This window comes from Bos indicus x Bos taurus, chromosome 11 (assembly GCF_003369695.1).
Source record: "Bos indicus x Bos taurus breed Angus x Brahman F1 hybrid chromosome 11, Bos_hybrid_MaternalHap_v2.0, whole genome shotgun sequence".
NCBI classification, from domain to species: Eukaryota; Metazoa; Chordata; class Mammalia; order Artiodactyla; family Bovidae; genus Bos; species Bos indicus x Bos taurus.
In genome coordinates, this window is record NC_040086.1 from 30,059,672 (window position 1) to 30,203,850 (window position 144,179).

The 144,179-nt window shown below is 40.0% G+C and overlaps 1 long non-coding RNA gene and 1 pseudogene across 1 annotated transcript; both read left to right on the forward strand.

The window, feature by feature from the left end:
* The first annotated feature begins 7,219 nt into the window (after positions 1–7,219).
* On the forward strand, positions 7,220–86,381 carry LOC113900728. Its single transcript, XR_003513233.1, has 3 exons — positions 7,220–7,446; positions 64,189–64,267; positions 84,055–86,381. It is a non-coding gene; the product is annotated as an uncharacterized LOC113900728 (long non-coding RNA).
* Positions 26,911–27,078, forward strand: LOC113901987 (annotated as a pseudogene).
* Positions 86,382–144,179: the final 57,798 nt, after the last annotated feature.

A 144,179-nucleotide genomic window follows, 5' to 3' on the forward strand; every position in this document is an offset into this window, starting at 1 on the left:
TATCAGTCATGGTTGCTTTAGTAAAACTCACTTTATACCAAAAAGTCAGTTGTTCATTTGCAGAATGGGGGCAGGACGGCTTTATTTTATATAGTCTAAACAAGAGCTGTGATGAATTAACTTTTAGTTGCTTGTGATTAAATAGGGAATCTGGATGAATATTCCTGGAGCAGGGAGCATGGCGTTAGAGTGGAACGAAGTTCACTATACCAGTAGGACAAAGAAAAGGAGAAGCTGTGTCAGCCTGCAGACTCTGACTGTTGCTCCGAGAACTACGGGGTTCAAATTCTTGGGATAGATTCCTTTTCCCTCAGAAGTGGAGGAAAGAAGGTGCCACCTCTGGCTAAACTTAAAACAGCATTATAGCACCTCTCAGGTATAGAAATGCAAACACAGCACTATAGAAGACCCTGTAAAATGTCAGGAAGGATTGATTGGCAAAGACTAAAGTGAATGCTAACACTCACACTGGGAAGGATATAGTGACATAGACATTTTCATATAGTGCTAGTGGGAATATTGCTACAGTCTTTCTGGAGGGCATTTACACACTTTTATAAAAACTGTAAATGTGTATTTCCTTTGACCCAGAAATTCCATTCTAGGATTTTCTTGAACAACGAAACAAGGATGTGAGCACAAGGATGTTCCTCCCAATATTTTTATAATAGGAACAACCTAAGTAGAGAATATAGTGTATATAGAGAATATAGAGTATAGTTATGTAAACTATAATGAATCCATACAAAAGCATACTATGTAACCACTATAAATGATGCCTGAAAAGACATCTAGAAAAATGTAAAGAGGTTTCTCTGGGTGGTAAAATTTCAAGATTTTTTTAAAATAAAGGGAAAGGAAACAAATTCAGGAAGAACTTCTTGCCCTTCAATGACTGCAAAATACAACTATTTCCTTCTTTAGTAGTAGGAACCTGCCTATGAGGCATCCATGATTATGGATAAAGATATTTGCTGCATTTTTCCCGTTTAGAGGAGAAGCCTTGTCTAATTAACTCTCAACTCATGAAGTTTAGAGGACAATAGCTTCGATGACGGAAAATTTTCTAGAGATTCTGTGTTTATTCATAAAATAGATATTCATTGAATGAATGAAGTGAATGCTTTGTAGAGATAAAAGGGACAAGAGAAACCATTCAAATTCTCATTCTACAAACAAGGTGTTTGAAGTCAACAACTAGAGACTTACATAGCTAGCGACAGATGTATACCTGTCAGTTGGTAGTATACCAGTGCACTCAACACTGCCAAGATCCACTGTGACTTCACCAGATTAGGAGAGATCTGTGATTTCTCAGGTCCCCTCCACCTCCGGGTCACTAAGTTCTGTAAGGGCTACTTGGATGTGATGACAACTATTGGCAAGATGCTGTTTAAGGTAGAGATTTAACTTGGAGCTATTGATAGCCACAGTACTTTATGCATGGGTGATGTCAATAAATTTTGGTCACTGGTAATCAAGATGAGGATGCTGCTTCTTCTGCCCTTGGAAGGGACACACTGAGCATCCTTTACACCATGTCCAGGCCCTGTGACTGTAGGCCTTGAAAGTTCAGCCAGAGTGAGGCTGTGGTATGCAGCTTAGGAGGCAGTTTTCTTTTTCCACCTAAAGGACCTAGCCCCTGCAAAGTTGTAAGGTATATGGGTTAGTATACCTCCATTAGTAATCTTTTTTTTTAATTGTATGTGTTTTATTTATTTATTTTTTTTATTGAAGGATAATTGCTTTACAGAGTTTTGTTTTCTGTCAAACCTCGACATGAATCAGCCATAGGTATACATATATCCTCTCCCTTTTAAACTTCCCTCCCATCTCCCTCCCCATCCCACCCCTCTAGATTGATACAGAGCCCCATTTGAGTTTCCTTAGCCATACAGCAAATTCCTGTTGGTTAGCTATTTTACATATGGCACCCATTGGTATTCTTTCAGTTTTTCTCTTCTCTACCTGTTGCTTTTACTACATCTTTCTCGTCCCATGTTTGCCAAACACCTTCCAACCACCAATCCTAAGTCCATTTTGAAAGATCATAAATGGTATTAAATAAATCTATGGTTTCTATAGCAAATTAAAAAGTGTTTCATTATAGAAGATCTCAAATATACATGCAAATAGCAATAGCATCTATGTCCCCATTACTTGGTCTCATCAGTTGTCAGAATTTTGCCAGTCTTATTTCAACCATTCCCTTTTTAACATTTTTTTGGGGGAGTATTTTAAAGCACATCCTAGACATCGTGTTTCAGCTTTAGGATGAATCTCTGCCTAAGAAGGAATTTCTAAAGACACAATCGATGTACTGTTAATTCACAAGCAAATTAATAATAATTCCTTAATATTATCTAACACTCAGTTCATGTTTAGGGTTCACCTATTTCCTCAAAAATATATTTTTATAATTAATTTGTTTGACTTTGGATCAAAACAAGGTCTATATGTTGCAGCTGGTTGGTATATATTTCCCAAGTGTTTAAAAATGATCTGTCTTTATTGAGGTAAAATATAACATAAAATTAATGTTAATTTTAATTTTTTTAATATTTATTTTTTATTTACTTATTTGGCTGCATTGGGTCTTAGTTGCAGCATGTAAATTCTTAGGTGCAGCATATAGGATCTAGTTCCCAGACCAGAGATCAAACCCAGGCCCCCTGCATTGGGAACACAGAGCCTTAGCCTACTGGATCATGGGGAACATGCCCCAGATTGATCATTTTAAAGTGAACAAATCACAATCACAATCCTGTGCAACCACCATGTCTATCTAGTTCTAAAACATTTCATTATCCCTAGAATCCCCTTAAACAGTGGCTCTCCTTTCCTGCCTCCCACCAGCACGTGGCAACCACCAATCTGCTTTCTATTACTATGGATCTACCAGTCCTGAATATTTCGTGAAATGGAATCATACAGCATATGACCTTTTGTGTGTGGCTTTATTCTCCCTGAGCATAATGTTTTCAAGATTCATCCATGTTGTACAGTGTATCAGTACTTTGTTCCTTTTTATGGCCAAATAATATCTCATTGTGTGTATATACCACAATTTGTTTATCCATTCATTTGTTGTTGGGCATTTGGGATGTTTTCATCTTTAGCTATTTTGAACAATGCTGCTGTAAACATGCTTTTGCATGTATTTGTTTGAATACCAGTTTTCAATTCTTTTGAGCATATACCCAGAAGAATTGCTGGGTCATAGCAAATTTATGGTTACCTTTTTGAAGAACTGCCAAAATGGTTCCACAGGAACCTCACTGTTTTACATATCCACCAGCAATGTATGAGAGTGCAAGTTTCTCCACATCTTGCCAACACTTGCTATTTTCTACCTTAAAAAAAAAAAACAAAACTGTAGCCTTCTTAGTGGGTGTGGAGTGGTATGTCATTGTGGGTTTGATTTTCATTTCCTTAGTAACTAATGACTTGTGCTTCTAGGCCACTTGTATATCTTATTTGGAGAAATGTCTTTTCAAGTCTTGTCCATTTTTAAATTGGATTGTCTTTAAGTTATTGTTGTAAATCTTTAAAGATTAGTATAATAGCTTCCCTTTCCAGATTATTTATTTGTTGGACAAATCCAGTCATTCGTCCTATAGGATTTCCCTCATTCTGTATTTGGCTAACTATTTTTTCCACATGGTGAAATTTAAGTTGTTTCTCTATCTCCTTATTTCCCATTAACAGATACTTTACAACTAGAGGCTTGATTAAACTCACTTTTGTTGTTGTCTTCATATAGAGGTACTTCATAGTGGTCCTATATCCTTCCTATAGCATTATATGGAGGATCACATAATACCTAGTTTTCCAGTATTTAATTATCTAAACTGTATATTGAGGAACTCTAAGGTTCTTCAGTGTTACTTTTGGGGACTTGCACATGTTTAATTTAAACTTCATCAAAAATATAAAATTGACTATTGTTTTTCTGGATTTCATCAGATTGAAGAGAAAGTCAAGTAGGTAAGCTTCAGGCTTCCATCCAGCTTCAGCCAGAGTCACTGTAGTTTTATATATTGGAGTTCTAAGTAAGATTTAATTAGAAAAACTATTACATTAATTTTTAGAGATACGGAATAAAATGAACATGATAGTAAAATGAATCCTTCTAAACTGTTAGCTTATTGTATGACCCTTTCCAGAGTTATTTATGTCATAACTGGGGACTTTGGAAGCCAGAAAGGCCTTGAGACTCAATGGGAAAAAAGTTCTTTAATGCAAGCAATGGGTGTATCTGGTGGGAGACAGAGCAGTCTTCTTGGTAACCCTTGAACTATACATCATAGGGATTGCTGTAGTATCCCCAAATCTAAGGGTGCCTCCCATTCATAAATGTCTTTGCCTCTTTAAATGAAAGTGGATTTGAATAACAGGAACTCACATTTTAGTCAAGCCTACTGCTTTATGAGAAGACCAAGGTCAAAATGGAAGATATGTGAGGCGGGAAAAACTGAGAATCTTGCAATTGGCTCTGATGTGGTATATAGATGCCCTTTGGGTGACTTTTGCAGAAAAGATCTCTAATTTTGGTCACAAGAAAAGATCCTCTATCTTTCTGATACAGAATATACACACTCTCTGTGATACCTTAAATCAGTATACCTGATTGTCTCCAGATGCTGTTCCTAGTATTCCATTAAAACTTAGCTCCTTTCTATAACTGAATGTTGAACACATCAAGGTGATGGATAGCACATCAGTCCCTTATCCCCGCGATTTTGGAGGCAAAGTCTTCGGTCTTCTTGTGGCTAAAAGGAGATTTATGAACCTTTGCCTCAATTCTAGTTTAATCTTCAAGTGTCTTGCTTTTTTAATCATCAAGGAATTGTAAAGTCTGCCCTTCATGGAACTAGGAATAGCAGAAGGAACACATAGCTGGATTTCTTTGCAGGCAGATGGGCAGAGCACTAAGCTCCCATATTTCCTGTGAGATGAAAAGACTCCTGATTATCCTGTTCCTTTACTCTGTAGTATTGTTTCAGGAAGATCTTGCCAGTGGATCAAATGCTTTAGCCAGAGTCTACTTATGTTACCATTACTATCATCCTTATCATCATCATCATGCCTATATTCCAACATGATGTTAGAAAAGAGGGCCAATTACTGCCTCACTTGACCTTCTGAAGCTGATTTTACTTCACTTTTTTAAAAAATCATTTTATTTTTGACTGTGTTGAATCTTTGCTGTTGCTTGAGGGCTTTCTCTAGTTGTGGTGAGCAGGGGCTACTCTTCAGTTGCCGTGCACGGGTTTCTCATTGCAGTGGCTTCTCTTGTGCTGGAGCACGGGCTCTATGTCTCTTGTGTGCAGGCTTCAGTAGTTTCAGCATGGGGGCTCAGCAGTTGCGGCTCCCAGGCTCTAAAACACAGGCTCAATAGTTGAGGCTCATGGGCTTAGTTGCTCCCCGACATGTTGTATCTTCCTGGATCAGGGATTGAACCCATGTCTCCTGCATTGGCAGGTGGATTCTTTACCACTGAGCCCCCAGGGAAGCCCTGAAGCTGATTTTAAGAGGGTCACAGAAACAAGGGAAGAGAAGCAGCCAAACCAAGGCTCAGATCAGCGGCTGGGCCCACAAATTCCAAATTTACTATAGGAACTCAATCGCCTTTCTGGTTGCCCAGAATTCTTATGAATTGTCCATGAAGATTTAGGTTAAATTTCATCAACTTTGGGCTTCCCTTGTGGCTCAGCTGGTAAAGAATTTGTCTGCAATGCAGGAGATCTGGGTTTGATCCCTGGGTTGGGAAGATCCCCTGGAGAATGGAAAGACTATCCACTCTAGTCTTCTGGCCTGGAGAATTCCATGGGCTGTATAGTCCATGGGGACACAGAGAGTAGGACATGACTAAGCAACTTTCACTCATTCATCAACTTTTATCCAAACTGAAAAATATATACAGTAACACTGGCTTTTTAGATACGAATGTCAAGGTTTATCAGTTCCCAAGCCTTTTCTGAAGGTTAAAGAAGAGAGTGAAAAAGATGGCTTAAAGCTCAACATTCAAAAAATGAAGATCATGGCATTTAGTCCCATCACTTCATGGCAATTTAAGTGGGGAAAAAAATTGAAACAGTGGCAGATTTTATTTTCTTGGGCTCCAAAATCACTGCAGATGGTGACTGCAACCATGAAATTAAAAAGATGCTGCTTGTTGGAAAAAAGTTATGACAAATCTAGACAGCGTATTAAAAAGCAGAGACATCACTTTGTTGACAAAGGTCTGTATAGTCAAAGCTGTGGTTTTTCCAGTAATCATGTATGGATGTGAGAGTTGGACTATAAAGAAGGCTGAGCACTGAAGAAGTGATGCTTTTGAACTGTGGTGTTGGAGAAGACCCTTGAAGTCCCTTGGATGGCAAGGAGATTAAACCAGTCAATCCTAAAGTAAATCAATGCTGAATATTCATTGGAAGGACTGATGCTGAAGCTGAAGTTCCACTACTCTGGCCACCTGATGTGAAGAGCTGACTCATTGGAAAAGACCCTCATGCTGAGAAAGATTGAGGGCAGGTGGAGAAAGGGGAAACAGAGGATGAGATAGTTGGATGGCATCACTGAATCAATGGACATGAGTTTTAGCATACTCCAGGAGATATGAAGGACAGGGAAACCCAGCGTGCTGAAGTTTATGGGGTCGCAAAGAGTCCAGCATGACTTAGCAATTGAACAGCAACAACAACAAAGCCCTTTCCCCAAGTCTGTCCCTAACTAATAGCTTTCACGGTGATGATTGCAAGCCAAGGACAGAAATAGTGTTAGAAGGAAAGTTGAACCCAATCACACCCAGAAAATAAAGCTGCATAACAAGCCTTCTAGAGGGCTTTCTCCCTGTTCACCAGGCTGCATCCCTTTTGGTATAGAAACCATATTCTGTACGTATAGGTTTAGATATAAAATGTTCATTACAGTGAAGAAAACTGGAGAGAAACTAAATGCTCAACAGTGGGAAGACAGGGAAGTATAACTGCATTTTGAAACATTAAAAAAGTTGCTGCATAAAATTGATTGATGTGGGAAGATGTTCATGATAAATCAGTTGAAAAATAAGGCGGGGGAATTTTACATATTTATAATTTTTCTTTTTAGTTTTGGATATTTTTAGTCTTGAAGGAACTATGTGTTCTTTATTTGGGAGGACCAGGGAGGTTCTATTCTAAGCCTTTTTGTACATTTGCATGGATTGGCTTATTGGATTAGCTCTCTGTGGAAGCCACAGACATCTTGGACCAATGGAAATGAGGCAGAGAGTGAAAATGTTTCAACTTGGGAAGAGGAAAGAAAGGACAAGTCTAGATGACACTGGAACATCCTCAGTACTGCCTGGGAAAGTGCCTGTGAACGAAGTAAATTGAGGCTTGATTTGATGCATCAAATTCCAAGCTTTGAGATATTCACAGTTTAAGTACCATCAACAAGAGGGTAAGTGGAATAATATCAGGACCCAGCCCTGACCTAAGGTAGGATAGGAGTGATCTTGTAATATATCTGGTTTTGTTGTAGTTATTTTAACCTTTTAATCTTCTTTCTTTACCTGCTTGGTTCTGGCTGAGGAGACTTGATAGTGTGTATCTCAGGAGTAAAGTTGTAAGCATCAGTCAGATGGAAAAACAATGGGTTCATGTATACAGAGGGTGATAATAGGGACACCAAACATTTGGATCTTCTTTTCAAGTGGCAGCTCACTGCCCTAAATGCACTGCCCCAGGTAGAAACACAGGTTAAGATTTGGAGGCTAACATCAAAGATAGGGTGCTTTGTTTCTACAAGTAAAAAGCAACTTGTGGTGTTACTGCAAATATATCTGAACTGTGTTGGCAACTTCAAAGGAATTCATTAGGAGATTTCCCATTAAAGTTCCTGGAAGTTTGCTCAATCCATAAAGGTGTTTTTATAAATGTAAGACCAGGAGGAATTTTAACAAAGGCCTCCTATTAGGTAACTGGACCAGGAGAACTATATTAAAGGAGAGAGCAATTTCTTGTGATTCATCTCTTGGGGGCAAAGATCCTAACTCTTTTCATCTGTTTCTTCTTCATTATAATGGTACTTATAATACCCAAGATTACAGGGACATTGAGAGGATTAAATAACATTATTTGTGAACAATATTGTTGTTCACTGTTGTTGAACAATAATATTGTTCTAATATTATTGGAATTAAATAACATTAATTCCTTTATAGGTAAAACAAAATGCTCGGAATTAACATCTGAATCAAAGTCTGTGATATCTGCTGTAGAAGGATTCTAGGTTCTTCCCAAGTGAATCATATCTAAAAGACAAGCTGTAGAAGAGGAAGGTAAACTCAATGCACTCTTGAGGTTCAGAAAGAACATAATGGTGGGATGTTGAAGGGAAGGTCAGAATTTGAATAAGAATTGAAAGAAATAGTCTCTCATCCCCAGTGTTTAAATGATCTCACTTGGTCTTAAGTAGTGAAACCTACAGAATCTGGTAAAATTTTGAAATTTTCTGAAAGGTTGCTCAAAAAGACAAGAAAAAAGGGAACAGCTATTGTTGGACAGATGAAATGATGTATTAATACATATACTCACTATTGAATCTTGAGCAAGATCTACCATGATTACTATCTAGCTTCCAGTCTAGAGGCCAGTTCAGCCAAATATTTTGTTCATGCTTTTTAAAACTCAGTGGTAAGTACATAAAAATGTCCACAACACAGATGAGGTTGTTAAATTCTTTCTTAAGAACAAGACAAAAAGGAGAAGTGATTTACTGGAGTATGTTGCATGTTGCTGGGTTTGTTTTTTATTTTTATTTTTGCTCTTCCAATTCCCAAAGTCCACAGCAGCCTGTCTAGTTGAATCTTGATTTGTTTTGTCTCATATGAATGTGAACATCCACCCTCCCAGAAGAAATGGTAAATAGCTGTACACATCTATACCACGAAGTGGTCATAAATAAGGATCATTTATAGGGCTAGTGGGAGGGCAACTTTTTGGCTTAGAGAACTGCCTGCAGCTACACTGTTCTATGAAGTTTTCTGTAACTAAAGGAACCAAAATATTGTTTTTTTTGTTGTCATTGTTTAAAATTATTATTTTAAAATAACATGTACATACATATAGTAAAAAAAAAAAAAGGAAATTGATATGTTATAGAATGGTGTTAAATGAAAAAGCTTTATGTCTGCCACAGTGGTAACCACTTAAAAATGATTGGTTTTAGGCAACACAAATCATGCATGAACATGTTCTTGTAAAAATTTTAAACCTCACAGATAAAGTTAGAGTCCTCCTTGACCATCGCCCCAATTACATTCCCCTTCTCAGGAGTCACCACCTTTGTTAACAGTGGTGGGTTTCCTCTCAGATCTTTATAATCTTTAAATGTATGTTTATTTTGATTTCTATTGTGCACAGATGGTATACTTTGACATCCTTCCATGTCAGTGCATATATACATTTCACTTCTTTAAACTGTTGTGTAATATCACTCTGCCATTATTTATTTACATACAGTGAACACTTAGATATTCCCAACTTTTTGTTATTACAACACAGAACTGCAATGAGTTTCATTGTCTCTAGTTCCTAGTACACATGTGGAAGGGGTTTTCTAGAATAGATGGGAAGTATCCATTTTTAGCCATTTCTATTTTGAGTTTTTCTGTTGTTCACCATGATCGTTCAAAATCATATCCTAATCATTTATTTCCTGATTTACCAAGTTTAGATCTTATTAATTGACTCCTTACTATGAAAGAAGGATAAGGAATTTAGCTATAGAAAAGAAATGCAAAAAAGCAAAATGGCTGTCTGGGGAGACCTTACAAATAGCTGTGAAAAGAAGAGAAGCGAAAAGCAAAGGAGAAAAGGAAAGATATAAACATCTGAATGCAGAGTTCCAAAGAATAGCAAGAAGAGATAAGAAAGCCTTCTTCAGCGATCAATGCAAAGAAATAGAGGAAAACAACAGAATGGGAAAGACTAGGGATCTCTTCAAGAAAATCAGAGATACCAAAGGAACATTTCATGCAAAGATGAGCTCGATAAAGGACAGAAATGGTATGGACCTAACAGAAGCAGAAGATATTAAGAAGAGATGGCAAGAATACACAGAAGAACTGTACAAAAAAGATCTTCACGACCCAGATAATCATGATGGTGTGATCACTGACCTAGAGCCAGACATCCTGGAATGTGAAGTCAAGTGGGCCTTAGAAAGCATCACTACGAACAAAGCTAGTAGAGGTGATGGAATTCCAGTTGAGCTATTCCAAATCCTGAAAGATGATGCTGTGAAAGTGCTGCACTCAATATGCCAGCATATTTGGAAAACTAAGCAGTGGCCACAGGACTGGAAAAGGTCAGTTTTCATTCCAGTACGAAAGAAAGGCAATGCCAGAGAATGCTCAAACTACCTCACAATTGCACTCATCTCACACGCTAGTAAAGTAATGCTCAAAATTCTCCAAGCCAGGCTTCAGCAATATGTGAACCGTGAACTTCCTGATGTTCAAGCTGGTTTTAGAAAAGGCAGAGGAACCAGAGATCAAATTGCCAACATCCACTGGATCATGGAAAAAGCAAGAGAGTTCCAGAAAAACATCTATTTCTGCTTTATTGACTATGCCAAAGCCTTTGACTATGTGCATCACAATAAACTGTGGAAAATTCTGAAAGAGATGGGAATACCAGACCACCTGATCTGCCTCTTGAGAAATCTGTATGCAGGTCAGGAAGCAACAGTTAGAACTGGACATGGAACAACAGACTGGTTCCAAATAGGAAAAGGAGTACGTCAAGGCTGTATATTGTCACTCTGCTTATTTAACTTATATGCAGAGTACATCATGAGAAATGCTGGACTGGAAAAAACACAAGCTGGAATCAAGATAGCCGGGAGAAATATCAATAACCTCAGATATGCAGATGACACCACCCTTATGGCAGAAAGTGAAGAGGAACTCAAAAGCCTCTTGATGAAAGTGAAAGTGGAGAGTGAAAAAATTGGCTTAAAGCTCAACATTCAGAAAACGAAGATCATGGCATCCGGTCCCACCACTTCATGGGAAATAGATGGGGAGACAGTGGAAACAGTGTCAGACTTTATTTTTCTGGGCTCCAAAATCACTGCAGATGTTGACTGCAGCCATGAAATTAAAAGACGCTTACTCCTTGGAAGGAAAGTTATGACCAACCTAGATAGCATATTCAAAAGCAGAGACATTACTTTGCCATCAAAGGTTCATCTAGTCAAGGCTATGGTTTTTCCTGTGGTCATATATGGATGTGAGAGTTGGACTGTGAAGAAGGCTGAGTGCCAAAGAATTGATGCTTTTGAACTGTGGTGTTGGAGAAGACTCTTGAGAGTCCCTTGGATTGCAAGGAGATCCAACCAGTCCATTCTGAAGGAGATCAGTCCTGGGATTTCTTTAGAAGGAATGATGCTAAAGCTGAAACTCCAGTACTTTGGCCACCTCATGCGAAGAGTTGACTCATTGGAAAAGACTCTGATGCTGGGAGGAATTGGGGGCAGGAGGAGAAGGGGACGACAGAGGATGAGATGGCTGGATGGCATCACTGACTCGATGGATGTGAGTCTGAGTGAACTCCAGGAGTTGGTGATGGACAGGGAGGCCTGGCATGCTGTGATTCATGGGGTCGCAGAGTCGGACACGACTGAGTGACTGATCTGATCTGATCTGATCTGACTTTTCATCTCCTTTGTATTTCCAAGTTTTGTTAGTTGTATTTTTATCATTGGTTCTTCTATTACTTTTATGACTTTACATAACACACTTCAATGTCTAATTCTTTTTTAAACAACTTTAGACAATATCTTTTGATTCTCTGTTGTGAATATATTAACACCTCTGCTTCATCCTCCTCTCCTCCCAAGTTCTGTCAGCTGCAGTATTACTTTCATCTTGTCCAGGTTTATTGTCTTTACCTTTTATTCTACAGCTGTACAATCCTCCATGGCTTCTCTGTGGACTGATTCTAAAAATTGGAAACTTTTGGACAATGTCTTAATATTATGACTCTTTAAATAATATTCTTGATATACCTAAATATTGTTTCTGAAACCTTGGAGGAGTTGAACTGTTCAAAGAAACCTGCTCCTGCAACGAGTTCAAGTTCATTACATTTTCTTATACTCTACCATATCCTGGAATTCATGTTATTTTAGTTTGGTGTATGGAGCATAACTGTCTAACAAAGTTCTACTTCTGACATTTCTAATTTTCCTTTCTTCCTTACTTTTTCTCCCCCATCACTTCTTATCCAACTCTGCCTTCATTCTTTCTATGCATTTGAGACTCAATTTTACCTGTAAATAAGGTCTTATCCACTTTCTATTTTCCGGAAAGTCATCACATTCTCTGGTCCTCTCTCTTATTCTCTTTTGTAGATCTTTGCTTTTGTTTTAGTATAGAGGACGGGAATTTAAATATATCAATTCAGACATCTATTCTGAACCAAACAAAGCAGGAATTTTTAAAAAGCTTCCTTCAAACTCCACTGTCTGCTTGAAAGCATTTTCCAGTTTTAGCAAACTAGGCAACTCTTAGTTTTCTAATGAGCTAGAGACAGGTGAGAGTAGTCTATTATCCAAATCGTAAAACCAAACTCTAAAATCTGTCAAAAATGGTGTTCACCACTGACTCTGTTATAAGATACCTCATCTAAAATCATGACCTCTACATCATATCTGTAAGTCCTGGCTAAGAAGGGGAGGGACTGAAGGAAGACTCAGTGTCCTTGGCAGAGCTACAGGGCTAGACTTTTTAATGGCTCATCCTTTTCGTGTTGTCCCAGAGAACTGACACTGCCAGTAGCCCAGGGGAAGGCAGGATGCCACAGCAGTAAAAATTTGGGATTCTGACACTTTGTAGCTGTGTGATTTTTTTTTACTACTTCATTTCTTAAGCTTCCACTTCCTCATCTGCAAGGTAGGGGTGATAACAGCGCCCCCCTCATAGGATTGTTGCTGTTGTGTTAGTTGCCTAGTCATGTCCGACTTTTTGTGACCCCATGGAATACTAGAGTGGGTTGCCATTCCCTTTTCCAGGGGATCTTCCCGACCCAGGGATCAAACCTGTGTCTCCTGTATTGCAAGGAGATTCTTTACTGTCTGAGCCACCAGGGAAGGCCCATGGTTTTGTTATGGTGGTTAAATGCAATAATATATATAAAGCCAACACCAACACTTGGTGCCAACACACAGTAAATATCCAATAAATGTTAGCTATTTTTATAAAGAACCTTGCATTCTGAATATATACTGTCCTTTATGGGAAGTCTCAGGAAATAAAGTATATGGTTCTCAACCTTGTGGAGTTCCCAGTCTAAGCAATGACCAATATTTTCACTCTGTGGAGCGTCACATATAGCATGAGTTTAATGGATATCTGTTGTATGTTAAGTTGCTTCAGTCGTGTCTGACTCTGTGCAACCCCATAGATGGCAGCCCATCAGGCTCCCCTGTCCCTGAGATTCTCCAGGCAAGAACACTGGAGTGGGTTGCCATTTCCTTCTCCAATGCATGAAAGTGGAAAGTGAAAGTGAAGTCGCTCAGTCCTGTCCGACTCTTAGCGACCCCATGGACTGCAGCCTACCAGGCTCCTCCATCCATGGGATTTTCCAGGCAAGAGTACTGGAGTGCGGTGTTGTATAAATAGCTGAATAACCTTTGGTCTTGATGGAAGACCTGGCTTCTCCCCTCAGGGAATACTCAGATAAAGAGAAATAAGATACATATTATGTAAACAAGGACTGAGTAGGCACTCATATGATAATTGATTCAACCAATATTTGTTACTCATTGGCTATATGAAGAAATTATATTAGGACATTTAACAAAACACAGTTCCTGACTTCAAGGGGTTTAAAGCCTAGTTGATAAGATTTGTGACAAAGAGTTGAAAGTGTTAGTTGGTCAGTTGTGTCCGATTCTGCAACCTCATGGACTGTAGCCCGCCAGGTTTCTCTGTCCGTGGAATTCTCCAGGCAAGAATACTTCTCCAGGGGATCTTAACCCAGGGATTGAACCTGGGTCTCCTGCATTGCAGGCAGATTCTTTGCCATCTGAGTCACCAGGAAAGCCCTAGATAAGATAAATACATTAAAGTGAGGGTATTACTGACCAGCTGGGACAAGGCAATTTTCAAGTTGCCTCATTCCCATATCTTTCCCTGGTTCCCATCTATTTCTTATGTGTCTGGCAATGTTTATTTCCAAGGTAATAATAATAAAAAAAAAATCAAGCAGACTGTGTCTGAAAAAGAAAAATGGAGATGGGTACACAGCTCCCTAACTGTCTGGATAAACCCATGGATTTAATCTCCCTGAAGGCAAATAAGCTGTCCAGAGAAACACATTGTTCCCACTGACTTCCTCACCCTGACCATTCACTGACTTCTTTCTGTGATCGAAACTCTTCACTACATTAGTCAACTTATAAATACATACTTCCAGGGAGGTTGGAAAAATCTTTTGTTTGTAAACTCCACCATTACCTCAAACTCAGTGTGTTGTATTTCCAGAGGTAGAGAATGGTGTGGAGAAAAACAATGAAACTAGATAAACATGAGATCAAATCTCATCTCATCTTCTTTTTAGACGAGTGACTCTTGGGCAAGTTAATTTAAGCTGAGTCTCAATGTCCTCTTAAAAAAATGAAAATAACAGTGCAATGTCAGGGATTGATAGTTTTTTCCTGCAAATCCAGCCTATCCTTCACCATGCTGTTACAACAGTTTTTAGCTGGTCATGAGGTTGCTTAGATAGAACATGCCTTCCATGGCCATGCGAATGAATTCTGGTTAAAGGGATGTTGATGGAAGCAAGTGCTGGTAAGTGTTTAACTATTAATAACTCACACACACACGCACACAAACTCACAAAGTGCTACATATAAGGACATATGTTCAATGTTGATTTTACTGACTTCAATGATACATAATTTATAAATAATAATAGAGTATTCAGTGATGTATCATAAGCTCTTTACAGCCAGCTGAATATTACAGGCTGCTTTGGCTGATTGTTTCTGAGCTCTCATATCTGCATGCAACCTGTGGTTCCAGTGCAACCATGATTTGACAAACGGAGCTCCATTCCAATTCACTCTTTTCCTGATAAATTTATTGTCATTAAATCTGAAATGTGATCTACCATTAAACTATTTTTATCCTCATATAAACTGTACTCATTAAATTGAAATTTCTTTCCATGTTAGCACCACATATTTCAGAACCTCATTATCTGTCAATGAGGTGAGTGACTATTGTGCTGAATCGGATAATATTTTTCAAATACTAGAAGAATATTTTCTTAATGTTCTGTGCTATTCATAATGTGATGGCCACAGACACACCACGTTTTTAGTTTAATCTACATTTTTTATGTTTTTCTCCATTATTGTTTTAGACAAGTAACAAAATAATAGATCAAACTCTGACTTGTAGCATTTGCTGATTTCTATGATGTAAATATTCTCATCATGACTGAGTTCAAACTACCAGCATGAGGTGACTGACCACAGAGTTGGGAAGAAATATGCAGTGTTTTCATCATATAAATGTGATAAATATGATTTCATATGTTAGCTGTTTGGAATTCTTTGAGTTGTCCCTTTATAGTTTCTTACCACTTTTACCATTGGTTTTTTTCTCTCTCTTACATGTAAGAACTCTTTGTATGTTACCTGTTATATCTATCACTAGAAGATAAGCTCCATGAATGTAGGAATACCATATAGACAAATAACAAAATAATAAATCAAACCCTGGCTTCTAGTATTTGCTAAATGTTTTATTCATCATGGTACCCAGTAGCATCTATTGCGTAAAAGGTGTTCAAACAAATGTTTGTTAAATGTTGCAAATATTTCCACAGACTATAATTTTTATTTTATTTATGCTTATTATTTTTTGCCTTTTCATTCATTGATTCTGAGCTTTCTGTCCTATTTAAGAATGCCTCTTTCATCCCAAGGTTGGTTATCCTCCTAAGTTTTCTAAAAGCTTTATTTTTTTTGTTACATTTAAATGTGGAATCCATCTGGAATTTATTTTCATATATGACATGCATTTCTTCCAGATGGCCAGCCTATTGTGCTTCTTCTGTAAATAAATTATTTTTCTTTACTAAACTGAATTTCTACCTTTGTCGTACATTAAGTTCCCATGTATGCTGGACTCTATTTTTGGTACTCTAATTTGTTTCATTATGAATATTTCTGGAATTTATCATACCCTTTGATATACTGACTTTATAGTAATTACAGCATAATAACAGAGTACAGTTGTAGTATTCCCTATATACTGTCCTAAACAATTTGGATTTAACCCTCACAAACCTCTTGTCAAATCGCTACTATGGTTGTTTCTATTGTTTAGTTGCTAAGTAATACCTGACTCTTTGCAACCCCATGAACCGCAGCACACCAGGCCTCCATGTCCATCATCAACTCCCGGAGTCCACACAAACCCATGTCCATTGAGTCGGTGATGCCATCCAACCATCTCATCCTCTGTCGTCCCCTTCTCCTCCTGCCTTCAATCTTTCCCAGCATCAGGGTCTTTTCCAATGAGTCATCCCTTCGCTTCAGGTGGCCAAAGTATTGGAGTTTCAACTTAAACATCAGTCCCTCCAATAAACACCCAGGACTGATCTCCTTTAGGATGAGCTGGTTGGATCTCCTTGCAGTCCAAGGGACTCTCAAGAGTCTTCTCTAACACCACAGTTCAAAAGCATCAATTCTTCAGTGCTCAGCTTTCTTTACAGTCCAACTCTCACATCCTTACATGACAACATGAAAAACCATAGCATTGACTAGACAGACCTTTGTTGGCAAATTACTTTATGTGTTTGTCTCTGCTTTTTAATATGCTATCTAGGTTGGTCATAACTTTCCTTCCAAGGAGTAAGTGTCTTTTAATTTCATGGCTGCAGTCACCTTCTGCCATGATTTTGGAGCCCAGAAAAATAAAGTCAGCCACTGTTTCCATTGTTTCCCCATCTATTTGCCATGAAGTGATGGGGCCAGATGCCATGATCTTAGTTTTCTGATTGTTGAGCTTTAAGCCAACTTTTTCACTCTCCACTTTCACTTTCATCAAGAGGCTCTTTAGTTCTTCTTCACTTTCTGCCATAAGGGTGGTGTCATCTGCATATTTGAGGTTATTGATATTTCTCCTGGCAATCTTGATTCCAGCTTGTGCTTCCTCGAGCCCAACATTTCTCATGATGTACTCTGCATATAAGTTAAATAAGCAGGGTGACAATATACAGCCTTGACGTACTCCTTTTCCTATTTGGAACCAGTCTGTTGTTCCATGTCCAGTTCTAACTGTTGCTTCCTGACCTGCATTCAGATTTCTCAAGAGGCAGTTATCTTTCTCCTTCTGACTTGCTTCACTCTGTATAATAGGTTCTAAGTCCATCCATGTCATTAGAACTGACTCAAAGGCACTCCTTTTATGGCTGAGTAATATTCCATTGTGTATATGTACCACAACTTCTTTATACATTCATCTGTTGATGGACACCTAGTTGGCTTCCATGTTCTAGTTATTGTAAATAGTGCTGCAATGAACAATGGAATACATACGTCTTTTCCAATTTTGGTTTCTTCAGGGTATATGCCTAGGAGTGGGATTGCTGGGTCATATGGTGCTTTTATTCCTAGTTTTTTAAGGAATCTCCATACCATCTTCCATAGTGGCTGTATCAGTTTCCATTGCCACCAACAGTGCAAGAGCATTCCTTTTTTCTCCACACCCTCTCCAGCATTTATTGTTTGTTGACTTTTTGATGATGGCCATTCTAACCAGTGTGAAGTGATATCTCATTGTAATTTTGATTTGCATTTCTCTAATAATGAGTGATGTGTTTTTATGTGTTTGTTAGCCATTGGTATGTCTTCTTTGGAGAAATGTCTGTTTAGGACTTTTTCCCACTTTTTGATTGGGTTGTTTGTTTTCCTGGTATTGAGTTGTATGAGCTGCTTGTATGTTTTGGAAATTAATCCTTTGTCAGTTGTTTCATTTGCTATTATTTTCTCCCACTCTGAGGGAAGGTCTTTTCACCTGCTTATAGTTTCCTTTACTGTGCAAAAGCTTTTAGTTTAATCAGGTCCCACTTGTTTACTTTGTTTTTATTTCCATTACTCTAGGAGGTGGGTCACAGGGGATCTTGCTTTGATTCATATCATCGAGTGTTCTACTTATGTTTTCCTCTAACAGTTTTATAGTTTCTGGTCTTACATTTAGGTCCTTAATCCATTTTGAGTTTATCTTCATGTATGGTGTTAAGAAGTGTTCTAATTTCATTCTTTTACATGTAGCTGTCCAGTGTTCCCAGAACCATTTATTGAAGAGGCTGTCTTTGCCCCATTGTATACTCTTGCCTCCTTTGTCAAATATAAGATATCCATATGTGCACGGATTTATTTCTGGGTTTTCTATCTTGTTCCATTGGTCTATATTTCTGTTTTTGTACCAGTACCATACTGTCTTGATGACTGTAGCTTTGTAGTATAATTGAAGTCAGGAAGGTTGATTCCTCCAGCTCCATTCTTCTTTCTTTGGACTGCTTTGGCTATTTGGGGTCTTTGGTGTTTCCACATGAATTCTGAAATTTTTTGCTCTAGTTCTGTGAAAAATGTCATTGGCAATTTGATAGGAATAGCATTGAATCTGTAATTGCCTTTGGTAGTATAGTCAGTTTTACAATATTCTTCCTACCCAGGAACTTGGAATATCTCTCCATCTTTATGTCATCTTTGATTTCTTTCATTAGTGTCTTATTATTTTCTGTGTACAGTTTTTTTGTCTCCTTAGGTAGGTTTATTCCTAGATATTTAATTCTTTTTGTTGCAATGGTGAATGGGATTGATTCCTTAATTTCTCTTTCTGATTTTTCATTGTTAGTATATAGAAATGCAAGTGATTTCTGTGTATTGATTTTGTATCCTGCAACTTTGCTAAATTCACTGATTAGCTCTAGTAATTTTCTGATACTATCTTTAGGGTTTTCTATGTACAGTATCATGTCATCTGCAAACAGTGAGAGCTTTACTTCTTTTCTGATCTGGATTCCTTTTATTTCTTTTCCTTCTCTGATTGCTATAGCTAGGACTTCCAGAACTATGTTGAATAATAGTGGCAAAAGTGGATACCCTTGTCTTGTTCCTGATCTTAGGGGGAATGCTTTCAGTTTTCATCATTGAGAATAATGTTTGCTGTAGGCTTATCATATATGGCCTTTACCATGTTGAGGTAGGTTCCTTCTATGCCCATGTTTTGAAGAGTTTTAATCATAAATGGGTGCTGAATTTTGTCAAAGGCTTTTTCTGCATCTATTGAGATTATCATATGGTTTTTTATCTTTCAGTTTGTTAATGTGGTATATCACCTTAATTGATTTGCACATATTGAAGGGTCCTTGCATCCCTGGAATAAACCCAACTTGATCATGGTGTATGAGCTTTTTGATGTGTTGCTGAATTCTGTTTGCTAAATTTTGTTGAGGATTTTTGCATCTATGTTCATCAGTGATATTGGCCTGTAGTTTCTTTTTTTGTGTTGTCTTTGTCTGGTTTTGGTATCAGGGTGATGGTGGCCTCGTAGAATGAGTTCCTTCTTCTGAAATTTTTTGAAAGAGTCTTAGAAGGATAGGCATTAGCTCTTCTCTAAATGTTTGATAGAATTCTTCTGTGAAGCTGTCTGGTCCTGGGCTTTTGTTTTTTTGGGAGATTTTTGATCACAGCTTCAATTTTCAGGGCTTGTAATTGGGTTGTTCATAATTTCTGTTTCTTCCTGGTTCAGTATTGGAAGATCAAACTTTTCTAAGGATCTGTGCATTTCTTCCAGGTTATCTATTTTATTGCCATATAGTTGTTCATAATAGTTTCTCATAATCCTTTGATTTCTGCATTGTCTATTGTAACCTCTCCTTTTTCATTTCTAATTTTGTTGAGTTGATTCTTCTCTCTCTCATTCTTGATGAGTCTGGCCAAAGGTTTGCCAATTTTGTTTATCTTCTTAAAGAACAAGTTTTTAGTTTTATTAATCTTTACTATTGTTTCTTTCATTTCTTTTTCATTTATTTCTGCTCGGATCTTTATGATTTCTTTCCTTATACTAATTTTGGTGTTTTTTTCCTCCTTTTTCCAGTAGTTTTAGGTGTACAGTTAGGTTGTTTATTCGATGTTTTTCTTGTTTCTTAAGTTAGGATCGTCTTGCTATAAACTTCCTTCTTAGAACTGCTTTTGCTGAATCCTATAGGTTTTGAGTTGTCATATTTCATTGTGATTTCTTTCTAGAAATTTTTTGGTTTCCCTTTTGATTTCTTCAGTAACCTGTTGGTTATTTAGAAATGTGTTGCTTAATCTCCATATGTTTATGTTTCTTACAGTTTTTTTCCTTATAATTGATATCAAGTCTCATAGCATTGTGGTTGAATAAGATGCTTAATACGATTTCAATTTTCTTAAATTTACTGAGGTTTGATTTGTGACCCAAGATGTGGTCTATCCTGGAGAATGTTCCATGTGCACTTAAGAAGAAGGTGTATTCTTCTGCATTTGGAATGTCCTGATGATATCATTGAGATTGATCTCATCTAATGTATTATTTAAAACTTGTATTTCCTTATTAACTTTCTGTTTTGATGATCTGTCCATTGATGTGAGTGGGGTGTTAAAGTCTCCTACGATTATTGTGTTACTGTCAATTTCTCCTTTTATGTCTGTTAGTGTTTGTCTTATATACTGAGGTGCTCCTATGTTGGGTGCATAGATATTTACAATTGTTATGTCTTCCTCTTGGATAGATCCCTTGATCATTATGTAGTGTCCTTCCTTATCCTTTGTAATCTTCTTTATTTTAAGGTCTGTCTTGCCTGATATGAGGATTGCTACTCCAGCTTTCTTTTGCTTCCCATTTGCATGGAATATATTTTTCCATCCTCTCACTTTCAGTCTATGTGTGTCTTTAGGTCTGAAGTGGGTTTCTCATGGACAGCACGTATATTGGTTTTGCTTTTGTATCCATCCAGCCAATCTGTGTCTTTCGGTTGGAGCATTTAATCCATTTACATTTAAAGTAATTATTGATAGGTATGTTCTTATTGCCATTTTCTTAATTGTTTGGGGTTGATTTTGTAGATCTTTCCCCTTCTCTTGTATTTCTTGACTATTCAAGTCCCTTTAACATTTATTGTAAAGCTGGTTTGGTGGTGCTGAATTTTCTTCACTTTTGATTGTCTGAAAAGCTTTTTATTTCTCCATCAAATTTTGAATGAGATCTTTGCTGGGTAGAGTAATCTTGGTTGTATATTTTTTCCCTTTAATACTTTAAATATATCCTACCATTCCTTTCTGGCCTTCAGAGTTTCTGCTGAAAGATCAGCTGTTAAGCATATAGGGTTTCCTTTGTATGTTACTTGTTGCTTCTCCCTTGCTGCTTTTAATATTCTTTCTTTGTGTTTAGTCTTTGTTAGCTTGCTTAGTATGTATGTTGGTGTGTTTATCCTTGGGTGTATCCTGTATGGGACTCTTGGACTTGATTGACTATTTCTTTTTCTGTGTTGGGGAAATTTCAACTATAATCTTTTCTAAAATTTTCTCCTACCTTTTCTTTTTCTCTTCTTCTTTTGAGACCCCTATTATTCGAATGTTGGTGCCTTTGATATTGTCCCAGAGGTCTCTGAGACTATCCTCAGTTCTTTTCATTCTTTTTACTTTATTCTGCTCTTCAGAAGTTATTTCTACCATTTTGTCTTCCAGCTCACTGAGATTTGTTCTTTTGCTTCAGATATTCTGCCTTTATTCCTTCCAGAGTATTTTTAATTTCAGTAATTGTATTGTTTGTCTTTGTATGTTTATTCTTTACTTCTTATAGGTCTTTGTTAATTGATTCCTGCATTTTGTCCATTTTGTTTTCAAGGTTTTTGATCATCTTTATTCTGAATTCTTTTTCAGGTAGTTTGTCTATTTCCTCTTCATTTATTTGGACTTCTGTGGTTCTAATTTGTGCATTCATTTGTGTAGTATTTCTCTGCCTTTTCGTTATTTTCTTTAACTTATTGTGTTTGAGTCACAGTCCACTTCATCTCCCTAGGATGCCTTCCAACACTGTGCTGATCTGGACCTGCTGTGGGGGCAGCCCAGATTCTAATCTGGCCCTACTCCTGTGTGTTCTTGCTTCCAATATCCACAGCTATCAGAACTAGTGTGTTTTCTTTTGTGGGAGCTCTCAATGTCCTTTTATATATTCCTCAGACACAGAGTCTGCCTAGTTTTTCATGTGGATTTAATCTTCAGCTTGTACAGCTGGTGGGAAGGTTTTGGGTCTTCTTCCTTAGCCACACTGCCCCTGGGTTTCAGTTGTGGTTTTATTTCCACCTCTGCACGTGGGTTGTCCACTGGGATTTGCTCCTGAGGCTGCCCTGGAGGACCTGGGTTTGCCCCTGTGAGGGCCAGGTGTGGAGGTGGTGCAGGTGCTTGGGTCTCAGGGGTTCTGGCAGCACCAGGTACTCAGGGGAGTTGGCAGCTAAGGCAGCAGGAAATACAGTGCTCTAGAAGGGTATGGCAACCAGTATTGGCCAATACGCTCCAGTATTCTTGCCTGGAAAACCCTCTGACAGAGAAGCCTGGCAGCCCCCAGTCTACAGTGTCGCAAACTTTTGGACATGATTGAAGCAACCCTGCACACATAGATGCAAGATTATTTTTTGCCTGTGGCAGCTCTGCTCCAATAAGAGTTGAGCATGAAGGTGGTGCAGCTGTTTGGCTTGTGGGGACCTCGGCACAAAGTGTGCAGGACTGCCTCTGCCCCAGAAGTTATTGCCCTATCAGAGTCTTTTTTCAAGCCTCTTGTAGCTGGTGATCAGAAGGCCTCTTTGGCCAGTCTTTCTCTGGAACTCTGCCTGTTCAGGCACTTGCCTGGGGTCCTTCTCTGTTGTTCAGTATGTCAGGCACATATATGGGCCCCCAGGCTGGGGTCCTACTCTGTGTTTGGCACATCAGTCACTTAAGGAGCACCCTGGGTGTCCTACTCTGTAGTTCTGTGCGTCAGGTGTTTGATGGGCTAGCCTTTCTATTATTCAGCTGTTGATGCTGGTGTATAAGGAAAGAGAGGCTATGGTGATGGCTCCACCCCTTACTCAGCAGTATTGCCTTGCTTTCGTGGCTGCCAGGCTTTCCTCCACAGGCATTTCCCACCACAGTCTCTTCCCTCACATCCCCTCGATCCATCTCTCTGCAGTCAACAGTGGCCCTCACCTTGAGATTGCTCCATAATCCCTAAACTCCAATTCCCAGCCACTGAGCCTTCCAGGGGACGTGTGTCCCTGTCTGGGGTATGTATGGCTGCAGCAAGAACTGTCTGATTCTCATTCCATTTAGGCTGCCACAGATCAGCTGTTTTACTCTCAGCCTTAAATGTTTCTCCTCTGACTCAGACAACTGCCCAGTGTGGGGATCAGACCCCTGCTTCAGTTCCCCGACCCACCAAGGGCAGGCCCAGTCCTACTAACACTCCTGATTCTCCCCCCAGTTGCATTGTCCTACCGAGTTTTGTGTGGTTCTATGTATTCTTTTACACTGGTCAGCACCCCTGTCCACTCTCACCTGATGTTCTGCATGCACTTCTGTGTCTGAAGGTGTATTCCTGATGTAGAATGTATACATATATCTATTCTTTTTCAAAATCTTTTCACATTTAAGTTGTCACATAATATTGAGCAGAGTTCTCTGCACCATACAGTAGGTCCTTGCTGGTTATCCATTTAAAATATGGCAGTGTGTACATTTCAATCTCAAACTTCCTAACTATTCCTCCCCCTCTGCCTTCTCCTTTGGTAACCATAACGTTCTCTAAGTCCGTGAGTTTGTTTCTGTTTCATAATTAAGTTCATTTGTACCATTGTGGTTTTTTTTTTTAGATTCCACATGTAAGTAATATCATATGATATTTCTCTGTCTCTAACTTATATAAAGGGCTTGAGCATCCTTGGGTTTTTGGATTCTGAAGGGGGTCCTGGAACCAATCTCCTGAGGATACCCAGGGATGATTGTATTCCTTCCTTAGTATTACGGGATGGTCTATGCTTTTCTTGTATATTTCTTGTTGCAAAAAGAGAATCTTCCACTTCTCTAAGAAACACAGGTTCCTTTTAGTGAGAAATAGTATTTCAAGACCATATTTTTGAGTACTGGATTAGTTCACTGCTATTGGCCTGGATATTGTTTCTAGGCATTTCAGTGAACTCAACTAGGTAGTATATACGTCAACACCCACATTTGTGTTTTCTAAGGTGAAATACCTCATGAGTTTACAATGATATTTCCAATTCAAATTCAAGTCTACAGGCTTTTTTCTTAGCCTCTTCTATATTACAACTGTATCTCCTTTCTTCCAAACTATGAATCTTGATTCTCAAGGGAACAGGGGATAATGGAATTAAACATCTCTTGACTACTCATTTGTTTTATTATATATATCACACATACAATAGTCTCAGTTAGCAATACTATCTACTGACAGTAACTATAATTTTTTTTGCGTTATGCTCTCCCTATACTCCCTTATCTTTTTATCATTGTGCTATATCTACACTCCCTAAGAATGTAAGCATTATATACTTGACTCTCTTCCTTTTAGGCTTCCCTGGTGGTTCAGCTGGTAAAGAATCTGCCTGCAATGCAGGAGACCTGGGTTTGATCCCTGGGTTGGGAAGATACCCTGGAGAAGGGAAAGGCTACCCACTCTAGTATTCTGGCCTAGAGAATTCCATGGACTGTATAGTCCATGGGGTTGCAAAGAGTTGGACACGACTGAGCGACTTTCACTTTCTTCCTTTTAACCTTCATTTAGTCTTAGTTCTATTAAATGTATATATTCTGTACTTAATGTTCATTAGGAGTCCTTATTGCAATCCATCTCTAATCCTTTAGATCGAAGTTCATTCTTAAGTAGATTCCTTGGGAAGGGCTCATGGGTACAATATTGCTTGAATTACTGCATACTGATAATCATACATCTATGCACTTGAAAGTCAGTTTTTCTGAATATAAAATCTTTGGCCTACATCTTCTCTTTTTGAGTATCTTAAATATCTTACTTCGCTTCTTCTGTTATATGGTGGTAGTGTTGAAAAATCTGATGCTAATCCAATTTTCTTAACATTACAAATCACTTACTATTTTTGCTTAGAAGACCAAAACATGTTTTCTTTCTTTCTTTGAAAACAATTCTAGAATATGACTGTTTTGTTTGTTTTGAGTTCATATTCTCAGAAACAGATGTTTGCTGTAGCTTCAAATCTTTTTTTTTTTTTTTGCTTCAGGAAAGTTTTCTTCAGTTAGTTTTCAAACATTTCTCCTGTTCTCTTGCTGTGGTTTTCTTTCCTAGGATCATTATTGTCTACATGTTGGCTCTCAATTGTTTGTATTTAATATGTGTCACATTCTCTTAAATCATTTTTATCTCTCCATTTATCTTTATTAAAGATAATTTTTTTATTTAAAAATATTCCTTTTCTTCACCTATTCCTCTCAAGGCATAATCTACTGTGTTTATTGATTTATTGGTTCTACATTCATCTGCAATTTTTAAATTATTATTCCTTTCTTTCTCTTCTTACTTTTGGACCATGCCACAGAGCATGAGGTATCTTAGTTCATGTGGTATCTTAGGTATCTAACCCTAACCAGAGATCAAACCAGTCCCTCCTGTAGTGGAAGCATGGAGTCTTAACCACTGGACTACCAGGGAATTCCCTTTTCTTTCTTTTCTGAGTTCTGTCAACTCATTTCTAATTTTTTTCTAAGTTTGATTTATATTATTCTTTCAAATATTTTATTATTTTCTTGATGTCTTTTAGCTCATTTTCAAGCATTTTGGACCATTTTTATATATTCTGTGAGCATATCTGAGTGCTTTCATTATCTATAAAGTGGACTTCAATGTATGGTTCAAGATCCTTTTAGACACACTGAAAGGGAAAAGCTATTTTCTATTTTCATGCTCTTATGAAGATGATATTTTTCTCTTTCACTGTATTGACATTTGCACTGATAATTCAAAGCAAGGATAGGCAAAATTGCTAGTTTTATCACGAATTAAGGCAGTGGCACCAAAAGGTATTAGTAGTCATTTTAAATGCATTTTTAAAAAGCCAGTTTTACTTAAGAATGTCCTTGATGAAATATGAAAAATTATTAATTTTATTAAAGTTTGTCCCTTGAATACACATTTTTTAATGTTCTGAGTGACAAAATGGAAAGTACATATGAAACACTCAGTTCAGTTCAGTTCAGTCACTCAATCGTGTCCAACTCTTTGTGACCCCATGGACTGCAGTTATGCCAGGCTTCCCTGTCCATTAACAACTCCTGGAGCTTACCCAAACTTATGTCTATTGAGTTGGTGATGCCACCCAACCATCTCATCCTCTGTCATCCCCTTCTCCTCCTGCCTTCAATCATTCCTAGCATCAGGGTCTTTTCCAGTGAGTCAGTTATTCGCATCAGGTGGCCAAAGTATTGGAACTTCAGCTTCAGCATCAGTCCTTCAAATGAATATTCAGGATTGATTTCCTTTAGGATGGACTGGTTGGATCTCCTTGCAGTCCAAGGGACTCTCAAGGGTCTTCTCCAACACCACAGTTCAAAAGCACCAATTCTTTGGCACTCAGCTTTCTTTATAGTCCAGCTCTCATATCCACACATGACTACTTGAAAAACCAAAGCTTTGACTAGACAGACCTTTGTTGGTAAAGTAGTGTATCTGCTTTTTAATATGCTGTCTACGTTGGTCATAACTTTTCTTCCAAGGAGCAAGTGTCTTTTAATTTCATGGCTACAGTCACCATCTGCAGTGATTTTGAAGCCCCCCAAAATAAAGTTGCTTCTTGGCCTTTTGGCTAAGATCAAGTGTAGTATGAAACACTAGCTCCATACTAAATTGTGATGGTTCTTTCCAGGAAAAGTATTGAAATGTTTGAATTGCTAACTGAACTAATCAATAATTTTTAAAGTAGAATACCGTCTTTACTTGAAAGAATGACTAACAGGTAAGTCATGGTTATTCAGAATTGAGTGTTTTATAGACATATTTTGAATATGAACTAAAATATGCCTGAAACATCATGAAAAATAACTGACAGTACTTGTTTCCAGTGATAAAATTTAAGTTTTCAAGTGAGCACCTGAATTTTGGAAAACTTATATTTGCCACTGGCTTCCCTCATGGCTCATATGGTAAAGAATCTGCCTGCAATGTGGGAGACCCAGGTTTGACCCCTGGGTCGGGAAGATTCCCTGGAAAAGGGCATGGCTACCCACACCAGTATTCTTGTCTGGAGAATTCCATGGACAGAGGAGACTGACAGGTTACAGTCCATGAGATCCCAAAGAGTTGGATATGACTGAGAGACTACACAGTTTCACTTTGATATTGCAATTTCCTAATACTTAAATACTATTCAGGGGACATTGTGGTGAGATTTACAAGTGTGACTTTTTGCAATTGTTTAGTGAATGTGTCAACCTTTGAAAGATCCACATAATTCAGTGAACTGATAGTATCCAAAGGATTAATGTATTGTTACAAAGTTATGCATGGGTAAAAGATTCATGCAAAAATAAATCATGTCAAAGCAATCTTGAGATAAAAGAACAAAGTTGGAGGCAACACACTGACTTCAGCCTATACTATAAAGGTACACTAATCAAAACAGCAAGGTTCTGGCACAAACACAGATACACAGATCGATGGAAACAGACTGCAGGCTCCAGAAATAAACCCACTCACTTGTCAGTTAATCTACAACAAAGGAAGCAAGAACATACAGTAGAGAAAAGACAGCTTCTTCAATAAGCAGTGCTATGAAAACTGAATAGCTACGTGGAAAATAACTTTTTAAACACCATATAAAAAAACTCTCAAAATTTAGAAAAAAGACAAAATGTAAGACCTGAAAACATAAAACTCCTAGAAGGGAACATAGGCAGAACACTTTTTGATGTAGCAATATTTTTTTTGGATCTGTTTCCTAAGGCAAAAGAAATAAAAACAAAATTAACAAATGAGACCTAATTGAACTTAAAAGCTTTTGCACAGCAAAGGAAACCATTGACAAAATGAAAAGACACCTATTGAATGGGAGAAAATATCTGCAAATAATAAGACCAATAATGGGTTAATATCTAAAATATATAAACAGTTCAACAACTCAACATCAAAAAAGCAAACATACTGATTTTTAAAAATGGGCAGAAGGCCTAGAGATTTTTCCCAAGGAGATGTACAGATGCTCAGTAGGCACATGAAAAAATGCTCAGCATCACTAATCATCAGAGGAATGCAAATCAAAACCACAACGAGATATTACTTCACATCTGTTGAAATGGCTATCATCAAGAAGTCTACAAATAATGAACATTGTCAAGAATGTAGAGGAAAGGGAACCATCCTACATTGTTGGTGGGAATGTAAATTGGTGCAGCCATTATGGAAAACAACATGGAGGTTCCTTAAAAAAGTAAAAATAGAACTACCATATGATCCATCAATCCACTGCTGGGTATATATTTAAAGAAAATGAAAGAAAATGAAAGCACTTAATTTGAAAATATTTATAAACTCCAGCTTTCATAGCAGCATTATTTATAATGGCAGAAATATGGAAGGAATCCAAGTGTCCATCAACAGATGAATGGGTAAAGAAGATGTGATGTATACATATGTACACACAATGGAATACTACTCAACCACAAAAAAGAATGAAAAAAGTGTCATTTAAAATAACGTGGATGGACCTAGAGGGTGTTATGCTTAGAGAAATAAATCAGACAGGGAAAAAAATTACTCTGTTATCATTTGTATGTGGGATCTGAAAAATAAAAGAAATCAATGTATATAACAAAACAGAAACAAGCAAACTCACAGATATAGAGAACAAACTAGTGGTTACCAGTGGGGAGAGTGAAATGAGGAGGGACAAGACAGGGGTACTGGATTAAGAGATATAAACTACTATTGAGGGAGTGAGAGGGAGACTCAAGAGAGAGGGGATATTTGTATAATATAGCTGATTCCCTTTGTTGTACAATAGAAGTCAACACAACATTTAAAAGTAATTATATGTCAACAAAAAAAGAGATATAAACTACTATATATAAAGTAAATAAGTAACAAGGATATATTGTACAGTGAAGGGAAACATAACTATTATTTTGTAATAACTTTCAATGGAGCATAATCTATAAAAATATTGAACCACTATGTTGTATACCTGAAATCAATATAATATTATAAATCAACTCTAATAAAAATTAGAAATGAAAAACAAAAATAAACCAATAGATTTAATAGAACAGAATTTGTAAAGTTCATTAACAGAGTTTCATATTCTGAGTTAGCAACTAACCTCCTAGCAATTATCAATTGTGAAGGTTTGGTGTAATATCAAAGAGGAGTATTCACAACTATCTGAAAAGTTATTAATATACCTTTCTCTTTTACTACTACATACATGTTTAAGAGGAGAGTGAAAAAGCTGGCTTAAAACTCAACACTCAAAAAACAAAGATCATGGCATCCAATCCCATCACTTCATGGCAAATAGACAGGGAAGCAATGGAAACACTGACAGACTTTATTTTCTGGGCTCCAAAATCACCACAGATGGTGACTGCAGCCATGAAGTTAGACGCTTGCTCCTTGAAGAAAAGATATAACAAACATAGACAGCATATTAAAAAGCAGAGACATTACTTTGTCAACAAAAGTCCATCTAGTCAAAGCTATGGTTTTTCCAGTAGTCATGTATGGATGTGGGAGTTGGACCATGAAGAAAGCTGAGTGCCAAAGAACTGATGCTTTTGAACTGTGGTGTTAGAGAAGATTCTTGAGAGTCCCTTGGACTGCAAGGAGATCAAACCAGTCAATCCTAAAGGAAGTCAGTCCTGAATATTTATTCATTGGAAGGACTGATGCTGAAGCTGAAGCTCCAATTCTTTGGCCACCTGATGCAAAACCAGACTTATTGGAAAAGACCCTGAAGCTGGGAAAGATTGAAGGCAGGAGGAGAAGGGGACAACAGAGGATGAGATAGTTGGATGGAATCACTGACTTGATGGACATGAGTTTGAGCAAGCTCCAGGAGCTGGTCATGGACAGGGAAGCCTGGTGTGCTGCAGTTCATTGGGTCGAAAAAGAGTCAGACGTGACTGAGTGACTGAACTGATCTGTTTAAGACCAGATTTTTTTTTTCATTTATTTCGACTAGAATAGCACATCACAACAGATGGAATGCAGAAGCAGATAGTAGAATCTGGCTGTTTACTATTGTGGACTAATGTGGAGACACAGTGGGAGAAGGAGAAGGTGGGATGAATTGAGAAAGTAGCATTGACGTATATATACTACCATGCATAACAATATACACTACCATTTATAAAATAGATAGCTGGTGGGAAGCCCAACAATTAAGAGATCTGTATACATGTAAAATAGTGCTATTCTTCTTATTAAATTAGTTTTTGTTGTTATTTGGGAAATACAGGGATTTTTCATTAAATATTATTAATGTTAACATATAATGGGTACATTAGTATTGGTGGGAATGTAAATTGATACAGCCAATATGGAGAACAGTATGGAGATTCCTAAAAAAATTCTGGTATAAAACTATGGTATGACCCAGTAATCTCACTACTGGGCATGTACCCTCATAAAACCATAATTTAAAAGGACACATGTACTCCAACATTCATTGAAGCACTATTTCCAATAGCCAGGACATGAAAGCAACCTAGATATCCATCAACAGATGAATGGATAGAGAAGTTGTGGTAAATATATATAATGGAATATTACTCAGTCATAAAAAGGAACAAATGTGAGTCAGTTGAACTGAGGTGGATGAACCTAGAACTTGTTATACTGAGTGAAGTAAACCAGAAAGAGAAAAATAAATATTGTGTATTAATGCATGTACGTGGAATCTAGAAAAATGGTACTAATGAACGTATCTGCAGGGCAGGAATAGAGATGCAGATGTAGAGAATGGGCATGTGGACACAGTGGGGGAAGGAGAAGGTGGGATGAACTGAGAAAGTAGCATTGACGTATATACACTACCATGCATAAAAATATACACTACCATTTATAAAATAGATAGCTAGTCGGAAGCTGGTGTATAACATCGGGTGCCCAGCCCAGTGCTCTGTGTTGACCTAGGGGGTGGGATTGGGGGTAGGTTGGGAGGGAGGTGTGAAGAGATATATATATATATATAGTTATGGCTAATTGGTGTTATAGTCTGGCAAAAACCAATACAACATTATAAAGCAATTATTCTTCAATTAAAAAATAATGGGTGCATTATTATTTTTAAATGAACTAATAAACATTTCTGAACAAAATTTTGGGGGAGACCTCACCATTTTTTGAAAGTATTAGGGGATGCTGAGAACAAATGTTTGAGAAGTAGTGGACCAGGGCAATGGTATTCTGTGTCTTACTCTCTTTGACCATGTAGTAACTTTGTGTGGGATTTGACCTCAGACCTTTCATATCATTCATTTTTTAATGTGAAACCAGTTTTCCTGAACTTTTGGAAGGAAGCATGGTTCAGGGTAACTTCATAGAGCTCTCTCTTCTGTTTTCAGGTAGCCTTAAAAAATTCGGCAGCTTATTTTCTGAGATTGCCTGGCTCTGTTGCCTTACCTGCACTTGCTCTGGACCTTTTTCCTTCTTCCTCTGTTGACTCCATCTTGCTCAGTTTCGATTCTAGTTTCAGCAGTTTTTCCCCAGTGTAAGGACTGTCCTTGCATCGAGGGAAGCCCTAATAGGTTCACAGGGGCCAGACTGCTCCAGCTTCTAAAGTCCCTTCCATAAGCCCATGCCACTCCCCTTTTTTGGTTAGGCAGAACTCCTCTCAGTTTCCCCTGCTCCTCTGTAACTGTTCTTCCATGCTTTCCTGGCCATTTTAAGGTCATCTGTCTTCATATCTATCAGATGCTCCATTATTTCCTGCTGCTTTCTCCAGGGCAAGGTCTATGATTTCGTGGAGGTTATATGCCTATTTATTTATTGGCTGTGTTGGGTCTTTGTTGCTGTGCAGGCTTCTTCTAGTTGCAGTGAACTACTCTCTAGCTGTGGGCTTCTCATTGCAGTGACTTCTTTTGTTGCGGAGCACAGGCTCTAGCTGTGTGGCCTTCAGAGTTGCGGGGGGTGGGCTCAGGAGATGTGGCACAGGGGCTCAGTTGCCCTGTGGCATGTGGAATCTTCCTGAACCAGGGATCGAACCTATGTCCCAAGCATTGGCAGGCAGATTCTTAACCACTGGACAACCAGGGAAGTCGCCCGTGAGATTGCTTAGATAAGACTAAGACCCCAGACAGTTGTGCCTTTCTCCCGCATTCTCAATCCCTCCCAGCAATAACAGGGAACACAAATCAAGCTTTTTGGGTCATCTGACTGAAATCTCTAGAACTAGCTTTTGGATTAGGAGGTAACATTCCTCTCTCATTTGGTGGAGCTAGAAGGAAGAAATCATATTTCACATATTTTCAAAAAAAAAAACAAAAAAAACCTCCTGACAAAGATCTCCTTAGTTTTCCAAATTTTGTTCCCTCAAAGTGGATGAAAACTTTAAAAGTTATCAATGTATTGCTTTTACCTTTGTAAATTCTGCACATACTTTAGTCCTTCCTGTGAAATACAGAATGTAGAGTCTGATCTTCTTGCAGCTTGAGTTGAAACTTAAGTAGTGTTAAATTTAAATCTTAAGTAATGTTTCATTTTAATAGGAAAACATTCATTTCCTCTATATTCTGTTATAGCTATAGAGGTCAATTTAATATTCACTGACAATATTTTCTAATAGTATTTGTTATTGCTGTTCAACCACTCAGTCGTGTCTAACTCTTTGCAACCCCATGGACTGCAGCACTCCAGGCTTCCCTGTCCATCACCAACTCCTGGAGCTTGCTCAAACTCATGTCCATTGAGTCAGTGATGCCATCTAACCATCTCATCCTCTGTCATCCCCTTCTGCTCCTGACTTCAATCTTTCCCAGCATCAGGGTCTTTTCTAATGAGTCAGCTCTTCGCATCAGGTGGCCAAAGTATTGGAGCTTTGGCTTCAGCATCAGTCCTTCCAGTGAATATTCAGGACTGATTTCCTCTAGGATTGACTGGTTTGATCAATAGTATATCCTTTCTTATTCTCATAGTATATCCTTTCTTATTCCCAATCTTGTGGTTCTTTTTTTTATATTAGGTTTGACAGAGACTTACCCATTTTATTGATTCTCTTCAAATATTAAATTTTGAGAGTTTACTTATATTTTTATAACTTTTCAATAATCTCGACCTTTTCTTTTTTAAAATTCATTATTTTCAATTGAAGGATAATTGCTTTACAATATTGTATTGGTTTCTGCTGTATTCCACATGAATCAGTCATAGGTATACATATGTCCCCTCCCTCTTGAACTTCCCTCCCACCTTCTACCCCATCCTATCCCTCTATATTGTCACAGTTTACTGATTTGAGCTCCTTGAGTCATATAGCAAATTCCCACTGGCTAGCTATTTTACATATGGTAGCATATGTTTCCATACTACTCCCTCCATTAGTCCCACCCTCTCCTTCTCCCCACTGTGTTCACAAATCCATTCTCCATGTCTGCGTCTCCAGTGCTGCTCTGTTAATAGGTCTATCAGTACCATCTTTCTAGATTCCATATATATGAGTTAATAAACAATATTTGTTTTTTGCTTTCTGATTTACTTCACTCTGTATAATAGGCTGTAGGTTCATCCACCTCATTAGAACTAACTCATATGTGTTCCTTTTTATGGCTGAGTAATATTCCTATATATATATATATATATATATATATACACACACATATATATATGTACACACACACACACACCACAGCTTCTTTATCCATTCATCTGTTGATGGACATCTAGGTTGCTTCTATGTCCTAGGTATCGTTAATAGTGCTTCAGTGAACACTGGGGTACATGTGTCTTTTTCAGTTATGGCTTTCTGAGGATACATGCCTGTAGTGGGGTTGTTGGGTCATATGGTAGTTTTTATCTGTGGTTGTTGTTTTTTAAGGTATCTCCATTGTTGTTGTTGTTCAGTTGCTTAGTCATGTCTGACTCTGCAACACCATGGACTAAAGAAAACTAGGCTTCCCTGTCCTTCACTATCTCCTGGAGTTAGCTCAAACTTATGCCCATTGAGTCGGTGATGCCATCCAATCATCTCATCCTCTGTCACCCCCTTCTCCTCCTGCCCTTAATCTTTCCCAGCATCAGAATGTTTTCTAATGAGTCGGCTCTTCATACTGTCCTCCATTGTGGCTGTATCAACTTACATTCCTACCAGCAGTACAAGAGGGTTTCCTTTTCTTCACACTCTCTCCAGGATTTATTGTTTGTAGCTTTTTTGATGATGGCCATTCTGACCAATGTGAGGTGATATCTCATTGTAGGTTTGATTTGCATTTCTCTAATAATGAGCAATGTTGAGCATCTGTTCATGTGTTTATAAGCCATCTGTATGTCTTCTTTGGAGAAGTGTCTGTTCAGGTCTTTTTCCTATTTTTTGATCGGGTTGTTTGTTTTTCTGGTAATGAATTGCATGAGCTGCTTGTATGTTTTTGGAGATTATTCCTTTGTCAGTTGTTTCATTTGCTATTATTTTCTCCAGTTATGAGGGTTGTCTTTTCACCTTGTTTATAGTCCCTTTGCAAAAGCTTTTAAGTTTAACTAGGTTCCACTTGTTTATTTTTATTTCCATTATTCTAGGAGATGGGTCATAGAGGATCTTGCTGTGGTTTATGTCACAGAGTGTTCTGCCTATGTTTTTCTCTAAGAGATTTATAATTTTTGGTCTTTATATTTAGGTCTTTAATCCATTTTGAGTTTATCTTTGTGTATGGTGTTAGGAAGTATTCTAACTTCATTCTTTTACACTTAGCTGCCCATTTCCCCAGCACCACATATTGAAGAGACTATCTTTTCTACATTGTATATTCTTGCTACATTTGTCAAAGATAAGGTACCCGTAGGTGCATGGATTTATCTCTGGGATTTCTATCTTGTTCCATTGGTCTATATTTCTGTTTGTGCCAGTATCATACCATCTTAATGACTATAGCTTTGTAGTATAGTCTGAAATCAAGAACCAACATTTTATTTATTAATTACTTTTTATTGTTTTTTTTGGTTTCCTTGTTGTTCTTTTACTACTTTTTAAAAAGTAAATCCACTTATAGAGCTACTATGTGATCCTAAAACCCCACTCCTAGGCATATACCCAATGAAAAAAATGGTCCAAAAGAGTACATGTACCCTGATGTTCACTGCAGCCCTGTTAACAATAGCCAAGACATGAAAGCAACCTAAATGCCCATCGACAGAGGAATGGATAAATAAAATGTGGTACATATATACAATGGAATATTACTCAGTCATTAAAATGAATGAAATAATGCCATTTGCAGCAACATGAATAGACCTAGAGACTGTCGTGCTGAGTGAAATAAGTCAGACAGAGAAGGAGGAATATTGTATGACATCATTTATATGTGGGATCTAAACAGAAATAATATAAATAAACTTATTTACAAAACAGAAATAGCCTCACAGACTTAGACAATGGACATATAGTTGCCAGGGAGAAAAATAGGGGAAGAGATAATTACAGAGTTTGGGATCAACATGCACATACTGCTATATTTAAAATGGATAACCAATAGGTCCTACTGTATAGCACAGGGAACTCTGCTCAATAGTATGTGGCAGCCTGGATGGGAGGGGAGCTCGGGGGAGAATTGTTATTGTTGTTTAATTGCTAAGTCGTGTTCAGCTCTTTGCCACTCCATGGACTGTAGCCCACCAGGCTCCTCTGTCCATGGGATTTCTCAGGCAAGAATACTGGAGTGGGTTGCATTTTCCTCCTCCAGAGGATCTTCCTGACCCAGGAATGCAACCTGTGTCTCTTGCATTGGCAGGCAAATTCATTACTGCTGAGCCCCCAGGGGAGATTGGATACAAGTATATCCATTCTGAGTCCCTTTGCTATCCACCTGAAATTATCATAGCATTGTAAATCAGCTATAGTTCAATATAAAATAGAAAGTTTAAAAAAGTAAATCCATTTATTTTAGTTCCTCAGGCTATGTATTTTTCTCAGAGTACAGTTTTAGCTGTGACCCATTGGTTTTCTTACAAAGTAATCTTTTAAAATATTTTCTATATAATTTGTAATTTCAGATTTAATTTCCTCTTTGATCAATAAAATTTTATATAAAATTAATGGAATATGAAATAATAGTCATGGAGATAAGCAAAGACAACAAGAAGTGAATTTGAATCCCCAAATTTTATATCATACCTGAAGCAATAATTCTGTCAAAGGAAGAGATAAATTTTGAAGAGAAGAAATATACTTTTGGATTGTTTGTCAATTCAATTAATGAAGATGAAAAAATTATACAAACATGCTGCAAAAGAGTTTATATTACTTTGTGATTTGGCAGAAAATACTGGACAAAAAATAATCACCTAAATTCATGTAAAGTTTACAGTGATAGTACCAATGACAAATGGGTTAATGATCATCATCAATTCAAATAGAATTTAAGGTTAGCCAATGAACAAGAAAACTGAAATGACCTGAAATCTCTATAGAGATTTCCTCAAATTTGACAGCAATCTTACAAAATAACATGACAATATCACTAACATATTTAATGCTGAAGGAAATTTTTTAAGTCATCATTAATAAAAACAAGTTTTGATCAACCAGGCTAGAAGAACTGAGTCATCTATTTTCTCTATGGAAAATAATATTATAAAATTATTGTGATATGAAGAGGCAATCAAAGAATATGCAGCCAAATTATTATAAAGAAATGTCAGGACTTAAACATATTATAATAATTTTCTGAATTATTTAAAGTTTGTAGACAAACAGTTTTCCTAGTCTAAATAAATATTGATGTTTTATCTAATTTTATATTTATAAAATAAAATTATAATATATTAAAAAATATATATATGCATTTAAAGAATATCTTTTCCCTTCCCTTCCACAAATTCATATGCTTTAGGACTCACAAAACTCATTTGCTCAGAACTGGACTAATTTCAGTTGTCTGGCTTCTCATTCTGGAGAAGGAAATGGCAACCCACTCCAGTATTCTTGCCTGGAGAATCCCAGGGACAGGGGAGCCTGGTGGTCTGCCGTCTATGGGGTTGCACAGAGTTGGACATGACTGAAGTGACTTAGGAGCAGCAGCAGACTTCTCATTCAGACACATTCTACTTATGCCGGCTGATTTCTTAAGAGTGGTAGTGATTGTGCTGTCCATGTACTGTGTGGGGTGGGTTTTCTAAGGGATCTAAGGCTGAAAGTAACACCATTTCCCAGGTTTCTTAGCATGCCCCCAAGCATAATTTAGAAAAGATGTAATGCAAACTTATTTGAGGGCCATTTGGAACACTGCAATCAAATCGAATCACTGCCTTGCTCCTTGCATGAAATACACTCCAGATGGATCAAAGATTGAAATATAAAAAGCAAAGTTATAAAATATATAGGAGAATTATTATACAATATCAATGTGGAAGAGAATTTTTAAGTTTGATACAAATCCCAGAGAATGTAGAAGAAAGAACTGATAAATTTTAGTGAATAAAAATTAAAACAAAAACTGCTTGCAAAGAACTAATAAAGTGAAAAGACAACTGACAAATTGAGGAAAAAAGCTGTTTATAACACATATCCCATAGAGTTTATTTTCTTAATATAAAAAGAGTTCCTACACATTAATAAGTAAAAGCATCAATAGGCTAACAGAAAAATAGGCAAAGTGTGTTAACAGATAGTTTATAGAAAAAGAAATATAGATGATTTGTGAGCATATAAAAAGTTGTTCAGTCAGCCTTAAATAAGGCTTAAATAAGAGAAACACAAATTAAAACTGGAAAGATTGGCAAAGATCCAAATTGTAACACATTGTGTAGGTGAAGATATTAGGAAGTAGGAAATTGTTGGTGCAAGAGTAAATCAGTACATCTTCCAGAAAGGGCAGATTAAATTAGACACAGCAGAGACTTCCCTGCGCTCTCATGGTTAAGACGCCACATTTCCACTGTGGAGGATGCAGGGGATTCCATCCCTGGTCACAGAACTAAGATCCCACATGCCACAGGGTACCACACACAAAAAAGTTAGACACAGAAATGTCATTTCTAAAAGTTAATCACATAGATAGGTCTACATTTGTAAATTGCTACAAGTAGAAAAGTACACATTAGCAAAGTAATGCTCAAAATTCTCCAAGGTGGGCTTCAACAGTACATGAACTGTGAACTTCCAGATGTTCAAGCTGGATTTAGAAAAGACAGAGGAACCAGAGATCAAACTGCCAACATCCGTTGGATCATCGAAAAAGCAAGAGAGTTTCAGAAAAACATATACTTCTACTTTAGTGACTATGCCAAAGCTTTTGACTGTGTAGATCACAATAAACTGTGGAAAATTCTTCAAGAGATGGGAATACCAGACCACTTTACCTGCCTCCTGAGAAATCTGTATGCTCAAGAAGCAACAGTTAGAACTGGACATGAAACAACAGACTGGTTCCAAACTGGGAAAGGAGTACATCAAGGCTGTATATTGTCACCCTGCTTATTTAACTTATATGCAGAGTGAAGAAAGTGAAAGGGAAAGTCACTCAGTCATGTCTGACTCTCTGTGACTCCGTGGACTATACAGTCCATGGAATTCTCCAGGCCAGAATACTGGAGTGGGTAGAATTTCCCTTCTTCAGGGCATCTTCCCAACCCAGGGATCCAACCCAGGTCTTCCACACTGCAGGCAGATTCTTTAACAGCTGAGCCACGAGGGAAACCTTATATGCAGAGTACGTTTTGTGAAATGCAGGGCTGGATAAAGCACAAGCTGGAATCAAGACTGCCGGGAGAAATATCAACAATCTCAGATATGCAGGTGACACCACCACCCTTATGGCAAAAAGCAAAGAGGAACTGAAGAGCCTCTTGATTAAAGTGAAAGGAGAGTGAAAAAGCTGGGTTAAAAGTCAACATTCAGAAAACTAAGATCATGGCTTCCGGTCCCATCTCTTCATGGCAAATAGATGGGGAAAAAATGGAAAAAGTGGCAGATTTTATTTTCTTGGGCTCCAAAATCACTGCACATGGTGATGCTTGCTCCTTGGAAGAAAAGCTATGACAAACCTAGACAGCATATTAAAAAGCAGAGACATTGCTGACAAAGGTCCACCTAGTCAAAGCTATGGTTTTTCCAGTAGTCATGTATGGATGTGAGAGCTGGACTATAAAGAAAGCTGAGTGCCAAAGAATTGATACTTTTGAACTGTGGTTTTAGGGAAGACTCTTGAGAGTCCCTTGGACTGCAAGGAGATCAAACCAGTCAATCCTAAAGGAAATCAGTCCTGAATATTCATTAGAAGGACTGATGCTGAAGCTGAAGCTCCAATACTTTGGCCACCTAATGTGAAGAACTGACTCATTGGAAAAGACCCTGATGCTGGGAAAGATTGAAGGCGGGATGGGAAGGAGATAACAGAGGATGAGATGGTTGAATGGCATCACCGACTCGATGGACACGAGTTTGAGCAGGCTTCGGGAGTTGGTGATGGGCAGGGAAGACTGGCGTGCTGCAGTTCATGGGATCACAAAGAGTCAGACACGACTGAGCGACTGAACTGAACTGTCAAGTAGAAAGGCATTCATTGTACATTGTTTCTAGTAACAAAATGTTGGAAGCAACCTGTCTATCAAAAGGGATTGGCTAAACACTATGTAGCCATAAACAAGAAGAAAGCAGCTCCAGGTAGATATGAAACCATCTTAAAGACACATCATTAAAAGTGTAATATTCAGGGACAGCACTGACTTTTAAATGGATATAGTCAATGCTTGGGCTTCCCTGATGGCTCAGATAGTAAAGAATCTACGTATAATGCAGGAGACCCAGGTTCGATCCCTGAGTTGGGAAGATCCCCGGGAGAAGGGAATGGCAACCCACTCCAGGATTCTTGCCTGGAGATTTCCATGGACAGAGGAGCCTGGCTGGCTACAGTCCATGGGGTCGCAAAGAGTCAGACATGACTGAGTGACTAACACACATATATTCAATGCTTATGTTTTCATGGAATATCTCTTAAAGATAGCGGTTGCCTTTAAGTAGAGAACTAGAATGTGGGTAGGAAGACTTATTTTTATTACAAATCCTTTTGCCATTTTTGAATGTTCTTACCTCTTAAAATACTACATTTATTTATTAAAAATAAGAGATGTCCTATAACTAGGCTAGTGAATATTGGAGAATTGGTAGTTCTTTCTCTAAAAGGCACGTTATTGGGTACACAGAGGAAAAGCAAGGTGGTTCAAGGCTTAAATATAAGATTATCCTCTGGTAATAAGATTCTCACTCTAACAGTGATCTATGAATGGTTGCTGAAAAGTTTCCTAACTATCCAAATCTCACTCAGGGTCTAACCTCAGGAGAACACAAAAATCTAAAATCAAAGCCTAGTTAGCTGTATTGCAGTTATCTATCCAAAAGAAGACTAAGCTGATAAATGGTACCCGTGGGACCTGGCCAGCATTAGCTCTCAAAAAGGGAGGCCAAAGAGTACAATTTGATACAATTCATCTAGTACTGGTTAAAGAAGATGTTCTGTCTTAGTTTTCCTATAAAACTAATAACTGCCATGATCTCCAAGTTGTGGTTAAAAACATGGCTTTTGAATATAAACAGACCTGGCTTCAAATATGGTCCTTTTTTACATCTAGGTGATCTTAGGCGAAAGCCAATTCTCTGAGCCTCAGTTTACACACTCCCTAGTGGCTCACACTGTAAAAAATCTGCCTGCAGTGCAGGAGATCTGGGTTTGATCCCTGAGTTGGGAATATGTCCTGGAGAATGGAACGGCTATCTACTCCAGTATTCTTGCCTGGAGAATTCTTTGGACAGAGGAGTCTGGTGGGCTACAGTCCATAGGGTCTCAAAGAGTCAGATATAACTGAGCAACTAACATTACACTACATTAAAATGGCGATAATAATTTTTTACCTAAATGCTTCTGTGGATTAAAGAAAATAACAGAAAAAGCCCAGTACAGAGGCCAGTATGTAGTTGGTACTCACTGAATAATACTATTATTTTCTTTTACCTGCTTTTATCATCTCTGAAACTTTAGGTTCTAAAGATCAATTAACAATGGAAACAAAATTGAGTCTTCTAGGTAGGGTCTCTCAGAAGTTGAGAGAGGCTCCAGACCATTTTCACTCTCTCCTTCATTTATTTTTGAGGTTCTCTCTCTCATACACATACACACACACACATATATCTCCAAAACTAGGTTTTAAAAAATTGTTTTAAATGCTGTTTATGTCAAGTGTCGTGAAGTGTGTTTGTGTTATTCACATAAAAATTACATTTGAAACATTAATGTATGCTGCAACACAGGCAGACCTGTGGTAGATGAAAGTTTTACAATGAATGCCTTCCTCTTTTAGTCACTGTGCATCTCTGGGACTGTATGGATGCCCTCCTGAGATGAGAACATCAAACGTCTATAGTTGAAGCTCTTCATGAATGTGAGAACCAGTCAAATGGCTGTCCTGAATCCCCAGCTCAGTGAAAGGCCCTCTTCTAAAGAGTTAGGCCCAATAAGCAGGCAAACCCCTCTGCTGGGCTGCAAAAGACAGATACGTTTCTCTCTTCCAATTGCTCAGCACTTCTAACTTGCCAACGACAAAAGCCAGCATTTGTGTCTTGTGTCTTCATCTCAGTTGGCGTGACAGTCTTTAGTGCTAATCTGGGCAGGCTGCCCCTTGGAGGCCCGGATAATACCCTTGGAACTCAGGGAAAACTCAATTCATTCACATTTCCCTGTATAATGGAGAGTTGCTTCAGTCCAGTTAAAATCAAGGAACGATACAGTTAAAAGACTTTTCAAGAAGCAGGAAATAACTCCTAAGTGGGGTCTTCAGTTGGATACCAAAGAGAAATGGCCCATTTTCTCCCTGGTTGAGTGAGTTTTTGCTGCTGACCTGTAAATTCTACCCTATTTCAAATTTGCTGGCTGAGAAATTAATGGAAACTGAGCTGGGAATTTTTTCTTTCTTACTCTTATGTGTGATGCCTTATTTAAAATAATTCAGACTCAAAGTGAATTTCTAGCAAATGGTGCTCTGGCTGCTATTAAATTTATTGATGGTGAATCCATCATCCCTGCTTTTTATGTATGATGTTGCTGATGTGGTGTTTTTTGTTTGTTTGTTTGTTTGTTTTTTAAACACTATGGTGAGATTTTCTGAAAATTCACCTCTTCCATCTGCCCCATAGTGCAAAAAGAGACTTCAGGCTAAGACCCTATTTAGCAAATTAATTTACCATGGTGAGATTTTACAGCAAAGTTTTTCAAAACCACTAAGTAAAGCACACTTCTTTCTAATATACTTGGATTTTTTGATGTGCTAAGATTTTATATAAATTTGTTATTTATCTTGATGAAAGCCAGATAAATAAATGCTCCTATTGTGCCTAATAACTCAACTCTTTGCTTTCACAAGGCCAGAGCAAGGCTGAAAGGAAATTCATCTCAAAGCTATTAAGAAAAACCAGATAGAAAAGGAGCATAAAAATAAAATGCACTCTGGTGAAAGGGCCAGACCCTCTTCCAGACTGCTCTACATCATCTCAGCTACGTAGATGGAACAAAGATTTAGAGTTCTAAACAGAAATCAAGAATAGAAAGAAATGATGTGGGATGGCCTGAGAAAGAGATCAATCTATCCTGTGTTCAGAGGAGACACAGGGAGAAAAAGAAATCATTTAGCAAAAAAAGTCTCAACAGCCTAAACCAGAAATAACATATCCCACCCCCAAACTGCCACCATGGTCCCCATTTGAATACACCTCAAAAGCAGCCCTTGTTTCCATTGCTCAGTTTCCTGCCCAGGCTTGCAAGGAACTAAACAAAGGAAGTGAAGAAACCACCTGGATGCCTAGGGAATTGGTTGGTTCTAACTTTTAAGTTGTCACTGAAGCCCTTGGTGGCCAGACTACAAAGAAATTCTGACCAGTGATTCAGACCTTGAGGGTTTCCTCTAATAACCCACCTTGAGTGACTTTTCTTTTAAAGTTCCTGCAACCGCATAGCCCAGAGCTTGATGTCTCTCTGTCTCCTTGTATCATCTTTTAGATGCCTGCATGTCTTAACTTTCCATCAAGTTGGAAGACCTTGTGAATTCCTGAAAAACCTAGATTTTTATTCCTATCTACCTAATGCAATTTCCTCAGCTGCAATGTTTTTCTCATTTTTTCTGGGTCCAAATCCTGTCTATCCCTCAAAGACTGGCTAAAGCTATTTCCAATTTGAGAAACTTTCTGTAGCAGCATCAGTCATTCTTAGCGGCCACCTTCTTCTTATGTTTGGAGAATCACCTTTTAAGGCACTGTCCTCTGTCCACTGGGTGCTCACTTTCCTGGCCTCGTTTGTACCTGTGGTATGGCTATGGGACGTAGGCTCTCCCAGTGAAATGCCCCTTACCCTAAACTATCCATGAGAAGAAGCAGCGCGCATGCAGAATACATTCTGGCAGCCAGTGGGGGCTGTAGCAGTGGTAGATAATCTGGATTTCAAAAGCAGGAACGGCTGTGCTTCCTGTAGCTGAATTCTGCGTTGGTCATGACTTCTGGGCAAGCAACACAGTCTGTGCCCAACAGCAATGACCATGATGCATTTGACATTACAGTCGCCTGAATAATTTGGAGCATTTTTTCCCACCTCTACAACCTTAAGCCTAGTTCTTCAATCTCCCAGAGATTCTGTAAGCTACCCACTAGTTTTTTCTTAATTAAAAAAAAATATTTCTTTTTGTGTATTTATTTTTGGTAGCACCATGCAGCTTGCAGGATCTCAGTTCCCCCATCATGGACTGAACTTAGGCCATGGTAGTAAAAGCCCAGAATCCTAACCATGAAGCCACTAAGGACCACCCCTCACCAACTACTTTTTTTAACAGTTTTATTGAGATATAATTCACCCATTTAAAGTGTACAATTCAATGTTTTAAAGTAAATTCACAGGATTGTGCAATGATTACCACAATCTAATTTTAGAATATTCTTGCCCTTCAAAAAATAAAACTCATATCCATTATCAATCACTTTCCATTCCTCCCCCTACTTCGAGAGGTAGGCAACTACTAATCTGTTTTATTTGTTTATAGATTTCCCTATTCTGGGCATTTCATATAAATGGAATCATACACCATGGTTTTTGAGGATTGGCTTTTTTTACTCGGTATTACATTTTCAAGATTCATCCATGTTGTAGCAGGTATTGGTAATTCATTCCTTTTTACTGTTGAACCCATTGTATGGATATCCCACATTTTATTTGTATATTAATGGATATTTAATGGATTAATGGATATTTGGATTGTTTCTACTTTCTGGGTGTTATGAATAATGTCTTTATAAACATTTATGTGCAAGTTTTTGTGTAGATGTTATATCTTCGTTTCTCTTGGGTATAAACCTGGGAGTGGAATTGCAGGTACAGTAACTATGGTAACTACGATTAAGCTTTTGAGGAATTGCTAAACTGTTTTCTAGAGTGCCTGTACCATTTTGCAATACGTGAAAGCTCCAATTGCTCCACATCTTTGTCAAGTAATATTTGTTATTATCTGTCTTTTTCATCATAGCCATTCTATTAAATGTAAAATGATACCTCACTGTGGCTTTCTGACCCAGGGATTGAAACTGTGTCTCTTATGTCTCCTTCATTGGTAATCGTGCTCCTTACCACTAGTACCCCTCAGAAGCCAGTTTTGCCCATTAGCTATTAACTAAATTCTTTTGCTTAAATCTGGTTTTTTGCAAGTAGAACCCTGAGTGATCCATTCCTTATTCAGCCCACACTGTCCTGTCCTGTCTCTGAGCTGTACTACACAGTTGATCATTTGTCCATTTTCTGGACAAAATCCTTTTCTTCCCTCCTAGGTTGTGATCTACTGGGGGTCAGAGTCTATCACCCACTTCTGTGTTTCTCCTGTGGTGACTGTCCTGGAGCTCAGCCCTTGTTGATGCTTTAAGCATATACTTGTTAACTGGAAGATTGTCGATTGGTTCATTAACAGTTCCTTGTTTGGGAGAGAGAAAAAGATGGTAGAGGAGTAGGTGGACGTGGAGTACATCTCTCTCCACTGATACATCAGGAATACACCTTCAGATGCAGAAGTGGATGCAGAACACCTGCTGAGAGCAGACAGGAGTACCTGACCAGAGGAAAAGAATATATAGAACCATGCAAAACTTGGTAGGATGAACTAGGGGGAAAACAGGAGTGTTAGTAGGCCTGGACCTGTCCTCGGTGGGTAGGGTAACTGAAACAGGGGTCTGATCCCCACGTCAGGGCAATTGTCTGAGTCAGAGGAGAAACATTTAAGGCTGAGAGTGAAACAGCTGATCTGTGGAAGCCTAAATAGAATGAGAATCAGACAGTCCTTGCCGTAGCCATATGTACCCTGGACAGGAGCTCTGGTCCCCTGGAAGGTGCAGTGGCTAGGAGCTGGGGTTTAGGGATTGTGGAACAATCCCAGGGCGAGGGCTGCTGTTGACTGCAGAGAGACGGATCAAGGTGATGTGAGGAAGGAGACTGTGATGGGAAAGGCCTGTGGAGGAAAGCTGGGCAGCCATGGAAGCAAGGCGATATACTGCTGAGTCACGCATAGCGGGGAAGCCTGGTGGGCTGCCGTCTATGGGGTCCCACAGAGTCAGACACGACTGAAGTGACTTAGCATAGCATGGGTGTATATGTATATGTGTGTATTCAGTCACACTTTTTATTGTTGTTATAAACCTCTGCCTCTATGTTGGGCTTTTACAATTCTGTGGAGTTTTCCTTTTTCTTTCTTCTTCCATTTTTTTCTTTTCTTTTTATAATTTTAATTTTTTAAACCTATTATATTTTTCTACATTTATTCCTTTGTTTGCCTTTCCTACTGTTATTTTCCCCTTGCAGTTAATCTTTAATGTATGTAAATCTTTTTCATCTATCTCTATTTAACTTTGCATATCTATTCTTTCTTTCTTTTCTTTCCTCTCAACATATTTGTTAGTTTTATTTTCATTGGTCTATTCTGCACTTGGCACCTTGCTTTCATTTTGTTTTCCAGTTTGTGCTTTAGTTAGTTTTGTTCTTAATTGGTAAATATAATTTTTGATTTCCTTTGTTCACCTGGTCAGTCTACTGTATTTTTGTTGAAATGTTTTGATTTTGCTTATGGGTGTATTCCATTATTTTAATTATTATTTGTCTGATTTTGTAACTGCCATTTGTCTGGGGTTCATCTTTGGTTTCTCATTTTTCGATATTTGTTTTAATCTCACTTAATGCCATAACAAACCACTTGTGGAATCTCTGTTCCTGACCAGAGATCAAGCCCTGAGCTTTGGAGTGGGAGCACTGACTCCAAGACCCTAGACTACCAGAGAACTAACACTCAGTTCAGTTCAGTTCAGTCACTCAATCGTGTCCTACTCCTTGGGACCCCATGGACTGCAGCACACCAGGCCTCCCTGTCCATCACCAACTCCTGGAGTCTACCCAAACTCATGTCCATTGAGTCAGTGATACCATCTCATCCTCTGTCATCCCCTTCTCCTTCTGCCCTCAATCTTTCCCAGCATCAGGGTCTTTTCAACCCCAGGGAGTATCAAATAGTGAGAACCCGCACAAATGAAACCACTTGAATACAAGACCCACCATCACTGAACCACCAGTAGCACTCTGTGCAGGACACCTCATCTAAACAATAAACAAAACAGAACTACAAACACAGTCATCAGCAGAAAGGATTACCATCTCATTCAGCCTTGCCCATCAGAGGAAAAACAAACAAACAAACAAAAACTCAGCACAAATCTCACCCTATACAAAGCTTACACAATCCACTGGACCAACCTTAGGAGGGCAGAAACCAAAAAGAAGAAAGAATTCAACCTTCTTCAAGGAAAGAATTCGACTTTCCTTGAAGCCTGAGAAAAGGAGACCTCAAACACAATGAGTTAAAAAAAAATAATAATAAAAAGGCAGAGAAATACTACACAAATGAAGGAACAAACTAGAAACACAGAAGTCCAAACAAATGAAGAGGAAATAGGCAAACTACCTGAAAAAGAATTCAGAATAATGATAGTAAAGATGATCAAAAACCTTGAAAACAAAATGGAGAAAATGCAAGAATCAATTAACAAAGACTTGGAAGAATTAAAGAATAAACATACAGAGACAAACAACACAACTACTGAAATTAAAAATACTCTGGAAGGAATCAATAGCAGAATATCTGAAGCAGAAGAATGAATCAGTAAGCTGGAAGACAAAATGGTAGAAATAACTTCTGAAGAGCAGAATAAAGTAAAAAGAATGAAAAGAACTGAGGATAGTCTTAGAGACCTCTGGCACAATATCAAATGCACCAATATTTGAATCATAGGGATCCCAGAAGAAGAAGAGGGAAAAAAAGGGTGTGAGAAAATTTTTGAAGAGATTATAGTTGAAAATGCTTGAGATTATAGTTGAAAGGAAAATAGTTCCTTTCCCCAACATGGAAAAGGAAATAGTCAATCAAGTTCAAGAGGCACAGAGTCCCATAAAGGATAAACCCAAGGAGAAACACGCCAACATACATACTAAGCAAACTAACAAAGACTAAACGCAAAGAAAGAATATTAAAAGCAGCAAGGGAGAAGCAACAAGTAACATACAAGGGAAACCCCATTTGCTTAACAGCTGATCTTTCAGCAGAAACTCTGAAGGCCAGAAAGGAATGGCAGGATATATTTAAAGTACTGAAAGGGAAAAATCTACAACCAAGATTACTCTACCCAGCAAGGATCTCATTCAAAATTTGATGGAGAAATAAAAAGCTTTTCAGACAAGCAAAAGTGAAGAGAATTCAGCACCATCAAACCAGCTTTACAACAAATGTTAAAGGGACTTAAATAGTCAAGAAATACAAGAGAAGGGGAAAGATCTACAAAATCAACCCCAAACAATTAAGAAAATGGCAATAAGAACATACATATCAATAATTACTTTAAATGTAAATGGATTAAATGCTCCAACCGAAAGACACAGATTGGCTGAATAGATACAAAAGCAAAACCAATATATGTGCTGTCTACAAGAAACCCACTTCAGACCTAAAGACACACATAGACTGAAAGTGAGAGGATGGAAAAACATATTCCATGCAAATGGGAAGCAAAAGAAAGCTGGAGTAGCAATCCTCATATCAGGCAAGACAGACCTTAAAATAAAGAAGATTACAAAGGATAAGGAAGGACACTACATAATGATCAAGGGATCAATCCAAGAGGAAGACATAACAATTGTAAATATCTATGCACCCAACATAGGATCACCTCAATACACAAGACAAACACTAACAGACATAAAAGGAGAAATTGACAGTAACACAATAATCGTAGGAGACTTTAACACCCCACTCACACCAGTGGTGCTGCTGCTGCTAAGTCGCTGCAGTTGTGTCCGACTCTGTGAGACCCTATGGACAGCAGCCCACCAGGCTCCTCTGTCCACAGGATTCTCCAGGCAAGAATACTGGAGTGGGTTGCCATTTCCTTCTCCTCACACCAATGGAGAGATCATCAAAACAGAAAGTTAACAAGGAAACACACCTTAAATGATACATTAGATGAGATGGATCTCATTGATATCCTCAGGACATTCCAAATGCAGAAGAATACACCTTCTTCTTTAGTGCACATGGAACATTCTCCAGGATAGACCACATCTTGGGTCACAAATCAAACCTCAGTAAATTGAAGAAAATTAAAATTGTATCAAGCATCTTCTTCAACCACAATGCTATGAGACTTGATATCAATTATAAGGAAAAAAACTGTAATAAACATAAACATATGGAGATTAAGCAACACGTTTCTAAATAACCAACAGGTTACTGAAGAAATCAAAAGGGAAATCAAAAAATTTCTAGAAACAAATGACAATGAAACATGACAACTCGAAACCTATAGGATTCAGCAAAAGCAGTTTTAAGAAGGAAGTTTATAGCAAGACAATCCTACCTTAAGAAACAAGAAAAACATCGAATAGACAACCTAACTGTACACCTAAAACAACTGGAAAAAGAAGAAAAAAAACACCAAAATTAGTATAAGGAAAGAAATCATAAAGATCTGAGCAGAAATAAATGAAAAAGAAATAAAAGAAACAATAGTAAAGATTAACAAAACTAAAAGCTGGTTCTTTGAGAAGATTAACAAAATTGACAAACATTTGGCCAGACTCATCAAGAAAAAGAGAGAGAAGAATCAACTCAACAAAATTATAAATTAAACAGAAGCAGTTACAACAGACAATGCAGAAATACAAAGGATTATAAGAGACTATTATGAACAACTATATGGCAATAAAATAGATAACCTGGAAGAAATGGACAGATCTTTATAATAGTTCAATCTTCTATGACTGAACCAGAAAGAAACAGAAATTATGAACAACCCAATTACAAGCCCTGAAAATTGAAGCTGTGATCAAAAATCTCCCAAAAAACAGCCACCCAGGACCAGATGGCTTCACAGGAGAATTCTATCAAACATTTAGAGAAGAGCTAATGCCTATCCTTCTAAGACTCTTTCAAAAAATTTCAGAAGGAACTCATTCTATGAGGCCACCATCACCCTGATACCAAAACCAGACAAAGACAACACAAAAAAAGAAACTACAGGCCAATATCACTGATGAACATAGATGCAAAAATCCTCAACAAAATTTTAGCAAACAGAATTCAGCAACACATCAAAAAGCTCATACACCGTGATCAAGTTGGGTTTATTCCAGGGATGCAAGGATTCTTCAATATATGCAAATCAATCAAGGTGATATACCATATTAACAAACTGAAAGATAAAAAACCATATGATAATCTCAATAGATGCAGAAAAAGCCTTTGACAAAATTCAGCACCCATTTATGATTAAAACTCTTCAAAACATGGGCATAGAAGGAACCTACCTCAACATGGTAAAGGCCATATATGATAAGCCTACAGCAAACATTATTCTCAATGGTGAAAACCTGAAAGCATTCCCCCTAAGATCAGAAACAAGACAAGGGTTCCTGTGTTGCCACTATAATTCAACACAGTTCTGGAAGTCCTAGCTATAGCAATCAGAGAAGGAAAAGAGATAAAAGGAATCCAGATCAGAAAGGAAACAAAGCTCTCACTGTTTGCAGATGACATGATACTGTACATAGAAAACCCTAAAGATATTATCAGAAAATTACTAGAGCTAATCAGTGAATTTAGCAAAGTTGCAAGATACAAAATCAATACAGAGAAATCACTTGCATTTCTATATACTAACAATGAAAAATCAGAAAGAGAAATTAAGGAATCAATCCCATTCACCATTACAACAAAAAGAATTAAATATCTAGGAATAAACCTACCTAAGGAGACAAAAGAACTGTACACAGAAAATTATAAGACACTAATGAAAGAAATCAAAGATGACATAAAGATGGAGAGATATTCCAAGTTCCTGGGAAGGAAGAATATTGTAAAACTGCCTATACTACCAAAGGCAATTACAGATTCAATGCTATTCCTATCAAATTGCCATTGACATTTTTCACAGAACTAGAACAAAAAATTTCAGAATTCATGTGGAAACACGAAAGACCCCAAATAGCCAAAGCAGTCCAAAGAAAGAAGAATGGAGCTGGAAGAATCAACCTTTCTGTTTTCAGATTATACTACAAAGCTACAGTCATTAAGGCAGTATGGTGCTGGCACAAAAATAGAAATATAGACCAATGGAACAGTATAGAAAGCTCAGAAATAAACCCATGGATGTATAGACACCTTATATTTGACAAAGGAGGAAAGAGTATGCTGCTGCTGCTAAGTTACTTCAGTCGTGTGTGACTCTGTGCGACCCCATAGACAGCAGCCCACCAGGCACCTACATCCCTAGGATTCTCCAGGCAAGAACACTGGAGTGTTTCCATTTCCTTCTCCAATGCAGGAAAGTGAAAAGTCAAAGTGAAGTCGCTCAGTCCTGTCTGACTCATAGCGACCCCATGGACTGCAGCCTACCAGACTCTTCTGTCCACGGGATTTTCCAGGCAAGAGTACTGGAGTGGATTGCCATTGCCTTCTCCATGCAAGAATATACAATGGGGCAAAGACAGCCTCTTCAATAAATGGTGCTGGGAAAACTGGACAGCTACATGTAAAAGAATGAAATTAGAACACTTCCTAACACCATACACGAAGATAAACTCAAAATGGATTAAAGACCTAAATGTAAGACCAGGAACTATAACACTCTTAGAGGAAAACATAGGCAGAACACTCGATGACATAAATCAAAGCCAGATCCTCTATGACACATCTCCTGGAGTAGGGGAAATAAAAACAAAGTAAACAAGTGGGACCTGATTAAACTAAAAGCTTTTGCACAGTAAAGGAAACTATAAGCAAGGTGAAAAGACCTTCCCTCAGAGTGGGAGAAAATAATAGCAAATGAAACAACTGACAAAGGATTAATTTCCAAAACATACAAGCAGCTCATACAACTCAATACCAGAAAAACAAACAACCCAATCAAAAAGTGGGAAAAAGACCTAACAGACATTTCTCCAAAGAAGACATACCAATGGCTAACTAACACAGGAGAAGATGCTCAACATCACTCATTATTAGAGTTGAGCATTAGATCCTCAACGTCACTCATTATTGATTCAAATCAAAAGTACAATGAGATATTACCTCAGACCTGTCAGAATGGCCATCATCAAATAGTCAACAAACAATAAATGCTGGAGAGGGTGTGAAGAAAAGAGAACGCTCTTGCAGTGTTGGTGAGAATGTAAATTGATACAGCTACTATGGAAGACCATATGAAGATTCCTTTAAAAACTAGTATTAAAAGCACCATATGACCCAGAAATCCCACTCCTAAGCATATACCCTGAGGAAACCAAAATTGAAAAAGACACATGTATCCCATTATTCACTGAAGCACTATTTACAATAGCTAGAACATGGAAGCCACCTAGATGTCCATCGACAGATGAATGGATAAAGAAGTTGTGGTACATATACACAATGGAATATTACTCAGTCATAAAAAGGAGTGTCTTTGAGTCAGTTCTAATGAGGTGGATGAACCTAGAACCTATTATACAGAGTGAAGTAAGCCAGAAAGAGAGATAAATGTCGTATTCTAACACATATATACGGAATCTAGAAAAATGGTTCTGAAGAATTTACTTACAGGGCAGCAGTGGAGAAACAGACATGGAGAATAGACTTATGGATATGGTGAGAGGGGAGGAGAGGGTGAGATGTATGGAAAGAGCAACATGGAAACTTACAGTACCATATGTAAAACAGATAGCCAACGGGAATTTGCTGTATGGTTCAGGAAACTCAAACAGGGGCGCTGTATCAACCTAGAGGGGTGGGATGGGGAGGGAGATTCAAAAGGGAGGATATATATGTATACTTATGGTTGATTCATGTTGAGGTTTGACAGAAAACAGCAAAATTCTGTAAAGCAATGATCCTTCAATTAAAAAAAAAATTCCCTGTTTGCTATACAGTTCTGGAAATGTGTCTTTCATTCTCTCATTAAGGAGACTCAGTCAAGGAGGTGTGTAGCAGGTGCTGGGGACATGGGTTTTGGAGATTGGTCAGGCTTGGGTTCTAATTCTATCTTTGCTAAGTATTAGCTCTGGGACCCATGGTGAGTTAATTAACCTCTCTGAGCTTTGACTTTTCTATTTACAAAGAGAGATGATAACAGATATCTCAGATATGTTATGAAGGTTAAACTACATCCTGTATACAAAACAATAGAACAGTGGTGCATGGAAATTGTTCAATAAATATTAGTTTCCTCTGTACCCACACATTACCTTCCAGATTCCTCCCCCAGTAATCTGGCTTCGAGATGCATCCTAGCTATGTTTGCTGTTTTATAAATTTACCAGGAAGATGGAGCAAGCCTGCTGCTTACCTGGATTAATTCATGTTCTTGCAAATGAGTATTGCGTTGCAGGGCTAAGACAGTCAAAATCAGGAAAGGAGGGAATGATGTTGCCCATACTCCATTTTGAGAATAAGAGCTGTTGATTTTAGAGAGGTCAGTTATGAAGCTGCCTCTGAGAAGGCAGGAACAGGATGCAAGGATGCCTGGGCTCCGCTGTTTACATGTCCTGTTTCCCCAAAGGACTTTTTTTTTTTTTTTTTTTATGACCACATAGGCATAGAATCTTTTTGAAGCAAAGCTGATGTTTATTTCAGATGACCTATTTCTAGGTGCATTCTCAGATCTCACTGGAAGAAGCCACTGGCTGAAGAATTAATCAGTTGTGAAGGGCTGAGCTGATATCTGTATGATAAACTAATGGGAGGTGAATCTGGTTTTTACATGACCCTTACTTGGAGGAGAATATAACTCATCATTTATTTAGTGTTAAGTTTTTCTTTAGCTACATGATTTAAATTTCTTTAGCAGAGAGAGGTCAAAGTTCTGGTACAGATCCCTTAGTTAGAGCTCAGATGCCAAATAAATCTGGAAGGGTTAACAGACTGATATTTCTATAAATGTGTAAATTGCTGAGTGCATGAGTGAGGTCTAGTAGTGATCAGAAGGAGGTGATCACAAGGGAACCAGATTCCTAAACAAGACATGTTATAGAGGAGAAAATGACATGTATAATGGGGAGGCTGCAGACCCAGAAATTAACTTCTTGGTTTTCCCAAAGTGAACCTTATCTGGATTCATTCAATCTTTCAATAAATGTTTTAGCGAGCATTTACTATAGAGTAGGTTCTGTACTGGGAATTTGGATTATAAGGCAGGGCCTTTATTGGAAAATCCTTTATATTGTATAGAGTTCTGAGCCCAATATACCTCCTATAGCTTAGATCCTGGAGCTCAGAAGCCTGAATTCTAGCCTAACTAAGCTTAGCTGTAGCCAACCTGTAGACTTGTGAGTATGAGAATAGGGAGTGTTATTGTAAGCCTCTGATTTGGGGGATAGTTTGTTACATGATATCATTGTGACAATAGCTAACTAATATATCGTGATACGTTTGGATTGTCTTTTAAGAACATTAGGGAGCCACTGAAGAATTTTAATCAAGGGAGAGATTGGTAACCTTTGGACATTAGAATGATCTCTCTGGCTATAATAGATTCAAAGGTGGCCATTTCTCCTTCAGCTTGGGCAGCAGAATGAGGCATTTTGAGCAGTAACCAAGGCTTAAGTAGCTACTGGTCTAAAGATAAGGACAGCCAAGTAGAGCATATCTCCCAACCAACTACAGCTTGAAGCCTGAAGAATGGATTAAAGGTAGCAAGACTAGACTCAGAGAAATCAACAAGAAGATTGTTGCAATCATGTAGACTTGAACTTGGGAAGTAACAGTAAAGGAAAGAGGGTAACTTAAGTGGTGGAATTGATTGGTTCTGGTTAGAGGAAAGGAAAGTTAAGGATAATTTGCTTCGTCAATGGGAATAGATGAAACTATCCTTCATTCAGAAGAAAAAACATCTTTTCAGGGTGAGATAGCAGCAGAGGCAGGCATGTAGGTTCATTTAAAATATATTGAATTTGTGTGTCCAAATCATGTCCAAGAAGATACAAACAGAACTCCAAGAATGGGTGATGGAAGAAGCCTTCAATTAATGAAAATGAGCACCGCCCCCTAATTCAATAGACATGAGTTTGAGCAAGCTCCAGGAGATGGTGAAGGACAGGGAAGCCTGGCATGCTGCAGTTCATGGAGTCACAAAGAACTGGACATGACTGAGCAACTGAATGACAACAACCCAGAACGAGCCTTTCCATTGAAAATGGAAGTAAGGAAAAGTTTCAAAAAAGATGAGTACAATGAGATGTTGAAAATTTTTTTTCCAGAATCCCAAAGAGCCAGAGCCTGGGCAGACTGGTCAGAGTCACCTCAAGAGAGAAGCATTAGGAAGTGAGCTACAATTCACTGGTCCATAGTGTTGAAGGTCACAGGGCGCGAGCAGGGGCTTTGGATGACTCTGAGTTAGGAGATGGGTTGTAAGATCACTGAACTGGTAAACAGTATTATGTGAACATGGTGAAGGGGCCAAGGTGAGTATCCTGGCTGTCAGAGGCTCCTTAGAGACAAAATACAGAGTGCAAAAGGAACAGATAAGGCCAAAGCAATGAGTGTTGCATTTGCATGATCCTTAAGGATGGTCTCTAGGCTCTTTAGGTAGAGAAATTGAGGGTTTAGGGCTTAGGTCAAGTTACTTAAGTCTCTGATGGTCAGAGGGACACCCAAAGTCACAGCTCAATTATGTAAGTTTGTTGGGGATGGCATTTGGGTGAGGTTGAACAGAGCACCGATTTTGTTGAGGCTGTTTCCATCTTATGACACGATCAGTCACACACACACATTTATATATATGTGTATGTGTGTGGACCTCCCTGGTGGCTCAGCAGTAAAGTATCTTCCGCCAATGCAGAAGATACAGGTTCGATTTCTGATCTGAGAAGATCCCCTGGAGAAGGAAATGGCGATCCACTCCTGGGAATTCCCATGGACAGAGGAGCCTGGCAGGCTACAGTCCATGGGGTCACAAAGAGTCAGACATGAATTAGTGACTGAGCATGTGTACGTGTATGTGTGTATATATATATATATATATATATTTTTTTTTTTTTCTTTTTTTCCTAGCTAAGTAGGATGTAAAGTCATTCACTATGAGTTTGGGGGTGGTGGTGGAAGCACTGAGGGTTTGAGGAGACCAGTGATGGTGAGATCCATGGGGTTGTGTGATTAATCATCTTCAGAGGAGCTCTATATTTAAGATGCAGGGGCCTTGGGAGGCTGAGAGTTGGCTTACCCCATTTGGAGTTTCACCAGGTGGGTTTAGCAGAGAATAAGCAAGAATGGGGATGGTGCAAATCAGAAAAAGAAGGATATAATTTATGGATCACTGATGGACATTTTCCATATTGTTGGGGGAGTGTGCAGGGGAAAATCTGGATTTATAAATATATAAATTAGGGTAAGGTCCTTATTTCAAGTCAAGTTTATCTGACTAAGTGTTTTTTATGCCCGTGTGTGTGTGTGTGTGTAGTTGCTCAGTCATATCTAACTCTTTTCAACCCCAAGGATTGTAGCCCGCCAGGCTCTTCTGTCCATGGGTTTCTCCAGGCAAGAAAACTAGAATGGGTAGCCTTTCCCTTCTCCAGGGGATCTTCCCAACCCAGGAATCGAACCCAGGTCTCCTGCATTACAGGAGGATTCTAAACTGTCTGAGCCACCAGGGAAGCCCTTTTAAGGCTCTACTATATATTTAATTTCACAACTGACAAACTCATATCAAACTTTAAATGATGAATTCAAACCGTAAGTCAGTAAAATCTCATTTTTGTCTAATTTTTCATAACCATGTGATTTGTGCAAAGTGAGGGACACCTGTGCCCAGACTTCACAGAAAGCTTGTAAAGACATGTCACCAAATTAAAAAAAAAAAAAAAAATATATATATATATATAGCAATAACAGCCCCCTTAAAGGTCCATCTAGTCAAGGCTATGTTTTTTCCAGTAGTCATGTATGGATGTGAGAGTTGGACTGTGAAGAAAGCTGAGCACCGAAGAATTGATGCTTTTGAACTGTGGTGTTGGAGAAGACTCTTGAGAGTCCCCTGGACTGCAAGGAGATCCAACCAGTCCATCCTAAAGGAGATCGGTCCTGGGTGTTCATTGGAAGGACTGATGCTGAAGCTGAAACTCCAATACTTTGGCCACCTCGTGCAAAGAGTTGACTCATTGGAAAAGACTCTGATGCTAGGAGGGATTGGGGGCAGGAGGAGAAGGGGACGACAGAGGCTGGATGGCATCACTGACTCGATGGACATGAGTCTGAGTGAACTCCGGGAGTTGGTGATAGACATGGAGGCCTGGTGTGCTGTGATTCATGGGGTTGCAGAGTCGGACACGACTGAGTGACTGAACTGAACTTAACTGTGGCTCAGCTGGTAAAGAATCTGCCTGCAATGCAGGAGACCTGGTTTTGATCCCTGGGCTGGGAAGATCCCCTGGAGAAAGGAAAAGCTACCCACTCTATTATTCTGGCCTGGAGAATTCCATGGATTGTATAGTCCCTGGGGTCGCAAAGAGTCGGACACGACTGAGCGACTTTCACTTTCACTTTCATCTACCAGGGAACTGGAGATCAGCAAGTATTGTCATCTCCATATTGCCAGTGGGAAACTGAAGCAGGTTAAGACTGCACCATTTCTTCAAGGGTCCTTTGTATTCCAGAGCATGCCAATTTCTGAATATGTGGTATATCATATAAACTTACAAACAAGAGCAGTGAATAAATAAGCTATTTTTTATTAATATTTATGAAACCCCTGTGTCATGCTATAGCCTATGGTGAGTGCTATAAATTATTGAAATGAAGATGTGTGATGTACATTCCTGGACTTAAAACTCCTATAATCTGGTTAGAGAGACTGAAACTCAACATACTAAAAGTTTGCAAAGAATATTGCAATAAATAACAATTTGAGACAATGACAGGAAAAGTCCCGAGGCACGTGTGAGGCGACCAGTGAGCGAGATAGACAATAAATCGAAGGGAAGGGAAAAGGAGAGGTCAGAATGGGCTAGAGTTGGCAGAGAATACTTGGGGTAGGGGTGGGAATTTAATTGGACCTTGAGAGTCATCATTATCATCTTGCTTATAAAAAAGCAGCTGTATAAATATGAACCATCACGAGTCTCCTCTTGAAAGGACACTTTCAGACAGAAGTCTGAAAAGAGTCCTTTTTGAGTAAGTGGCAAGAGGAGGAGGCGATGGGAGAAAGGGCTGTGAAGACTAACTTTATTAAAATCTTGTTTCCCTCGCCTGTCCTGGGAACTGGCTTTGCTAGGTTAGTTTGAGTTCCCTCAGGATTCTTACTACCTCATATCTGACCTGTGCCTAAAATCTCTGCACCTGTGACATATGTGGGTGAACTCTGCAAGTGCTTTAGTTTTTGATGTTCTATTATACTTTGTTCCTTCATGAAGAAAAAGTAAGAGAACTCTTTCTTGGGTTGGCAAAACGCTGTGGCCTGGATAGAACCACAGCAGGGCAAGGTGCCACTACTCTTCACTTCTCAGTTAGAAAGCTGTTGGTCAAGTGTTCTGAGAATACAGTTGAGTTCCCACTCATCTGAAGACTGGATGGTCAGTTGATAGAGATAGAAAGGTCACTGAATAGTGGCCATCACTAGAGTCCTCTGAACTCTTACAGGGTACTTTCCAGGGAGCAGACTCACACTGGAACAACTCTTTAAGAATGGGTCCTTATGGCATAAGAAACTATATTCAATACCATGTAGTAACCTATAATGATGTGAAGAACTGACTCATTGGAAAAGACCCTGATGCTGGGAAAGATTGAAGGCAGGAGAAGAAGGGGATGACAGAGGATGAGATGGTTGGATGGCATCACTGACTGGATAGACATGAGTTTGAGCAAGCTCCGGGAGTTGGTGATGGACAGGGAAGCCTGGTGTGGTGCAGTTCATGAGGTCACAAAGAATCAGACATGACTGAATGACTGAACTGACTGAACCGATAATGGAAAAGAACATGAAAAATATCTATCTCTGAATCACTTTGTTATACACCTGAAACTGATACAATATTGTAAATCAACTATACTTCAATAAATTTTTTAAATAAAATGAGTCCTTGGCATCTGTGACCTGAACCTAGCAGTTCTGAACTTGTCCATTCCCTTATAGGTTTGCAAATACACACTCACACTGTCTTTATTCCTTTGCACAAAAACCTCAGTCTCTTATTATCTTCTATAACGAAGCTAGAAGATCCATAAAGAGGAGCTTATTTGTTCATTAAATGGAAGCATTCAGTAATCTAAAGCTCTATATTTAGAAACACAGTTGACTTGTGATCAAAAAGAGGACCAAGGAAACACAGGAAATTCCCTTTCCACTCATAACATAAAATCTCTAGGTATGAAAAATATTTTTCTGAGTCTATAGCTGACCTTGTAAGAAATAGAAATTTCCAGGTGTCAGAAATTAAGAGTGAATTCACAGAGGTGAGTGCTACTTATGTCTTATGAGCAATCCCAGCACCTTAGAGTATGGATTTTAACAGCTGGAAAGGGTGGCAGTCAACTCTTCAGGTCTGTGCATAGTGTAAGCTATAGCTGGGCTCCTTAAAGAGCATGGATCAGGCTCCCGTCTTGGCCTTGAATATCCAGAGTCAGCTAAGAGAAATAAAGATCCTTATTCTGTGCTGCCTATGCAGTCTCAAATTCTCACAATAACCTCATTTTGTAGAAGCCCTGTGCCAAGAATTTAAACTAAATATTTATGTGGAATCAGTGAATCCCATTGACACCCTAGCAAACATAGCCATGCAAAAGCTTGATGGAGTCTTAACCACAATCCAGGACACAATGCAAAAGAGACTTTAATATTCTTTCAGATGTTTAAAAAAAGAGAGGAAGGACAAAACTTGTAGGTAGGAACAGGATATCATGTTTAAAAAGAAGGGATTTGAAAAAAAATCATGCAGTACAGTAGATTGTATCTTTCAAATTCATTGCTTATAGTTGGTATCAACAATATTTTCCATCCCATGTGCTATTCTCTTACAACATGTCTTTTATACTCCTTCCATTGAGAGGTGGGGTCTGTGCCTCTTTCCTTGAGCAATATGGTTGTGATTCATTTGTAATTAATAGAATCTGGTATAAGTAGTGCTGTGTGACTTCTTGAGGCTATGTCAGAAATGTGAGACAGTTTTTGTTTTGTTGACTGGATCACTTGTGCTCAAGTCCTGAGCTGCCATGCAAGGAGTTCAACTGCCCAGGAGTTGTCAGGCCCATGTAAAATTCCTATATGCAGAGGTTCTGAGGCTACATAAATAAGGAGAGCTATCTGGCTATCCATCACTTCTCTAGTCCTCTGCTCTTCCAGCTTTAACCACTGTCTGAATGCAATTGCAAAAGAGACCCTAAGCCAGAATCTCTTAACTGAGCTCCATCTGAATTCCTAACCTACAAAATCATGAGCAAAATAAATGATTGGTTTATGATGCTATGTTTGGAGATAATTTATGTAGCAATAAATAATTGGAACATAACAGAAATTCTAAAAGTAAAAGTAACAAGAAAACTGGATTAAATAGATTAGCTGAAGAGAAAATTACAGAATTAGAAGGTATACGTGAAGAAATCATACAGAATGCACAGCACAGAGAAAAAAATGGAAAGAGAAATTATGAGACATGGAGACTGAAATAAGAGTTTGAATAAAACATCTATTCAATTTGCAATTTAGGGATTGCAATTGCAATTGCAATCCCATTTAGGGATTGCAAAGAAAGAAAATAGAAAAAGAAGGGGATCAAATGTACGAAGAGATAATGGTTGAAAAATTTCCAGAACTGAAGAAAGACCTGAGTCCTCAGGTAGAAATTGTAGGAATGCAGTAAATACAATAAACAAAAACAAATCTAAATCTAGACAAGGTGTGGAATAACATAAAGTCACCTATGATTTCTGGAAGGGAGGAGACATGGAAGCATGGAGGGGAATCAGAATCCAATTATTTCACTTGTCATTTAAGCCTATAATTGCCACTAAACTGACATGGTTTCAGTAGACATAGCTTGCCTTGGCTTGAAAATAGTCCTCTCTGAGTGAAGTCCAGTGATATAAATCACTAATACTTTAAATAACAGCAGCATGAATGATATATAGTGTTTAGCAGTGTGTGTGTATAACTTAAAAAAAAAAGAACCGTATGCTACTACCAGCCCTGGTCTAAATTAAGAAGTTGATAAAGTTCAATTTCTGCATCTGGCTTCCTTCTTGTCCTTTAAACCTCGAGTGTATGTCCACCTTCTTTTCACAGGCACGCAGGGTCATCCTGTTGTCCCTGAAGGATCCTCTAAATAAAATGTTTTTTTACACTAACATCTAAAAGACAGCCAAATGTGATTTCTCCCAGTGTAGCTGAGGTGATTGTGGATTCCTTTACAGTTGTAAGAAACAAAACAGAAATCCCATGCATCATTTACCTACTTTCTCCTAATGACAACATAGTGCAAAATTAGAGTACAATAGCAAAACAAGGTCATTGAAAGTGATATTCAAGATACAGAAGATTTCCACCACCACAGATATTCCTTACGTTGCCTCATGATAGCCTTATCTACTTTTCTCCCACTCCCACCACTTCCTTAACTCCTGGAAACTATAAATCTATTCTCCATTTCTAAAATTTTGTCATTTCAGGAATGTTATATAAAGAAAGTCATACAGTATGTAACCTTTAGGGACTGGCTTTTTTAAATTCAGCATGCTTCTGTGGGGATTTATCCAAGTTGTTTCGTATATCAGTAGTTCATTCCTTTTTACTGCTGAATAGTATTCCATGGGATGAATGTACCAGTTTGCTTAACTATTTAAACATTGAAGGACATTTGTTCTCCCAGTTTTTGGCTATCATTACTATAACCATTCATGTGCAAGTTTTTGTGTGAATGTGAATTTTCATATTTTGAGATAAATGCCCAAGAGTTCAACTGCATGGCGGTATAGTAGTTGCATAGTTGTTGCTGTTTTTTTAAAGAAATTGCGAAATTATTTTCTAGAGTGGCAATCCCATTTTACATTCTTACCAGCAATGTATGATGAATCCAATTTCTCCATGTCCTCACCAGCATTTGGTGGTGTCATTATTTTCTGTTTTGGCCATTCTGATAGGTGTGTAATGATGCCTCCCTGTGGTTTTAATTTGTATCTCCCTAATGGCTAATGAAATGGCACCCCACTCCAGTACTCTTGCCTGGAAAATCCCATGGACGGAGGAGCCTGATAGGCTGTAGTTCACGGGTTCGCTAAGAGTCGGACACAACTGAGCAACTTCACTTTCACTTTTCACTTTCCTGCATTGGAGAAGGAAATGGCAATCCACTCCAGTACTCTTGCCTGGAAAATCCCATGGATGGGGGAGCATGGTAGGCTACAGTCCATGGGATCACAAAAAGTCAGACACGACTGAGTGACTTCACTTTCACTTTCAATGGCTAATGAAGTAGAACATTTTTTTTTCGTGTTTTATATGCTATCTGTATATTCTTTTCCGTAAAATGTCTGTTTATGTCTTTTGCTTATTTTCTAACTGGATGTTTGTTTTTTACCATTGCATTTTGAGAATTCTGTATATATTTATATACATGAAAAAAATGTTCTTTGTATATTTTAGATACTAGTCCTTCTTGGATATGTGTTTTGCAAATAACTTCTCCCACACTATAGTTTGTCTTTTTATCCTCTTAACAAGGTCTTTGAACAAAAGTTACACATTTTTGTGAAGTCCTACTTACCAACTTTTTTTTAATGGATTGTACTTTTGAGGGTCCTAGGGTAGGGCTTTTTTTTTTTCCCTATTGTATTTGGCTAGAGTAGAGCAACATTGTCTAGAAGTTCTTTATTTCCTTGGTCTTTGGAGAGAGCAAGCTTTTGTTGGATTTTTTTTTTTTAATGTCCGTACTTATTGGCATTTCCATGTTGCCTTCTTCTTTAGCTCCCAGTCTGGAGTATATGAGGCACAAAGAAAAAGTCAGAGAACTCACCACCTTGTCATTCCTTGAGCCCTGAAGTCCCTAACCAGTCTGCTTTCTTATTCCTACTATTCAGATTTCTTATGTTTTTATATTGTTTATATCTATTTATTTTATGTAAAATATATTACATGTTATATATTTTAACATATGATTTATTTGTGTTTATTTTATATATAGTGTTCAGAGTTTTTAGTTGCATTTAGTAGGAAGAATTGGAGAAGGCAATGGCACCCCACTCCAGTACTCCTGCCTGGAAAATCCTATGGATGGAGGAGCCTGGTAGGCTGCAGTCCATGGAGTCGCTAAGGGTCGGACACAACTGAGCGACTTCACTTTTGCTTTTCACTTTCATGCATTGGAGAAGGAAATGGCACCCCACTCCAGTACTCCTGCCTGGAGAATCAAGGCATGGGGGAGCATGGTGGGCTGCTGTCTATGGGGTTGCACAGAGTCCAACACGACTGAAGTGACTTAGCAGCAGCAGTAAGAAGAATAGGGAAAAGTATATATATTCTATCTTACTCAAAGCAGGAGTACTAGATTTACATTTTTAAGGAATTTAGGCATAAAGTCAGGAGAAGGCAATGGCAACCCACTCCAGTACTCTTGCCTGGAAAATCCCATGGATGGAGGAGCCTGGTGGCTGCAGTCCATGGGGTCGCTAAGAGTCAGACACAACTGAGTGACTTCACTTTTACTTTTCACTTTCATGCATTGGAGAAGGAAATGGCAACCCACTCCAGTGTTCTTGCCTGAAGAATCCCAGGAATGAGGGAGCCTGGTGGGCTGCTGTCTATGGGGTTGCACAGAGTCGGACACGACTGAAGCGACTTAGCAGCAGCAGCAGCAGCAGGCATAAAGTCTGAAAAAGTAGTTCAGGGCATCAGACTTTTATTTAGATTTATCTTTTTGATAGTAAGTCTAGTCCTTTCTAACCATGAGATTACAGTCCTTTTAAATTCAAAGACAGATTCACTGACATTGCTACACATATAGAGGCTTCAAAGAACAATTTAGCATTTAAGTCAAGTCACTAAACAGGAAAACATGCATTGAGGATGATTGCCTTTTAGGACAGGTTGAACCAAGTTAAATATGCACTAGAGGAAGTAGCTGTAGGAGTGTCATAAGTGGAACTCTTTCTGGGAATCAAATTGGGAAGTCTGCCTAAAGGAAATGATGTTTCAGGAGTTGCTTTACAATATGGGAAAGGGTTTGCCAACTGGATGATGAAAAAACTACAAGGTGTAGTATTTTCCAGTGTATTTTGCTTTTCATCTCTAGACTTTTCATGTATGTGTTTTTATATTTTCCACTCTTCTTATTTTGTTAATTTTTTTCCTTCCTTCTTAGGTAAACGGAGCATATTTAAAACAACTGTCCTCTGTGGAAAAGGTACAGAGTGGAAAATGGATCGTGGGACAGCTCTGAGGTGAGTCAAGGGAGATGACTGAGATGTAAAAGAAGAGAACTAAGGTAAAAATCAGAGTCTCAGAGTTTTTTGAGATACAAGAAATTCAGAGATCATCTAGACCTATCGCTTCATTGCAAATGGTAAATGGCAAAGTGCTGAGGGGTGCATGCACAGAGGGCCATTTGGTTTATTGAGTGTATGCACACAGCTCTTCTACTTGCAATTCATTTGTATTTACTGGGCACTTACCGTATGCCAAGATGTGCTCTAGGAATTTTCACATATAATCTTGTTTATTTTTGTCATAAGTTTATAAATAGATACTATTATGATTCCCATTTTACAGAAAAGCAAACTGAGGCACAGAGGATTTCCTTTAGTATTTCTTAAATGACAGGTTGACTAGTAACACATTCTCTGAATTGTTGATCACTGGAAATGTCCTTATTTTTACTTTTGATTGATATAGAATTCTTAATTAGAAAGCTTTTCTTGCAGCATTTTGAATATATTACTCTACTGCTTTCTGGCCTCTATTATTTCTGATGCAAAATCAGCTATTATTCACATTTTTGTTCCTTTGTATGAATCATTTTCTCTTACCAATTTCAAGAATTTCTTTTTTTCTTTGGCTTTCAACTTTTTGACTATGATGTGTCTAGGAATAGATTTCCTTAAGTTTATCACACTTGGGGTTTGTTGAATTTCTTGGATTTGAAGATTAATATTTGTCATCAAATTTGGAGAATTTTTAGCTATTATTTCTTCAAGTATTTTTTCTCTTTCTCCTCTAACCTTTGGGAGCTCCTATTATGGGTATGTGGGTATACTTGATGCTGTCCCACAGGTCTTTGAAGCTCTGATTATTTTTATTTTTCTTCATTTTTTCCTATTATTAAGATTGGAAATTTTCTAATAATCTATTATCTAGTTCACTGATTTGGTCTTTTGCCAACTCAAATCTGATGCTGAGCCCATTAAGGGAATATTTTATTTTAGTTATTGTACTTTATAACTCTAGAATTTCCATTTGGGTCTTTTAAAAATACTTTCTATTTCTTTGCTGAAATTTATTTATTAGCTATGTTCATATTTTCTTTTAATTTTTGACCATAGTTTCTTTAGTTATTTAAATATGTTTATAATAGCTGCTTTGAAGTCTTGTCTGCTCATCGTTAGGTTCTATTACTGATTTTTTCCTGAATGTGAATCATACTTTACTGTTTATTTGCATTTTTCATAATATTTGGTTGACAGGCATTTTCAGTAATATGTCAGCAAGTCTGTAGTCTGATTTTTTCCCTCTGAATTTTAAAAAAATTTGTCTGGACTTAAATGGTGGAATCTTTCTCCCTTAAGGGTTGTAGACCACTGCTAAAGTCTCTGCCAGATTCTTATTCTTGTTTTTATTTTTTATCCTAGCTTACTAGAGGTCAGTCTCTATATCAGCATAGCCTAGTCATCAGTCAATAATTTGAGGAGAGATTTTGCTCAAACACCTTGGGCTTTGACCCATCCCTCTGTTGGCCTATCCAAGTGTAGATGGAGGAGTGAGTTCATTCAAAGTTTAGCTGATTCTCAAGTATGCCTAGGATTTTACTTTTTTCTTAAGTTGGCATTTATTATTTTTTCTTTATTTATTTTTGGCTGTGCTGGGTCTTTGTTGCTCCACAGGCTTTCCTCTGGTTGTGGAGAATGGAGGTTCCTCTCTCGTTGTGGTGTGCAGGCTTCTCATTGCAGTGGCTTCTCTTGTGGAGCACAGGCTCCAGGACACGCAGGCTTCGGTAGTTGCAGCTCGTGGGCTCTAGAGCACAGGCTCAATAATTGTGGTGCAAGGGCGTAATTGCTTCACGGCACGTGGGATCTCCCCAGATCAGGGACTGAACCCATGTCTCCTGCATTGGCAGGCAGATTCTTTACCACTGAGCCACCGGGGAAGCCGCCGAGAATTTTACTTTCCACTGAGTTCTTTTGGATTCTCCTGTGAATGTGTGTAGTTTGCCAGTCAGCTGGGGATAGATGAAGAGCTAATCTAGCTCATCTATGGCTCTGTTATTTTCAAGATGTCCTTGTTAAATTTCTGCCTGGTCTGGCTGTTTGTCTCAGCTGTGATCACAAACTCAGTATAGCAAAGTTGTGAGTTTTATTTTCTACCATTTCTTCTTTTTTTAACTGAGAAGATTGTCATAGTTTTTTGATTCCTGTCCCAGGTTTAGTCTTCTCCTTGGCAGCAAACTGCTGGTTTTACAACTAGCTTCCCCTTATTAAAACTACTGATCTTAGTAACTCACCTTGGGGCAGATGAGGGGAATGGACCCAGGCAAGAAGGCCCCAGACTCCTGCTGATCTTGCCTGGGACTGAATTTTTTAAAAATTAATACTTGCTTCTCAATGTGGTATGTGCTTTTGGTGATTTTTCCTGGGGCCTGAAATGGTTATTTTTGACGGTTTTATCCAGTTTATACTTGTTTTTTGAAGAGAAGATTCATATACCTCTTCACCCTGTCATAACCCTAAGTCCTATCTGTACACTTATTAATTTTTTATTGGATGCCATACATTGTGAATTTTATATTGTTTTGCTGGATTTTCTTTTATTTCCTTAACTAATGTTGGATTTTGTTCTGATGTCCAGTTAAGTGACCTGAGGTCATTTGGCTTATTTGGGGGCTTGTTTTTAAGCTTTATCAGAGTGGGTCCAGAGTAGCCTTCCACCTAGAGCTAATTCAGGGCTATTATTAAGACTTAAAAAAAAAGGAATCCACCCAGTGCCCCAGTGTGTTATGATATGAGGTCTTTCTACTCTGGCTGGTAGGAATACAATCTATCTCCAGATCTGTGAACTGTTCTGCCTACTCCATTCAGGTGTTTCCTTCCCTGGCCTGTGGTAGAGTCCTCTTATGCATGCACAGATTAGTACTCAGCCAGAGACGTCATGGAATCCCTCTAGTCTTCTGAATATCCACCCCCTCCTCCCATCTCCATCTCTATCTCTGTAATTTTCACTCTTTTCCAGTACTCTACTCTAGAAATTCTAGCCACCCTAACCACCCTGGGCTTCCCTGATAGCACAGTTGGTAAAGAATCCACCCGCAATGCAGGGGACCCTGGTTTGATTCCTGGGTCGGGAAGATCCCCTGGAGAAGGGATAGGCTACCCACTCCAGTATTCTTGGGCTTCCCCGGTGGCTCAGCTGATAAAGAATCCACCTGCAATGCGGGAGACCTGGGTTCAATCCCAGCGTTGAAAGATCCCCTGGAGAAGGGAAAGGCCACCCATTCCAGTACTCTGGCCTGATTAATTCCATGGACTGATTAGTCCATGGGGTCACAAAGAGTCGGACAAGACTGAGCAACTTTCACTTTCGCTTTCTAACCTGCTCTAGCTAGATCTCTTTCTCTGCAACTCATGTGATCTGTTTGGTTAACACTTCCCAGTGATGTGGACTAAAAACTACCTCTAGACAGTAAGTTCATATAAGTAGCAAAGCTGCTGGCTTTTACAACTAGCCTTACCTTTTAAAGGGGCTTCAGTAGTGATTCAGTTGGTAAACAATCTGCCCACGATGCAGGAGACCTGGGTTTGATTCCTGGGTCGGGAAAATTGCCTGGAGAAGGGAATGGCTATCCACTCCAGTATTTTTGCCTGGAAAATTCTGTGGACAGAATTCAATAGGAGGCTACAATCCATAATGTTACATGGATTACATGTGTTATAGTGTTACATGACTGAGCAACTAACATTTTCATTTTCACTTTATCTTTTAAAAACTACCATTCTCAGTAACTAACCTGGAGGCAGTAAGATGGTAATGGACCTAGGGAAGAAAGCCACAGACTCTCCCTGTTCTTACTTGTCTGAAAATAGTCCATTTTTCTAATTGCTTACGGAAAGAGGATAGATATAATCTCTTATTCCATCTTGACTGAAAGTGAAAGCTGAAGGATTTTAATCAGAAGACATGGTTTCATTAATGATTTAAGATTATTATTTGTATTATATGAGAATAGGATTGGAAAAAGAGAGATCAGTTAAGAGGTTTAGCAGTTGTCTAGGACACAGATGATGTTTTTCTGGTGTAAAGAACTTGTGGTTGTTGAAATCTGAAAGAACAGATCTGAGATATGTTTTGGACATAAAATGGATAAAACCTACTGATTACTTGGATGTGGGAGACAAGAGAAAGTGAAGAAACAAGGATGACTCCTGACTTGCAAGCCCAGCCAGTTTTTATTTCCTTTGTTCTTTTCTTTCTTTTTTTAACTTATTTCGTCTTTAGTTCCAAGCAGCACGTTTACATTTTAGTCCGTAGATATCTAGTTAATCGCACATCTCCAGAAACATTTGTAGATATTTAAGTAATTAAGTAAAGTGAAGAAATAGTTCTCTGAAACAAATCATATTATATTTTTCATATGGTCAATATTCAGTTTATTATTCTTTATAGAATACCAAACTTTCATTTTTTAAAAATATATCCCTTGTCTAACAATTATTGGGATGCTTCAGTTATCCTTGGTCCTTTTCTCCCCCTCCCCAGTTTTGTTTACTTTGTTTAATAGGTGGTGATGGTCTCAAAAATCTTTCTCTTCATCAGATGTTTGATGTCCTTGCAAAGCTTTGGGTTTTTGCACTTGAAGAAGGAGCTTCACTCTATCAATAACATGAATTTCCTGTTATAGTGCATTGTGAAGTTCTTTTGAAGAAGACTGAATCCAACCCGTACCTCTGTGAAAGCCAGTCTGTTTGTCAAAAGGAACAGTGCACTTTTGTACATGGCCAAATTGTGCAAAGTGTTCTCTCAGCTCACTCAAGGTCACGGTCTAGGGAATTTTTCTGACAAACACAACCAGCACCCACAGTGCCATAGTGTTCCTCGCTGCCAAAGCTGCCATGTTTAGATCGAGCCCTTGGTCCTTTTCTAAATCCATAACTTGGGTTCTCATTTTGCCCTTACCACTTTGTCCTTTAAGACCAATCTCTTTCCACACTTCTTACTTCCTTCCCTGAAAACAGAAAACTGTAACGGTCAATCCTGTGGCTATGGAAAAGAGAATTTCTTATATGCCTGATGGCCACTGAAGCCCCAATAGAGACAACTTATTTAGTGGGCCATATCGAAGAGGTCCTACAAGTAGAGGAGAACTTGGCAGAACAAAATCAGGCAGGTTGTGTAGGAACCACTGCTATTATCCAATCCTTAAGATTTCAGGCAAAGAAATGAAGATTCAAAACAGGTCTCCTAAGACAGAATTCTCCTATTGGTTGAGGCTCTGGTTGGCGGAAGCTGAGAGTCACATGGCAGTCACAGCAAGCCTAACGTTCCTAGATGTGAGGACTTGTCCTATTTATCTTTGGAGTCTATGGCATTTGTGTTCAAAAGAAGCATCTCTTCCTCTGTGAAGACTGACCTTTAGCTGGAGGCTTTCTTTTGTAGGATCCTGAAGCATGGGACCCAGAAGCCCGAGGAGCAGTAAACCTCCTGGTGTTAGTGTTGTCAATGAAGTAACACAGTGACCCCTGAGGACTCCTTTTGCGATTCTCCTCAGTGCCACTCAGTTGAACACTGCATTATTCTTAACCTCTTTGTGATATCTGAGTTTTTGAATCTTTAATTGACTACTGTGTTCATTTCCCAGTGCTGCTGTTACAAAGTATGACAAACTGGGTGATTTAACAATGGACATTTATTTTCCCATAATTTTGGAGGCCAAATTCAAAATCAAAGTGCTGACAGGGCTGTGCTCCATGTTTCATCAAATCAGGAAAGACTATTCAAGGACTGGCATGTCTACCTTTAGAGAACCAGTTATGAGACATCCTCAAATATAAGGCCATATTTTCTCATGAAATCTGTAGAGAAGAATCCTTCTTTGCCTCTTTTAGCTTCTGGTGTTTGCTGGCAATCCTGGGTGTTCCTTGGCTCGCTGTTGTACCACTCCAATCTCTGCCTTTGTCATAACCTGACCATCTTCTGTATGTCCCAATCTTTGTATCTTTTCTCTTCTTATAAGAACATTAGTATGTCCTATTCTTAACTAACTGCATTGCCAACAATCTATTTCCAAATAAAATCATCATTCTGAAGGGCTGGGAGTTAGGACTTCAACATATATTTGCAGGGCAGTGGGGGGTAGGGGGTACAATTCAACCCTTTAAGGAAATCAACCCTGAATACTCACTGGAAGGACTGATGCTGAAGCTGAAGCTCTAGTATTTTGGTCACCTGATGTGAACAGCCAACTCACTGGAAAAGTCCCTGATGCTAAGAAAGACTGAGGGGAGAAGAAGAGGGCATCAGAGGATGAGATGGTGAGGGACAGGGAAGCCTGGCGTGCTGCCTTCCCTGGGGTCGCAAAGAGTCGGACACAAACTGGTGACTGAACAACAACAATTCAACCCATAACAACCATTCTTAAGGAAAGGAACTTTGTCTCCTTTTTTTTCACTCTAAGGACACTTAACTCGGACATTCAGTGAGTTTTCTGCTTTGGGTAGATGTGGAAGAAAATAAAGGACTATGATTTTAAAAGAAGGGACACAGGTTTTTTTTTAAGGCAGGAAAATACGTTTAGTTGTAGTGAAATAATATTTTGGCATTAATTGATATGTATTCTCCCATAATTCTTATTTATTCTATGTCTTTCCCCCTATTCTGGAGGTAGGAATTATCTTCTGGAAAGTTGCACAGGAAAACTAGAGAACAAGAGCGAAATAGTTCCTTTCAGTTAAAAAATTTTAGGTCTAGGAAGAAGACAAAAGGGCTTAGAATTATATTTGGTTCAGTTCGGTTCAGTCACTCAGTTGTGTCTGACTCTTTGCCACCTCATGGACTGCACCACGCCAGGCTTCCCTGTCCATCACTAACTCCTGGAGCTTGCTCAAACTCATGTTTATCAAGTTGGTGATGCCATCCAACCATCTCATCCTCTGTTGTCCCCTTCTCCTCCCGCCTTCAACCTTACACAGCATCAGGGTCTTTTCCAATGAGTCAGTTCTTTGCATCAGGTGGCCAAAGTAGTGGAGGTTCAGCTTCAGCATCAGTTCTTCTGATGAATATTCAGGACTGATTTCCTTTAGGATGGACTGGTTGGATCTCCTTGCAGTCCAAGGGACTCTCAAGAGTCTTCTCCAGTACCACAGTTCAAAAGCATCAATTCTTCAGCGCTCAGCTTTCTCTATAGTCCAACTCTCACATCCATACATGACTACTGGAAAAACCATAGCTTTGACTAGATGGACTTTGTCGACAAAGTAATGTCTGCTTTTTAATATGCTGTCTAGGTTGGTCATAGCTTTTCTTCCAAGGAACAAGTGTCTTTTAGTTTCATGATTGCAGTCACCATCTGCAGTGATTTTGGAGCCCAAGAAAATAAAGTCTGTCACTGTTTCCATTGTTTCCCCGCCTATTTGCCATAAAGTGATATGACCAGATGACATAATCTTAGTTTTTTGAAAGTTGAGTTTTAAGCCACCTTTTTCACTCTCCTCTTTCACTTTCATCAAGAGGCTCTTCAGTTCTTCACTTTCTGCCATAAGGGTGGTGTCATCTGCATATCTGAGGTTATTGATATTTCTCCCAGCAATCTTGATTTCAGATTGTGCTTCATCCAGTCCAGCATTTCGCATGATGTACTCTGCATAGAAGTTAAACAAGCAGGGTGACAATATACAGCCTTGACGTACTCCTTTCTTAATTTGGAACCAGTCTGTTGTTCAAAGTCTGGTTCTAACCATTGCTTCTTGGCCTGCATACAGGTTTCTCTAGAGACAGGTCAGGTGGTCTGGTGTTCCCATCTCTTGAAGAATTTTCCAAAGCCAATTTGTCCCCCCACCTCCTTTCCACCTGATATTAGCCTACAGAAGTGGAGAAGGAAAAAGAAGAATGCCTAAGAGGAAGCAAGGTATTATTTGCATCTTAACAGGAGTCCTGTGGCCTACCCCCAACACTTGGGCCAATTTTGGGGGCAGTGAAGGAAGCAGAACCTTCCGCAGATAGGTATGGGGATTTAGAAGATGAACGCTGTCTTTCTTCCAGGGAGGTCACAAGACTTGTAGGATTCTCCCATCCAGATGAGATAGAAGTACTGTTGAATGTTTTAGATAGAAGTACTGTTGAATGTTTTTGTACTTCTGAGAGGGGCACAGTGGTACCTTAGAGAAAGCTAGCCTGGAGGAGCCTGTGGTCAGGCACAAGGGACCGAGAATGGCTTTAAGACTAGAGACGAACCAAATGATAGAGATCGCAACAGGTACGGATATAGACAGATGACAGCTGAAGGTCAGAGTCCCCGTCCCCTGTCTTCTCCACTCATCCTCCCCTCAACCCACACTGCACCTCAAATCAACTCTAAGGATGGGTTTCTGAATGATGCACTAGGCTTCTACTCCTATATGAAATGAGGTTGATAAAATAAATGGTTTGATTATTAAACAACATAACATTCTTTCAATTTTTAATTTGTGATCTGAGACTTTTTTCAGCTACATGAAGAAAATGATCTTTTTAAGTATGCCAGTTGCTTTTTACTTGTAAGTAGGCAGAGGGAACTGAAACAGTCCTTTGGGCAGCCCAGTATTCCCTAGTGTGACCTTGGCATTTTCCTGGACTACAGAAATTACTGCTGAAATCTCATTGGTTGTGCCTCAAGTAAGGAGGAAAAAGAAAGTGGAAGGAGTAGGTGGGGATGGGGGTGTATGCTTATACCCCTCAAGTTATATTTTAAACTTTGGATTCACTGTTCTGAGAGTGATTCTTGCCCTTTTGGAGGGGAATTTCTGGACAGCTCTGAAACTTGAGGTACTTGCAAAGACAATTCAGCTGTTGTTGCTAAGGAACAAGTATGCTGAATTTGTGGTATCAGTATCACCAGCTCCTGTTTAGAAGACAAAAAGTACAGGAAAGATGTAAAAATCATCAGAGGGGAAGAGACAGTTCAATGTGAGAATGCCTTGGATTATCATTTAAAATGGTCACTTTTCTGAAAAAAATATGACCTCACATTTGAGGTTGCCTCAGTAGGTCCAATAAGGTATTGAATAGATATGCCAGTCTCTGAATCATCTTTTTTCTAGAAGTGGAGAAAAAAGTAGGAAGAAAGAGAAGAGAAGGAAAAGAGGAGAAGCCATTTGGAGTAAATGACCTCATTAAAGGACATTATGGAGGAGAGTTCAGAGTCAGAATGAGCCTTTGGAATTGGACTGAGATTTGAGCGTCAGTTTTGCCACTGACTAAATTATCTTGGATACATATTTTTAACCACTCTTTGCCTTGAATTTCGAATCTGTAAGATGGGATGTGTTGTGTGAAGATCTGAGGAATTTTTCTATTTGGTCTCTTCATGTTTATTTCTAAATCAATTGTTTGTCAATTTCATTTTAATTTCAATGATCCAATGTGGTTCGCAGCCTCTAATACGGTGCCTGATGATCCCCATTTCCTGGTATTCACACACTTGAGTATGGGTTGGGCCTAGTGACTTATATCTCATGAATAGAATATGGAAGAAATAATAGGATAACACTTCCTATATTGGATATAAAATGACTATGGCTTCTGTCTTTGGTTCATTCTCTTTCTCTCAGATTGTTTGCACTGTGGGATACATACTGTCCTATTATAAGCAATTCTATGGACACATCTGTGTGACGTGGTGAGGAACTAAGGCCCCCAGTGCAACAACAGAGAGAAACTGAAGCCTGTCAACAACCAGATAAGTGATCTTGGGATTGAGTCCCTCATGCCCAATCAAGTTTTGAGATGACTGCAGCCCCAGGCAACAGCTTGACTGCAGTCTCCTGAGAGACCTTGCACTAGAGGCATCCAGCTAAGCTGCTCCCAGGTTCCTGAGCCACAGAGATAATAAATGTTTGTTTTCAGCCTCTAAGTTTGAAACAATTTGTTAGGCAGCAATGTATAATTAATATATGACTCAGGTCCATCTTAAAGTGGCCCCAGTGTGTACCCAAACACACTCTACGGTCATTTTTAGAGTTGCAGAATGTATAATTAGAATAGACACACCCATAAACGGGCAGAGTCTCCACAGTGGTTCTCTGACACATGGAATGAGAGCTATTATGGTAGGAAAGACCAAGTAGAAGCCACTAGAACTGTCTCTACTTACAAAAACAGTAAACCACAGTAAACCAAATACAATACTGGATTCATGGAGGAATGGCAGAAATTAATGCCACTTGAAAGAACTTGAAAGATGAAGAGGTTGTGATTCAATTAGAATGACAATGAACTATCATAAACTTAATTGGTGGTGATGCCAAATGTAGTTGCGTTTCCAGATGTGGTTTTGTTCTTAGAGCAAATCAACACATCTCTGGCATGCAGCTACTGATCTGGCAAATGCTTTTACTGTTGTACCTGTTGGTAAAGACCATCATATGCAGTTGGCTTTCATCTGACAAAGCAGCAATATACCCTTATTGTCTTACCACAGGGGTATATCAACTCTCCAGCCCTATGTCACAATCTGGTCTGCAAGGACCTTGATTGCCATTCCCTTCCATAGAACATCACCCTGTTTCATTACATGGATGATAGGGAGCCTATGGGGACATTGAGCAGAAAGTAGCAACTATTCTAGACATACTGATAAGATATTTGTGTGCTAGAGGGTGGGAGATAAATCCCAAAGAAATTCAAGGACCTGCCACTTTAGTGAAAGTTCTAGGGGTCCAATTATCTGAGATATGAAGAGATTTCTCTTCTAAGATGAAAGGGCAAGTTGCTGCATTTGGTTTCTCTTACCATTAGGAAAGAGGCACAATGCCTACTGGGCTTCTTTGGATTTTAGAGGCAACATATATCTCATTTGGGTGTGCTACTCTGACCCATTTACTGAGTGACCTGAAAAGCTGCCTGTTTTGAATGAATCCCAGAATAAGAGTAGGCTCTGCAACAGGTCAAGCTGCTATGCAAGCTGTTCTGCTAACTGGGCCATATGACTCGGAAGATATGATAGTACTTGAAGTATTGGTGATACCCAGGATGCTGTTTGGAGCCGTTGGCAGGCCCCATCCTATAGGTGAATCACAGCACAAACACTTAGAATTTTTTAGCAAAGCCATACTTTCCCCTTTTGAGAGACAACTTACAGCTTGTTACTGGGCCTTCAGTTCAGTTCAGTTCAGTTCAGTCGCTCAGTTGTGTCCGACTTTTTGCCACCCCATGAATTGCAACACGCCAGGCCTCCCTGTCCATCACCAACTCCCGGAGTTCACTCAGACTCATGTCCATCGAGTCAGTGATGCCATCCAGCCATCTCATCCTCTGTTGTCCCCTTCTCCTCTTGCCCCCAATCCCTCCCAGCATCAGAGTCTTTTCCAATGAGTCAACTCTTTGCATGAAGTGGCCAAAGTACTGGAGTTTCAGCTTCAGCATCATTCCTTCCAAAGAAATCCCAGGGCTGATCTCCTTCAGAATGGACTGGTTGGATCTCCTTGCAGTCCAAGGGACTCTCAAGAGTCTTCTCCAACACCACAGTTCAAAAGCATCAATTCTTCAGTGCTCAGCTTTCTTCACAGTCCAACTCTCACATCCATACATGACCACTAGAAAAACCATAGCCTTGACTAGACGGACCTTTTTGGCAAAGTAATGTCTCTGCTTTTCAATAGGCTATCTAGGTTGGTCATAACTTTCCTTTCAAGGAGTAAGCATCTTTTAATTTCATGGCTGAAGTCACCATCTGCAGTGATTTTGGAGCCCCCAAAAATAAAGTCTGACACTGTTTCCACTGTTTCCCCATCTATTTGCCATGAAGTGATGGGACCAGATGCCATGATCTTCGTTTTCTGAATGTTGAGCTTTAAGTAAACTTTTTCACTCTCCACTTTCACTTTCAATGCTTGCCCATGAGCTACCAACTTACCATATGACCTGAGATGCTCATCATGAGCTGTGTATGTCTGACCCACCAAACCATAAAGTTGGGCATGCACCACATCACTCCCTCATCAAAAGGAAGAGCTATCTATGATATTGGATTTAAGGAGGTCCTAAAGGCACAGATAAATTGCAAGATGAAGTAGCCCAGATATCAATGAGCCCTCTTCCAGCTCCATTTCCTTCTTTCTTTAACTGCATCTATGGCTTCACAGGGAGTTCCCTATGATTAGCTGACTGAAGATAAAAATACTTGAAGTCTGTTTACAGGTAATTCTTCATGATGTGTGGAAACCACCAAGAAGTGGATAGGTGCAGCACTGCAACCCCACTTTGGGACGTGGTAAAGGGAAATCCTTTCTGTGGACAGGACTTTGAACAGAGCATGTAGTTATCTATTTTCCCTAAAATGATAAATGGCCATACACATGATTCCACATCAATTCACAGGCTGGAGCCAATGATTTGGCTGGATGGTCAAGGATTTAGAAGGAACGAAATTGGAAAATCAGGGAGAAGGGAGACTGAAGAAGAGGTATGTAGATAAGGCTTTCTAACTGGTCACAGAATGTAAAGATATTGTGTCACATGTGAGTGTTCACCAAAGGAGGACTTTAAAAACCAGGTGAACAGAAGGACCTGTTCTGTGAATGTCAGTCAGCTTTCCCTTCCAGTAACTCCTGTTATTGCCCAAGAGTTCATAAACCAATGGCCATGGAGTCAAGATGGAGGTTATGCTGGGATCAGCAATATGAACTTTAATTATTAGGGCCTATTTGGGTATAGCCACTGTTGAGTGCCCAGTCTGCTAATAGCAGAGATAACACTAAATCCCCAATATGATACTATTACCTGGGTGAATCAGCCTGATGACAGGTGAATCAACCTGATGACAGGTTGATTACACTGGTCACCTTCCATCAGGAAGGGATAGCTTTGTCTTTATTGGATATGGACTTGTCTTTTTTGCTTGTCTATTTGCAATGCTTATGCCAAAACTACTATTTGTGAACTAACTAATTACTTTATCCAAAAATGTGGTATTCTACACAGCATCACGTTTGACTGAGGAACTTACTTTATAACTAATGAAGTGAGGCAAAGGGCTCATCCTCAGAATTCACTGGTCTTACTTACCATGTTACCTGCAATTCTGAAGCAGGATGACAGAATGATGTAATCACCTTGTGAAGGCTCAAATATGGGACCAGATAGGTGGCAACACCTTGTGGGTATAGATCAAGGTCCTCCAGATTATGCTAACTGCTCTAAATCAATACTCATTATGTTGCTATTTTTTCCTGTAGCAGGATTCACAAGTCTAGAAATTGAGAGGGTTGAAATGGAAGCTGTTGCTCTTACTATTACTCCTAGTGATCCACTAGGATAATTCATGTTTCTCATCCCTGCAATTTTAGGCTCTGTTGCTTTAGAAGTCTTAGTTCCACAGGGAGGAATGGTCTTCCTTGGGACACAACAATGATTCTGTTGAATTGGATGTAGAGACAGCCACCTAACTGTCTAGCTTTGGTCTCCCAAAGAAGGGATTTAATACACTGGCTGTGGTGATCGTGCTTAACTATCAAGAGGAAATTGAGCTGTTGTTACACAATGAGTATTTCTGGAATTCAGAAGGTCCTCTAAGGCAACTTTTAATCCACCTGTGTTTTGTGATTATTAAGTCAGTGGAAAACTACAACTACCTCCAATTCAGGTAGAACTGCTTATGGCCTCAGCTGCTCAAGAATAAGATTGGGAACCAGACAAGGAACCTCAATCAGTTGCATAAAGGAGTTCTGTAATAGTTGTAAGTATCTTCCCTTATTTTGGTACAGATAACACTTTATATATAGTAACCAAACACTTCTGTTTTCTTCCTTCTCTCTTATCTCCTTATCTAATATAAGAAGTACTAAGTTCAGTTAACATTATATCTCAATACTTAAGCTATGGGATATCAAAAGGTTACATGTGAATTAAATAGGAGGAAAATAAAGATCATTTAAATCCAAAAAAGGATTTTTAATTCTCCCTTGGTGAAAGGATTATAGCCAAAGGGCTGGCCATCTGTTTTTGTAAATAATGTTTTATTGGAACACAGCCACATTCATTTGGTTACACATTTGTGGCTGGTTTCATGCTATAAGGCAAACATTGAATAGTTTCAACGAAAACCATGTGGCCTGCAAAACCTAAAATATTTACTATTTAGCCCTTAAGAAAAATGTTTCTGACCCCTGCGTTAGCATGTCTGAGGATAATTGTATTATGTCAGGCAGAAGCATGACTTTGTTGTTATCTTTATTTGGAGATTAAGTATGGAGATGTGCTTGGGTGCCAAGTCAGCAAGAGATAGATCGTGGTGGTTTTGTAAAGTAGCAGCTTAGCTAGGCTGAACTACATTTCCCAGAAACCTCCTTCCTATATATTTCCTTTCAGAGGGGGCCTATGAGAGATTCTCATAGGCAATTTGGAGAGTATAAGTGAAGTCATAGCCATTGTATAGTTAACATACATGGTCTGCTGGCTCTCCTGGTTGGTATGGGACAGCAGTCAAGATTGGAACTGCTTCATCTCCTGGATCCTCCTTCAGGTTCTCTGACTCCTCATTTGGAAGAGTTATTAAGATGTCCTCACTCCTGTTGTGATGTTAACTATTGATTGCTAACATGCACTGTGTGTGTGTGTGTGTGTGTGTGTGTGTGTGTGTGTGTGTTTAGCTCCGTGACAAAGGGCCCAGACCTCTGCATGACCAAGGTCAGAGGCAGGAACTCTCCTCATGTGTTCCAGCTTGTGCTTATGAGTTCCAGACTGTTCTTTCCTTTATTGTTTTATTTGGTTGTATTGGGTCTTTGTTGCTGCACGGCTTTTCTCGAGTTGAGGTGAGTGGATGCTTCTCACTGCAGTGGCTTCTCTTGTTGCTGAGCTCAGGCTCTAGGGCTCGAGGCCTTCAGTAGTTGCAGTTTCCAGGCTGTAGAGCACACCATAGTTGTGATACACGGGCTTAGTTGCAGCATATGGGATCTTCTAGATCAGGGATCAAACCCATGTCTCCTGCATTAGCAGGCGGATCTTTACCACTGAGTCACCAGGGAAGTCTTCCAGCCTGTTCTTGGTTTTCCCACTTTACATCCTGACTGCCTGCCCTTGAGGGCTTCAATCTCCAATATTAGATGCCATTATAACAAGCTTACAGAGACTGTTTAAACAGCCCCATGACTGCATAAAGTCAAACTAAGATATTTCTTAGGGGATCGGTCTTTTGCTAAACCCTGACAGACACACCCAATAATCTATTACAAAGGAATTTACATTTTTCAAGTGGGTCAGTCAGTTGAGTTGCTCAATCATGTCCGACTCTTTGCAACCCTATGAACTGCAGCATGCCAGGCTTCCCTGCCCATCACTAACTCCCGGAAGTGCTCAAACTCATGTCCACTGAGTCAGTGATGCCATCCAACCATCTCATCCTCTGTCGTCCCCTTCTGCTCCCACTTTCAATCTTCCCCAGCACCACAATCTTTTCCAATGAGTCAGTTCTTTGAATCAGGTGGCCAAAGTAGTGGAGGTTCAGCTTCAGCATCAGTTCTTCCAAAGAATATTCAGGACTGATCTCCTTTAGGATGGACTGGTTGGATCTCCTTGAAGTCCAAGGGACTCTCAAGAGTCTTCTCCAACACCACAGTTCAAAAGCATCAATTCTTCACCTTATACTCCAACTCTCACATCCATACATGACTACTGGAAAAACCATAGCATTGACTAGACAGACCTTTGTTGGCAAAGTAATTTCTCTGCTCTTGAATATGCTGTCTAGGTGGTCATAGCTTTCCTTTCAAGAAGCAAGTGTCTTTTACTTTCATGGCTGCTCTCACCATCTGCAGTGATTTTGGAGCACTAGAAAATAAAGTCTGTCACTCTTTCCATTGCTTCCCCACCTATTTGCCATAAAGTGATGGGACTGGATGCCATGTTTTTAGTTTTCTGAATGTTGAGTTTTAAGCCAACTTTTTCACTCTCCTCTTTCACTTTCATCAAGAGGCTCTTCAGTTCTTCTTCACTTTCTGCTATTATAATGGTGTCATCTGCATACCTGAGGTTATTGATATTTCTCCCAGCAATCTTGATTCCAGCTTGTACTTCATCCAGCCTGGCATTTTGCATGATGTACTCTGCAAAGGAGTTAAAAAGAAGGGTGATAATATGCAGCCTTGATGTACTCCTTTCCCAATTTGGAACCAGTCCGTTGTTCCATGTCCAGTTCTAACTGTTGCTTCCTGACCTGCATACAGATTTCTCAAGAGGCAGGTCAGGTGGTCTGGTATTCCCATCTCTTTCAGAATTTTCCACAGTTTATTGTGATCCATATAGTCAAAGGCTTTGGCATAGTCAATAAAGCAGTTCCAGTGTTTTTCTGGAACTCTCTTGCTTTTTCCATGATCCAGCGGATGTTGGCAATTTGATCTCTGGTTCCTCTGCCTTTTCTAAAACCAGCTTGAACATCAGGAAGTTCACGGTTCACATATTGCTGAAGCCTGGCTTGGAGAATTTTGAGCATTACTTTACTAGTGTGTGAGATGAGTGCAATCGTGTGGTAGTTTGAGCATTCTTTGGCATTGCGTTTCTTTGGGATTGGAATGAAAACTGACCTTTTCCAGTCCTGTGGCCATGGCTGAGTTTTCCAAATTTGCTGGCATATTGAGTGCAGCACTTTCACAGCATCATCTTTCAGGATTTGGAATAGCTCAACTGGAATTCCATCACCTCCACTAGCTTTGTTCATAGTGATGCTTCCTAAGGCCCACTTGACTTCGCATTCCAGGGTGTCTGGCTCTAAATGAGTGATCATACCATTGTTGTTATCTGGGTCATGAAGATTTTTTTTTTTGTACAGTTCTTCTGTGTATTCTTGCCACCTCTTATTAATATCTTCTGTTTCTGTTAGGTCTATACCATTTCTGTCCTTTATTGTGCCCATCTTTGCATGAAGTGATACCTCTAATTGTACCTCTAGAGGTACCCTTGGTACCTCTAATTTTCTTTAAGAGATCGGCAGTCTTTCCCATTTTATTGTTTTCCTCTATATTTTTTGCATTGATCACTGATCACGTTCTTAAGAAAGTCCTAGGACCCACAACAAATTTCTCAACCTGGGGATCTGGCAAAGGGACTGAGAACCCCCAGGGAATTTTACTTTGGAGGCCAGTGGGATTTGATTACAGAGCTTACACAGGACTGGGGAAACAGACTCTTGAAGGACACACATAAAAAAACCTTGTGCACACCAGGACCCAGGAGAAAGGAATAGTGACCCCACAAGAGACTGACCCAGATTTGCCTGTGAATGTCCTGAAGTCTCTGGCAGAGGTGTGGGTCAGCGGTGGCCTGCTGCAGGGTCGGGGGCACTGAGTATAGCAGTGAGTGCATGGGACCTTTTGAAGGAGGTTGCCATTATCTTCATTACCTCTACCATAGTTTGGTCTCTGGTTAAACAACAGTCTTCCCTGGTGGGTCAGAGGTTAAAGTGTCTGCCTCCAATGCAGGAGATCTGGGTTCGATCCCTGGGTCGGGAAGATCCCCTGGAGAAGGAAATGGTAACCCACTCCAGTATTCTTGCCTGGAGAATCCCATGGACGGAGAAGCCTGGTGGGCTACAGTCCACGGGGTCGCAAAGAGTCGGACACTGAGTGACTTCATTTTCACTTTAAACAACAGAGAAGAAACATTGCCCTGCCCATCAACAGAAAATTGGATTAAAGATTTACTGAGCATGGCCCCACCCATCAGAACAAGACTCAATTTCCCTCCATAATCAATCTCTCCCATCAGGAAGCCTCCATAAACCTCTTATCCTTATCTGTCAGAGGGCAGACAGAATGAAAACCACAATCATAGGAAACTAATCAAACTGATCACATGGACCACAGCCTTGTCTAACTCAATGAAACTATGAGCCATGCTGTGTAGGGCCACCCAAGATGGACTGGTCATGGTGGAGAGTTCTGACAAAACATGGTCCACTGGAGAAGGGAATGGCAAACCACTTCAGTATTCTTGCCTTGAGAACCCCATGAACAGTACGAAAAGGCAAAAAGATATGACACTGAAAGATGATCTCTCCAGGTTTGTAGGTGCCCAATATGCTACTGGAGAAGAGTGGAAAAATAACTCCAGAAAGAATGAAGAGATGGAGCCAAAGAGAAAACAACGCCCAGTTGCGGATGTGACCGGTGATGGAAGTAAAGTCCAATGCAGTAAAGAACAACATTGCATAGGAACCTGGAATATTATGTCCATGAAGCAAGGTAAATCGAAAGTGGTCAAACAGGAGATGGCAAGAGTGAACATTGACATTTTAGGAATCAGTGAACTAAAATAGACTGGAATGGGTGAATTTATTTCAGATCACCATTATATCTACTACTGTGGGCAAGAATCCCTTAGAAGAAATGGAGTAGCCTTCATAGTCAGCAAGAGAGTCTGAATTGCAGTACTTGGGTGCAATCTCAAAAATGACAGAATCATCTCTGTTCATTTCCAACGGCAGTCCATTCAATATCACAGTAATCCAAGTCTATGCCTCAACCAGTAATGCTGAAGAAGCTGAAGTTGAATGGTTCTGTGAAGAGCTACATGACCTTCTAGAACTAACACCCCAAAAAGATGTCCTTTTCATCATAGGGGACTGGAATGCAAAAGTGGGAAGTCAAGAAATACCTAGAGTAACAGGCAAATTTGGCCTTGGAGTACAGAATTAAGCAGGGTGAAGGCTAACAGAGTTTTGCCAAGAGAATGCACTGGTCATAGCAAACACCCTCTTCCATCAACACAAGAGACAACTTTACACATGGACATCACCAGATGGTCAAATCCAAAATCAGATTGATTATATTCTTTGCAGCCAAAGATGGAGATGCTCTATACAGTCAGCAAAAACAAGACCAGGAGCTGACTGTGGCTCAGATCATGAACTCCTTATTGCCAAATTCAGACTTAAATTGAAGAAAGCAGGGAAAACCACTAGACCATTCAGGAATGACCTAAATCAAATCCCTTATGATTATACAGTGGAAGTGACAAATAGATTCAAGGGATTAGATCTGAGATCTGATAGAGTTCCTGAAGAACTATGGACAGAGGTTGGTGACATTGTACAGGAGGCAGTGATCAAGACCATCCCCAAGAAAAAGAAATGCAAAGAGACAAAATGGTTGTCTGAGGAGGCCTTCCAAATAGCTGAGAAAAGAAAAAATATACCATTTCAAGTGGGTGGATTTTTACTTTTGCTATCCTTCTGCTGTTAATTTCTAAGTCTTATTGTATTTTAATTCATGAGTATGCTTGTGTGAATACTGCCTCTTGGAGTTTGTGAAGATTTTCTTCATGATCTAATACATGTTCAATTATTGTAACTGCTTCCACATATGTTTCAGAACAATATGCAATTTCCCTTGAGTGCCAAGTTCTATATAATTTGTTACTATGCTATATACTATGCCATATGAATTCTTGATATACTTAATTTTGCCTATTTAATCTCTTTGAGAGGGAAGTATATATTAACATCTTCTAATATACAAGGTTCTATCAGTTTCTTCTTGTATTCTAACATTTTTGCTTTATACATTTTTGAAACTATACTGTTATGTCTGTAAAAATTTCATCGCTGGTATAGCTTCCTAGAGGATGTACTTTTTGTCAATATGAAATACCCATTTCTCTCACTTTTAATGTTTTTATACTATACTAGTATTTGCAAGCCTACCAAATTAGTTATTGGGATTATATATATATATATGGTGCTTAGTCTCATACCTAAGTAATAGTAAGCAGTCAAAAATAGTAGTCCCTACTATTATTATTTCATTGTAATTATTATTATTCTGTGTTCTTCTGTGTGCAGGTTGTCTGGACTTTTGGGGGGACAAAGAAAGGACTGAAAGAAAAGAAAGCACTGCCTTTTAGGCACTGCATAGTGATGCTTAGAGCTTCTTCTGCCTTGAACAAGGTGATGGAAACTCCAGGGAAGAGAGGCCCCAGGCTTGGACAAATCACCAGAAAGCCTGCCAAGAGAGATCTTCTAAGCTGCCAAGAGAATATAACAGAAACAGATTTTCTAGTTGGATTTTGGCTTTTCTGTTTTTGAGGCCCAGCTGAAACTAGGGAGGGAAAAAGGCAAAACAAGGTCAGACCTAGTAGTAGATGTGTTCCTGTGTTTGGAAGGTCAGAATGGTCCCTGCAGAGATTCCCTCAAATTTCGGCTCATCTCAGCCTATGAATGTAATGCCCACAGCAGAGGTGATTTTCCACCCTCAGTGAAATTCTCAGCTCTGCCGAACTTGGATGTGTTTAAGGATGCGGTCTCACTGTCCTACTCCCTACACCTGTATCCTTCAGGTCTGCTCTGTAGTTGAGTCCATCTCTGTTTTACTAGCTCCCCTCATTCCTGTTGTAACATTCACTATTGATTGCTAACAGACCCTCGGTGTGTGTGTGTGCTTGTACATGTCTGTGTGTGCATACGTATGTGTTTGTGTTTGTGTGTCTGTCTTTGGAACCCTCAAATCACGGTAGCTTTGCTAACTGGCCACTTTTTTCTTAAAATCCCTCAACCCCAGATCGCTTCCTCCACGTGAAATTCTTCATGTCTTTTTGCTTCACTGTTTGAAATTCATAGAATCATAAAAGTTAAAGCTTGAAGGTGCCTTAGAGATTAATTACTCCAAGCATCTCATTTCACTAAAGAGGGAAGTGGAGTCCAGAGAGGTGAAGTACTTTGTTCCAAATTGCAAAATTAGTGAAAGGCAAAGTGAGACTAGAGAGAGCCAAGTTCAGAGTGACTATGCTAGGAAATGAGATTTGATGGAAATGGTTGCAAAGGGGAAGTTATATGGGACTCCAAGATGCTAGATGTCAGGATGAGCTTGTGTAGAATATTCAGGAAGAGGTTACTTTGGGCAGCATGAGGGTGGGAAAGAATGAGTTCTAGGAGGTGGGAATGAATGAATGAAACAGAGGTTGGCAGGCACCAAAGACACACAGTCTCTGTTCCTCTGGCCCTGCTACTCACAGTACAGCATACTTCGGAGAGTAAATCTCAGCTACAATCGCAGCACAGCAACAATTTTCCTAGTATAGGAAAGATAAAATCGGGGTCCAGAAAAGTAGGAAAATGCATGGAAATAGGTAATGTACCCTGTATGTTGGTTGTCTGTCCATCACAACTCCTCTCATTTCTCCTTCCTAAGAGGACTTCAGTTTTGTTCTGGTTTCTCTGTTACCCTCACATCCATGTGTCTTGGGGAAGAGGACCACATCCCCAAGTTTTAGGGATGAGCTTGACTGGCTTAAGAGTAAATCCATCTTCATATCTAGTGACTGGCTTGGGAATGAACATGAGATGCTAACTGGCCACTGAGATGTGAGGAGAGTTTATGTGCAGGGCTGGGGAGTGGGGTGTAGTATTCAGGAATAGAGTGGGAAATAGCAACCCATTCCAGTATTCTTGCCTGGAAAATCCCATGGACAGAGGAGCCTGCTGGGCTACAGTCCATGGGGTCGCAAAGAGTCAGACATAACTAAGCACAGCGCACAGTGTTCAGGAAAGCCTTTCTTCACTCTTCTGGGAGAGCAGTGTAACCTCTTTTCCTTTCCCACTAGATGGGAATGCAGAATCATGCAGTTCCAATTGCTACAGGTCCAGGAGGCAAGTGAGCTTCAGGTTGGAGTGGACAGAAGACAGCAAGCCACAAAAGTAGAAATAATCTGAGTTTTTCAGGATCTCGTTGAGTTGCTAGAGCAACCAACCTGAGAGCTTACCTTACCTTTGGTCTGGTGGTTAAGTGAACAGATATGCTCCTTTAGAGATCAACGTGGGGGGATTTTCTATTACCTGTAGCTGAAAACTTCCTCCATCAGGGACAAGGAGAGGATGAACCCCACGGCTGAGAATAAATTGAGTTTTCTTCTGTAGAGAATGACTCTATTGGTCTTTTTAGTTCATCTAAACACCCCCCTCTTAAATAAATATAAAGTACAATATGCAAAGCCAAGAAAAATATGGTATGTTTTTCTTATGGATCTTTTAAACATACTGTTAGAGCCAGCATTCTTATATGGTCTCTAAAGGGTGCCAGTTTTGAGCCAGACTGTATTCACCTCCCAGTATGTGACCTCAGGTAAGTTAATTAGTCTCTTGTGCCTCTATGTCCTCAACTGCAGTACAGGGTAGTGACAGTACCTACCTTATGGAGTTGTTGAGAGGATTAAATAATATACGTAAAGAGTTTAGAAATGTGTCTATATGGTAGAGTCAAAACATTTTAATATTTTTATTGTGAAGTGTAGAATGAGTAATTCAAAGAGACCTAATTATTATTAATAATATATACTAATGTGGTTCTGGGATATTTATTAATATATTAACTGTCATGTTCCAAGTATATGAGTATGTTCTTTACATATATTTTCTCCATGGATTCTAGCCTGCCAGGCTCCTCTGTCCATGGTATTCTCCAGGCAAGAATACTGGAGTTGGGATGCCATTTCTTTCTTCAGATCTTCCCAACCCCAGGGATTGAACCCAGGGATTGAACTTGGGTCTCCTGCGTTGCAATCAGATTTTTTACCACTAAGCCACCAGGGAAGCCCATATTTTCTCTAATTCTGATAATAACTCCCTGAATTAGGATCACTTCTCTTCATTTCCAGATGAGGAAACTGGTGTTCACAGAGTCTACGTGATGTGGCCAAAGTTATACATCCTGTAACTGCAGAGCTTGGATTTAAACCCAGGTCTAAGTTCAGAACATACCATCTTTCCATTCTACCATGCAGCTTCCAAGAGCATCTTCTAGTGAATCATTTTGGTGGGGGGCAGTGAATACAGGCAGAAGCAACCTTAAATAAGAGCAAAGGGGAAAAGTATTCAAAAGATAAAGTGTGCCATATACACTGGGTGATTGGAGTTGACATATCCACATTACTATATATAAAATAGATAGTTAATAAGGACCTACTTTATAGAACAGGGAACTCTTCTCAAATACTCTGTAATGAGCTATATGGGAAGAGAATTTTAAAGAGTGGATATATGTATATGTATAACTGATCCACTTTGCTGTACAGCAGAAACTAACACAACATTTTAAATCAACTATACTCCAATAAAAAAGTGTGCCACAGAAAAAATAGAAGTGTTTGAAATGTTGGAGAAGGACTCAGACCCATACTGAAGCTGTGCCCTGAACTCCATGCTCTTTTCCAAATGGATAAGAGGCTGAATGTTATTTCCTCTGAGTATTAGCTTTACAGGTCTGAGAAGATAGAATACACAAAGGATTCTTTTAGCCCTGCCATTTGAGAATGAAGCAGAAAGAGAAGAGGTGGATTTAGAAATTCAAATGGCATCTGATGAAATAACTTTTGACTCCATAGTTATTAACCCCAACTTGGCTCATTCCTTTAAATCTTGAGCTTCCTCTCAAATGTGCTATACATTAAGTGCCAGAAAGTATTGATTTCTCCTTTCATACAGCCAGTACCTCTCCCCACCACTGACATGGGAAGAAGCAGTAAATGCTGAGTAAGATGTTTCTCAGGGAAGACCAATGCCGAGCACATTGTAAAGATGAGGCAGAGTGATGAATATCTTTTTGAAAAATGGACTCCTGCTGTAGAAAAAAACTGGCTCTGGAGGATTGACTAAGGGATTTTTTTTACTAGGGGAGTTTGCCTCAGGCACATTCACTCAAATAATAAAATGACAATGGTGTTTGCAGAAACTTAGGTCTCAAAAACTTCCTAGTCCAAATAGAGTGTTACAAAATGTTCCAGACTGCTCTTTAGAGCTTCATTTGAAGATGTTGACTTAAGTCCAAAGCAAATCCCGGGTTTAATAGTTGCATTGGAAGAATGTTAAAGATTATGTGGTATTCTTTCTCTGTCTGACTTACTTCACTCAGTATGACAATCTCTAGGTCATCCATATTGCTACAAATGGTATTATTTCATTCTTGTTAATCAGATCAGATCAATCGCTCAGTCGTGTCCGACTCCTTGTGACCCCATGAATCGCAGCACGCCAGGCCTCCCTGTCCATCGCCAACTCCCGGAGTTCACTCAGACTCACGTCCATCGAGTCAGTGATGCCATCCAGCCATCTCATTCTTGTTAATGGCTGAGTAATATTCCATTGTTTATGTGCACCACATCTTCTTTACCCATTTCTCTGTTGATGGACATTTAGGTTGTTTCCATGCCTTGGCTGTTGTAAGCAGTGCTATCATGGGGGTGCAGATATCCTTTGGGATCATGTTTTTTCTCTGGATATATGCCCATGAGTGGGATTGCAGGTACCTTTATTTTTAGTTTCTGAGGAACCTTCTTACTGTTCTCCATAGTGGCTGTACCAATTTACATTCCCACCAACGGTGTAGGAGGGTTCTCTTTTTTCCATACCCTTTCCAGCATTTATTGTTTGTGGATTTTTTGATGATAGCCATTTTAACTGCTGTGAGGTGATATCTCATTGTAGTTTTGATTTGCATATGTGGCAGCCTGGATGGAAGGGGAGTTTGAGGGAGAATGGACACATGTATACGTATTGTTGATTAGCTTTGCTGTGCGCCTAAAACTATCACATCTTTGTTCATCGGCTATGCTTCAGTATAACAGAAAAAGAAAAAGAGTTATGTGGTGCACTTTGCAGACAGATATTCATTTGGTGAGGAATTGGGGGAAAGCTTTTTCATACCAGTATTATGATAGCTTTTTGCAAGGACTTGAGAAAATTTTCCCTTCTGTCCTGGATCAGGTTAACCACCCCTAATTAATTAGTAGTATAAAAGATAACAGTTGAGGCTTATCAAATGTTAATAAGGTATTTGGGAGGTTAAATGTCCCAGTCATTCTATGATCATTCTATCTATGATGATGGTTCAGAGCCAGAGATACATTGACTCCCTTTGAAATGATTATCCCTGCCCTAGATTGCCTTCCCCTGGCAGACAAAGCTTCCAACTCTACTGCCATCATCTTAGCCCAACCTACTATCCCTCTCTTGGCTAGACAACTGCAGTATCCTACCAGTTGGTCCTCTACTTCCACTCTTAACCTCCCTGCAACTCATTTTTCACATTGCAACCATTCTAGCACAATGAAATTGAAAGTCTAACTGTGTTATTCTCCTAAATGACTGTGTTAAAAGAGTAAGTAGCATGCTACAAATATCGAACATATCTCTAGAGACTGTACTGTTCCTACTGAAAAACAACATCAACAAAATCAATCTGATGTGCATTTAATGAAATATATACTTGTTAATGTGCAGTTTGGCAGTTAAATATGATCAGTGTATGAGTGTGGTACAGTGGTACTGCCTGACAATACAGGAGACACAAGAGATGTGGGTTCAATCCCTGGGTCAGGAAGTTCCCTTGGAATAGGAAACAGCAACCTACTCCAGTATTCTTGACTGGAAAATTACATGGATGGAGGAACCTGGTGAGCTACAGTGCATGAGGTTGCAAAGAGTTGGACACGACTGAGCACTCACTCACTCACGAGTGTATCAGGATATCAGGACTCAATCAGGAAAGCAGACCACCTAGAGTGTTATGGAATAAATAATGTATTCTAGGAATATGAGCTTTTATGATTATGGGGAAACTTGGGGAACTAAAACTGAAGAAGGGGAGTTGAAAGATGAAAGAAAATAACTAATCAACCCTCCTGATACATTGGCATGACTGGACAAATTACAGCTTGCTAGGGAGCTTTGGCGGAAAAGGAGATGGCACCCCACTCCAGTACTCTTGCCTAGAAAATCCCATGGACGGAGGAGCCTGGTAGGCTGCAGTCCATGGGGTCGAGAAAAGTCGGGCACGACTGAATGACTTCACTTTTACTTTTCACTGTCATGCATTGGAGAAGGAAATGGCAACCCACTCCAGTGTTATTGCCTGGAGTCTATGGGGTCGCACAGAGTTGGACATGACTGAAGCGACTTAGCAGCAGCAGCAGCAGCCAGGAACTTTGGAAGTCAGGTATACCCAGCTGCTGGAGTGGGACTGGAGAGAGCTGAAGGAGGAATCTGTGGTTAAGTTATGACTTGGAACCTAATAGTGAGCCTGGCACTGTTGGTGGCTAGTAGGGCCAGCAGCTAGAAAGAAGAGCTAGAGGTTGGAAGAGGTAGACTAATCTAGAATGCATCAACACCTCTTTATTGCTCATTGCATCCAATCACAACAACTTTCAGAGAGCACTGCTGCTTCATTTCTGCCTTCTAAATCTTGCTTAAGTAAAAATTCGGGGTGGGGGAAACTTTAGCATAGAACCATCAGGGAAAGAGATCATGGAAACAGTTGTTCTGGTTTTGCTAGGTTTAGACAGTGCAAATGCATTACACTTAATAAACATTTAGATAAATTACTAAATTATATTTCTTTTAAATGATTTAACCAAATTGCTAGGTTTTATACTCTCCATCTGTTGATTCATGGACAATTTAAGCAGGAAACTTTTTATTGTTTTCTCTTATTTAAAATATTTATTCATCATCCTCACACTCACACATACTTGGCTCAAGCTACTAAAAGAAAATATCCCAATCTAGGTGGCTTAAGGGCTTCCCTGGTGGCTCCAGGTGGTAAAACAATCTGCCTGCACTGCAAGAGACCTGGATTTGATCCCTGGGTCTGGAAAATCCTCCAGAGAAGGGAATGACTACCCACTCCAATATTCTTGCCTGGAGAATTCCATGGACAGAGGAGCCTGGCAGGCACAGTCTATGGGATTGCGAAGAGTTGGACACAACTGAGCCACTAACACTTTCTTTTGCTTTCATGTGGCTTAAACAACAAACATTTACTTCACATAGTCTGGAGGCTGGGAAGTGTTGGCAGATTGGTGTCTGATGAGAGCTCTTTTCCTGGTTTGCAGATATCCACCTTTTTGCTCTATCCTACACAGTGGAAAGGAGGGGGGGACTCTGATATCTTTCTCTTTTTATAAGGAATCCTATCATGAGGGGCTCTACTCTCATTGAACCTAATTACCTCTTGAAGGTTCCAATTCCAGATATCATCACACTGGGGATCAGGGTTTCAGTATGAATTTTAGGTGTACACAAATATTCAGTCCATAGTGCAGTGGCCACAGGACTGGAAAAGGTCAGTTTTCATTCCAATCCCAAAGAAAGGCAATGCTAAAGAATGTTCAAACTACCACGCAATTGCACTCATCTCACACACTAGTAAAGTAATGCTCAAAATTCTCCAAGCCAGGCTTCAGCAATATGTGAACTGTGAACTTCCAGATGTTTAAGCTGGATTTAGAAAAGGCAGAGGAACCAGAGATCAAATTGCCAACATCCACTGGATCATGGAAAAGCAAGAGAGTTCCAGAAAAGCATCTATTTCTGCTTTATTGACTATGCCAAAGCCTTTGACTGTGTGGATCACAATAAACTGTGGAAAATTCTTAAAGAGATGGGAATACCAGACCACCTGACCTAACTCTTGAGAAACCTGTATGCAGGACAGGAAGCAACAGTTAGAACTGAACATGGAACAACAGACTGGTTCCAAATAGGAAAAGGAGTACGTCAAGGGTGTATATTATCACTCTGCTTATTTAACTTATATGCAGAGTACATCATGAGAAACGCTGGGTTGGATGAAGCACAAGCTGGAATCAGGATTGCTGGGAGAAATATCAGTAACCTCAGATATGCAGGTGACATCATCCTTATGGCAGAAAGTAAAGAAGAAGTAAAGAGCCTCTTCGCGAAATTGAAAGTGATGAAAGTGAAAAAGTTGGCTTAAGGTTTAACATTCAGAAAAGTAAGATCATGGCATCCGGTCCCATCACTTCACGGCAAATAGGTGGGGAAACAGTGGAAACAGTGGCTGACTTTATTTTTCTGGGCTCCAAAATCACTGCAGATGGTGATTGCAGCCGTGAAATTAAAAGATGCTTGCTCCTTTGAAGGAAAGTTATGACCAACCTAGACAGCATGTTAAAGAAGCAGAGACATTACTTTGCCAACAAAGGTCCGTCTACCCAAGGCTATGGTTTTCCCCGTAGTCATGTGTGGATGTGAGAGTTGGACTGTGAAGAAATCTGAGTGCCGAAGAATTGATGCTTTTGAACTGAGGTGTTGGAGAAGACTCTTGAGAGTCCCTTGGACTGCAAGGAGATCCAACCAGTCCATCCTAAAGGAGATCAGTCCTGGGTGTTCATTGGAGGGACTGATGCTGAAACTGAAACTCCAGTACTTTGGCCACCTGATGCGAAGAGCTGACTCATTGGAAAAGACCCTGATGCTGGGAAAGATTGAGGGCAGGAGGAGAAGGGGACGACAGAGGATGAGATAGTTAGATGGCATCACCGACACAATGGACATGGGTTTGGGTGGACTCCAGGAGTTGGTGATGGACAGGGAGGCACAGTGTGCTGTGGTTCATGGGGTCACAAAGAGTCGGACATGACTGAGCGACTGAACTGAACTGAACTGAGTACATGGGCATGCACACCACGAACACACACATACACAATTTATGAAATACTAGATCCTTTAAGATGTGTTATAGGTTGGGTTCCCTAGAAGCAGATCCTACTTCTTATTCAGGTGATTTATGTAGGAGTAATCTCAGGAAAGGAGAGTGAGGGAAGCAGAATAGGTAGGAAAATAATGCGGTCTCAACTGGATGTTACCTTATGTCTGATCTCATGGAGAAGCTCTGGAGCATAAATTGCACCAGAGAGTTAGTCTCATTTCAGAACAAGGGCTCTGACTATTTGAACCCCATGACAGTTAGGCATTGGTTGAGAGTTGGGATGGAGGGGGATGGGTGAGAACAAAGCATTTGGCTGAGGGCAATTTTCCAGAGAGCAGGCAGCTGTGAGTATTATCAGCCAACACTTAGTAAAGCAAATGGGTGGGGCCCAACAGCATTTACTCCAAGGTACTTTAGAAGCAGAAACTTCTATATACAGAGTATGTGGGGACTCAGAAGCAGAAGCAGAGGTTCCATGGCAGACTTGCCTGTTTCCCCCGCCTGTCTTTGTTGTGACCTCAGATCAGATCAGATCAGTTGCTCAGTCGTGTCCAACTCTTTGCGACCCCATGAATCACAGCACGCCAGGCCTCCCTGTCCATCACCAACTCCCGGAGTTCACTCTAACTCATGTCCATCGAGTCGGTGATGCCATCCAGCCATCTCATCCTCTGTCGTCCCCTTCTCCTCCTGCCCTCAATCCCTCCCAGCATCAGAGTCTTTTCCAATGAGTCAACTCTTCGCATGAGGTGGCCAAAGTACTGGAGTTTCAGCTTTAGCATCATTCCTTCCAAAGAAATCCCAGGGCTGATCTCCTTCAGAATGGACTGGTTGGATCTCCTTGCAGTCCAAGGGACTCTCAAGAGTCTTGCTGTCACTAATTCTGAGCAGTTTGGTGTCCTGGCTCCCATGTCTAGTTATCCCTCTGTGGCTCAGTGCTTGGTTGTAGATGCTACCGTTGCCCCATTTTGCCTCATAGTTCCTAGCTCCTTTCTTGTGTCCCTGGCTCTAGGTTGTCTGGGGCTCTGTTTAGATGCCCACTTCTATTTTGCTGCCCAGCAGGATTCTCAGATTCCCTTCTGCTCTAGTACCTCACCTCCCACCTCAGCATTGTTGTGTGTGACAAAACATAATTATATCCATTCTAGACAAAGGGTTTCTACATAGTCCCTGTTCTTTTCTCATTCCCAAGAACTGCCTCTATGGTTGGCTTATTTGCTTGGTTTCCAATCTCTCTCTCTTTTTAACTTTGTGTTAGTTATTTATTGCTGCATAACTAGTGATCCCCAAGTGAACATCTGAAAATAACAAACATTACCTCACAGTTTCTATGGGTTGGGAATTTGGGAGCAGCCTAGCTTGGTGGCTGTGGTTCAGAGAGTCTCAAAAGGTAGTCGAGATATTAACCATGACTGAAGTCAGCTGAAGGCTTGACTCAGCTAGAAGAGTTAATTCCAAGAAGACCCAAGCAGACAGTTCAGTTGGCAGAAGGATTTGGTTCCTTGCTGGCTGTTGGTGGGAGGCCTTAATTTCTCACCATATGGACTTCTCCATAGGGCTACTCAAGTGTCCTCATGACACCGCCACTGACTTCCCTAAGCAAGTGATCCAAAAGAATACAAAATAGAAGCTGCAGTGTCTTATGATCTAGACTCAGAGGCTGTAGATGATCACTTTTGCCAAAATTATTGTTTGAACTGAATTGCTAAGTACAGTCCCCAATCAAAGGGGAAGGAACTGAGCTCTATTTCTTAAAAGAAAAATTATTAAAGAATTTGTAGACATATTTAAAATCAACACATATCTCATCACATTAGTGGGTTCCCTGAGCAGCTGCTTTGTGGTCCTCACCTACCTGGGATACTTGCAGGACTGGGATGGAAGATTCTGAACCAAAGGACTGAGATTTACCTCCTTTAAGGGATGGTCATATGATCACCATTCCCAGGCCTCTAAGAATGTGGTGAGAGGAGAGGGATATACAGTGAAGGAAGAAGATAAGAGGAAATGGGCTCTAGGATCAGATAGATTGGGGTTCATGCCTTCACTTTGACATTTCTATCTGCCTTAGGCAAGTCACTTAATTCAAGCCAATAAATGTGTTTTATTTTATTTTATTTTATTTTATTGAGTATTAGTTGCATGTTAAACACTGTGTTCTCTGTTCATTTCCAAGGCAAACCATTCAATATCACGGTAATCCAAGCCTATGCTCCAACCAGTAACCCTGAAGAAGCTGAAGTTGAACGGTTCTATGAAGACCTACAAGACCTTTTAGAACTAACATCCAAAAAAGAGGTCCTTTTCATTATAGGGGACTGGAATGCAAAAGTAGGAAGTCAAGAAACACCTGAAGTAAAGGCAAACTTGGCTTTGGAGTACGGAATGAGCAGGGCAAAGGCTAATAGAGTTTTGCCAAGAGAATGCACTGGTCATAGCAAACATCCTCCTCCAACAACACAAGAGAAGACTCTACACATGGACATCACCAGTTGGTCAACACTGAAATCAGATTGATTATATTCTTTGCAGCCAAAGATGGAGAAGCTCTATACAGTCAGCAAAATCAAGACCAGGAGCTGACTGTGGCTCAGATCATGAACTCCTTATTGCCAAATTCAGACTTAAATTGAAGACAGTAGGGAAAACCACTAGACCATTCAGGTATGACCTAAATCAAATCCCTTATGATTATACAGTGGAAGTGAGAAATAGATTTAAGGGAAAGATCTGATAGAGTGCCTGAGGAACTATGGACGGAGGTTTGTGACACTGTACAGGAGACAGGGATCAAGACCATCCCCATGGAAAAGAAATGCAAAAAAGCAAAATGGCTGTCTGAGGAGGCCTTACAAATAGCTGTGAAAAGACGAGAAGCAAAAAGCAAAGGATAAAAGGAAGGATATTCCCATTTGAATGCAGAGTTCCAAAGAACAGCAAGGAGAGATAAGAAAGCCTTCCTCAGTGATCAATGCAAAGAAATAGAGGAAAACAACAGAATGGGAAATACTAGAGTTCTCTTTAAGAAAATTAGAGATACCAAGGGAACATTTCATGCAAAGGTGGGCTTGATAAAGGGTAGAAATGGTATGGACCTAACAGAAGCAGAAGTATTAAGAAGAGGTGGCAAACTATGGAGAACAGTGTGGAGATTCCTTAAAAAACTGGAAATAGAACTGCCTTATGATCCAGCAATCCCACTGCTGGGCATACACACTGAGGAAACCAGAAGGGAAAGAGACACGTGTACCCCAGTGTTCATCGCAGCATTGTTTATAATCGCCAGGACATGGAAGCAACCTAGATGTCCTTCAGCAGATGAATGGATAAGAAAGCTGTGGTACATATACACAATGGAGTATTACTCAGCCATTAAAAAGAAAACATTTGAATCAGTCCTAATGAGGTGGATGAAACTGGAGCCTATTATACAGAGTGAAGTAAGCCAGAAGGAAAAACACCAATACAGTATACTAACGCATATATATGGAATTTAGAAAGATGGTAACAATAACCCTGTGTACGAGACAGCAAAAGGGACACTGATGTATAGAACAGTCTTATGCACTCTGTGGGAGAGGGAGAGGGTGGGAAGATTTGGGAGAATGGCATTGAAACATGTAAAATATCATGTATGAAACGAGATGCCAGTCCAGGTTTGATGCACGATACTGGATGCTTGGGGCTAGTGCACTGGGACGACCCAGAGGGATGGTATGGGGAGGGAGGAGGGAGGAGGGTTCAGGATGGGGAACACATGTATACCTGTGGTGGATTCATTTTGATACTTGGCAAAACTAATACAATTATGTAAAGTTTAAAAATAAAATAAAATCAAAAATTTAATAATAATAAAAGCAAAAAAAAAAAAAAATAGAGGTGGCAAGAATACACAGAACTGTACAAAAAAGATCTTCATGACCCAGATAATCACAATGGTGTGATCACTCACCTAGAGCCAGACATCCTGGAATGTCAAGTTAAGTGGGCCTTAGAAAGCATCACTATGAACAAAGCTAGTGGAGGTGATAGAATTCCAGTTGAGCTATTTCAAATCCTGAAAGATGATGCTGTGAAAGTGCTACACTCAATATGCCAGCAAATTTGGAAAACTCAGCAGTGGCCACAGGACTGGAAAAGGTCAATTTTCATTCCAATCCTAAAGAAAGGCAATGCCAAAGAATGTTCAAACTACCTGCACAATTGCACTCATCTCACAGGCTAGTAAAGTAATGCTCAAAATTCTCCAAGCCAGGCTTCAGCAATACATGAAACATGAACTTCCAGATGTTCAAGCTGGTTTTATAAAAGGCAGAGGAAGCAGAAATCAAATTGCCAACATCTGCTGGATCATCAAAAAAGCAAGAGAGTTCCAGAAAAGCATCTATCTGCTTTATTGACTATGCCAAAGCCTTTGACTGTGTGGATCACAATAAACTGTGGAAAATTCTGAAAGAGATGGGAATACCAGACCACCTGACCTGCTTCTTGAGAAACCTATATGCAGGCCAGGAAGCAACAGTTAGAACTGGACACGGAACAATAGACTGATTCCAAATAGGAAAAGGAGTACGTCAAGGCTGTGTATTGTCACCCTGCTTATTTCACTTATATGCAGAGTACATCATGAAAAACGCTGGGCTGGAAGAAGCACAGGCTGGAATCAACATTGCTGGGAGAAATCTCAGTAACCTCAGATATGCAGATGACACCACCCTTATGGCAGAAAGTGAAGAGGAACTAAAAAGCCTCTTGATGAAAGTGAAAGACAGTGAAAAAGTTGGCTTAAAGCTCAACATTCAGAAAACTAAGACCATGGCATCTGGTCCCATCACTTTACGGGAAATAGATGGGGAAACAGTGTCAGACTTTATTTTTTTGGGCTCCAAAATCACTGCAGATGGTGATTGCAGCGATGAAATTAAAAGACACTTACTCCTTGGAAGGAAAGTTATGACCAACCTAGACAGCATATTAAAAAGCAGAGATACTACTTTGCCAACAAAGGTCCATCTAGTCAAGGCTATGGTTTTCCCCGTAGTCATGTGTGGATGTGAGAGTTGGACTGTGAAGAAAGTTGAATGCCGAAGAATTGATGCTTTTGAACTGTGGTGTAGGAGAGACTCTTGAGAGTCCCTTGGACTACAAGGAGATCCAACCAGGCCATCCTAAAGGAGATCAGTCCTGGGTGTTCATTGAAAGGACTGATGCTGAAACTGAAACTCCAGTACTTTGGCCACCTGATGCGAAGCGCTGACTCATTGGAAAAGACCCTGATCCTGGGAGGGATTGGGGGCAGGAGGAGAAGGGGACAATAGAGGATGAGATGGTGGATGGCATCACCAACTCGAAGGACATGAGTTTGAGTGAACTCCGGGAGTTGGTGATGGACAGGGAGGCCTGGCATGCTGTGATTCATGGGGTCGCAAAGATCGGATACAACTGAGTGACTGAACTGAACTGAAACACTGTGCTAGGTGTTGGGGACAGAGTGCTTAAAAAATTCACTCTCATGGTACTTACAGTCTAGCCAAGAAGACAGACATTAACTAAGACATTTAAATTGTGATCAGCGTCATGTGCTATCAGAGCACATCCCAAAGGGACTTAGCATTTTCTAAAGGGGAAGACTTCCTTGTGGAAGTAACATTTTTAAGTTGAGATTTGATAGATGGTTAAGAGTTAACCAAATGAAGACTTCTCTGGTGGTACAGTGGTTAAGAATCCTCCTGCCAATGCAAGAGACATGGGTTCAATCCCTGGTCTGGGAAGATTCCACATGCCTCACAGCCACTAAGCCTGTGTGCCACAACTACTAAGCTTGAACTCTAGAGACCATGAGCCATAATACTGAGCCTGCATGCTGCAGCTACTGAAGCCCATGTGCCTAGAGCCCATGCTCCGCAACAGGAGAAGAAACCGCAGTGAGAAGCCTGCACACTGCAACAAAGAGTAGCCCCCACTCGTCTCAACTAGAGAAAGCCTGCATGCAGCAACCAAGACCTAGTGAAGTCAAAAAATAATAATAAAAAACAGTTAGCCAAGTGAGAGAACAGATGTTCAAAGGTATTGAAGTATCAAGACCCCTGAGCTTCCAAGGAAACAAAAGAAAACTAGAGTGGCTGGAATGTTGATGCTAAGAGGACAGTGGGATGAGACAAAGTTGGAAAGCTGGGTAGAGACTACATTGCCCTGAGTTTCAAAGGCCACATTAAGAATGAGGACCCATATCTGTAAGTTCTCAACAAATGTCAAGCCAACTGCTATTGTTTTCAGCAGAGGTATGTCTTGGTGAAATTTGTGTTTTACAGGAACTTCTCAGTGTACACTATGGAGAATAGTGAAAAAGGGGCAAAGTGGATGTGGGGGCCTACTTGTGGGAGCACTATAGGAGTCTAAGTGGAGAGGTGGTGATGGAAATGGAGGTGAGAGGCCATTAGGAAAGTAAAAGGACTTGGCCAATGACTGTAGGCTGGAGATGGAGGAGTCAACAAACACTGTCCAAGGGGCAGATTTTCCAGTGGTGATGGTGGGAGCTGGGTGGGTGTTGAGTAGATTAGGCATTCCGTTTTAGACACGTGGAGTTTTAGGAGCTTGAGAGATATTCAAGCAGAAGTGTTGAAAAGTCCTCGAGTTCAGAGAGTGGACTGCACTCTGATGGGAGCCATGAGAGTCTAGACATATGGGCTGTAACTGAAATTCCTGAATGAATATGATGGCCAGTGTTAGTGTGGGGCAAAAGTCCAGGGAACCCCAACATTTAAGGGCCATGAAGAAATGAAGCCAGCAAAGGCACCTGAGGAGAAGCAATGGGAGATGGGGAGGAACACACCCCGGAAAGTATAGCATCAGTGAGCCAAAGAGATTGTGTTTCTAGAAGAAGCATTACATGAAATTACTGTTTTAATTAAGATAATTATAATCCTTATCTCATAAGACTCTTGTAAGGATTGAATGAGATAACATACACAAAAAATATTTTAGTAATTCATAGAGGCTTGCCAATGTTGGGTATTCTCTTTAGCAGAAGAATGGGAGTGTTCAGGGAAAGGGCTGGGAGAAAAGGGCCAGGGTGTTCCTTCTGAAGTAACTTCCCATAACCTAATGTATCTAAAGCAAAGTTACAACTATTGACATTTGGAGACAGTCAGCCTTTGACATAGTGCAGTGTAAGGTTGGAAATCAGAAAAAACTCCCTTGCTATAAAAAATTTCTCTATCTGCTTAATATTGCTTAAAAATCCCTTCCAGGGAAGACCTAGAAACCATTTCATCTATAATAAGAAGTTTTAAAATGCAAATACTGGGGGCAGTTACCACAGTAATGTGAAGGAGACAGTTAAGTATAATTATGGTATCAAATTCTTTTCTTTTTCTTTTGGAAACTTCAGGAAGGCACCTAGAACCAGGCACAGTGTAGGAGAGAGGGCTTGGTCACTGAAGGGAAATAGAAGTGAGGGACACTCAAGGCAAATTTCACTGACTACTCAGTGTCATGATTTTGCTTCAGACTCTTGTTTATCTTCACATTTGTCCAGAAAGAATACAACGTTCATGCAAATATCCATCCTTCAACTTAGTGTCAGCCCTTAACTTAGCAGAAACTATACATTTTCCCTGTTTTCTTCTCTGGTAGCTGTAGGTGATCTAATAATATCTAGACTTTAAATTTAAATAGAACAGATTCCCAACCTTGCCTAATTTAGGGTGCTGGTGGTGTGGAGTAGACCCAGGGGTTACTGTGTTGAACCACTGTGGGAATCATTAGTGCTAGTCTTCCAGGAATTGTGAAATTGGAAACTGATTCTGAAAAACTGACCTCTTCTTCACCTTCCCAGTAGACACTCAAGAATGTGCTGGATTCTTAGGTTACTTGTATCTGGTAGGCAGGCAGGTCCTGAGCTACAGACTCCAGAACAGAACAGAGAAGTAAGAAAGAAATGAGCCCTGTTCCTCTCCTATGAGAATGGAAAGGGAGCTTCTGAAGACCATCTGCACAATTACGATTTTACCATATGTAACTGCTCCTATTCTGGAGACCTTCTATACCCTTTGCAGTACATTAAATCCATGAAGCTATTTGTTACAATGGGGTGCTGAGTAATTAACTGAAGCTGGCTCTTTAATTCAAATCAACAGTATTTGCAGCTATTAAGCACCCAGGATGTGCACTCTGCTTGGAGGCCCTAGAAGCAGAATAGTCCTTGCCCTCAAGGGGGCTTGTCACAGTCTAGGTGTGAGATGTCAGACTCAAATGATGACTCCTCCCTGATGGCACAGTTCTCCCTTCTCCCTCACTCCTCTCTTTCCCACTGCTCACCCTACTCCAGCCCCTGGACTTGAGGTAGATCTGCTGAGGAAGCTCCAGGAGGCTTCAGGCTCACCCTGGCTGCTGGTCTTCCTGCCTAAGCCCAGCTCTGGTAACCAGATGCTGCCTCCATCTGAGCCTCTGTGCCTCAGTACTGCCTTGAACTCTGCATCGTACCTGCAAGGCATGCCTCTGATTTCTCCTTGTCAAGAGCAATGTCATCATCTCCCCCATACTATTCTGGTATGAACTGCTCCAACACACATTACATCCTACTGTGCCAGTGTTGACTTGGCCCACCCTATTTGTCACACTCCTGCTTTGCCTGCAGACTGAACTTCCTACATCTGTAGCTGCGTCTAGACCTCCAATATATGCACCTGCCCTCCTGTCCCCAGTTCTAGTGAACAGACATAATTCTAGTATTTTCTGCCTTAATAATTAGCCTTACCCCATTTCAGTTAATCATGGATGTGCAGCTGTATCCTGAGCTATGTCAAGAGGAAAGGAGTAAGAAAAAAGAAAACAAAATAGTGCCTATTCTGCTGGACCAGACATGCCAATAGAAGGAACTCTGCCAATAGAAGAGTTCATCATTCAGTCACAAAGGGATATTATTTCTCAAGATGCAACAGTAAGGTCAGAAAAAGAGGGAGGAAGAATAGCAAAAAGCTGAGGAATTCAGCTAAAGATCCCAAAATACAGTGTTTCACAAACTGTGCACCAAATTCCAACAAGTAACAGATAACTTCACCCACTGATTGGAAGAATTTTGGTCTCATAAATGCTTGAAACACAAAGTCAAAAATCGGAATTCATAAGCCTTTCTCCAAGTTTCCTCATGTGATTTGCTGTACAAACCAGTCATCCAGACTAGAAATCTGGTGTTAAAACAAAGATGAACAAGACTTCAAAAACTGAGTATAGAATGAAAGGCATTATTGCCATTTCCTTCACGACGTTCATATATCTGGATAAATAGAGTGAGTGTCTTAAACGGAGACTTCCCGCAAAGCAGTGTTCTCATGTGTTTGACTCAGCACATCAAGAATCCTGGGAGGTGATGGTGTAATGATTTTGTTATAGAGTGAATAAAGATTATTTTTTCCTCTTTAGCCTTGTTTCAGCTTGTCCTCTTTATCAAATACTTGGGCATTCGATTCTTGAAACTCACGAATTCATCTTCTGGGAAAATTCACAGAATATATTTACAAATGGAAAATAATTTGCTGGTATTTTTTCTTCTTTTTGGCACATGAATAAACTGAATGTTCTGACAAACTCAGTATCTCTTGCTTTGTTGACTGCCTTGCCCAATATTTATCTTCAGTAATTTCACTGCAGTTATTTTATTTTATTTTTTTCTCACAAAGAAACACGTTTCTTCACATTTAAGAGGCACAAATTGTTGCTTCCACTTTTCAAAGGAGTTATGGTGTTTCCAGATTTAGAAAGACAGTTCCAGCTGCCAAGCTCTGTCAGGCCCTGTCTTGGCTTAACGAAGAATGTTTCTGTTTTCATTAGGCAAAGAAAAAAAGTAAAGCCCTTAAACTATTTAAGCATCTTTTAGTTTCATTTAGAGGCCGAGAAAGGCAATTATGTGAAAATCCAGAGGAATGAGTTTGTGTTGAGGATTTGGACTCAACTATCAAAAGTTGTAGCTGGCTTTCTATAGTTTGGTTAAGCCTCTGAGCCTCTGTTTCCTTGTGGATATAATGAAGAGGTTGAACTACAGCCTTTTTTGGAGTCTGTTCTAATCCTATAGTCTATGATTTGATGTATCATTCTCCTTTATTTTTCCCATGTATACCCTTTTCTTTTTGTATGTGTATACCCTCTCCAAAGGAGGGAGACAATGTTTTATTGCTATGAAGAGGCCAGGGACAACAAGAATGTATTATTAGACAATGTTTGTCTCTTTGTTGAGGCTACGGGGAATGACAACTGGTTACTGCTGGGACTGGAAAAGAAGTGGACTTTTAGACTGGGGAGGAAAGGACTTCCTCTGCTCTTTGGAAATATGATCTTATGGTTCATGGAAGAGGTCTGATTCTGGATATATCTTGTGGTTTCTTTGGAACCTCTACTGACATGGTAACAGTTTTCACAGCATTCCTTAGCAGGGAAGGATTTTTGGTATGTGGATGTTTCTCTGCAGATTTGTAACATTGGTGCTTAATGCACCCAATGTGGACAAGGCATTGGGAGAGAAAAATGTTCTCATTCATGCTGCACTCTGAGAATCTGCTGCCAAGTTGGTAGTGAACCTCAGATTCATTGGTGATTCTTCAAGGCAAAGGGCTGGAATTGAACCACTGGCTTTGAGGCAAGGTGGCCACACTAACTTCAATTTTTCGGTCATGGACCTCACCCTCTGTAGCACTTCTTTTGGCAGGAGAATTTGATAGATTCCCTGTTTTCAGCAGTTCTACAGTGAAGCAACGGATGGAGTAAGAGTGGTAGAGAACAGTTTCTTCTGGCAGTCAAATGGATTTTCTTTGATGTGATTTGGGTAAGCACCTCTGGGTTTCTTCAATGTATTACAGACAGAAAGTGTTAGGAGAGGAGAATGGATTTCCTGCCAGTCTGGGAGTGCATAATTTTGTTGATTTGAAAAGAGATACCATCTTATTTTGAGCTGCAAGTGGGTGAAGTAGGTGATTTCAATTATACTATATTTTTTCACTTTCTTCTACAGATAACAATTATTCAATACATGTGGACCGACTGACTGACTGAATGAATAAATGAAACGGATGTTAAATAGAAACAGAGGCTAAACAAGTTCTGCCTGGCCATTAGTTGTCAGTCTTGATTTGTCATCAAAAGTGTGCCGGTTTTGAACAATGAATGGGTGGAGTGAAAATTGGCCCAATTTTTCCTTCAGAGGTTTGGATTTTATTCCTTAGTAGATGTCATTTAATCTGAGAATTCCTCTTCTTTTTCTTTAAATTTTCTCCATTTCTATACTCCATTCTTTCTCTTTCTCGTCTCTACTGTCTTAGTCTTCTGCTTTTAAAAACAATGATTCAGAGGAGAGAAGGTTAGGGTTGGAGGAAATGAATCAGTTTCTAGACTGAGCCTCAGAGCATTCCTTTGCACACCCACCCTATACACACCTATGGACCTGAGATGGTGAGCAGTCAATAAATTCAAAGACATTTGAAATCTCTATCTGGTGTGTTCAGGGCCCTGAGTCATTTCAAACCCTTAGGATGGCATAGTCTCCATACCAAGGGAGTTCCAATGCAGACTTTCCTCAGGGCATCTATTTTTTGTATAACAAACTAAAATATTCGGTGGTTTGAAACAACAACCATTTTATTATATTTCAGTATTTTGTTGGTGAGAAATTTGTCAGTCAGGTGATTCTTCTGCTCCACCTGGGATTGCCAGGTATTTAATTGCATCTGGTCTGATCTGGAGGGTCCAAGGTGGCTTTTCTCACACTCCTACCCCTTAGTGAGAATGGCTGTGGTTAGAAATCTGGCTTGGCTATCTCCTCTCTGCATAACCTCAGGGCCTTTCCACATAGTTGCTCTAGCAAGGCAGCCAGACCTCTTACTTGAAGGCTTTTCAGTCCTTCAAAAGAGCAAGGAAGCAGCTGCCTGTTCTCTTAAAGACCAGCCCCAGAACAAGCATAGCTTCCTTTTCACTGTTCTCAGGTGGTTAATTTAGTGTATCTACTTGACTGGGTCATGGGATACCCAAATAGGTGGTTAGACAGTATTTTGGGGTCTTCACAGACAAGTGTCTGTGAAGGTGTTTCTGGATGAGATTAGTATTTGTATCAGTAGACTGAATAAAGCAGATGACCCTTCCCAAATGGCCTGAATAGATCAAAAAGGCAGAAGAATGAACATCTTTGGTGGTCCAGTGGCTAAGACTCCGAGCTGCCAATGTAGGGGGCCCAGGTTCGATCCCTTGTCAGGGATCTAGATACCACTAGATCTCACATGCCACAATGAAGAGTTTGTGTACTGCACCTAAAAGATCCACATGTTGCAACTCAAGATCCCACACACCTCGACTAAGACCCAGAACAGCCAAGTAACTCTGCCTAACTCCTTCAGCTGGGGTATTGGTCTTCCCCTGCCCTTGGAGTGGTGACTTACATCATTAGTGCTTCTGGTCCTCTGGTCTTTGGATTCAGATTAGAACTTACATCACTGGCCTTCCTGGGTCTCCAGCTTACAGATGACAGATACTGAGACTTCTCAGCTTCTATAATCATGTGAGCCAATTCTTTATAATCCCTCTCCTGCCTCATTAGTTCATTTCAGTTGCTCAGTCATATCCAACTCTTTGCAACCCCATCGACTATAGACAGTCCATGGAATTCTCCAGGCCGGAATACTGGAGTGGGTAGCCTTTCCCTTCTCCAGGGGATCTTCCCAACCCAGGGATCGAGGCCCAGTCTCCCACATTGCAGGCAGATTCTTTACCAGCTGAGCCATAAGGGAAGCCCAAGAATACTGGAGTGGGTAGCCTATCCCTTCTCCAGCAAATCTTCCTGACCCAGGAATCGAATCGGGGTCTCCTGCAATGGAGGTGGAGTCTTTACCAACTGAGCTACCAAGGAAGCCCCCAAATTCATGTGTGTGTGTGTGTGTGTGTGTGTGTGTGTGTATCCTATTGGTTCTATTTCTCTGAGAGCCCTGACTAATACAACTGTGCCAACTCAGTATCAAGGGGAGAAGAATGGAGCCTGCCTCTCTTTGGAAGAAATGCCAAAGAATTTGCAGCGATCTTTGACCCACCACACACAACTGGAATTGCCCTCTTCTGGGAATCAGAAGAATGAACCTACAATCCTATATGCCAATAGACACCTGGCATGAAAATATCCAAGTCCACTGAATCAACACTGTGGCTACCCTGATGGGATGAAGCACTAGTGTGTGAAAAGGTTCTGGCGCTAATAGCTAAAAATTAAGAATTTTAAAAGGACAATCTCTAGTATTAGGCTGTTGGATGATTTCCATTTTGACCTCTGAGCTGTGTTTCCTCTTGTTGGCAGTGATAGAGAGAAACGTGGATCCTTAGCCTGAAACAATCTCCAGTGTGACCTCAACTCCTTCATTTCATTATATACAGCTAAACTCAAACCCACTTTTTGATAAAAACAATAGACATAAGAACCCCCAATTATAGAGTACCTAGCATGCTAGATTTTATCTCCAGTCCTCCAAGTAACCGTGTGTGTTCCGCGTGCCAGTCCCATTTTGCAGATGAGGGAGCAGCAGCTTAGAAAGTTTATGGAACCTGTTTGAGGTTATGTAGAGAGCGGTATATTTGCTGTTTAAACAAGGCCTGCTTGCTCCAAAGCCTCTTTCCCCTACCCTGTGTGATTTTTGGAAAATCAGAGCATCTTATAAAACATCCATCATGTCCTGCCCAAGAAAGCACAGAGTCAGTGAGACCAGAGTGAACAGCCAGCAAATTCCACAGCTCAGTAGCCACTCCAATGAGCCTACTGCTGGGCTACCAAGGTGTTTTCATTCCAGCTGCTCCTTTCTTGAAGAAATCTCAATATACACAAAAGCATCATGGTACAGAGTGATTTATTCTTTTTCAGAAATGTTTTTATAAAATATCTCTGTGCTAAGTACCTTTGTACAGAGAGGCCTCCTAGGGTTATTTAAGGAATAATTCAATATGCAAAAAACTATGGAGAAGAATTCACCTTGATATTATTCCCCCTCCCAATACCTGTCTGGCTTAGTCTGCTCTTGGAAAAGCTGGTGTGAACGGAAATAGGAAGGTTGCTTGTAAAGCTGGGAGAGTCGCCAAGCTCCAGTGCTATCTGACCCTAAGTGAAGGGAAGTGAAGAGATGGGGGGGCGGGGTGCAGACGTGTCCTAGATGGTTATATTGTCTTAGAAAGGTTTGGCATGGCTTCTGGGGAGTTCTCAAGCCCAAACTGGCCATCAGATGAGCCTATACTGTCTAGAAATGGGCTTCTCTCAGAATCCCTGAGATCCAGTCCCTGGCTACGAGGAGCAGCCTGGGGAACGTGTGGCCTCCATGTCAAGGTAGTGATGGATTTCAGCATGTGGCAGTTGGGCCCTTGGTCAGTTGAGCTCCCCATAACTGGATGCATATGCTGTTCATTTCTCATGGCTGCCACACTCACACTGTATTGAGCATACATAAGATGATGCATAATAAATAAGCACTGTGGGAACGTGGTCTCCAAAGCAGTCTTTTAATACTCTCTGTACTTCCTACTTCTGTGCTTACACTCAAGTTTTCTTCCACTTCGCTTGCTTTGCTTTCCATATTTACATTCAGGAGCCAGCTCAGATCTCACCTCCAGAAAGCCTTCTCCAATCCCCTCTAAGACTTCAGAATCAGTCTTAGGAATTCTTCTTGTCTCCTATTTCAGCACACAGCACTTATGCTCCAGTCCCTAAGCCAGGAAACCTCAGCACCCTCTGGGCTGCATGCTGGGTTATGTCTGCTATTATGGGGCTGCTTTGGAAAGGTCTGTCTGATCTCCTCTCTTCCCTGAGGCCTCCATCCTCTCTCACATGCTGTCCTGGCTTCCTACTGGCCTGTTCTGTTATCTTCCCTCCCTTCTGGAAGCCTCTGCATTGTCCCTTGAGTCAGGGCTGGGATTAGGGTGTGGTAAGTGAGGTGCCAAAGGCATGGGATTTAAGGAGACATGACTTCTCCTTCAAGGGCTGCGATCACAGTGAAGGCCTCTTTCAGTTTTGCTCTGCAGGTGCCTCACCCCTCTGCTCTAGTCTCAGGCCTGCCCAGACTCCAGCTATGGTGATGACTTGATTTCACTGACAGTACTTCTAGCAACCCTCATTTTGGTGTGTTCCAGACATGCTGTGCACTACCTGCAGACCTTGGTGAGCATACAGACTCTTTGACCCCAGACTGAATCAGACTGGTAGTAGATAGGGCTCAGGAGTCCACACAGCCAGGACTGGGTGTCACGGGCTCATAATACCAAGTCCGGACTCTTGGAATAACATTTATAGTCCCTCCCAATCTGGTATCTGCCTGTTTCTGGCTTCACTTTCAGTTGACTTCCTCTATGCAGGCACCCAGAGGCAGATCACACCAAACCACTTGTTGGACCCAAGGGTGCCCTGCCCTGCATCTTGTGTCTCTGTGCTCTTTCTGGAATTCAGCATGCTCCTCTTACCCTTGCCCATTCCCTTTGGCAAAAGTCTACTCTTTCTTCAGGATCCACTTCAAATACCATCTTATCTCTGAAAACTTTTTTTTGACACTTCAATAGAATTATTTCCCCATCTCGGCTGTTGTGTTTTTGTATATAAAGTCAGTAGCCCGTCTCATGCTGTGTCACACTGATTCCACGTGGACCCCTGAGCCCAGTTTCCAGGTTCAGGAACTGCTTACTTTTATTCATCTGTAGCACCTCACCTGAAGCACAGTGAGCATCTATTAGCTGTTTGTTGAATTGAATGAAAATAGGTACTAACTAGTTAAGTTTAAGTCAAAGTGTTAGTTGCTCAGTCATGTCTGACTCCTTGTGACCCCATGGACTGTAGCCCGCCAGGCTCCTCTGTCCATGGAATTCACCAGGAAAGAATACTGGAGTTAGTAACCATTCCCTTCTCCAGGGGATTTTCCCAACCCAGGGAACAAACTCAGGTCTCCTGCACTTCAGGCAGATTCTTTACTGTCTGACTCACCAGTGAAGCCCAGTTATCAACTTTCCATAGCACCTAACATAATGCTTTGAATATAAGTATTTTAAAATATTTTTTGAATGAATAAATGGACAAAGGGATGAATATGGGCCATATTTACTGTCACTATTTAGCCACTTCCAGGGAACTTTTGTGTGTTTCAGTCACACATGGTGAAGCTCAAATGTCAGTGTGTATAAATAAGAGTCATCTGGGATATAATTTAAAATGCAGACTCCTGGCCACAGTCCCAGAGATGCTGATTCAAAAGATCTGGGTGGGACCTAGGAACATACATTTGTAACAGCATCTTGGGTAATAATGAGACAGGTGGACAGGTGTTTGGTCCACAGGTCACATTTTGAGAAACATTACAGGAGGCATTTAGTGTTCAGCAGGTGCTATTCACTCTCTGGGGGGATTCTTAGATAATCTATCTTAAAGTTCAAGCCTTAACACTAAAGAGATTGTCGAGTCTTGTCAGGAGGACATGATAAAAGCAGCAAGTCTAATCTGGCAACTGATGGGCCTTCAGACTCTGGTAAGACCATTCTTGGGACAGTCTTTGGAACCTACAATACCAGGAAGAATAGAGGGCCTTGTGAGCTCTGTTGCAGAGACCCTGGTTTTGGTCTTGTGGCTCCCCTCCTCTGAGAAAAGAAGAGAAGCTAAAGGCAAAGGAGAAAAGGAAAGATATACCTATTTGAATGCAGAGTGCCAAAAATACCAAGGAGAGATAAGAAAGCCTTCCTCAGTGCTCAGTGCAAAGAAATAGAGGAAAACAATAGAATGGGAAAGACTAGAGCTCTCTTCGAGAAAATTAGAGATACCAAGGGAACATTTCATGCAAAGATGGGCACAATAAAGGACAGAAATGTTATGGACCTAACAGAAGCAGAAGATATTAAGAAGAGATGGCAAGAATACACAGAAGAACTATACAAAAAAAGATCTTCACAACCCAGATAATCACGAAGGTGTGATCACTTACCTAGAGCAGACATCCTGGAATGCGAAGTCAAGTGGGCCTTAGGAAGCATCACTACAAACAAAACTAGTGGAGGTGATGGAATTCCAGTTGAGCTATTTCAAATCCTAAAAGATGATGCTGTGAAAGTGCTGCACTCAATATGCCAGCAAATTTGGAAAACTCAGCAGTGGCCACAGGACTGGAAAAGGTCAGTTTTAATTCCAATCTCGAAGAAACGCAATGCTAAAGAATGTTCAAACTACCAGACAATTACACTCATCTCACAGGCTAGTAAAGTAATGCTCAAAATTCTCCAAGCCAGACTTCAGCAATATGTGAACCAGAGATCAAATTGCCAACATCTGTTGGATCACTGAAAAATCAAGAGAGTTCCAGAAAAACATCTATTTCTGTTTTATTGACTATGCCAAAGCTTTTGACTCCGTGGATCACAATAAACTGTGAAAAATTGTGAAAGAGATGGGAAAACCAGACCACTTTACCTGCCTCCTGAGAAATCTGATGCAGTTCAAGAAGCAACAGTTAGAACTGGTCATGGAACAACGGACGGGTTCCAAATTGGGAAAGAAGTACATCAAGGCTGCGTATCGTCACCCTGCTTATTTAACTTCTATTCAGAATACATCATGTGAAATGTTGGACTGGATGAAGCACAAGCTGGAATCAAGATTGCTGGGAGAAATATCAATAACCTCAGATATGCAGATGACACCACCCTTATGGCAGAAAGTGAAGAAGAACTAAAGAGCCTCTTGCTGAAAGTGAAAGAGGAGAGTAAAAAAGTTAGCTTAAAACTCAACATTCAAAAAACTAAGATCATGGCATCCAGACCCATCACTTCATGACAAATAGGTGGGGAAACAATGGAAACAGTGAGAGACTTTATTTTGGGGGGCTCCAAAATCACTGCAGATGGTGACTGCAGCCATGAAATTAAGAGACACTGCACTTCTTGGAAGAAAAGCTATGACCAACCTAGACAGCATATTAAAAAGTAGAGACATTACTTTGTCAACAAAGGTCCGTCTATGGTTTTTCCAGTAGTCATGTATGGATGTGAGAGTTGGACTATAAAGAAAGCTGAGCACTGAAGAATTGATGCTTTTGAAATGTGGTGTTGGAGAAGACTCTTGAGAGTCCCTTGGACTGCAAGGAGATCCAACCAGTCCATGCTAAAGGAAATCAGTTCTGAATATTCATTAGAAGGACTGATGCTGAAGCTGAAACTGCAATAGTTTGGCCACCCCATGTGAAGAACTGACTCATTGGAAAAGATCCTGATGCTGGGAAAGATTGAAGGTGGGAGGAGAAGGGGACAACAGAAGATGAGATGGTTGGATGGCATCACCAACTCAACAGACATGAGTTTGAGTAAACTCCAGGAGCTGGTGATGGACAGGGAGGCCTGGCATGCTGCAGTCCATGGGGTGGCAAAGAGTCGGACATGACTGAGTGACTGAACTGAACTGAACTGTGCATACTAACTTAGCACCCTCTCTTCAAGTGCAAGGGGGCAGAAGGAAAGCTGGTCAAAACATGAATATAAGCCTTCAAGTAAAGACAAGAGGTCAGCTCTTCTTAAAGACATATGAGTCATGCCAGATCTCCTTAGCCTGATACTCAGTGCCCACCCTCCAGCTACCCCAAGTCTCATGAGTCCCGGTACGTGTACTTCCCACATCAGCAGGCATAACCCCCACCTTGGTGTTCTGATCCCATGGACTACCATTCTTACTGAAATGTTCTTGGCCTTTCTGAACTTTTTCTCCTTTCTCAACTTGGTATTAGACTTTCTCCTCAAGGAAGTCCCCCCTGCTCTACCAGCTGGCAGCTGGCAAAATACTAGGCTGAGCTCCACTCTGACCCCTGCTTCCTAGCATTCTCATCCCTAAGGAATCCTGATATATTTCTCAAAGGCCACTGTATTTGGAAGGAACTAGTCTACTAATCACATTTATTTTGTAGGCATTTGTTTACTACCTCCCCATTTTTATTACTAAAAGATATTTCAGTCTCAAAGACAGTCCATCTTCCCTGCTTGACAATCCTTGTAGTGCTCTTGGTACCCAAATCACCTCTCAACTAGCCTTATTCTTGGCCTTCATGCTAAGCATTTTAATTATATACTGGATTTTTATTTGACATCATATTGAAAACAGTTGTTCCTATTAATTATTCTCTCTTAAAAGGGAATGAATAAATGATTTTCAAAGAAATTCTTATCAAAATTGACTCAAAAAGATTTTTCAAAACCCAAACCATAGAAGAAATGGGTAATGCTATCAAAAACTACCCAAGCCCAGATCATTTAACAAGTTAGTTATTTTAAAACTTTGAGGGAGAGATGATTCCAATGCTATTAAAAGGAAAGAAACCTACTCCTTACTTTATGAAGCTAATACACTGTTGATACCAAAACTTCATAGGGATCACACATATACGTAGGATGTTATGGGTTAAACTGTGTCATTCTCCACAGCCCCTCCAAAGGAGATATGTTAAAGTCCCAAGCCCAGCACCTCAAAATGTGATCTTACTTGGAAATAAGGTGGTTGCTGATGTAATCAGCTAAGATTAGGTCATATTGGGGTGGGGTTAGTCCCTACTCTGATATGACTAGAGTCTTGTAAGGAGATAGCCATGTGAAGACAGACACACAGGGAGAACACCACGTGATGCTGAAGGCAGAAATTGGAGTTATGCACTGCAAGGCGAGGAACACCGAAGATTGCCAGCAGACTACCAGCAGCTAGGAGGAGGCAAGGAAGGCTTCAGAGGGAGCGTGGCCCTGACATCTCGATTTTGGATTTCTATCCTTAGAGTTGAGAGACAATACATTTCTGTGGTTTTAAGTCAGCCAGTTTGTGGTACTTTGTTACATCAACCTTAGGAAACTAATACACAGTCTACATCTAAGAATTTATTCTACCCCAATACTCAGTTATACCTAATCAAACATGTCCATTTCATCATTAATTGTAACGTGGAAAAACTAGATAACATCCAAATACCCATCAGTAGAGGACTGTTTAAATAAATTATGATGCTTCTTTAATGGAATTCTAAGCTGTGGTTAAAAGCAATGAAGTAACCAAAAATGAATGAATTCATGAGACATTTAAGATTAATTGGTAAGTTGCAAGACCAAGTTGTAAGGCACAAGTAGTGTATGATACTAAATTTATCTTTTAAAAAGACTTAACAGGCTAGTACGTGATAGAAAAAACAATGATGTACTTTTCAAGTAGTTATTTCATGGTGGAGGTGGAAATCATAGGAGGGGCTCTCACTTTCCATATTGCATGTATCTTTATAAGATTTAAGGGGAATCCCTGGTGGCTCAGTGGTAAAGAGTCTGCCTGCAATTTAGGAGACGTGGGTTTGATCCCTGGGTCTGGAAGATCCTCTGGAAAAGGAAATGGCAACCCACTCTAGTATTCTTGACTGGGAAATCTCATGGACAGAGGAGCCTGGCAGGCTACAGTCCACAGGGTCACAAGAGTCAGACACAACTTAGTGACCAAACTACCACCATAAGATTTAAATATTTTAAAATTGTCATGTATTGTTTTTGTCTTTAAAAAATCATGTTATAATAAATTCTGTGTGGAAAAATTTGTGTTTGACCTTAGCATCCTTCTGAGTTTTCAAATCATCCTCCTTGGAGCGGTTACAATGATCTCTCACCTTTCCAGAATTCAGCTGACAACCTCCCAATATAGGAAGTGCTATACAGAAAGTTGGCCTGAATGAAGAAATTGGTAGGACTCAATAAAGTCCCATTTGCTGCCCCTTATGTCCTCCATCAGTACATCCTACTTATTCTAATTTCTAGAATGTAGCAGTTTAAAAGAGAGAGAGAGGGACTGTTAGTGTTAAGTACACTGAGAGGGAGGTTTTCAGAAAAACTATAAAAAGCCATTACAAGGACTTACATTATATAAATCTGGGTCATTTAATATAGGAATCAACCAGAGGTTGTCTCAGAAACCTCTGAGGTCATCTTTCTATTGAATTTCCATCACAAGTCAATGTAACAGATTATAATTTTGTGACTCAGTTAAGAAAATGTTAAATTATGCCCATTGTTTAAGAACTCAAGAAATAGTACTATATATTTTGTGTAGATTCCCATTTAATTGGTTAAAATAAAAAATTTGGGGCTTAAAGAAGCAAATGCTTAGTTATCTGGGAAGTTTCTACCACCCAGAAAGACTTATTATCCAAGGGTTCTGGATAATCAAAATGTTCCTCTCTTTTCTTCCTAGAGCATTTAATCAGGGCCACCCACAGCTTAGAGGTTTTAGAAGTCTCCAGTTGAGCCATTTTCTCACCAGCAGAGTAAACAAGGGAGGAGACTGACTGGAAGGATGGGGTGCCAGGTGTGGCTTCACTTCGAGCCCCTTCCCTGAGATAATGGGCAGTGAGGGGGCCGCAGGAGTTGGGGTGTACACTGGGAATTCTCCACCCTACTTTCAGAAATCTCCTCCCCTAGTTAAACCCAGAAATGATTTGCTAGACTTTAAAATAAATAATGCTTATTAAGCCTAATTCGCATGTAGTACAGAAACAATTAAGCCAATTGTAGAGAGATCAACTTTGCTACAAGTGTTTCTTCAGAAATGGCTCTCTAGTCTGCTCAGCTTTCAGAATTCCTTGTTTTCTAGTTATCTAGGCTCCTTTAACCACCTCTCCCCATGGAGGAGAGAGAGAGAAAAAGAAATAGAGAGAACATTGTCCATAAGAAGGGAATGATTTGAGACAATAGCACTGAGACATGTACACTACCATATGTGAAATAGATCACCAGTCCAAGTTTGATGCATGAAACAGGGCGCTCAAAGCTGGTGCACTGGGACAACGCTGAGGGATGGGATGGGGAGGGAGGTGGGAGGAGGGTTCAGCATGGGGGACACATGTACACCCATGGCTGATACATGTCAATGTATGGCAAAAACCACAATACTGTAAAGTAATTAGCCTCCAATTAAAAAAAAAAAACATTCCTTTATCAGAATAGATCTCTACAAAGATAGGGGCGGATAGCATGGTTGCAGTTGCTGTAATTAGGCCAAAATATATGTGCTACATTCCCCATAACCTCCTTGTTCTAGAATTAGTGCTAAGATTTAAGTCAGGCTGAAGTCCAGTGTATAATTCACTTTTTGTTTCTTCTCTCTCTCGCATCTCTTTTTTAAAAGCTGGTAACCAGCATTAAAGACGATGTGATCGGTATCCTTACAGCTAAAATATAGCTTCATTTCTGTTCATGGAAATATGTAGTCAATTAGCCATAATGTGGTCCAGACTCCCTTTGATATTCTAAAATAAAAACATTCCAAGTTATTTACTCAAGAAGAGCTGTTTCTAAGCACGCCCAGTAGCTGCTGTTTTTAATAATGCTGCTCTTAATGGGTGTGGGGCGCTCTGGGTGGAGGGAGGGTGTGTGGCTCAAAGTTCTGAACTATTATCACTGGGTTTTTGGAGTAATAAACATGAGTATTTGCATTTAGATACGACTAATACTGAATAGTATTCATTCACACATATTTAACAGGGTTTTTTTTTTTTTTGCTCCTTTCTCTTTTCGGGACAGAGCAGAAAAGCAGGTGGAGGGGATCCTTTACAAAGACAACTTGACCTGGTAATTCTCCCCATAGGAGCAGAGCAGAGAGCTGCCTTTTACATAGCACTGTCAAGCAGTAACTCCCAAATGCTTGTTCGTGGACATGACAGGGCCAGATGCCCAATAATCTCCTGGAGAACATTAATTATAAAAATCAAGCATAATAAAACCACTTGTTCTACTCTAATTTGGAGGGAATAAAGCTGGGGTGGGACTTCCCTGGTGGCTCAGAGGTTAAAGTGTCTGCCTGGAATGCGGGAGACCCAGGTCCGATCCCTGGGTTGGGAAGATCCCCTGGAGAAGGAAATGGCAACCCACACCAGTACTCTTGCCTGGAGAATCCCATGGAGGGAGGAGCCTGGTAGGCTACAGTCCATGGGGTCGCAAAGAGTCGGACACGACTGAGCGACTTCACTTTCATTTTCAAGGCTGGGGTGTAACAGAAGTACAGGTGGTAACTACTGATTTAGAAAGTAAGGTTTCTCATTTGTAGTTAGATGTTTCGGCTCTAAAGCATTTTCCTAACATGTGACTTCAAGAAAATCAATCAACTTCTCTGAGCCTCACATTGATCATTTATAAGGTGATGATGATATCAGTAAGCCCTGTGTCAAAGGATTGTCTTAAGAATCAGAAAAGCAGAGACATTACTTTGCCAACAAAGGTCCGTCTTGTCAAGGCTATGGTTTTTCCAGTGGTCATGTATGGATGTGAGAGTTGGACTGTGAAGAAAGCTGAGCGCCGAAGAATTGATGCTTTTGAACTGTGGTGTTGGAGAAGACTCTTGAGAGTCCCTTGGACTGCAAGGAGATCCAACCAGTCCATCCTAAAGGAGATCAGCCCTGGGACTTCTTTGGAAGGAATGATGCTAAAGCTGAAACTCCAGTACTTTGGCCATCTCATGCGAAGAGTTGACTCATTGGAAAAGACTCTGATGCTGGGAGGGATTGGGGGCAGGAGGAGAAGGGGACGACAGAGGATGAGATGGCTGGATGGCATCACCGACTCGATGGACGTGAGTCTGAGTGAACTCTGGGAGTTGGTGATGGACAGGGAGGCCTGGCCGTGCTGCGATTCATGGGGTCGCAAAGAGTCGGACATGACTGAGCAACTGAACTGAACTGAGCTGAAGAGTAGGTATGCTAAAGCACTTATTAATCTGTCAAGTACTTGGCAATTTTGGCAAACTTAGATATTTAAATCCTAATAGAATTTGTCCTAAGTGATTTGGGAGATAAAAAAAAAAGAATCACCATATATTTTGGGACAAATTTTCAATCTAACTGGAGAGATAAGGTACAAATGAAATCACATAAAAACTACATCTAATAACATATTAAAAGCATTTTAGTATATATTGTGGGATCTGTGGTAGGGTAGGTCATATGGGTGACCAAAAGGTATAATATACAGCAAAGACATTTTTCTGAAAGTGCTTCCAGTTTTGATTGAGAGAAGAATTTCCACTAAAACAGCACATAATACCAAGAAAATATAATCAATGTAACTTCTAAATTTTAGAAGTTAACTATTTTCTTCCTGTACATAGTTACTGTAAGAAGCTCTGAAGAAAGAGCAGTAGAAACTGCTGCAGTCCAGGAGGAGATAGTACTGTAGGTGGGCTGGGAGTTAGAAACGAAAGGAGAAAGAGAGAGAGTTACTGAGGAGAAATGGCACAGTTTGAGCACAGAGGCAGGAAGGAATGTGGAGTAATGAATACTGATAAGAGGAGTCTGATTGCAATGGTGGGGCACATTACAGAGGACCTTAAAAGTTCAGCTGAGAAGTGTGTACTTGATACATCTGTGCATATTTTGTATACATGAGAGGGGCCTGTTTACAAATCTACTTTTGAAACTCTAGGACTGTGCTGTCCAATATGACAGCAGCTAGCCACATAAAGCTATAGGGTGCTTGAAATGTGGCTAGTCTGATTTGAGATATGCTGTAAGTGTAAAATGTGCACTAGTTTTCAAAGATTTAGTATCAAAACTAATTTCACTTAACTGTTTTATATTGACTATCTGTTGAAATAATACTATTTTAAAGATAGAGTTAAGTATTATTAGAATTAATTTCATTTATTTCCTTTTTTTTTTTTAAATGTGGCTGCTAGATTTAACATTACATAGAGGGTGACAGAGGATGAGGTGGTTGGATGGCATCACCAACCCAATGAACATGAGTTTGAGCAAGCTCCAGGAGATAGTGAAGGACAGGGAAACTTGGTGTGCTGCAGTCCATGGAGCTGCAAAGAGTCGAGCATGACTGAGCAACTGAACAACAGCAACAATGGCAGCTGCATTTATAACTTTCTGCAACCTCACAAATTTAAGGTTATGTATGGGAGCTGAATTCTGGGTCGGGAAGATCCCCTGGAGAAGGGAATGGCAACCCACTCCAGTATTCTTGCTTGGAGAATCCCATGGACAGAGGAACCTAGTAGGCTACAGTCTATGGGGTCACAACGAGTCGGACATGACTGAGCGACTAACACTTTCACTCTTCATGGAAGCTGCATTACATTTCTACTAGATAGCATTGTTAGAATATCAGGATACTACAAAGAATCTTATTTGCATGCTTTCAATTTTTCACCATTGAGGATAATGTTTGCTGTGGGTTTGTCATATATAGCTTTTATTATGTTGAGGTATGTTCCTTCTATTCCTGCTTTCTGGAGAGTTCTTATCATAAATGGGTGTTGAATTTTGTCAAAGGCTTTCTCTGCATCTATTGAGATAATCATATGGTTTTTGTTTTTCAATTTGTTAATGTGGTGTATAACATTGATTGATTTGCGGATATTGAAGAATCCTTGCATCCCTGGGATAAAGCCCACTTGGTCATGGTGTATGATCTTTTTAATGTGTTGTTGGATTCTGATTGCTAGAATTTTGTTAAGGATTTTTGCATCTATGTTCATCAGTGATATTGGCCTGTAGTTTTCTTTTTTTGTGGGATCTTTGTCGGGTTTTGGTATTAGGGTGATGGTGGCCTCATAGAATGAGTTTGGAAGTTTACCTTCCTCTGCAATTTTCCGGAAGAGTTTGAGCAGGATAGGTGTTGGCTCTTCTCTAAATTTTTGGTAGAATTCAGCTGTGAAGCCGTCTGGACCTGGGCTTTTGTTTGCTGGAAGATTTTTGATTACAGTTTCAATTTCCGTGCTTGTGATGGGTCTGTTAAGATTTTCTATTTCTTCCTGGTCCAGTTTTGGAAAGTTGTACTTTTCTAAGAATTTGTCCATTTCTTCCACGTTGTCCATTTTATTTGCATATAATTGTTGATAGTAGTCTCTTATGATCCTTTGTATTTCTGTGTTGTCTGTTGTGATCTCTCCATTTTCATTTCTAATTTTATTGATTTGATTTTTCTCCCTTTGTTTCTTGATGAGTCTGGCTAATGGTTTGTCAATTTTATTTATCCTTTCAAAGAACCAGCTTTTGGCTTTGTTGATTTTTGCTATGGTCTCTTTTGTTTCTTTTGCATTTATTTCTGCCCTAATTTTTAAGATTTCTTTCCTTCTACTAACCCTGGGGTTCTTCATTTCTTCCTTTTCTAGTTGCTTTAGGTGTAGGGTTAGGTTATTTATTTGACTTTTTTCTTGTTTCTTTAGGTATGCCTGTATTGCTATGAACTTTCCCCTTAGGACTGCTTTTAAAGTGTCCCACAGGTTTTGAGTTGTTGTGTTTTCATTTTCATTAGTTTCTATGCAAATTTTGATTTCTTTTTTGATTTCTTCTGTGATTTGTTGGTTATTTAGCAGGGTGTTGTTCAGTCTCCATATGTTGGAATTTTTAATAGTTTTTCTCCTGTAATTGAGATCTAATCTTACTGCATTGTGGTCAGAAAAGATGCTTGGAATGATTTCTATTTTTTTGAATTTACCAAGGCTAAATTTATGGCCCAGGATGTGATCTATCCTGGAGAAGGTTCCATGTGCGCTTGAGAAAAAGGTGTAATTCATTGTCTTGGGATGAAATGTCCTATAGATATCAATTAGGTCTAACTGGTCTATTGTATTGTTTAATGTTTGTGTTTCCTTGTTAATTTTCTGTTTAGTTGATCTATCCATAGGTGTGAGTGGGGTATTAAAGTCTCCCACTATTATTGTGTTATTGTTAATTTCTCCTTTCATACTTGTTAGCATTTGTCTTACATATTGTGGTGCTCCCGTGTTGGGTGCATATATATTTATAATTGTTATATCTTCTTCTTGGATTGATCCTTTGATCATTAGGTAGTGACCATCTTTGTCTCTTTTCACAGCCTTTGTTTTAAAGTCTATTTTATCTGATATAAGTATTGCTACTCCTGCTTTCTTTTGGTCCCTGTTTGCATGGAAAATCTTTTTCCAGCCCTTCACTTTCAGTCTGTATGTGTCCCCTGTTTTGAGGTGGGTCTCTTGTAGACAACATATGTAGGGGTCTTGTTTTTGTATCCATTCAGCCAGTCTTTGTCTTTTGGTTGGGGCATTCAACCCATTTACATTTAAGGTAATTACTGATAAGTATGATCCTGTTGCCATTTACTTTATTGTTTTGGGTTTGAATTTATACACTGTTTTTGTGTTTCCTGTCTAGAGAATATCCTTTAGTATTTGTTGGAGAGCTGGTTTGGTGGTGCTGAATTCTCTCAACTTTTGCTTGTCTGAGAAGCTTTTGATTTCTCCTTCATATTTGAATGAGATCCTTGCTGGGTACAATAATCTGGGCTGTAGGTTATTTTCTTTCATCACTTTAAGTATGTTTTGCCATTCCCTCCTGGCTTGAAGAGTTTCTATTGAAAGATCAGCTGTTATCCTAATGGGAATTCCCTTGTGTGTTGTTTGTTGTTTTTCCCTTCCTGCTTTTAATATTTGTTCTTTGTGTTTGATCTTTGTTAATTTGATTAATATGTGTCTTGGGGTGTTTCATCTTGGGTTTATCCTGTTTGGGACTCTCTAGGTTTCTTGGACTTGGGTGATTATTTCCTTCCCCATTTTAGGGAAGTTTTCAACTATTATCTCCTCAAGTATTTTCTCATGGTCTTTCTTTTTGTCTTCTTCTTCTGGGACCCCTATGATTCGAATGTTGTAGCGTTTAATATTGTCCTGGAGGTCTCTGAGATTGTCCTCATTTCTTTTAATTCGTTTTTCTTTTATCCTCTCTGATTCATTTATTTCTACCATTCTATCTTCTAATTCACTAATCCTATCTTCTGCCTCTGTTATTCTACTATTTGTTGCCTCCAGAGTGTTTTTAATTTCATTTTTGCATTATTCATTTTATATTGACTCTCTTTTATTTCTTCTAGGTCCTTGTTAAACCTTTCTTGCATCTTCTCGATCTTAGTCTCCAAGCTATTTATCTGTGATTCCATTTTGATTTCAAGATTTTGGATCAATTTCACTATCATTATTCGGAATTCTTTATCAGGTAGATTCCCTATCTCTTCCTCTTTAGTTTGGTTTGGTGGGCTTTTATCCTGTTCCTTTATCTGCTGGGTATTCCTCTGTCTCTTCATCTTGTTTAAATTGCTGAGTTTGGGGTGTCCTTTCTGTATTCTGGCAGTTTGTGGAGTTCTCTTTATTGTGGCGTTTCCTCACTGTGTGTGGGTTTGTACAGGTGGCTTGTCAAGGTTTCTTGGTTAGGGAAGCTTGTGTCGGTGTTCTGGTGACTGGAGCTGTATTTCTTCTCTCTGGAGTGCAATGAAATGTCCAGTAATGAGTTATGGGATGTCTATGGTTTTGGGGTGACTTTGGGCTGCCTGTATCTTGGAGCTCAGGGCTGTGTTCCTTGCTGCTGGAGAATTTGCTTGGTATGTCTTGCCCTGAAACTTGTTTCGCCCGGAGAGGTTTACAGCGTTCTATGGAGAAGAGAAGAGTGAGGAGGGAGTTAGAGGTGACCCGAATGAGATGAGGTGGAGTCAATAGAGGAGAGAGTGGGCTATTCAGTAATCTCTTCCTTATGTGCACTCCACAACTGGACCGCTCAGAGTTGTTCACAGAGTTATACAGAGAAGAGAAGAAGGAAGAAGGTGGCATAGGTGGCCAGGAGGATAAATGGGGGGAATGAAAAGGAGGGAGACAGATCCAGTCAGTTATCATTTCCCTAAGTGTTCTCCACTGTCTGGAACACACAGAAATTCACAGAGTTGGGTAGAGTAGAGAGGGGTTAGGGAGGAGACACAGGCGACCTAGTGGAGAAAAAGGAGAGTCCAAAGGGAGAGACAGCAGTTAAGCCAGTAATCTCGCTCCCTAGTGAAAAATGGGTACTGAAGATTGGGTCCTTAAAGGTACAAAATTGGTAACAAATACATAAAAGCAAAAATTTTAAATCTAGAGTAGAGTTTGGAATTTCAAAAATACGATGTTAAAGAAAAGAAGAAGGAAAAGAAAGAGAGAAAAAACGAACAAACAAAAACAAACAAGGTCGCAAAAATTATAAAGAAAATATAGGTACAAAATTGATAACTAATACCAAAAAGCAAAAGTTACAAATCTAGAGTAGAGTTTGGAATTTCAAAAATACAATGTTAAAAAAAGAAGAAGAAAAAGAAAGAGAGAGAGAAAAAAAAAAAACAAGAACAAACAAGGTCGCATAAATTATAAAAAAAAAAAAATACAGGTACAAAATTGATAACAAATACCAAAAAGCATAAATTAAAAATCTAGAATAGAGTTTGGAATTTCAGATATACAATGTTATTTAAAAGAAGAGAAAGAAACAGAGAAAAAGAAAAAATAAAAAAGGGTCACAGAAATTATATAAAAACAAAAACAAACAAAAAAAACTATAGGTACAAAATTGATAACAAATACTAAAAAGCTAAAATTAAAAATCTAGAGTAGAGTTTGGAATTTCAAATATACAATGTTAAAGAAAAGAAGGAAAAAAATTATTAAAAAATATATATATGAAGTTTGCTTTAAAAAAAAATAGGGTCTTCTTTTTTTTTTTTGCAAAGTAATTGGTTATAAAAGTGGAGATTAAAGGAATAATAGAGGACTTAAATTTTTTTTTTTTTTATAGGCTCACTTGTTCAGTTGCACTGAGGGGCGGTAGGGAGGGATGCTGCAAACAAATAACCCTGGCGTGTGCTCGCAGTGCCTCAGTCACACTGGGTCTGCCCCCAGTTCAAGGCGCGTGTAGCCTCTCTGCCCACGCTGCTCAGGCTCTAGGCTGCTCCGCCAGGAACCATCCGCGGCCCGCCCTGGGCTGCCTGTACTTCCCAGGTCCAAGCCGCTCAGGTTCAGGCACTTGGGTAGTCCTCAGAGGCACAGACTCTCAGTTGGGCCTGTGTTTTGTGCCCTTCCCAGATCCGAGCAGCTCAGGTGATGAGGTGTTTTGCACGCACGATTGCTGCGACTTATCGCCTCCCCGCTGCTCGGTTATCTAGTTGTGTACTGGCACACCTTCTCAGGCAGATGTTGACCGTCCAGACCCCCAAGAAGTTTTAGTTAGCAAAGAAGCCTGCTTACAGTTTTATAGATAATGTCCCTCTGGGGCTGCGATTGTCCCCTTCTGGCTCTGGCTGCCTATCACCGGAGGGGGATGGTCTGCCACCGGCTCTCTCTGTTCAGTCCTTTATTCCGTGTGCGGGCCTGGCGGTGTCATAGGTTAGGGCTGGCTTTTCGCGTGGTAAATATCCCACAGTCTGGTTTGCTAGCCCAAATTAATTCGCTCAGATAGTGCTCGGGGTATTCAGGCCAGATTCTTGCGATGCAGCCCGCGCCGCGCCTCCCTGCCCAGCCCCCGCTTGCTAATGGCGTATGCAGGCGTCTGTGCTGCTTCTCGGCTGGGGGAGTTACCGTAGGGCTCGCAATGTGCGAGTTTTAATTATTTATTTTTCCTCCCTGTTATGTTGCCCTCTGTGCTTCCAAGGCTCCGCGCAGATTCGGCAGTGAGAAGGTTTCCTGGTGTTTGGAAACTTCTCTCTTTTTAAGACTCCCTTCCCGGGATGGAACTCCATCCCTCCCTCTTTTGTCCCTTTTTTTGTCTTTTATATTTTTCCCTACCTCCTTTCGAAGACTTAGGTTGCTTTTCTGGGTGCCTGATGTCCTCTGCCGGCTTTCAGAAGTTGTTTTGTGGAATTTACTCAGCGTTTAAATGTTCTTTTGATGAATTTGTGGGGGAGAAAGTGTTCTCCCGTCCTACTCCTCCGCCATCTTAGCTCCTCTCCTTCATAAAGTTTGGTTTTAAGGGATATTTTTATGTGCAATACTGAGGGGTATCCTTCAAGGAGAAGACCCATTGAGAAACTGAGAGAGCAAGTAACACAGAAGAGTTGTAACAGGTGGATTTACATTTAAGGACCAGAGCGGAGAACTCCCCTAACTTAGGAAAACATCATGGGTGGATACATGGGACACATGCTGTACCATTGGGCAAGGTCTGGAGAGTAGGATAGGTGAGAAGAAACAGGGGCAGAAGTGGCTCCAGTACCAGGTGCAGAGTGATGAGCAACAGCTATGGCCAAAAACATCAGTTTTCCCCACGGAGAACAAGCAAGATCCCAAGTGACTCAGCCAGGAAAGAGAGAGGTTTCCAACAGTTTTCTTGTTTAGGCTCAGAGTCAGAAGTGATTTCTATTGTTAGATTGATAAATACCTACACAGTTATATCTATCATTCTATCTACCTTTCTACCCATAAACGTGTCAAGCTGGATTTAGAAAAGGCAGAGGAAGATTGCTAACATCCTTTGGATCATGGAAAAAGCAAGAGAGTTCCAGAAAAACACCTATTTCTGCTTTATTGACTATGCCAAAGCCTTTGACTGTGTGGATCACAACAAACTGTGGAAAATTCTTCAAGAGATGGGAATACCAGACCACTTGACCTGCCTCCTGAGAAATCTGTATGCAGGTCAAGAAGTAACAGTTAGAACTGGACATGAAACAATGGACTGGTTCCAAATTGGGAAAGGAGTATGTCAAGGCTGCATATTGTCAATCTGCTTATTTAACTTTTATGGAGAATACATCATGGGAAATGCTGGACTGGATGAAGCACAAGCTGGAATCAAGATTGCCAGAAGAAATATCAATAACCTTAGATATGCTGATGACACCACCCTTATGGCAGAAAGCAAAGAACTAAAGAGCCTCTTGATGAAAGTGGAAGAGGAGAGTAAAAAAGTTGGCTTAAAACTCAACATTCAAAAAACTAAGATCATGGCATCCAATCCCATCACTTCATGGCAAATAGACAGGGAAACAATGGAAACAGTGAGAGACTATTTTTGAGGGCTTCAAAATCACTGCAGATGGTAACTGTAGCCATGAAATTAAAAGATGCTTGCTCCTTGGAAGAAAAGCTATGACCAACCTAGACAGCATATTAAAGAGCAGAGACATTACTTTGCCAACAAAGATCCGTCTATGTTTTTTTCCAGTAGTCATGTATGGATGTAAGAGTTGGAGTATAAAGAAAGCTGAGCACTGAAGAATTGATGCTTTTGAACTGTGGTTTTTTAAGAGAATACTCTTGAGAATCCCTTGGACTGCAAGGAGATCCAACCAGTCCATCCTAAAGGAAATCATTTCTGAATATTCATTGGAAGGACTGATGCTGAAGCTGAAACTCCAATACTTTGGCCACCTGATGCAAAGACCCTGATGCTGGGAAAGATTGAAGGCGGGAGGAGAAGGGGATGACAGAGGATGAGATGGTTGGATGGCATCACCGACTCAATGGACATGAGTCTGAGCAAGCTCCAGGAGTTGGTGATGGACAGGGGAGCCTGGCATGCTGCAGTCCATGGGGTCACAAAGAGCTGGACATGACTGAACAACTGAACTGAACAATAGAAATCTATATCATATCTATACATCTCCAAATATCAGAGAAAAGGCATTGGTGCCTGTAATATGATTGTCCTCTAAAGAAAGTCAATTATGTTAATGAAGAAGCTTTTGTTTTCCTCAGCATTCTGATCAATATGCTAATACAAACTTAGGAGAGAAGCCCTACTCCCTTCCTGCCTTCTCCCCAACCACTCTATCCCATTAGAGTCTTGACATAAACACTACAGTTTCAGAGAGAGAGGGAAACGACTATGCCCAATCAAGTGAGAAAAATTTAGAGGTTGTGGGGGTTGGGCAGAGTGGAAGGAGAGCAGAGGGGAGAAGGACTGGGGAGAGAGGAAAAGGTTCTTCATTTTGTGATGAGATCCTCTTCTTGTAATTCCTCCAAAGCTTAAGTAAATTCGACTAAGGTCACCAAAATTTGACGTGAGTGGATTTCTTAGGAAAACTAGCAAAGAGACTGAGTTTTGCCTCAAGGGAAATCTGGGGAGAAACAGTGCATTCAAAGGCCCAGACAGAGGCTCAAAATATAAGTCCTTCTGCTCCATTTCATATTAGGGAACAAGACAGAGAAAATATTTTTTTAAAAAGAACAAATAAAAAATTTGGAGTTTAGAAAAATTGCGAGCCTATTGGCCTACCCTCTTTTACTGACCACCTGAGCCAAACCAGAAGGGCTCAAAGGGAGGCCCTGGCTTTGTAGGTTGTGCCATTTTAAGGCACCACTGTCTTCCTGAGAAGGAGTACTGAGCTTTTCCAGAGCCCTTTTATCTCATCCTTAAAAAAAATTCTTTCAGTTTTAGTATAGCCTTAGTTGACTCAAGGACTGTAACACTGAATATAACTAGGAGTGAATGATGCTGGGTCTCCAGACTTAAGTGTTAGAGCTGCTTCAGATGCAGGAATTGTGCGGAGAGTAGGAGGCTGGAATGATCAGAAGAGGGAGTCAGGGAAAATGGGGGGCGGGGGGATCATGACACTTGCTTTCCTGTTCTACTCATCTGTTAGTATTGGAATGAGCAGGCTTCTGGAATTCAGCTGAGCTTTGAGATTTTTTTTTTCCTGTTTCTTTTTGGTCTCCCTGTGTTAACTGAGGATTCCCACATGGAGTTCTGTGAGCCAGCTCTGCAGCTGGCAAGTGTGCATGTCTGCCTGGTGTTGGTGAGGGAGTGGGCAGGAATAAAGACCTCAGGAAAGGGGAGGGCTCCTCAACAGAGGACTTGAAATGTCCTAAATGAAGCTCTCTCTGTCTGAGTCAACCAGCAAAATTGTGTTTACTCCAGTAAGAGTCACCTTGGCAACCAGCAGAGCCAAAGGAGTCTTAAGTTTTTAGGAGTGTGTTATGATGGGGCAGCTTGGAGTGTGAACATAAATATGACTTCTGTAAGTGTATGTGTGTGTACAGAGATAATGCTGTGTGTACATTTTGTTCATGTGCTTCACTCTACTTATTTTTACACTATAAAAGAAGCTATCAGTCTGACATAAAGGGATTTTTTCAGGTTATTTCCTGACTGTATTGTAACTATGCAGCCTATCCTTTGAGGATATATTGGATAAAACTGAAAATATGGTGAATACTGTTTCAGAATTTGGTACTGTAGTCAGTGTAGTAGAGGAAGAAGGAGAGTGTTGTCTGCTGGATAGATGAATTTCCCCAAAGTATCAGAATGTCCCAGGGTCATCATGGACCTAGGACCTGGGCTTCAGCTTACCAGGTCAATTAGATACAACACTCTCAAGAGTAATTAGGCTCTGAGGTTCCCAATTACCAGACTTATTGGTTATTTTTCAATGGCAGTTGCAATGATACAACCAAGGCTCTTCCTGGAAAGAAGGAAAGTGAGAACTAACATTAATTCCAGGAAATTCTTTGATAAGCACAGGATAAAAGGATATGAGCTATCCCAAGAAATACTGGTGTTTTGGTATAACAACCATCTCCCTATTAAATGATACCAGCCAAATGGCCAGGAGCATTCATCCTGGAACATCTTTGCTCTTGGTTAGTACGGAGACACAAAGGCAAACCTTTACTTTGAGATTCCCCACCCCCTCAGATAGGCTTCCCTGGTGCCTCAGACAGTAAAGAACTGCCTGCAATACAGGAGACCTGGGTTCAATCCCTGGGTCAAGAAGATCCCCTGGAGAAGGAAATGGCTACCTACTCCAGCATTCTTGCCTGGAGAATCCCATGGATGGAGGACCCTGATCAGCTACAGTCCATGGGTTTGCAAAGAGTTGGACACGACTGAACAACTAACACTTTCTTCACTACCCCTTAGATTATAACCTCTGTTTTTAGTGGTCCAAGAAATAAGGCCAGATGTAAAGTAGTATTTGTGGGTATGTATTCAGGAGATGGAGAAGGCAATGACACCTCACTCCAGTACTCTTGCCTGGAAAATCCCATGGACGGAGGAGCCTGGTGGTCTGCAATCCATGGGGTCGCTAAGAGTCAGACACGACTTCACTTTCACTTTTCACTTTCATGCATTGGAGAAGGAAATGGCAACCCACTCCAGTGTTCTTGCTTGGAGAATCCCAGGGATGGGGGAGCCTGGTGGGCTGCTGTCTATGGGGTTGCACAGAGTCGGACACGACTGAAGCGACTTAGCAACAGCAGCAGCATCCAGGAGATATTTAGAATATCAATTAGACTAGATGAACAACTGAATGAGAATTTAGAGTGACATACTGATTTCTGGCAGATGAAAAGATGGAAATAATTGAGATAGAAATTATATAAGGACTCAAAGACAGAGGAAAGGAGACATTAACACATTACAGATTCCAACAATTTTTTTCAGGTTAGAAAGCTCGTGAGGGAGAGAGAACCGACCACAGAGTAGAGAAAGTTATGAACCACAGAATGCATCAGTGAGAATCAGATAAAAACTTGGAAATCCACAAGGGCCATGAAGAGCAGGGATGAGGTGTGGCAATGAAAACAAAAAGACAGGTTGAAAGAGTATCTGAATCCTCAGTTCCACTCCTTCCCACTTTCAAAACCCTGACAGTTGGCATAATGCCACCGCTGAGGCATTCTTTTCTGGAGAAGCTGACTGTAGAGACAATACTTCATACACAGATCTTCCTTTATTTACAGTGGGGTTATGTCCTAATGCCATGGACATGGGCAGAGGAACCTGATAGACCACAGTCCATGGGGTCGCAAAGGGTCGGACACGACGGAGCAACTTCACTTCACTTCACATGTCTTAATGCGGAGAAGGCAATGACACCCCACTCCAGTACTCTTGCCTGGAAAATCCCATGGACGGAGGAGCCTGGAAGGCTGCAGTCCATGGGATCGCTGAGGGTCGGACATGACTGAGCGACTTCACTTTCACTTTTCACTTTCATGCATTGGAGAAGGAAATGGCAACCCACTCCAGTGTTCTTGCCTGGAAAATCCCAGGGATGGGGGAGCCTGGTGGCTCCATCTATGGTGTCCCACAGAGTCAGACATGACTGAAGTGACTTAGCAGCAGCAGCAGCAGTATGTCTTAATGAACCATTGTTGGTCGAAAATGCATTTAATTACTTAACATACTCAGCATTGTAGCTTAGCCTAACCTACCTTAAACACGCTTAGAACACTTACGTTACATTATCCTACGTTGCGCAAAATCAGCCAACAAAGCCTATTTTGTAGTAAAGTGTTGAACATCTCATGTCTTGTGTGGTGGCTGCCAGCTGACTGTGGGTCTGGAGGGCCTGAGGCTGATGCCAGCCTCTTGGTGGGCAGTTAGCCTCCAGAACTAATAATTAGAGGGAAGACTCTAAAATGGCTCTTTCTAGTACAAGTAGAATAAGATCCCCCAAATTGTTGCTGACAGCATCTATGTCCCAGGGAAGTCCCAGTTGTCTCCTGTCTCTCTGGGATTCTATCTGGGGTCAGCAGGTGAGTCTGATCCAGGCTCCTTTCATATTACTGCACTAGGACTTTGAGTGTGTGAGATCGTATGCATGCCATTTAAGAGCAGGAATCCTATACAAATAGCACATGCAGCTCAATTCCAGAAAAACAAATGACCCAATCAAAAAATGGGCCAAAGAACTAAACAGACATTTCTCCAAAGAAGACATACAGATGGCTAACAAACACATGAGAAGATGCTCAACATCACTCATTATCAGAGAAATGCAAATCAAAACCACAGTGAGGTACCATCTCACGTCGGTCAGAATGGCTGCTATCAAAAAGTCTACAAACAATAAATGCTGGAGAGGGTGCAGAGAAAAGGGAACCCTCTTACACTGCTGGTGGGAATGCAAACTAGTACAGCCACTGTGGAGAACAGTGTGGAGATTCCTTAAAAAACTGGAAATAGAACTGCCAAACTACCCAACAATCCCACTGCTGGGCATACACACTGAGGAAACCAGAATTGAAAGAGACACGTGTACCCCAATGTTCATCGCAGCACTGTTTATAATAGCCAGGACATGGAAGCAACCTAGATGTCCATCAGCAGATGAATGGATAAGAAAGCTGTGGTACATATACACAATGGAGTATTACTCAGCCATTAAAAAGAATACATTTGAATCAGTTCTAATGAGGTGGAAGAAACTGGAGCCTATTATACAGAGTGAAGTAAGTCAGAAAGAAAAACACCAATACAGTATATTACTGCATATATATGGAATTTAGAAAGATGATAATAATGACCCTATATGTGAGACAGCAAAAGAGACACAGATGTAGAGAACAGACTTTTGGACTCTGTGGGAGAGGGCGAGAGTGGGATGATTTGAGAGAATAGCACTGAAACATGTATATTATCATATGTGAAATAGATCTCCAGTCCAGGTTCAATGCATGAGACAGGGCCCTCAGGGCTGGTGCACTAGGATGACCCTGAGGGATGGAATGGGGAGGGAGGTGGGAGGGAGGTTCAGGATGGGGAACATATGTACACCCATGGCTGACTCATGTGAATGTATAGCAAAAACCACTACAATATTGTAAAGTAATTCAGTTCAGTTCAGTTCAGTTGCTCAGTCGTGTCTGACTCTTTGCGACCCCATGAATTGCAACACGCCAGGCCTCCCTGTCCATCATCAACTCCCAGAGTTCACTCAAACTCATGTCCACGGAGTCGGTGATGCCATCCAGCCATCTCATCCTCTGTCATCCCCTTCTCCTGCCCCCAATCCCTCCCAGCATCAGAGTCTTTTCCAATGAGTCAACTCTTTGCATGTGGTGGCCAAAGTACTGGAGTTTCACCTTTAGCATCATTCCTTCCAAAGAACACCCAGGACTGATCATCTCCTTTAGAATGGACTGGTTGGATGTCCTTGCAGTCCAAGGGACTCTCAGAAGTCTTCTCCAACACCACAATTCAAAATCATCAATTCTTTGGCGCTCAGCTTTCTTCATAGCCTTGACTAGATGGACCTTTGTTGGCAAAGTAATGTCTCTGCTTTTGAATATGCTATCTAGGTTGGTCATAACTTTCCTTCCAAGGAGTAAGCGTCTTTTAATTTCACGGCTGCAATCACCATCTGCAGTGATTTTGGAGCCCCCAAAAATAAAGTCTGACACTGTGTCCACTGTTTCCCCATCTATTTCCCATGAAGTGGTGGGACCAGATGCCATGATCTTCGTTTTCTGAATGTTGAGCTTTAAGCCTACTTTTTCACTCTCTCTTTCACTTTCATCAAGAGGCTTTTGAGTTCCTCTTCACTTTCTGCCATAAGGGCGGTGTCATCTGCATATCTGAGGTTATTGATATTTCTCCCAGCAATCTTGATTCCAGCTTGTGCTTCTTCCAGCCCAGCATTTCTCATGATGTACTCTGCATATAAGTTAAATAAGTAGGGTGACAATATACAGCCTGATGTACTCCTTTTCATATTTGGAACCATTCTGTAGTTCCATGTCCAGGTCTAACTGTTGCTTCCTGACCTGCGTATAGGTTTCTCAAGAGGCAGATCAGGTGGTCTGGTTTTCCCATCTCTTTCAGAATTTTTCCCCAGTTTATTGTGATCCACACAGTCAAAGGCTTTGGCATAGTCAATAAAGCAGAAATAGATGTTTTTCTGGAACTCTTTTGCTTCTTCCATGATCCAGTTGATGTTGGCAATTTGATCTCTGGTTCCTCTGCCTTTTCTAAAACCAGCTGGAACATCTGGAACTTCACTGTTCAAGTATTGCTGAAGCCTGGCTTGGAGAATTTTGAGCATTACTTTACTAGAGTAGCCTCCAATTAAAAGAAATAAATTACTTTTTTAAAAAAGAGCAAGGATTCTGTTTCCTATAACAATATGGCTCTTGCTTTTTGCAATACAAGCCCCCAGTGGCCTCCAAAACCAGCCCTTCTAGGGCTTATCTTTCCAGTGCATGATTTCCAGGTTGGGGAGCCCATTCTGGGGTTTGGATCCTTTGCTCCTTGGGGAGAAGCTCTGTATTTTGATTATTCTCTCTCTGTGGGTTGCTTACCCAGAGGTGTGGGTCTTGACTACACCCTATCTCCATCCCTCTTACCCATCTCAGTGTGGTTCCTTCATTATATTTTCACTTGTGCTAGTTTTTAGGTTGTTCTCATAGATAGTTGTTCTGTAGGTAGTTGTAATTTTGACGTGCTTGTAAGAGGAGGTGAGTTCAGGGTTTTCCTACTCCATCATGGCCACCAATAAAATCTATCAATTCTTTCTCTCATGGAGTACATTTTTGGAGTTGTATTGAAGAACTCATTGCCAAACCCTAGGTCACTGAGGTTTGTTCCTATGCTATTTTCCAGGAGTTCTATAGTTTTGTGTTTTACATTTAGGTCTGTGATTCATATTGAGTCAGTTTTTGTGAATGGTGTAGAGTGTGCATCTAGGTTTGTTTCGCTCCATGTGGATTTCCATTTTTCTCCTACCCTGTTTATGAGGAGACTATCTTTGCTCCACTGTATTGTCTTTGCTCTTTGTCGATGATCAATTGACGATGTTTGTGTGGGTCTATTTCTGGACTGTTTATTCTGTTTCACTGAGAAACTTGTCTATTTTTTCACCAATACCATAGTGTCTTGATTGTTATAGCTTTATATTTAGTCTTGAAGTTGGGCTGTGGCAGTCTTCTAACTTTGTTTTTCTGCTGCGATATCGTGTTGACTGTTCTGAGTCTTTTGTCTTTCCATATAGACTTTAGAATGTGTTAGTTAATACCCACAAAATAACTTGCTGGGTTTTTTTAAACTTTTTATCGGGGTATAGGTGATTAGCAAATAATGCTGTGATAGTTTCAGGTGAACAGCAAAGTCATACATATCCATGTATCCATTCTCCCCCAAACTTCTGTTCCATCCAGGCTGCCACATAACACTGAGCAGAGTTCCATGTGCTATACAGTAGGTCCTTGTTGGTTATCCACTTTAAACATACTTTCTGGGGTTTTCATTGGGATTGCATTGAATCTATAGATCAAATTGGAAAAAATCACAACAATATTGTCTTCTTACCCATGAATATTTCTCCATTTATTTAGTTCTTTGATTTCTTTCATTAAGTTTCTATAGTTTTCCTCATATAGATCTTACATATATTTTGTTACTTTTACACATAAATATTTCATTATATGTGTTAATATAAATGTCAATACATTTTTATTTTTTATTATTTTTTAAAATTTAAATTTATTTATTTTAATTGGAGGTTAATTACTTTACAATATTGTATTGGTTTTGCCATACATCAACATGAATCCACCACGGGTGTACACGTGCTCCCCATTCTGAACCCCTCTCCCACCTCCCTCCCCGTACCATCCCTCTGGGTCATCCCAGTGCACCAACCCCAAGCATCCTGTATCCCACATCGAACTGGGACTGGTGATTTGTTTCTTATATGATATTATACATGTTTCAATGCTATTCTCCCAAATCATCCCACCCTCTCCCTCTCCCACAGAGTCCAAAAGACTGTTCTATACATCAGTGTCTCTTTTGCTGTCTCGTACACAGGGTTATTGTTACCATCTTTCTAAATTCCATATATATGTGTTAGTATACTGTATTGGTGTTTTTCTTTCTGGCTTACTTCACTCTGTATAATAGGCTCCAGTTTCATCCACCTCATTAGAACTGATTCAAATGTATTCTTTTTAATGGGCTGAGTAATACTCCATTGTGTATATGTACCACAGCTTTCTTATCCATTCATCTGCTGATGGACATCTAGGTTGCTTCCATGTTCTGGCTATTATAAACAGTGCTGCGATGAACATTGGGGTACACGTGTCTCTTTCAATTCTGGTTTCCTCAGTGTGTATGCCCAGCAGTGGGATTGCTGGGTAGTATGGCAGTTCTATTTCCAGTTTTTTAAGGAATCTCCACACTGTTCTCCATAGTGGCTGTACTAGTTTGCATTCCCATCAACAGTGTAAGAGGGTTCCCTTTTCTCCGCACCCTCTCCAGCATTTATTGCTTGTAGACTTTTGGACCGCAGCCATTCTGACTGGCGTGAAATGGTACCTCATTGTGGTTTTGATTTGCATTTCTCTGATAATGAGTGATGTTGAGCATCTTTTCATGTGTTTGTTAGCCATCTGTATGTCTTCTTTGGGAAAATGTCTATTTAGTTCTTTGGCCCATTTTTCGATTGGGTCGTTTATTTTTCTGGAATTGAGCTGCAGGAGTTGCTTGTATATTTATGAGATCAGTTGTTTGTCAGTTGCTTCATTTGCTATTATTTTCTCCCATCCTGAAGGCTGTCTTTTCACCTTGCTAATAGTTTCCTTTGTCGTGCAGAAGCTTTTAATTTTAATTAGGTCTTATTTGTTTATTTTTGCTTTTATTTCCAATATTTTGGGAGGTGGGTCATAGAGGATCCTGCTGTGATTTATGTCGGAGAGTGTTTTTCAAATTCCACTTGTTCATTGCTGGTACATAGGAAAGCTATTGACTGTTGTAAATTAATCTTATATCCTAAAATCTTGCTATAATTTCTTATTAGTTCCAGATGTTTTTGTTGATTCTTTCAGATTTTCTACATAGATGATCATGTCATCTGCAGACCAAGTTTTATTTCTTCCTTCTCAATCTATATACCTTTTCTTTTCTTGCCATATGCATTGGCCAAAACTTCTAGAGTGATGTTGAAAAATGAGTAGGTGAGAGAGAATGTCACTGATTTGTTCCTAATCTTTGTGGGAAAGTTTCTTGTCAGTTTTCTTTTGCCAGTAAGTGTGATGCTAGCTATAGATTTTTTGTAGATATTTTTCAACAAGTTGAGGGAGTAGCTTGAATCATTCTTCTGTTACAATTTTTTGTATCTAGAATTTCTTTTAGGTTCTTTCTTAGAATTCCCATCTCTCTGCTTACACTACCCATTTGTTCTGGCATACTATCTATTTTATCCATTAGTCCCTTAGCATATTAATAAGCTATTTTAAATGCCAAGTTCAATAATACCAACATCCCTGCCATATCTGAGTCTGGTTCTGATGCTTGCTCTGTCTCTTCAACTATTTTTTGCTTTTTAGTATGTTTGGTAATTTTTTGATAGTTGGAAATAATGTTAAAGAAACTGTTGCAAATAAGGCTTTAATAATGAGTTGGTAAAGTGTTGGGGAGTGAAAGTGTTCTTAGGTCTTAATTAGATCTCAGTAGTTGGCTGAGTCTCTATCTGGATTGTGGTACTTTGCTTGTGCTTTTCAGTGCTTCCCACCCCTTAGGTAGAATGAAGTTGCATATTTCCCTTCCACCAGGTCAGTTAGACTCTAATAAAACCCAATATGTTGGCCTCTGGTTAACTAGTTTCTCCTTAGAGAAAAACTTAAGAAAAATAGAATGCTCTAGCATTATTTAAAAATGGTTCATTTTCCCACTCCCTGCTGGAAGCATGAGGGAATTTTTCCTCCGATATTCTCTTTGAGGTAAAAGAAGAATGGGGATTCTGTAGTGACTGGCTCCCCCTGGATTCTTTTTATTTTTAATCTCTTAGACTTGTCCACACTGAGCCTCCAACAATTTGTCAATTACAGCTCCGGTTTCTCCACTCAGCACTGATTCCTGTGGAGACTGCTGCTTATGGGTTTCTGCTCCGCTAAGTTGTGATTCTCAATGTTTGTCTGTTGGTATCTCCAATTTGGAGGGCAGTAGTTTGCCCTGTGATCTCACTTCTTCTTGGATCCAAGAAGAGTTGGTAATTTTTCAGTTTTTTCAGCTTTTTATTTATTAGGATGGAGTGGTGTCTTCCAAGCTTCATACATACGCTGGACTGGAAGCCCTCAGTCATTAAGTTTTCTACATACAATTGCTTTCATAATTTCATGAGTTTTAAATTCTAAATATTAATAAATAATCAAGGATAATCTGACATTTGAAGAAAGCCTCTAAAATGAAAAAGAGGGAAAAAAAGAAGAAAGGTCTTTTTATTCGTTTTTTTTTTTTAATTGAAGTACAGTTGATTTACAATATCATGCTTATTTCAGATATATAGCACAGTGATTCCCTTCCCTTACAGGTTATTACAAAATGTATAGTTCCCTGTGCTATACAGTAGGTCTTTGTTGGTAATCTATTTTTTGTATTGTAGTATACATATGATGGCTTCCCTGGTAGCTCAGCTGGTAAATAATCTGTCTGCAATGCAGGAGACCCTGGTTCGATTCCTGAGTTGGGAAGATCCACTGGAGAAGGGATAGGCTACCCACTCCAGTATTCTGGCCTGAAGAATTCCACGGACTGTATAGTCCATGGGGTACAAAAAATCGGATATGACTGTTAATCCCAATCTCCTAATTTATTTCTTCCCTTACTCCTCTTCCACTTTGGTAACCATAAATTTGTTTTCTATGTCTGTGATTCTCTTTCTATTTTGTAAATAAGTTCATATGTATCATTTTTTAGGTTTCAAATATAAGCAATATCACAAAATATTTGTCTTTCTCTGGCTTACTACATTCAGTCTGATATTCTCTAGGTCTATCCATGTTGCTGCACAAAAGGTCTTAAAATTACCTGAAAAAATTCAGGAAACAGAAGAAATTTTTTAAAAGATAAAGTTCAATCATTATGCTTAGAGAGATAATAAAATCTCATACTTTTTAAAAAAGTTATGATGGCATGTTATGAAATAGAAACAGCAGAGAACAGCTGAAGTTTTAGGAAGATGAGATTTGTTATGTAAGATCATTGGTATCTCCACCCAAGTAAGTAAGTTATAAAAAAGTAAAGAACATGAAAGAAACATGGAGGGTCAATCTGGAATGTCTAATTTGTGAATGAGAGTTCAAAAAAAGAAAGAACAGAGGCAACAGAAGGGAAGAAATTATCCCACAACCAAAGGACGTAGTTTTCCATATTTAACAACTCTGTAAGTGGAAGAAGATGCATCATTTTGAAATTTCAGTACCATAGATAAAAAAAAGGTATTAGAAAAGCTTCAAGAGAAAATAGATGACAAAAAAGAAGCAAGATATAGAATAACAGTAGATTTCTTAATAGGATCATTGGATAGCATCACAAAAATCAACGGTGACTCAAATTCAATTAATTGTAGAAATTTTCATTAAAACGAGATACCCCTTGCTTTGGCAAAAACTAGCAAGGTAGATAATATCAAATGTTAAAGAGAACGTGGTGAGAAAAGAACTCTGTACACTGCTGGTATGATCGAAATGAGTTGAGTTAGTCTGATAAGCAATCTGTCAGCACTTACTGAAATTAAGAAACCATATATTCAATCCCTAACACACAGCACACAGAAAAACTAACTTTAGTTGAATCATAGACCTACCACAAGGAGAAATTTAAAAATTCACAATTTTTTTATTTAAGGGAGCTTTTAAAGACTCTTCTCTTAGTTATTGATAGAACTTGTGGCTCAGCTGGTAAAGAACCCACCTGCAATGAGGGAGACCTAGGTTCAATCCCTGGGTTGGGAAGATTCCCTGGAGAAGGGAAAGGCTACCCACTCCAGTATTTTGGCCTGGAGAATTCCATAGACTGTATAATCCATGGGGTCGCAAAGAGTGACTTTCACTTTCACAGACCTACACAAGGAGAAATAAGAAAGTTCAAAATTTAAGGGAGCTTTTAAAAACTCTTCTCTCAGTTATTGATAGAACAAATATATGTAAAGGATAAAAAGGATTTGAACAAGAAATTTATTTAATGGCTACATTCAAGGTATTATACCAACAATTGTATAATACATGTTTTTCAAGCATATGAGAACTATTTCAAAGATCAATATTATACTTTTCCATAAAGAAAATATCCACACATATGGAAAGACTGTCATCATACAGAATACTATTCTGACTACAAAGATATTACACTAGAAATTAATAACAATCTCTTTAAAAATCCTTATCCTTTCTTGAAAACTCATAAGCCAATTCTCAGTTCATTTCAGTTCAGTTGCTCGGGCGTGTCCAACTCTTTGCGACCCCATGGACTACAGCACACCAGGACTCCCTGTCCATCACTAACTCCTGGAGTTTACTCAAATTCATGTCCACTGAGTCAGTGATGTCATCCAACCATCTCATCCTCTGTCATCCCCTTCTCCTCCCGCCTTCAATCTTTCCCAGCATCAGGGTCTTTTCCAATGAGTCAGTTCTTCTCATCAGGTGGCCAAAGTATTGGAGTTTCAGCTTCAGCATCAGTCCTTCCAAGGAATATTCAGGACTGATTTCCTTTAGGATGGACTGGTTGGATCTCCTTGCTGTCCAAGGGAATTCTACATTTATATAAAAATAAAAAAGATCAAAAATCATCAATATATTCTTGAAGAAGAAGAACTGGGTGGGAAAAACTGCTCTTTCTGATATAATAATTTATTATAAAGTTATAATAAATATGGCAGTGTGGTATTTGTGTGGAGATAGACAGACCATTGGAAGAAACGGAGAGGCTGGCCACCAATCCACACACGTATTATTTTGTCATTTATTTAAAACAGTTTTATGCAGAATATTGGTAATAGGACAGTTTTTTTTAACTCTGGCTAGTTGGGTATTCATGTGGAAACATTTTAAATTGGATCCCTACCTCACACCATACACAAAAGCTAGTTCCATGTGGATTATACACCAATATGCGAAAGGAAAACCAGTAAAATTGTAGGAGATAACATGCAATAATATTATAAAATATCAAATATCATTAGAAAAATATTATTAGAAAAGGCCCTGAGGCTGTGAAAGATTGAAGGCAGGAGGAGAAGGGGATGACAGAGGATGACATGGTTGGATGGCATCATTGACTCAATGGACCTGAGTTTGAGCAAGCTCTGGGAGAAGGTGAAGGACAGGGAAGCCTGGAGTGCTGCAGTCCATGGGGTTGCAAAGAGTTGGACACAACTTGGTGACTGAACAATAATAATATCAAAAAAATCTTCATGACCTTGAAAATATCTTAAACAAGGTATCTTGAATATGAAACAGAAGCACCAATCATTACAAGAAAGGATTGAAACTTGTGACCACATTGTTTTGGCCACACCGCACAGCATTCAGGGATCTTAGCTGCCATGATTAGGGACTGAACCTGTGCCCCCTGCAGTGGAAGTGCAGAGTCTTATCCACTGGACCACCAGAGAAGTCCCTTGACTACATTTAAATTAGGAACTTTCTGTTTACTGTAAGATACTATAAAGAAAGAGAAACCACAGTTCATAAAATAGGAGAAGATATTCCCAACATGTTCTGCTGACAAAGGCCCTGGATCTAGAATACATATGTCAGTTCAGTCAGTTCAGTCGCTCAGTTGTGTCCGACTCTTTGTGACCCCATGAATCACAGCACTCCAGGCCTCCCTGTCCATCACCAACTCCTGGAGTTCACTCAAACTCATGTCCATCGAGTTGGTGATGCCATCCAGCCATCTCATCCTCTGTCGTCCCCTTCTCCTCTTGCCCTCAATCCCTCCCAGCATCAGGGTCTTTTCCAATGAGTCAACTTACTTTCGCATGAGGTAGCCAAAGTATTGGAGTTTCAGCTTCAGCATCAGTCCTTCCAATGAACACCCAGGACTGATCTCCTTTAGGATGGCCTGGTTCGATCTCCTTGTAGTCCAAGGGACTCTCAAGAGTCTTCTCCAACACCACAGTTCAAAAGATTAATAAGAAATGGACAACAAAAAGAAGAAAGGACTTTGGCACCTCTCAAAAGTGGAAGAACACATAGTTAATAAATAAATTAAAAAGCAGCCATCACATTGATATAGAAGGAGATACAAATTAAAACCACAATGAAAATCTATCACAGAGGCATCAGTTTGGCAAAAATTAAGAGGCCTCACAATACAAAGTACTTGCAAGGATATGAAGTAATGGGAACTTTTTTCTATGGCTTATGGGAGTGTAAATAGTTAGAATTTTTAAAAAACACTTTGGTAGAGTACAGTAAAGCTGAAGATATGCAAATATTATGAACCAGTCATTTCACTTCTAAATGTATATGCTAGAGAATTGTATAAACATAAATATCAGGAAATGTGTATAGGAATAGCTATACTGGCAACATTATTCCCAAACAGCCTAAACTGGAGTCAACCGCAAATTCCCAACAACAATTGAATAAACAAATTGTGGCATATTTGTAGATTGAAATACTACACTCCAATGAAAACAAATGAACTACAGCTACATGAGACAGCAATCATAAAGCAATATTGAAAAAAAGAACAAGATGGAAAGGAACACACACATAGCACTTATATAAAATTCAAAACAGTCAAAACTATATTTTTAAAAGATGCTAATTTGTCAGAACTAAAAGACAAGGAAATGATTACTATGAAAGTCAGGATAATAGTTGTCTCTGGAGGGAAGGAGGGAGGGGGTTGTGATCAGGAAGAGACACATGGCATAAGGGCTTTGGGAATGCCAGCCAAGTTTTCCCTCTGGATCTGCACAGTGATTACATAATTGTACACTAGTTACTCAGTATATTGCATCTACATGTTATATGTGCTTTTCTTTGTTTCATGATCTCCAAAGTTAATGAAATGCATATATGCATATAGTTTTTGAAAACAGACATATATGTATTGCAAGATCCTGATTGGATTAATTTTTTCAGACACTGCATGGGACCAAATCAGAGCCAATCAAACACAAGTGCATCTTTTGATGAGAATTAGAGAAAAGAGACTTTTGCCCTTTTTCAGTGCCCTTTCCTACTCCAGAATAATTTGGACTTCCTATGGTGGCATTTCTTCCTCTACTGGCTGGTCTAGTTTAATCTAATCTAGTGTGGGCCAACCTAACGGGCTTAATATAAAAACAATCAATTGAACATCCATCTACTTTGTTCCCAATTTCTGGTCAGCTCTGCAGGAGATATAATACAAGGGATACAAAGATACAAAGATAAAATCCTTTTTGTTCAATGATCTGACAACCTAATTTTGGAAACAATAAAAACACATGAAATGAGCTATAGAGGTTGTGCGGGACCGAAAGGTAGCAACACACCTGTTAAAGGAAGAACATTTAGGAGCTAGCAAAATTCTGTCATCCCCGATCTTCTCAAATTCCTTCACAGCCAGCCTACCAGGAAAGGGGTGTGCTTGTCACCAAGACACAGATGCCTTAACTTGTGCAAATTCAAATTTACTTCAAAGTGGCACAAAAAGGGAAATATTAGAAATCAGAGTCTTGTGTCAAATAGAAATGAGTATAAACATTCACCAAAAGATAGTAATATGTGCTAGATCACTTGCATGAAGTACTTAGAGTAATCAAAATCACCCAGGGACATAAAATAGAATGATGGCTGCTAGGGGCTGGACACGACTGAGCGACTTCACTTTCATTTTCACTTTCATGCATTGGAGAAGGAAATGGCAACCCACTCCAGTGTTCTTGCCTGGAGAATCCCAGGGGCGGGAGAGCCTGATGGGCTGACATCTATGGGTTCACACAGAGTCGGACACAACTGAAGTGACTTAGCAGCAGTAGCAGCAGGGGCTGGAGGGGGAATGGAGAATTCATAGTATAGAATTTCAGTATTATACGATAACTTTTATGGAGATGGATGGCAGTGATGGTTGCACAAAATTATGTATTTATTAACTATTGAACTACATGCTACGTGGTCAAGATCATGGGTGTTAATTAGACTTACTGTGGTAATCATTTTGAAAATAAATACAAATATTGGATCATTATGTTGTCCATCTGAAACTAATATAATGCTATATGTCAATTACATCTTAATTTTGAGAAATGGTTAAGGTGGTAAATTTTATATGTATTTTACCACAATAACAATTATTGGGAAAAAGATAGCTACTACGAAGTTCAGAGAAGTATTGTTTATAATACTCGCCCCCAAATGGCCAATAATTGTAGAATGGATAACTTGTTGTATAGTCACACAGTGGAATTTCTTACAGTAAATAGAATAAACAAACTATTATTGCTACTGTGAAACATGATGTTTAATGAGAGATGCCAGATATGAAAGAGTACATATTATATGATTTCATTTATTTTAAGTGTAAGATAAAATAGGCAAAAGCTAACTTGCTCTCTTACAAGTGGGGCTGGTGTGCACCCTGGTGGGAGTAGGGGAGGTTAGTCACTGGAGGAGGGCTCTAGGATACTGGTTGTATTTGGCTCTCAGTCTGGGTGTTGGATGTTGGCCTCAAAATTCAACGGGCTTACACTGATGTCCACTTTGCAGTATATCAATTATACCTCAAAAGAAGTTAATACAGTAAGAAACTTTAAAATAAAAAATCAGTTCCTATATAGGTTATATAACCCCTACTTTATTTTACAGATGTGGAAATTGAGGCTCAGAAAGGTTAAATGAAGTCATACGGTCACATGGTTGTCAAGAAACAGAAATGAAAATGACCAAGGTGTGGGGGCTGCAAGTTTTGCTCACTTTCGCCTATACCTCAGAGTAATTGCTTGTTATTTCCCTAGGAGAGTTCACAAGTTTCAGTTTGTGTTGTTTTTCAAGGGCAGAGTGGGAGTGGGGAATGGGAACCAGGGCAGAGGAAGCAGACTCCCGAGCAATACACGCAAAGCACCTAGCCTAGAGCCTGGCACATAGAAGAACCTTCATAAATGCTGTGTCCCCCACCTCTACCCCTTGCCTTTGCAGGGTAATAAAATGGAGAGAATGTCGAGAAGTGCTGGTGGCTCTGGAGCAGACAGTGCTCACCTCAGGACAAAGTGACCAGACTGGAGCCTGTCCCTGTCCATGGGAGAACCAAGCTCTGCTGCAGGTGGGTATGTGGAAGGAGGGCTTCAGATTTAGGCTCAAATTCCCTGCTGTTTGTAGGGCAAGTGAGAAGTAAGATCAGGAAGCGGGGGTAGAGACCCAGTTTGGGAAGGGGAATTCCCAACACCTCCATGGCCGAAAGTGTGTGTGTGTGTGTGCGCGCGCGTGAAAGAGGGTGGGCTCTTTTGTGTGCTCTCTGCTGCCATTCTTGCTGGTTGCTTTTTTCATGTTTCATGTCATCTGAGCAGGGCAGAATGAATGCATTGACTCCTGCTTAGACCCAAGACGACCCTGCGCTCTGAGTTCCTCAGCACTCTTAGAAACCTGTGTTTCTAAGATCTGGAAACCAGTATTGTTCCTTTAGTGATTCCCAGGTGGCTCAGAGTTAAAGAATCTGCTGACAGGGGAGACGCAGGTTCAATCCCTGGGTCAGGAAGATCCACCTGGAGGAGAAAATGGCAACTCACTCCAGTATTCTTGTGGGAAAATCCCATAGACAGAGGAGCACGGTGGGCTACAGACCGTGGGATCGCAAAGAGCCGAACACAACAGAGAGCGCGCGCAAACACACACACGAATACGCTCAGGCACACACGCACACATTGTTCTTTTAGCCAGAGGGGCAGTAAAGGTTTTCCCTCGAAGCGTCCCTACCAGTTATGGATTTCACATCATGACAGCGCCACCTAGTGGCTTCTTGTGGAAGTCCATCCCGCCCCCCCTCACTATTGGCTCTGGGAGCGAGGGGAGGAGTTTGGAAAGGTTCCAAACACTGCCCTTTATACACAGCTTCCAGGAGTCCTTGATCGCTACGCTGCCAGTTCTGAACAACTCAGCCCTTAATCACATCCTGTCCTGATTTGCCCTCTGTTTCATGTGTAATCATTTAAAATCATTTTGTCTATTCAGTTAGACTAAGGTTTAGAGGCTAGGGCTATTTGAATCAGATCGCTTTAGATTTGGATGGGAATTTAGTATCCTTTCATCTGACCCACACGTTTTTCAAACAGAAAAGGAAGATGTTTGAGGGGTGAAGGGAATTGCCCAGCAACTTAAAAATGAGGTTTGGACCAGAGCCCAGAGGTCTGAAGACTCCCAGATCAGTTCTATGGTATTTCTTTGTGTCACCCACAGGGCTTGCATACAGTAGGCACCTGGCGCAAATAGGTGCTCCACAGATCCTGCCTGACTGTTGTTCTCACAACCCTATTTGAAAAACGAAGTGAGTTTTCAGTTGTCATCTGGGCCAGCGCCCAGTTTTGTGCTTCTTGAGAGTTCTCATCAATTAAAGTGGTCACTCTCCCCGTAGCAAGCCACTGCCTTTTCCGTATAAGGCACACAGTGCGGGTTCAAGGGAAAAGGAAATGAAGAGGAGACACACACTTTAAAGCAGATGTCCCAATCCCACATCCATTCAGACCACACAGGCTTCGTGGGTTCTAACTCAAGGCTTCCCAAACTTTGATGTGCATCCAAATCTCCCAGGAATCTTGTTAAAACACATACTCTGATTCTGTAGGTCTTGAGTGGAAGCCGAGATTCTGCATTTCTAACAAGACCCTGGATGTTGTTGATGCTGACCTTTGAGGAGCAAGGAGCAAGGATACTCTGGACCCCCATCTGGTCTAGGGTGTCTTAGAGTGCCAGAAGCCCATGCTGAGCCTCTCCTTCCACTCAGCCCTGATGCAGTCCCTCAGACTTCAGACCTTGACTTCAAGAAAAAAGGAAAGGGCTGAAGCAATTGTGAGCGCCGGGACCCCTGGGTGAGTCGTTTCAAGTTCCTTTCCTGTCCCATTCCCCACTCCTCCCAAAGACCCTGCCTTCAGACAATCTGAAGAGGAAGGCAAGGTTGAACCACAGCAAAACATCTAACAGAAAGCTGGGGGTAGGCCTGCTGTT